Source organism: Miniopterus schreibersii (assembly GCF_964146895.1).
Source record: "Miniopterus schreibersii genome assembly, chromosome: 1".
NCBI classification, from domain to species: domain Eukaryota; kingdom Metazoa; phylum Chordata; class Mammalia; order Chiroptera; family Miniopteridae; genus Miniopterus; species Miniopterus schreibersii.
The window spans coordinates 168,797,266-168,941,444 of NC_138101.1; the positions used below are offsets into that span (position 1 = coordinate 168,797,266).

At 38.2% G+C, this 144,179-nt stretch overlaps 1 protein-coding gene and 1 pseudogene across 8 annotated transcripts in view; both read left to right on the forward strand.

Moving 5' to 3' along the window:
• The window catches only part of LOC308552142 (flavin-containing monooxygenase 5 pseudogene), an 8,522-nt pseudogene extending 4,914 nt beyond the window's left edge, over positions 1–3,608 (forward strand). Inside the window, exon 2 of the transcript in view lies at positions 2,790–3,608. The product of the transcript in view is annotated as a flavin-containing monooxygenase 5 pseudogene (transcript). The remainder of the gene's footprint in view (positions 1–2,789) is intronic.
• Positions 3,609–10,301: 6,693 nt separating this feature from the next.
• KTN1 (kinectin 1) lies at positions 10,302–106,556 on the forward strand. Of its 7 annotated transcripts, XM_081150879.1 has the most exons (44): positions 10,328–10,702; positions 32,757–33,309; positions 34,979–35,116; positions 36,465–36,635; positions 37,801–37,931; positions 43,246–43,362; positions 45,641–45,781; positions 49,346–49,452; positions 50,481–50,613; positions 51,978–52,065; positions 56,591–56,757; positions 57,185–57,253; positions 58,592–58,629; positions 59,306–59,396; positions 59,757–59,825; positions 60,598–60,635; positions 60,786–60,867; positions 61,668–61,736; positions 66,648–66,682; positions 67,103–67,193; positions 67,865–67,933; positions 68,559–68,596; positions 69,501–69,591; positions 69,738–69,806; positions 70,913–70,950; positions 71,586–71,676; positions 71,798–71,866; positions 72,713–72,750; positions 75,548–75,638; positions 77,408–77,476; positions 79,561–79,598; positions 82,129–82,219; positions 84,570–84,656; positions 88,350–88,439; positions 91,331–91,411; positions 92,420–92,509; positions 92,638–92,730; positions 94,011–94,082; positions 94,336–94,419; positions 94,585–94,668; positions 97,052–97,135; positions 98,682–98,774; positions 100,039–100,159; positions 106,076–106,556. In XM_081150879.1, the coding sequence occupies exons 2-44, from the start codon at positions 32,784–32,786 to the stop codon at positions 106,078–106,080; spliced, it is 4,077 nt and encodes a 1,358-aa protein (XP_081007005.1). In that variant the 5' UTR covers positions 10,328–10,702; positions 32,757–32,783; the 3' UTR covers positions 106,081–106,556. The 7 variants fall into 7 exon arrangements, with proteins under 7 accessions (XP_081007008.1, XP_081007005.1, XP_081007006.1 ...); XM_081150880.1 differs by lacking the exon at positions 94,585–94,668; XM_081150881.1 differs by lacking the exon at positions 84,570–84,656.
• Positions 106,557–144,179: the final 37,623 nt, after the last annotated feature.

Genomic DNA, 144,179 nt, shown 5'->3' on the forward strand with positions numbered 1-144,179 from the left:
TGTGGGTACAGAAGCAGGTTCCAGCAGTGTGAGGAGTGAGTGAGTGGGTAGTGTGACTAAGCAGTCAAGTGAGTGCCTCCTACCTAATGAGTCAACCAACCAACCGAAAACCTGGCTTGGTAGGGGGTGGGGTAGATGGGGTGGTCTGGAGTTTGAAGGAACATTTTTCCCTCTCTTTTAAATGGAGAGAGCCCTACATGCACTGATGGCTGATAGAGAAGAAAGGTTGAAAATGGAGACAGAAAGGGCAGTGCTGATGGAGTGAGGTCCCTGAGGAGGCGGAGAGGGCTGACATCTAGAGCTCTGTGTCACAAGAGCCAGCATACAGAGGAATCATTCTTCACAGAATAATGATTGGTAATGGGGCTTGCAAACGATTTACCTTTTCTAATAAGTAGTAAATTTCCAAACAATATATGGAAATACCAAGAGCTGACTTTTAAAAATTGTTGACCCAGATCAAAGAAAATTGGTAAATTGGAAACATGGTCACAAATAAATGGAACAAAGCCTGGGAAAAGTTAATTACAGGATTGTCTATTATGGGGAGGAAAAACACAGGGCAAGGACTGGCTAGGATCTAAAACTTATAGAAATGTGGTTTAAAAAGTGAGCAGCATTCTGGAGGACAGACAATTTTAAATGGACGCTTTATGTTCGGACATCTAGCATGATGATACGCATGTTGCAAATATTGCTGACTTGGTTTGATTTGTTGCTACTGATCTTCCCTCACCAGGTCACACTCTTAAGAGTTATTTGGGCAGCAGTGCTTATGGTTTATGCTGAAATACCCATGTTTCTAGCCTGATTCCTCAGGCTATGGTTCAACTCTATAACTGGTGGTTAGGGTGAAGCTTGTGTAAGCAGTAGTGGTGAAAGAGAGGTTTTTTCCCCTCTTCTGTGACACTTAGGCAGACAGCATGTTGACTACATTTGAAATTTAGACCTCACTGAATAGGTAATTCTAATCAGTTGATCAAACCTACTTGTTATGTGAGGACTAAAGAATGATGAATTAATCTTCTACCCTGTGCATTATTTAAGTCTCTTATTAGTAAAAATGTAGCATCAAAAAAAGTAAGATCCAACCTTTTTCTTTTTCTATCACCCCTTCACCAGTCCCCCAGCGATGTAGTCAAGAAAGGTATAAAGGTCAGGAGATCTGAGATGGCAGTGGGTTAGGTAGAAGCTACACTCACCTCCTCCCAGGACCAAACTGTAATTACAACTAAAGTATAGAAAAATCATCCTGAATAACCAACTGAAGACTACCTGGAGAGAAGCCTTATAACCAAGGACTTACAGAGGAGGCCACGTCAAGACTGGTAGGAGGGGCAGAGGTGGAAGAGTGATAGCCAGGCATTCACGGGCAGCAGCTGAAGTTCTGGAAGGATATATCAGCTGTAGGGGGTTTCCCCTGAGAAGTGTGAGGTTTAAATTCCAAGCTGTGCTCCACAACCCAGAGCACCAGAACTGAAAAAGGTGCCCACATAACATTTGGCTGTGAAAAATAGCAGGGTTTCTGTCCACCAGCAAGAGATGGCTAGAAATGCAGGCACCCTCTTAAAGGGTTAACACAAAATTTTATTTACAGCCACTCACCCTGGGCTCCAGGATGGAGAGAGGGCAGAGCAGACTAGAGCTGCATAAAGAGAGTCTGGGGTTGGTGCTCTGGGGAGAGAGCTGAAGGATTAGCTGCCAGGATTCCTGTGCTGAGTCATTCCCCCATACTGCAGAAGCTTTCATCTTTCTCAGGCAAAGCATTCCCCTCCATGCAGCAATAGCCCCACTGTTGGAATCCCTCTCACCCCACCCTTTGGAGTTTATGCCCTGCTGAGGAATACAGCCTGAGGCTCTTTAAGTGACTGAACCTAATAGACAGCCTGCAGGCAGAGGTGGATCTCTAGGTGCTTTGAGATTTTGCTGACCTGCCAGTGCTGGTAAAAGTTGGCCTTGGCACACAGCTTGGTCCTTTCCCCATGTACCCAGGTGCAGCAGAGGGAGCCACAAGCTGCGGATCACTGATAGCTCCAAACAGGTTGCCCAGGGCCAGTCACAGTCAGCATCTGACACTGGCCTATACCAAAGTCTCTCTGAGGAGGCCCAGAACCAATACATCCAGTGGCCAGCTTCAGACAACAACAGAGCAGGATCTAATAAGCTTCACAAATAGCATATCCACAGGGAGATCTTGGCAGGCACCAAACTCTGCTGAGGTGAATTCTGTTTCTTGTGATCAGCACTTGCACAGCAGCTTGCATGCTGTGTTGGGGGTTGAGTCTCACTATCAGCCAGCCTGAGGGTCGATCCCACCCATGAATGGGCCAATAGCAATCAAGACTCAATTACAACAGGAGGACCCACATAATGCGCACAAGGGACATTGTTGGAGCACCCAGCCCAGGTGATCAGAGAGAGTATGCCACTGGGTCCCACAGGTCATCTACTACATAAGGCCACCCTACCAAGAGTGAGAGTCATAGCAGATATACCTAACACATAGAAACAAACACAACGAGGTAGCCAAAATGGGGAGACAAAGAAATAGGCCCCAAATGGAAGAACAAGAGAATTCTCCAGAAGAAGAGCTAAATGAAATGTATTCCTTAGTACTAAATTAGGAGCATGTATTTTACACTGTTTGGGATAATGGGTATCCCATGGACAGTTCATTCTTCACTCAGTTTAATAGTTTTCTCTAGAAAAGAGCAATAATAGCACTGGTAAATAACCACCTAGAGAAGATACTGACCTCAAGATTCAATCATGCACACTATGGCCTGCAGCCTCAGCACAGACCATTAAGTCAGCATCCAACTGTTAGTGATGACCTGTCAAATCACATAATTTCTGGAAGAGTCCAAGTGAAGCCCAATGTTAAGGAGTTCATGGAAACAGATGCTATTTTTGAGGACAGCAGCATTGAGAAGAATATAGATGTTGTCATCTTTGCTACAGATACAGCTTCTCTTTTCCTTTCCTTGATGGTCTGATCAAAGTTACTAACAATGAAATGACCCTGTTCAAGTTCATGTTCCCCCCGACCCGCAGAAGCCGACACTGGCTGTCATTGGTCTTGTCCAGCCTCTGGGTATTGTACTGCCTATTGCCAAACTCCAGTCTCACTGGGCTACACAAGTGTTCAAAGGGCTGAGCCAGTTACCCTCAGTGAAGAACATGATGGCAGATATTGCCCAGAGGAAAAGGGCTATGGAAAATCAGTACATGAAGACACCCCACCACACAATCCAAGTGGATCATGTTGGGTACATGGATGAGATCACCACCCTGGTGGGGGTGAAGCCCTACCTTACCTGCTGGTCCACTTTCTATCAGATCCAAAGCTGGCTGTGGAGGTGCTCTTTGGCCCATGTACCCTTTATTAGTACTGGCTGCAGGGGCCGGGGAAGTGGGCAGGAATCCAGAGAGCCATCCTGGCCCAGAGACAGCCGATCATCAAGCCCCTGAGGACTGCAATTACTAGTGAGGACAGGTGGTCCCCCTTACAGCTCTCTTGGATAAAGATGGCACCCATCAGCCTGGCATTTCTGGCAACTGGTTTAGCCTACTTTAGGTACATTAGTCGCTGTGGTAAACAGAAATAAATAAATGAACATTAAGTAGAAAAAGCATGCAATAGTTTCCACTTGTCCTGGACTATGCTTTTAAATGTTTAAATCATATGTTTGATATTATTGAGTACTACTGTAACTGCTATATAAAATGTTATCTGGATACACTTTACAAATACATTTCTTTAAAAAAATTTTAAAAATACATGTTTTATTTACTTTTTAGAGAGAGAGGAAGGAAGTGGGGGGGGGGAGAGAGAAACATCCTGCACGGCCCTTACTGGGGATTAAGCCCACAACCCTGGCATGTGCCCTGACTGGGAATCAAATCAGTGACCTGTTGGTGCATGGGATGACTCTTAATCCACTGAGCCACATCTGCTGGGCTAGATTTCTTTCTTTAAAAATAGGTAGACATCATACTTCTAGTTGTAATGTGAATGTACAAGAAAAGCTTATCATTAAGAGGAAAGCCGTAAGAATGCATTTACAATGTAGTGTATACCTAAATTGGTTTCACCAAGCTAGGTTCTCCTGAAAGGAATGTATAATAAAATCTTACTTTATCATTGAAAAAAATGTTGCATCAACTATTAAAGAGTGCCAAAAAATGTTGAGAGAACCTCAAAGATGAGGAGAGAACTGGAAAATAAAACCTGGGAGTAACTGGATTAAAGAAAGGAAAAGACTGAAGGGTTGATTTTAATAAACTCTCCAAGTACTTATCAAGAAATGTGAGCATCACAAAAGATATAAAAAAAGGTTTAAAACCACATTGATTCTTGTCCTTACATTTTTCTGTTTTCTGCAAATTTTCTACAATAACCATATGTTTCTTTTGGGTTTTTCCCTCAGCACTTTATTGTGAAAAATTTCACACATAGAGGAAAGTTGAAAAACAATGCAATGTACAACTATATACCTATCTCTTAGGCTCAACGGGTTTTGGCATTTTTCTAATACCTTTATCTATCTATATTTTTGCTGAATTATTTGGAATTATGTTATAGACATTATGGTTTTTACTCCTAAATACCTCAATGGTGTTTCTGAAAAATAAAGGCATAACACATATTGCAACCACATATGTTATTACATCCAAGATAATTAACAATAGTCCTTTAATATTATCCAACACCCAGTTCATATTTAAAAAATCTCAATTTGCACCCCAAATATCTTTCATAACATTTTTTTGCACGAGGATCCAATCAAAGATAACTTATCACATTTTTAAAAATTCTGTCTCTTTAAATATGCAATATTTCTGCCAACTTCATGAGTTAATCTTTTTTTAAAATCCTTACTCAATTATATGTTTTCATTGATTACTTTTAAAGAGAGAGGAATGGAGAGAGAGTGAGAGAGAAACATTGACCGGTTCCTACTGTACTCAAATAACCCAGGGATTGACCCATAAAACCTGGGTATGTGCCTTGACCAGAAATTGAACCTGCAACCTTTCAGTGCACAGGATAATACTCAACCAACTAAGCCACCCAACCAGGGCTCATAAGTTAAAGTTAGAAAAAATGAGATGTTAAAAAATAATATGTTATCTAAAATTTTTTCATGTTACTTTATTTGGTATTTGCAATCATAACTACAAGAAAAATATGCACAGATTTTAAAAAATGAAAGAAATTAAGTGTAACCTGTGCTTATCTCTAAATGTGAATCTACCGATGATTTTATATATGTGTGTGCATATATATGTATATATGTAAAATTTTACTTTCTCCTGTTTATTTTTATTTGCCAAGTGTTTTATAACAATGAGCATGGATTTAAAAATGTATCCAAGATTGAGGTTACAACACAGAGTTACACAACAGTGAGGAATAGTAAACATTTAAACACTGAAGTGGCTGTTTGAGGAAGGATGTTGAATTAACATGTAAGGTTTTTAGAGATAAGAACGCTTTCTACCTGTCTGGTGGAGGGTAAAAGTGGTTTGGTCTGATGTGAGTGGAAAGATGTCAACTCTCCCTTTTTTTAAATGCTGTACAAGCAGATTATAAACCAGCCTGCGGGTATGTGCGGGACAGTCTGGTGGAGTGGAAGAAGGCTGCATTTGGGAGTTTCAGACTCAGCTTGCCACTTACTAGCCATTTGGCCTAGGCAAGTTAATTGATTTTCTAACCCTGATTTCTCAACTGTAGATGGGCATAATTACATCTCACTTGATTGTTGGTAGAATCAGCAATTATATACAATATATGAATAGCTAATATGGTAGTTATTATTCAGATATAAATTTAATAATGCCTCATTTAATATTTATATTGAGTAAAAACAGATAATACCATTTTAAAAATATTTTAAAATACATGACTTCATTTAATTCTCACACTAACCCTTAGAACTAAGTATTCTTATCCTCAGTTAATCAGAGAGGAAATACAAAAACTCTGAGAAGCGAAGAGACTTTTCCAAAGGAAAATGAGCAGAGCTGGGGAGCAAAACTAGGTTCTGTGATTGCAAATTCAATATTTAACAAAATCCTTGTAAGAAGTGTATAAAATCATGGAATCAAGAATCAAAGAGGCTGTAAAGGTTGTTTCTGCCAATTGCTAGGTTTACTACGACAAAACATACATATTTCAATGTTAAATTCTTTCTGTTACAAGAATTTACATGATGATGGCTGGCAGCCAATTTAATATTGCTGATTTAACTTAGTGTTATATATCTGCTTATTATTTATGGTAATGATAAAAAAGATACCATGAGTAAATGAAAACTGTATATAAATAAAAACTCTCATTTTAATTGTATGCATACCTAAGGTTTATACCTTGGGAGTAAAACAGTGCAGTGACACGTGTGTGGGACTGGGGTCAAACAGATCTGGGTTCAGGTGCTGATTTTTGAGCTCTGTGCTCTTGAGCTAGTTATTTAGTGTGAGTCTAGTACTATCCCACAGGGCTATTTTGACGATTGTGAGAACTAATGTACATCAAACATCCAGACAGTGTGAATGCACTACACATGCTGGCTCCTCTTTCCTCATTAAATTCACCAGTTTTCAATCACTGGACAGCCTTTGAAGATGGGAGACATGAAGGTGGTTTCAATAAATATTAAGTTGCTACAAAGTAGCTTTACCTGCTCACAGCATTCCTAACCAGATTTCCCCTGAAAGGCCCCAATGATGTTTTGGGATTGCATGGGCAAAGTGGAAACTTCCTTCCACTTAAATATTTGAGACTAATGCTTCTTGCAGCTATTTAGAAGTAGAAGAAAGATGTTCTGCTTATCTTTTACTGCATAACAAATTATTAAAAAAAAAATCACAAAGATTATATGGGGTCGGAAATTCGAGCAGTACTTCACTGGGTGATTTTTCTGCTCCATGTGGTACTGACTGGAGTCACTTGGTGGTATTTAGCTTGTGGTGTGGATGTCTGAGGTACTAAAAGCCTTCATTCATACATGAGACACCTTGGTGGGGGCTGTTGGAAGGCTGCGCCGAGCTGGGTCTCTCTTACTCCCCATGTAGAAATATCAGGGCCTCTCCACATGGTCTCTCCAGCAAAGCAGTTAGACTTCTCACGTGGCAGCTTAGGGCTCTGAGATCAACGGTTCCAAGGCTGGGCCCAGAACTTGGCAATGTTACTAGTGGCATATTCTATTGGTCATAGCAGTCACAGAGGAGGGGACACAGATCCCCTCCACTTTGTGCAAAGAGTGGCAAATAATTTGTGGTTATCTTCGGTCTGGGATGAAAGCATTTGAATGCCATATGCTTAAAGAGACTACGTGTCAATGGGGGCACAATGCAGACCTCTAATAAGTGCAGTTATTGTTAGAATAGCTGATTATTTCTAGACCTGCAGCTGTAAATATTTTTATGAACTTTCTCACTCCATCATTTGGGCGGAGAAGGTGGACCTGGAATCTTCCTTTTACTTTCAGTTCTGTGAATTGTTTCTGTTGTATTTTCATCTCTGCCATCCTGATCTGGTGGTGCAGGAGATGGAATCTGTTACTCACACATTACTCAAATCTCCACATAACTTACCACTTCTGGGAAGTCTTCCCTGAACAAAACAGGAATAGCCAGCTTTCTTTCTATCTGCTGGAGAGATGTGTAACTGTGTGTCTTTAAAACATTTCTAAAATTCAGAAAAAAGAGAATTGTCAAATGCTAAAAATCAAAAGGCAGTCTCCAGTAAATTGCACTTTGGTAGATTAAAAAAAAAAAAAGAGAGAGGAGGTCCGAGATGGCAGTGGCCTAAGAGGTGTAATTATTAATGGACATAAAAGGAGAAATCCATAGTATATAGTAATAGTAGGGGATTTTAATATCCCACTCACATCGAGCAATATATCATCCAGACAGAAAATTAATAAGAAAATAATGGCCTTAATTGTTACATTAGACTAGATTGACTTAATTGACATTTATAGAACATTTTATCCCAAACTGCAGAAAACATATTTTATGTATTTATTATTTGTTTTAATTACCATTTACATTCAATATTATTTTGTATTAGTTTTAGGTGTACAGCATAGTGGTAAGGCAAAATACATATTTTTTCCCAAGCGTACATGGAACATTCTCCAGGACAGATCACATATTAGGTCACAAAACAAGCCTCAGTAAATTCAAGATTGAAATCATATCAAGCATCTTTTCCAATCACAATGGCATGAAACTAGAAATCAACTACAGAAAGAAAACTGGAAAAAACACAAGTGGAGACTAAGCAACATACTACTAAACAATGAATGGGTCAAAGAAGAAATCAAAAACTATCTTGAAATAAAAATAAAAACACAACTTTTCAAAACTTATGGGACACAGCAAAAGCTGTTCTGAGAGGGAAGTTTAGAGCTATACAGGACTACCTCAAGAAACAAGAAAAATCCCAAATAAATCATCTAATTCTACACCTAAAGGAACTAGAAAAAGAAGTACAAACACAACCCAAAGTGAACAGAAGGAAGGAAATAGTCAAGATCAGAGTGGCATTAAATGAAATAGGAATTTAAAAAAAGCATTCTTTAGGTAATAGAGTTACACTTTATAGTTCCAAAAAAAATTAAAAAAAAAACACTTAGTTGTTCCAACTAGAGGTACCTCAGATGCTGGGAGTGTTAATCCTCTTTAGCAAGTTAGTTGCTGGTTTCAGAAACATTGGAGGATGGTAAGCAGCAATCAAGGTTAATTAGATCTTAGGTTAATTATATATGTGATTTATAGCTAATGATATTATATTATACTATACTTCAAAACTTAAAGGGTAGGTCTTAATTCCTAATAGGGCTTACCATGCATAATAGGGCTTACCATTCTAGGAAATATTTTTGTTTTGATGTGAATAGATAGATCACTTCCTTTTCAAAAGTCAAAGTTCAATCACCCAGAAAAGCTGAAATAGTAGATACATTTATGCTTCTTTGTTTCAAATAATGGAACAGAAAAATAAGTGATCCCTGACTATAGGAAGCAGTATATCTAGGGTGAACATGTCCCTAAACTCCACTTATTGTCTTGTAGTATATTTTGGGTAAACATGTCCCTAAACTCCACTTGACATACCTAAACATTACTGTCTCTAAAATATCACTGTAGTTTTACTGAAGTCAGGAAAATGGTAGACAGGTTTATTCTAACCTAAAACCTGCTGCAGTACTAACCAGAGGAAATTACATGTTTGTAAACTAATCAGGAGTCCTTGAACTCCATGCCAGAAACGATACATTTACCGCTTTGTATTAAGAGACTAATGGCATCGCTCCTTCATTAAAGCTGGATCCTCTTGGCACATGCTCAGTAGACAGCCAGTGGTTCAAAGATAAATTGCTTTGAGGGTACTGGAACCACTGAGGTGCTGAGTAACCCTACAGAGAAAGGAAAACGAGGACGCTTCTGGAATTAAAATAAGACAGGGTGCATGTTGGAGAACACAGTGGCCGAAGACTGGCGGAATCCTCAACGTCTCAGGCTGCCACAAACTCTTCAGTTTCCGTCTGTGCTTCGGAGGTGCCCTAGAAAACGAAGACAACAATAATCATAAGAACGCAAATGTATGCTACGCTGTTAGCCCGCCCGCGCACAGGACACGCTCCCTGGGTGTGGAAAGCGCTCGGGTGTCCATCCCTTAGGGACCTGCTCCTGTTCCCTCCCTGTCAGGATGTAAGGCGGAGGGGTCAGGGATGAGTCCCGATTTTATGTGTCTCTTATCCACGCTCTCAAAGCACTGGAATCATCCTGAGCTCGCCCAACTTTTGAGGAGCCCTCGTAGTGTTTTGCATGAGTTCGGGGCAGTGCCTGGCACCCGGCGTGAGTCACGGCGGGCGACACGTCCCACCTGCCAGAGGACCAGGGCGATCGCTGCCATCCTCTCCGCAACGAGCGAGCTTAGAAGCAGGGACTCTGGCCAACCTTTCCTTCCCGCTGCAGCTTCTAGGTATTTACCCCTGGCTTAAAGAATGCCCACCAGCGGGCAGACACACGGCTTCACAATGTTTGCCACACACGTTTATTTGCGTCGGTTTTTCATTTTTCTCTCCGTTTGAGGCTAGGGTTCCCTGAAGGAGAATTCAGGGAGAAACTCTGGAGACGGAAGACAGAAAGGTTTCGTTCTGATTTCTGGAGAGGAATCTGGGGCGGGCAGGGTGAAATCCAGTACCACTTGCTTAAGGTTACCAAAAAAAAAAAAAAAAATCCTCCAGTGCGGAGGGCCAGGTGGTGCTTCGGCGGGAGGGCTCTGTAAGGCGAAACCAGCTTTGGGGGAAGGAGACAGACGGAGAGAGACGGAGAGAGGGCTAATGAATGGACGAAGTTCCGCTGAGCCTCCAACTCCTGAGCTCCCACCCTCCTCCCAGCTGCGGAACGTTATCTCGGGAGGAAAGCCCGGGAATCCCGTCAGCGGGACGGGGGGTTTACGAGAGCGCGCGGGGGCCGAGGCGGCGGGCGCCTGTCCCTTTAAGGGGCCGGTCTCCGGGCAGCGCCGTCCCAGACGCCCGGACGTGCCGGGGCCGCCCCGCCCCGTGCCGGGCGGCGCGACGGCACCTGAGCAACTGCGGCGGCGGCGGCGCCTCGGAGCGGGCGGCTGGGGCTGTAGTGCCGGTGCCGGCGCGTCTTCCCCGTCTCCTTTCCCCCGCCGAGCAGGGTAAGAGCGAGCAGGCCGCGTCCAGTCCGGGCGCTGGCCCCTGGAATCGCGGGGCGAGGGCGGCGCCGGCCGCGGGGCCCCAGGGCGTGCGGGAGGGCCGCACCGGTTGGGGGGCGCGGCCGCGGGGCCGGAACCTCGCCCGCTGCAGCCGCCCGCCGGGTAGGCCTCGGGCACCCGGTCCCCGACGCCGGGCTCCTGTCCGGGCCGGGACTTCGCGGCGGGCGGGCTCCGAGGGTCGCTCGGCCTCACCGGACAGCTCAGGGCCCGATCCCAGCTCTGTCGCGGCGCCTCCGAGCGCGGCGGAGGACTCCCGCGGGGACGTCTCTCGAGGGCGAGGTCGGCGGGAGAGGGCCCTGGGGTGACCGAGGCGCCTATTTTTAGCTGGGCCTGAGGGCCCCCGGGAGGGAAGGCGGATTACCGCCTCCAGGGCCGGTGGACGGACGGAGCGCGTCTCCCGCGGCGTCCCTGGGCCGGAGCTGGGCCACGCTTACGCCATGCTGGAATTTCAGTCCTCGCCGCTCCCTCCGGATACTTAGCGAACTGGCCCTCGCCCCCTTCTCAGTGCCCCCTCCCACCGCCCTGTGCGTGTCCCCGGGTCCTGGTGGGGGGCGGTTGGAGATGGGAAAGCTAGGTGAGGGGAGAGTTTGGAAAAATCTGTGGACCGCCCTCGAGACGGGGGAAGTTATCCCTTCCTCTCCCGGAGGGGTGTGTCTTCCTTACTGATTCCCCCTCCCCCTTCAGTTTCCAACAATGAGATTTTTGGCTTTGGAGACCTCGGCGGAAAACCAAGCCGGCAGCCTAGAAAAGTCTTTCGGTAATCAGATACCTGGTGTGGGCTCTGCAGCCCCGCACGTCGGTCGTGAAGGAGCATGTGTGCGCCAGAGACCGTCAGCCCCAGACGCGGGGAGCGGCATCCTAACCTCGTCCGGCGGCACTTTGATTAGGTTAAAGACTGGGCTGTTTAATCTTAGCCATTCCTTCTGGGAGGAAGGAGTCTAAATTCGTAGTTGGGCCTCTTCCAGTAAAGGATTCCTTAGCAGGTATCTGAATAAGTCCTGCTTTAAAAGCTACAGTTGACGTTAACTCTTTAAAGCTGTGGGTTTTTTTAAAAGATGCTTTGAAAAATGTGCACACTCGTAGTCTGCTAAAGATACCCACTTTGGGATGAACTAAACACTCTGAATTGCGTAGGAATCGACTTAGAGAGTTTGAGTTCTTGCTAATTAGATTGCACTTGTTCTCCATACCTCACCTAGCGGGCACTTGGCAACACTGTCTCCAGTTTGCCTAAAGCAGTTGCTGATGTGACTGGAATGATCCTCTCAAGAATGACACTGGAGCACTCTTCAGTTTATCTGTATTTTGGGTGTACAAGCCTTGCTATAGATTTTCATATTGTGTTCTCTGACAAAAAAGGCTCCCCTTACCCCCTTTAGTTAAAGGATTTAGCAAGGAATAGCTGGGCTTATTGTTTGTAAATTCTAAGAAAAATTCATTACCCCCTCCCTCAACGTTAAATTAGAAATGTCTCTAATTTTGCAGCATCCACAGTTATAACAGTACTCTTATCAGGTGAGAGCTTAGAGAATGAGGTGTTCTATTTACTTTACCTTTCTGAGACTCATTCTGAAGCTTAAACTATAACAAAGCCTAATGAAAATTTTTCTTAAATGTTTATGAAGCACTTTGAAATTATAAAGGATATTGAATATTATTTAACCTTGATGACTCAGGGTCAGCATTATGAAGAACCATTAATACATGATTTTGGTTCCAATTTAATTTTTTCTATATTCTCCTTTAATATCAGTAGTCTCTTTTGCTTGGTGTATTTTCAAGTTGGGTCTTTCACCCCAAACTTCCTTCTAGTTTATAGGCTTTAATCTGCTTTTAGTAGGGAGAACATTTTCATAATTCAATGGTAAATAGCAGTCTGTGGCTTTTCTAAAGGACTTAAGTGAAGGGTGTTTTTTTTTTTTGGTTTTTTTTTTTTGAGGCTTCTAAAGGATCTGTGTTTTAGGATTGTTACTATCATTAAGTTCTTAACTTGAATTTTACTTGAAATATATCGAAGACGTATTTTTAATTGCATGCGTATTATAATTTTTTTATAGCAAAGAAAGTTTTAATCTAAAAGATTTCACAATGCTTTGTAAAAAATTTAAATTTTAATAAAAATTAAACTTGATGGCTTCAGGAAGGCTTGGGTTTCCTAGGAATCTGACCTAATACATTACAAGGTAATGTAGCAAGACCATGCTTTACTAGAACATTGAAATTATTTGAAGATAACATTTTATAAACTGCTTGTTCTGTGAACTGTTTGTTTTTAGTTATTTTGAAAGTAAATCCTTCAAAAGTTATATGTAGAGGCTAGGAGCAAGTAACTGTTTCTTTAGAAATGACATTGATGATCACCCTTTTGCATAAATAGAGTTGAGTTTCATTGCATCTTTTTAGTTTTGTGAACATGACTTTGGGTGTTCTGATCCTAAAAATGTAGTTTATGTGAAATTCACATGATAATGTTGGGTTAGATAAGAATATAAGCTGTTTTTTTTCTGTAAACAGAAAATTAAACAAAGGGGTTCTTGAAGAACCTTAAGTGCAGTGAACTAAGGAGTTTAATTAGTTTTCTGTATCTGAGCTCTAGAAAAAGAAAAGTAATGACAATTTATAACTGTTTGCGTTGGAGGGGGCACTGGGAAGGGTTTTGAATTGGTATTTAAATGTTTTTTTGATCTTTGAGAGAGATGATAGTGTGAACCATTTAGTTGTTTTTTAAAAATGGTATAGCCTTTTAATTGGTTTTATGTTAAAAAGATAAGATAGGCAAAACATACTTTTAGTACTAAGAATACTTTTAGTAGAGACTCCAACAGGAAATATAGTATTCCTAGGAGATGTGTAAGAAATGTTCAACTCTTTTTTTAAGGATATAATTTAGTATTTTACATGTCACCATAACTACTATGGGCTGATTAGGAACTTTTAACCTTAACTTAAATCTGGTCTCAGCAAAGTGATTTGTACACTCCCTTCTTTTCAGGGCATTGCTCTTTGGGTTTCTCGTCTTACTAATTGCTTTGCTCACACTGCCTTTATAATTCGTCCTCTGTTCTTGAGGTTGAAATGTTTAGTCCTTGGTTCACTTTTTTTTATACTTCCCTGGTGATCGCATCCAATGTCATGGCTTTAAATACCTATATGCTGATGGTGGTTGTATTTATATCTCCAGTCCAAAATTCCCTCTGCATTCCAGACAACCTATTCCACATTTCATTTCCACTTGGATATTAAGTACACTAAACCCTTGGTTTTATGGACCTCAATGTAATGGACTTTGGATTTAATGGACAAAATTTCTTGCCCGTACATTGTGAAAATTAATACCATGTTAATTTTAAAATGCTTTCAACCAAGATTTGCTCATAATTAACTTTTTGTTGTTGTTTTTAATTCACTGTTATTTTAAACAAATTTTAGCGAATTAGGCCAGATCTACAACTATAGTCCACATATTTAAATCCAGAGTTACTGCTTGTAAACAATGTTTGGAGAATGATTAGCATGTGATCACAACATACCTCTAGTGCGCTAATTGGTTCCGTTGTAGCCTGGTGTGACTTTCTGCAGCAATTTTAATGCTTGCCTACTGAAGTTCCAAAATGTGCTAAGCCGCTCCCCAGACTTGTGCATTTGTTTACTCTTGGTGACTGGTGAATGCACCCATTTACTAGACCTATTCAGTATAAATTTAAAATTCAGTAATACATACAGAAAACTTTTCTGTGAAATTAAACTTTCATTTATACTTAATTTTAATTACACAAACGTGTCTCATAAGTAAAAACAGGTAAACTAAACTAATTTGTCAATTTTTTAGCATACGATTTCGGAAAACCTACTTTATTATATAACGGACTTTCGGCTTTAACTGACACCTCCTCGCCTGAATTAGTCCGTTATATCGAGGTTTTGCTATAGTCAACTCCACAACTAAACTTCCATTTTCCTTTTTAAACTTGCCTCAGGTGCAGTCTGATTTATCTCATTTGATGGCTGCTCCAGCCAACATTCAGGCAAAAAACCTGTTGGAGCTATCCCTGACTTATCTCTTTCACACTTGGCATTCTTGTCTCTGTCTCATCTTGAAAATATATTCAAATTAAACCACTTCTTACCTTCTCCATGGCTCACTAGTCTGGTCCAAGGCATTCTTATCTCTTGCCTAGATTTCTGCAGTTGGTCTCCTAACTGGTCTCTCTGCTTCTACCTACCCTAGCTCGCTACAGTCTTTTTCAACACAGTAACCAGATCATATCACTTCTCTCTTCAAAACCCTGCAGGGACTTTCTATATGCAGAGTAAAAGCTGAAGTCCTTATGGCCTGCAAGGCTTCCCAGAAGTTGGGCACTACTACTTTCCCCATCACCCCTTTCCTCTTTTTAATTTAGCTGCTACTCTGCCCCCTGCTTATTTCCCTCCAGCCCCACTGGTTATCTTAGGGCCTTTACACTGGCTGCTGCCCCTCCTTGGACTACTTTTTCCCTAAGATATTTGCATGGCTGACTCTCATGTCTCCTTCAAATCTTTGCTTTACAAATGTTTTTCAAAAGGTCTATCTTACTTTACTATTTTATTTAAAGCTGCATTCCCCTACTTGTGATCTCTGTCTTGCTCTGTTTTCTTCATAGTACTTGTCACCTTCCAACAAACTATATTCTATTTGATTGTGTTTATTGTTTCTTCTTTCTGCCCCCAAGCACACACCAATACATAATGTAACCTCTGTGAGGGCTGGACTTTTTGTCTGTTTTGTTTAGTGAGGATTTAGGGCAGTGCTTGGCACATAGCATGTGCTCAGTAAAGATTTATTAATGACTGCCCGGCCAGGCGTGGCTCAGTGGTTAAGCATCAACCTAGGATCCAGGAGATTGGGGTTCGATTGCCAGTCAGGGCACATGCCCGGGTTGCAGGCTAGGCAGCCGATCAATGACTCTCTCATCATTGATGTTTCTATCTCTCTCTCTCCCCCTCCTTTCCTCTCTCTGAAATCAATAAAGATAGCTTTAAAAAAAAAAAAAAAAAGATTTATTAATGACAAATGAAATCTTTATCCTGCAGTTCCTTATGTTGATGGATACCCCATTCTTGGACACATGTAGTTTTCATTTGCTCCTTTCCTAGAAACAGAGAGCAGGAGAAAAGTGGCGCTGGAGCTTTTAGGGACCCATTGGTGGATGGAGTGATGTTAGAGTGTGATGGAAACCTTTTTACCAGCCCCATGTGATTAGGACCATTGGTTAGATAATTCAAAAAATTGGTTAAAGCAAGAACTGAAAGTATCTGTATGCTTTGTTTTATTTTAACTTAAAACATTTACTTTTATTTGCCTGTCTTGTTATTTGGATCAATCTCTTGTCTTTGAGTAGAAGGTTCTTCTGATATTTTTTCTATAAATCATACCCTAAAAGCATTGTTGATGATTTCTACTATTAGTTTCTTTAAAGGGGAATGAAAATGGAGGCACTAGAAACTTTCCAAGTTCGAAGTCATTCTAGATTTTCCCACTCCTTTATCAAGGCCTACCAACGGATTTAATTTGGTTTTCATAGCAATAGCAGCTTTTGTCTTTATAGTCTCATATTTAATGGATTTATAGAAATAAATGAGTACACAGGAGAGTAGACTGCTATCCAGAATCTTTAGCTTTCTGTAAACACCAGTCCTTGTATTTTTACCAAGGGGAGAAATGTCGTCTAATTCAGGAGAGCTCCTTTAAAGTGGCTTCCACATTGCATAGGCTTTATAAGGGGCTATAAGATCCTAGCTGCCTGTCGTTACTAGAGGAGAGTGTTATTTATCTGTGTTTCTTTATTTTTACTCTGAGTAACATCTACAGTTAGTTATCAGAACTTAATGATTTTCATATACATTGTCTATCAAGAGACCTGATGTTCTGCTACATGCTCACTGGAAAATGTGGGACAGTTATTATTTATTCTTGCACACGAGTCATTTAAGTTGTCAAGGAAACAGTCTGATTTGGTATAATAAGCTGGAAGTCATTAGTTAGGAGACCTAAGGTCTTAAACCTTATTAATGCTACTAAGATTTTTTTTTTAATATGTTTTTATTGATTTTAGAGACAGAGGAAGGGAAAGGGATAGAGAGAGACAAACGTCGATGAGATCAGAGAGAAACTTTGATCGGCTATCTCCTGTGCGCCTCCTACTGGGGATCAAGCTCAAAACTGGTGCATGTGCCTGACCGGGAATCGGACCGGTGACCTCTTGGTTCATGGGTTGATGTTCAACTACTGAGCAACACCAGCCAGGCTAACTTTAAGATTTTTATGCAAGTTTTTTAATGCTCAGTTCTTTAATTATAGAATGAAAAGATACAGTGTAAAGAGCATAGGTGCTAAGGAGTCTGCTTGGGTTTAAATTGGGCTTTGCTAGTTATTACCATTTAATGTATGAGTGAACTTACCTTTCTTACTTAACAGGCCTGAGGCTCATTTGCCTTGCTTATATTATCTTAGTAGTTGCTACATAAGTGATGGCTAACATTAGCGTGTATATTTGCTATAAGACTCTGTAAATACTTTATGTATTGTATCATATTTATTTCTCTCAACCGTATGATATAGGTACTATTTGATAGAAACTAGGGAGGCAGGTTAAATAATTTGTTCAAGGGCCTAGAATAAATAAGAGAAAGAACCTGAATTTGAACTGAGATACTGTCTCTAAAGCTCATTCTCACCTACTGAGCTATTCTGTAAGAATGTTTTCTGAAAAAAAATAAGAGAAGGTATTGTCCATGTGCAATTATCTGATGTTAGAGGCTAGAAAGCTACATTAAGGCTATAAACATTTTCCCCCCAGAGTTAGAGGATTCATTTTTAAAGTTAGTGACTTAAATTTGAAGACTTGAAATTTTCCAAATGGACAAAATAGTAAAAGCTGCTTAAAACCAAATGTAATAAAATGTTTTATATAGAAAGCAATAAGTAGACTATGATGCTTTTATTTTTTTTATTTTTAAAATATATCTTGATTGATTTCAGAGAGAGGAAGGGAGAAGGAGAGGGAAAGAGAGAGAAACATCAATGATGAGAGAATTGTCATGATGGGCTGCCTCCTGCTTGTCCCCGACTGGGCATCGAGCCCGCAACCTGGGCATGTGCCCTCACCAGGAATCAAACTGCCATCGCCTGGATCCTAGGTTGATGCTCAGCCGCTGAGCCACGCCTGACTGGGCGGCTATGATGCTTTTAGTTTCCAAGAATTTTTTTCAGTCTCTATTCTCATGTATATGTATTATTAGTTACTGTCTTGTGATCTTATAGGCATTGCTCAATGGTTAACTCAGAAAGGCCAACCAGATCACCCTACCTAAAATGCATATTCTCTCTATTCTTAGTCCTAGCTTTATCTTTCTTCACTGCACTGTGAATCACTACCTAACATTATTATAATATATGCCTATTTATTAGTATGCTTGATATCTGTCTCACCTATAAGAATGTAAGCACTATAAGGCAGGAATTTTGTTCACCCCTGTGAACTGTAATTCTGGCACTTAGTGCTGAGTTTGATGAGTGAATACATTGCCTGATATTTGAAAATGGGACTCGTTGAGCCTTCCGCTTTACTTATTTGTGCCCTCCTCCTCCATGAGCATGCCTAGTTGTTTTATATGGAATGACACGTAAAGCGAGATTTCAAGAATAAGTGTTTCAACCCTGTCGGGTGTTGCTCAGTGGTTAGAGCCTCAGCCCTCACACTGAAAGGTCGTGGATTCGATTACCAGTTAAGGGCACATACCTGGGTTGCAGGTTTGATTCCCCTGCCCTGATTGGGGTGCATGCGGGAGCCAGCCAGTCCATGTCTCTCTCTCACATTGATCAATGTCCCCTCCCTCCCTCCCTCTCTCCCCTCCTTCCTTTCCATTGTCTTTAAAAAATCAGTGAAAAACTATCCTCTGGTGAAGATTAGCAGAAGCAAAAAAAAGAATAAGTGTTTCAGGTTTCCTCTTGAAAGTGGAATGGAAACAAAATTTAATACATGAATTTCAGCAAAAATACTTCTGTGCTTAGTACCAGTTAATCTTGTTGATCAGTAATGTAAGTGTTCTGAGTGATTGCATGTGTTTAGATCTAGTTATCTTTGAAATAAATTTGAACAAGCCAAGATTTACATTGCAAACTCCCCAGTGTCCTGAATGCTATGTTGCTTAACATTTAGAATGCTTCTTTCCATTGTTAATATGCACACACAGGTTGAATTCATTTATGTGCTTATGACCTGTACTTGCTTAGTTTATTGGGAAGTCATGTTATTTGAAATGTTCTCCATAATCATTTTACATAGTTTTCATAATCTGAATGTCAGAGGTTGGCCGAATATCATGATTTCTGTGAATTGATTTCTCAAGCTTGTCATATCATTTTGCACTCTCATTTCTGGATACATTTTCAGGTATTGGTGGTATATTTATCTTTGTAGTTGGTACACTATTGCTGATGAATGGGAATAATTTCTTAAATGGCTTCCACTTTGACTTAGATGTTAATTTAATTTTAAGTTTAAATTGGATCCTTTTTAAAAGTGGCTTATTTATTTTGCTCCCTATTTTTTTGTGACGGGGCTTCTAAAATAGTTTAATTTGAAGGAAGTATTTCTGAGCTTGAAATTAAGTATAAGCCATGCAATTACCTTGTCTGATCATTCTCCAGGTAATTGATTAAAATGTTAGTAAGGACAGGTGAAGAGCAGAGTCCTTTGATTATTGATTAAGATACTTTCTAAACCATTAATTGGCAACTTTAGGATGTGATCATTTAATCTTACAAGTATTCCCCGATTTCTACTACTATTCAGCCATGTTTAGTACTTACTTGCCCTGTCTGCAAGAATAACTTGTCTGCTTTATCAAGTGTTCTGCCCAAATCAGACATTCTAAAATGTGTATTGGGTTTTCTTGACTTAGTAAGCCTTTTATTAAAAATAAAACAAAAAAGAGTGGCATTGGAATGATTTGTGTATAGTAAATGACTTTTGATGCTCCTAAGTTTTTTAGTTAGTGACATTGTCTGGATTTACACACAATGAATTCACCAATTTTGATTTGATTATTTTCTGCTATTTTTAGTACATGACGGCTTTTTTTTTTTTTTGGTTTGTTTAAACTCTTTAGGCATCTTTTAATAGTGGGGAAAGCAGAGGCCTTTCATGGATCTTGAAATGTAGGATCATGGCAGCTGGGTGCTATCTGTTGAAGGCAGTATCTTTCTTTGCATGGCTCTTGAGGTTGTGTAAACAGGGTTTCTAAGCAGTTTCCAAAGTAGTATGGCCATAGATAGGGACCTCTACTTGTGGCTATATTTTATTTTATTTTTTTCCAGCTTTATTGAGATATGATTGATATGTAACATTGTGTAAGTTTAAGGTGTACAATGTGATGATTTGATAAATGTATGTATATTGCAAAGTGATTACCACAATAAGGTTAGTTAACATTTATCACCTCATGTAGTTACTGTCTTTTTGTGGTAAGAATTTTAAGATTACTCTGCTAACAAATTTCAAGTATATAATACAATATTGTTAACTATAGTCACCATGCTGTATATTAGATCCTTAGAACTTATTAATCTTATAACTGGAAGTTTGTACTCTTTTACTACCTTTACCAATCCCCCCCCCCCCACTCCTTCCTCCTGCAACCACCAATCTAGTATAAAGTAGATTGTATAAGAGGTAAAAATCTTTAGTGAATGTTTTTTAAACCATAGTTCTCAAAGTACAATTTCAGAGAAAGGTATCCATATGAGATTGTGAATATAAAAGCAAATGCTACTTAATTTCAGTAAATGGGAATAGGAAAATTTCTTAGTTTTTAAATATTCTTTAACTTCACTGTGGGTTAATAATCAATTTATTAACAGAAGTAATGTTCCAGAAAAAGATGAAAATGAAAATATATAAGTAGTTTCTTTGCCTTATTTTATTTTTCACTTACAGTTTACAATCAGTATTATTTTGTGTTAGTTTCAGGTGTACATCAAGTGGCTAGACAATAATACATCTTACAAAGTGTTCCCCTGATACCTCAAGAACCCACTTTGCACCACACATAGCCACTACAACACTATTGACTATATTTCCTATGCTGCACCTCCTATCCCTGTGACTGTTTTGTAACTACCATTTTGTACTTTGCTCTATTTTAATTCTTTCACTTGTATGTACTTGCAGTTTGAATATGTGTAGGATTTTGCTATTTATTCACAATTTTACTGTTTGTGTGGACTTTGTATTTTTTCTCTCTCTGTCTTAAATAGTAGAAATAAGAATTTGATTATGGAATGACATTAAAATAAAGCTTGAAATGTAGACTGTAGAAGTGTAGAAATTGTAATGTAGTCAGCAGAATAGATTGCACAGTCTTAGAAAAAGTAATCTGGCTTTTACTATTTAATTGGTATACTTAACTATAAAGTGCTGTGCAGTTTTGTCCTAATTTTATATGGCTTTGTGTTTGGAAGCTCTGAACACTGTAATTGAGGGGCCAGAAGGAAAATTCTTTGCTAGCATTTTTTCCTCAGGCTTCCTGAAAAATTTATTAGGAAAAATTCAGCTCTAATCGCCAGTGAAAGAGTTTTATAATATATGGTCAATCATATTCTGATTGGGAGAAGTATTGCTCATTTACAAAAGCTATGTTCTGGATTATTAAAGGTCAGATAAAGTATTTTGTTTTTGTTTTTGTTTGCTAACATTAACAATTAGTTCTGTTACACATAGCTGACAGACTTTATTGCTTCTGAAAAGTGCATATTCCAGTGTTTCACTAGATTTGGAGTTCTATGTTAATGGTCATTGTTTCTATGGAGATTTTATTCCATTATCCTTTGGCTTCTGTTGCTGAGAAATATGTAAGTCTGATTTCATTCCTTTATAGGTAGTTTTTTCTGTTGCTTTTAAGAACTTTGCATCTTTTGAGTTGTACAGTTTTACTACACATATGTTTAGATATGTTTCTTTTCATTTTTTCTGTCAGGATTTTGTTGCCCTTCTGGAAATGGAAGATTTGTATCTCTCAACAGTTTTTGAAAATTCTTAGCCATTATCTCATCAAATATTAACTTTCTTGGTTCTTTTTCTCTCCTCAAATTTCATTTTGACTTCTTGGAATTTCTCATTCTCTCCTTCATATCTGTTACTTTTTCTTTCATGTTTTCCCTAATGTATTCTTTTGTGCTGCAGTGCCAGTTTTTAATCAGATCTTTCTGTTTGATAAATCTTCAGCTGTGTATGATAATCATTCTATTTGGTTTTTAATGTCTTTGTGTTTGTGTATGCACATATGTGTGTGGATGCTCACAGCCAATTTAGTTTCTTCAACTCTTAGTCACTCTGGTCTTTTATATGTGTGATTTCTTTTTATGCTTCTAATAGCTGAAAAATTATTTTTATAGTCTCTTACATTCTATTTGTAATTCTAGGGGATATAGTCCCTGTTTGTATCTACTTGTTTTTTTTCATTTTTTATTGTAAGTTCACCTTCAGCAGGAGTGTATCTGCAAACACTGTACTGTGCAGGCTGGACTAGGTAGAAGGAATTTTTCTTCAGAAACTTTTATGACCTTGGAGCTGTTTTTGTGTTATTATTTTTGATAGAAGGGGTTGGGGTGTTCTGGACTGGCAGAGACTATAGCTGCCAATCTTAGAACCTGTGGTTATAAAATTTTAATGAAAATTTTTTTGTGTAGCTTTTGGGTGGTAAGAAAAGCAGACAAGTGTTTGCTTTTCTTTGTTTTAATATGGGGATTTCTTTTCCCTTAGTTTACCCTTTTCTAACTGTGGATCACTTGAAAAGTCTCAGTTTTATGACCTGTCTCATTTCTACTTCCCGAATGGCCATTAACACTTTCAGGTACTATTTGATCTTCCTCCCCCAGAATTTCCCTCAATTTCCAGAAAATTTGCCTATTTTAAAGAAAACAATTTTTGTTATATTTAATTGGAAGAATTTTTGTTCATATTGCTAGAAATGGATTTCTGAAATCAGTTTTTAAAAGTCATGATTTAATTTATAATTTTAAAATTTAATAGATTAAATGTAAACTATAAAAGGAATACGTGGACATGGTGGGAAAATGTAAACATTCTGAGGGATATAAGGTGAAAAGTTACCAGGAAAAGTACCTAGAAGTCACCACAGAGTTAATGGTTTCTGCTGTGTCCTTCCAGGAGTTTTCTAAGTATATATGAGCATGACTATGTCATATAAAACAAAACCTTCTCTCTATACCATTCTGCAACTTGCTTTTTATGTATTTTGGTCTATTGACAGCATTTTTTGAATGTTTCCCGTATAACATGTGGAGTTCTACTGCAAGCTTAGTCATTTCCCCAATGCTGGACATGGTTCTTTCCAGTTTTATAAAGTTACATTGCTAAAAGTGGACATTTTTTTTGGTCATATCTTTGTATTTGTGTGGTTGTATCTGTAGAATAAACTACCAGAAAAGGAATTTTCTCTTGTCAAAAGAGTGTGCACTATTTTTTATACTTTTAAGATTTTTTCCAAATTTCTTAAGTAGATTTTAGAAGTTATAATCAAACTAACACTAAATGAGAATACTGGTTTTTATACTGTCTGTCCCATGCCTATTTTTTTTAGACAGCTCTATTGAGGTATAGTTGATATATAATAAACTGCACATATTTAAAGTGTACAGTATGATAAATTTTGACATGTGTACATTGGTGAAACCATCACCACGATCAAGATGGTGAACATGTATATCATCTCCAAAATCTCCTTCCCCTTGTAATCTCATTCCCACTTCTTTCTGCCCTGCCAGACTAAGTGGAAGGAGGTAACATATTGTTGAAATTTGCATTTCTTTAATGTGACTGAAGTTGCATTTAAACACACACACACACACACACACACACACACACTATATATATATATATATATATATAGGATATCTTTTTCCCCCCTCTGGGAACCTTTTAAACTTGTCCTTTAACCATTTTCCTCTTGGGTTCATCTTTTTCTCACATTTTAAGTGATATTTTTAAGTAAAGCAATTACCTTTGTAATTTTTTTAGGTTAGTCACTTATTTTTTTGCCTAAAATAAAGCTTTGATCCTTATATAATTGAGGTAGGGACTTAATTCCCCCTCACCCCCGCATCCTCAGCCCCAAATAGCTATAGTTTGTGCCAATACTAGTTCTTAAGTAATCTGTTATTTCTGCTGATTGATTTGCAATGGCCTGTTGATTATATACTAAAGTTTTATGTATTTGGGGCTATTTCTATTTGTGTTTGTTTGACTGTTCTTGGGCGGGGTTTTAAAATGCTTGTTTCATAAGTGGAGCTTTTTCATTAGTTCCCTTAGAGTCTTTTGAATAGTATTTGACATTCTTGTCTTGTCATTTCCATTTCATGTTTAGTATGTGAAATGATGTTTTTAAGTATGATGTGTTTTCTGGGAATAGGAGGAATAAATCTAACATTTTATCATTTTAGTATTTTCATTGATGAGTGACCTAAAGTGACGCATCTAAGACTTAATTTATCAGCCTGTTATGTTCAACTTTAACACCCTAGCAACACTTTCCTAAGGGATGACACATTTTGAAGTAGATTTTCTGTTTGCTGGTTAACAGATACCAGACATTAGTTATTAGGACTACATTGTGGTAGTGGGACTGGACATACTTGGTGAGGTTAGAAGAGATCTAGGGCCTCAGGGAGAAGTTACAGGGAGATAAGATTTTAGGTCAAATCTAGAATGTTCTGACATCTTTCTGAAGATATAAAAAGGGGTTTATAGAAGCATACACATCCCTGGTTTTCATGCATAGTCTCACTGGCCATTCATCTTGGGTGCAGTCTTTGTGTGTCTAGTAGGATTAGATGGCTTCTTTTAACCTAGTAATATTGTGAAAAAGTAAAGGTCGGTCAAGATTGTAAATTTTAGGGGGAGAAAGTTTTCTGTATATGGTATAGCTGTTTTACAATTATGCATTATTTGTGTGGGTTTCATATTATGATTTTAATTTTTGAATAATTTTAATGATTTATATTCTTATCTTTGGAAACTGGTTTTATGCATTGACTTGAAATACTGAGTATTTAAAATGTGTTAAGTTTGTGGTATTAAAACTTAATTTGTCTAATGAAGTTATCAGTTTGATTTCTTCACAGAATAAATTTTTAACCAGATTATCTCCCATGGAGGTTTTTTTTTTTTTGTGTTTTTTTTTAAGTATATCTTTATTGATTTCAGAGAGAGGAAAGGAGAGGGAGAGAGAGAGAGAAACATCAATGATGAGAGAGTCATTGATTGAGCCCACAACTGGGGCATGTGCCCTGACTGGGAAATCGAACCCTGATCGCCTGGATCCTAGGTCGACGCTTAACCGCTGAGCCACGCCTGGCCGGGCTTTTTTTTTTTTTTTTTTAAATATATCTTTATTGATTTCAGAGAGAGGAAGGGAGAGGGAGAGATAGAAACATCAATGGTGAGAGAGTCATTGATCGGCCGCCTCCTGCACGCCCTTGACTGGGGATTGAGCCCGCAACCCAGGCATGTGCCCTGACTGGGAATCAAACCTTGATCACCTGGATCCTAGGTCCATGCCCAACTGCTAAGCCATGCCCGGCCGGGCTCATGGAGGTTTTTTTAAAAAAAGTTAAATTTATTGGGGTGACATTTGTTAATAAGATTACTCTGGCCCAGCTGGTGTGGCTCAGTGGTTGAGTGTCGACCTATGCACCAAGAGGTTATCAGTTCGATTCCCTGTTAGGGCATGTGCCTGGGTTGCAGGCAGGAGGCAGCCAATCAGTGTTCTCTCTCATTTATGTTTCTACCTCTCACTTCTTCTCTCTCTCTCTCTCTCTCAAAAAAAAAAAAAGATTCCTGTGGAGGTGTTTTTAAATGAGTAACGCCTTTTCCTGAGAAAAAGGACTTGTTTAGGCTTGATGAATGGGTAGCAGAATCGTGAAAGATACTGGTGTAACTTTCAGCAACACCTTTTCAATTCCTTGGAGAACCTGTTCATGCCAATTTATCTATTGTATTTAAAGGATAAATAAATTTGGTTAAAAAAAGTAAAGTTTCATGTATTGTGACCTGAAACCCGATGGAGAAATCAAATTTCTTTGATCATCTCTGGCATTAGTTGTATTTGTTTCAGATTGGGATAGTAGTACTTTAGAATGGCTATTGCTGAAATATCTTAAGGAATGTGGTAATAAGATGTGAGTCATAGAAATAACTATGTGTTACAGTTTAAAAGGAGAAATTGTACCACAGCTTTGAGATTTCAATGTAGTCTTTCTAAAGTTAATTTTAGAAAAGCTGTTGCGAATGGAGTTTCTATGTCAGGCAACTCATTAACTAGATTTACTAGATTAGCTTTTTTTTATTATTTTGAGTCTTTTCTTATTTTAAAAGATAATTTTATAATTGTATTGTGCACTCAGGGGCCATTATACTTTTGGTGTAGTGACTGACTAGAGAATGGAAATTTAGATGAGTTTTTATATTTTCATGGCTGTTTCAGGAAATGATTAATGCTTTGTTTTTCTCTGGCATCTTTTTCTTATTGATTTGAAGAATCAAATTTTTAAAAATTCTTAATTGCAGATGTAATATGCTAATAAGCTTTTAAACATATATAACTGTACAAAATAAGGAGATTCTACTTATTTTCTTGTTTTCTGCAAGTACTTTATATGTTTTTTATGTTTAAAACTTTAATCTATATGGATGCTTTTCTTTGATCTGAATGATTCAGCCTTTCCTCTGCTTATTTGAAGTAACTTACAATTAACTAAATTTTAAAAATCTATTTGGATCCATTTTAGATTTTGAGTGCCATTGTTGTCTGTTCTTTTATCTTTATTACACTGCAGTATATTGGTACCTCTCAATAATTGACAGACTGTCTCCTATCTCAGAGAATTCTATGAATGTGTACAGAGAGAATAAGTGCTTTATAATCTTAGAAGAAGGAGGACTAGCTATAGAGATGGTATTTGAGGCTCAGGTTGGGTTTTTTTCTTCTGGTTTATAGATACTATGTCCTTGCCTCCTCAACTAGATCGTAAGTGAATCTGTTATCTATGGGGAGCTTTCCATGTCCCAACGTGTTGCTGGTGGAAGTGGGCTGCTTTTTTTCCTTTTTTTTCTTTTTTTAATCCTCACCTGAGGATATTTTTTCCATTGCTTTTCAGAGAGAGTGGAAGAGAGAGAGACAGACAGACAGACACATCAATGTGAGAGAGACACATCGATTGGTTGCCTCCTGCTCGTGCCCCGACTGGAGCGGAGCCAGCAACCAAGGCATGTGCTCTTGGCCGGAATCAAACCCAGGTCCCTTCAGTCCGCTGGCTGACACTCTAATCACTGAGCGAAACCGGCTAGGGAGAAGTGGGCTTCTTGAGGTGCTGCAGGAATAAGAATTTCCTGAGGCCAGGTGTCATGGAAAGCTTTATTTCTGTGGAATTAAACCCGAGTTTCCAAGGTCCCATCTCCCTCCGTCCTCCCATGGAAAAGGTCCCATTTTGTCTTCAGCAGAGCTAGGATTAAAGCCAGTGCCCAGAGTTTCTGCTCCATATTTGCACAGTCCAGCCTAGCATCTGGCTAGATTAGCTTGTGTTCCCAGCTGCAGTCCATTGAGTGTGGAGTCCCATTCAACTTCTAGGGCCACATGTCTGTGGAGGGAGCATGGGCAAGTGCAAGGAAGCAGGGGTGAAGCAAGAAGAACACGGGAGAGGCCCAGGCAGCATGGCTCAATGGTTGAGCATTGACCTGTGATCCAGGAGATAGTGGTTCTATTCCCAGTCAGGGCACATGCCTGGGTTGTGGGCTCGATTCCCAGCAGGGCACGTGCAGGAGGCAGCCAATCAATGACTCTTCTCTCATCATTGATGTTTTTATCTTTCTCTCTATCTCTCCCTCCCTTCCTCTTTCTGTAATCAATAGAAAATACAAAAAAAACCAGAAACAAAACAAGGGAGAGAGAATTCCTTTACAGATAATATATTCCCAAATTTTAGCAGGTTTGCAGTGGCTCCACCCCCTACCCAGTTATCTTTGTTCCAGGTTAGACTGACAGGCAAGCACCTTCTCTACATCACCCTGACTTCACTGTGCATGCACCCATCTTCCCCTTTGTTTGGTCCCTTCCCCCAGTGATTTGCAAGGAATGGACCTGTGGTTCCTTAGGGAGTGTAAAGTTGCAGCTTCCTGATGAAGCTGCCCAGATTACCATGCTTGCTTACAATGTCTGGCCTCCTGTTTGCTCTCTTCCTATTTTAATATTAGTTAGCTAATTACCACAGTAACAAATCTATTTGTGGAACACTACTAGGTATCTTGCATTTTCCATTCAAAATTTTAAATTTAAGTGGAGATTCAAAATGAACACAATTTATAAAGAATATAATAATTATGTGTTTTATATGACCTCCAACACCACCTTTTTCATGCTACTGACAATTAATACTTTGTTTCCCATTTCATTAAGAAAATAGTAGCATTAGGAAGAGAATTTTACAAACTTCTACACCATATCTACCTCCTTGCTTGGGTCTCTGCCTTCTTTCTTCCTTAATGTCTGCTTCCATCTAAGGCCAGTCTCTACTTGTATAACAAATTCTGTTCCCTCTTGCCATTTGAAAACATTGCTTCTCATGCTCCTGCATCACCACTCTACCTTTCTACTATGGACCACATTCGTCAGCATATTAACATGTTGTAATTTCTCCCATCATTAATTAATTAATTATTTCAAGAGAACATTTATTTGGTAAAATTACAGAGGTGGGAGAAGTAATTCCTGGAAGAAATGGGCTTAGGAAACAAGTTATAAAGGCAAAGAAAGGGCCCTAGGAGCTTGGGACTGAGGAAGCTAATGGTAATGTGCCTGGTGGGGGAAGGGAAAGGGAAGGAAGAGCGCACTGGGTCATCCGTCCTTATGATTTTAAGGGAGGAGATTATAGAGGAGGTCTCTGGGAAAGATATTGTAATACTCAGCAGCTTTCCAGCTGTGTCATTTCAGGGTTGTGGTCTCCAGTGATTGATTGGCACCCTCATTCAGTGCAGCTGGTCTTGATGTCTGCTGTGAGTTGTTTTGTTGCTCTTCTGGGCCTGGAGCTGAAACACAACTGTGGCCTAGATGTTATCTCTAGGGAGGAAAAGTCAGGGGGTCCAAACCACAGGACCAGTGATATGCTAGAGGAGGAAAGGCGACCCTGGGGGCGAGGTCCCACCTACAATTATCCTTTGTTTTGCATCCAGGGCTTTCCATCCTAGTAACCTTCTGTACTTGGCCCATTGTCCTTGTCTGCTCAGGTCTGTCTAACTGCCTATCACATCCTCCTTTGAGGATCTTGGCTCTGAATTCTGAGAAAAGGGGCACACGCAGAGTCTCTTCTATAATTACTTCCTGCTGAAAGGGGGTGATGTTTTTCTTCAGAGACAAGAATTTTCTCCCATCTTTAAAAGTCAAACTCTCAATCTCATATTCCCCCCCAGCTTCCATTTAATTTCTCATGCCTTCACAGGAAATCTTCCTCCAAAGAGTTGTCCATACCTGCTGGACAGCTTGTTTTTAAATTCGTTTCAATCAGGATTTTATCACCACCACCTTGGTCAAGGTCACCAGTAGTGTCTACGTTGCTAAATCCAACAGTCAGTGCCTAGTTTTTTTTAACTGTACTTTATTTACCAACACCATTTGACAAAATTGATCAATCTCTCCTTGATACACTTTATTCATTTAGCAACCAGGGCAACATGCTCCTTATTTTCTTTCTCCCTCTCCTTCTCAGTCTCTTTTTTAAGTTCCTCTTTATCTTTCTGTTGAATTGCCCAGGGGCTCAGTCTTGAGACCTGGGCTCTATTTATACCCATTCTGTTGATTATTGTATTCAAGCTTATGGCTTTAAGTAGAATTAATGTGCTGAATGCTCCTAAATTTATATCTCCAGCCTACGTGTGTCTAAGCACTGTCTTGTTTAGCTCTCTACTGAACATCTCCACTTGTCTAAAACCTAACTCCTGGTCTTCAGCCCCAACCATGTCCTTTCCACATTTCTTCCATTTCAGTAAAGGGCAATTTTTTGTTTTTGGCTTAGACTAAAAGTTTTGGAGTTGTCTTGTCTTTGCTTATTCTCTTACTCCCACATTCTAGTCCTCAGCAAATCATCTTGTCTCCTCTACCTTCATAATGTATCCAGAATTTGACTACTACTTACTACGATCCTTGTTACCAACTCACTTTAATCATCTCTTTCCCAGGGTATTTTAGTTGTCTCCTAACGATTTCCTCTGCTTTCACCTCCCTATACCCTCTTCTGCTCAGAACCCTCTACTGGTTTCTCATATTACTTAGGGTACAAGCCACAGTCCTTCCACTTGCTTGTAAGGAACTATATGATTTGTTCAATGCTCCCTGCCCCCATCAAATCATCTCTTTAACCTCATCTTCTACTTTTTGTCTTGTTCATTATACTTGAACCACATTGTCCTTATGGTTCTTGCTCAGATAATGCCATATACGTTCCTGTCTCATATACTGTATATTGATTGCTGGCCTGTCTTCCCTTCAGTGGAATGTTAGCCCATAAGAGCAGGAATTTCGGCCCTTCTTACTGCTGTTTCTTTAGGACACCCTAGAAAACAGTGCTGACATACAGTTGGTGCTAAATAACTATGAATAAGTGAATAATAGACTGTTGTAGAAGACAGTAGTTGATATTTTCAGAGAGATGATTTGAGCTGGGTTTTGAAGGATAAGTGAAGATTAAATGCAAAGGACAAGGCAGCGTTTTTTAGATTTGATAGTAGGGTGGAGGCAAAATTGGACTTTTCAGAAAGTGGCTCCTTTGCTTCCCTGATATATAACCTATAGTAGCTTTTTACTGCTGATTTTGTCTACTCAGTTGACTGCTGATATCTAGTTGCTTGTACTTACATTCTTCAAAGTCACATCTGAAACTCTGACATGAACCTATTCCTATATTCTTGATCTTGGTTTCATCATATAAGGACTCTTCCAAGTTAGAAATGTAGTTGTCTCAGACTCCTCCCTCATTTTCGCTATGCTCTAATAGTTGCCTTGTTCTATTCCACCCAGGTATCTTTCTGCATTGATTTCATTCACTCTCATCAGATTTGGCCTATTGAAACAGTCATTTTAATAGGTCTCCTTGCATTTATTAACCTATTCATTGGATTTTAAATTTTGATTATATTTATTTGTAGAAGTCCTAGTTGATTCACATCTACCCACTTTTGATAGTTTGTTCTTGACTCATTTTTCCAATTCTCTCTTATCTCTTGGTGTGTATATTAATTTCAGTATCTTAAATCTTTAGGGTTCTAATTCCTTTGTTTCTGTTGCCTCTTGCTCATGGTGGCTTATCATATTCTTTCATTTTGGGTTATGGGATCTTATCTGCATGACAGTCTTTGGAAATCTTGAGGAGCTAGGCTTTAAGGAGCATTCCACCAAAGAGAATGTGCATTTGCTTTTGCCACATGCACTATGGGCACCATCAGCTTGGGACCCCTTATGTTTTTTGGCTTAGCATTTCCAAGATCATGCAAGTAGTTTGGACCTTAAAGTCATGTAAGGAGAGGTCCTTGGAGCCAAGGCAAAATGTGCATTAAAAGTCAAGATTCAACTTCATTTTAGTGCTTCATTAAATTGCTATTGATCAGTCTTAAAGTTTATTTTTGCTCAGGATATATCCAAGTTGAACAGGCTGTGTAACCTATGGATGGTAATGTTAAAACAAACAAAAAGTTATCTAACTTTAAAGGAGATAATAAATAAATAATTCTAATTCTTAGAATAATGATTCTTCTGTTTAGGTAGAATTTGGTTTCTTCAATCATTACCTGTTTTTAAGACTTCAGACTGAAAATTTAAAAACTTTTAAAATTCTCAGATTTATTTGTACATTAAAATTGCAAAAGTTGACTTGAATTACTTTATCTTAAGCATGACTTGGAGTTTAATTTCATCTGCATTATTTACTTTGCCTTCTTCCACAACAAATTTGAGATGAGTTATAAGAATACAAGCCACTTTTATGTGGCTTATGCATGTTTATAGGAGTATCAGCATCTAGAATCTAAATATCATTCTTAATTTGAGGTTTAATTTTAGCTGAAACTATCCTTCAGATGAGGGATATAATTCAAGGCAGACTGGGTAGTCAGATAACACTTATTTTCTGTAGCTATTGGGTTAATCTAAAACTAGGGCTGATATTCTGTTGAGGAGGCAAAGTCTCCTTTAGCAGGTGGGAAGAATAGTGACGGCCAGTTCTGTTTTTGCAGTATAACTTGTTTGCAGTAAAGGGTACCTTGAAAAAAATCAAGATAAGCAAAGCATCTAATTTGTAATTATTTTAATGCTAAATAATACATCCTAACATTTTGATTTTGACTTTATTATATTTCCATATCTTTGATGTATCCCACCATATCATGAGGCTGTTAGTCACTGGAATAAAGGTGCTAGCAGTTTATGAATGGCCTCAACTCTCTAAATGAAGGAATGAACCACCTCTCTTTTGTCATTAACAGTGTGGTACTTTTAGTGAATATCTAGTGTGTTGGTAATAGTTAATGCCGCTTTATTTCCACATATAGTAGTATTCATGAACATTGTACAATAAAAGAAAAGTTAAATATTAATAAAGTCTCAGAAGTGGATATTTAGGGGAAAAATGGATGTTTTAAGTTTTTTTCCTTCTATTAGGATCTTTTCATATGATTGAAAAATGGAAGGATGTGTAACACTCTTTCTAATTACCACACATTTTTCTTTCATAGTGTATTTGAATTATAGTTGGCAAAGTAACCAAGCACGTGATTTAAACAATTAACTTGGTTAGATTTATAGATCACGTTAGATCTGAAATAACACTTGAAAGAACAGAGGTTTTGTATGTTTAATTTTTATAAGACTGACTAAATTTTTTTTCTTTCCCATTTAGGTTTTATAGGGTCACATTAACAAAAGCATGATGGAGTTTTATGAGTCAACGTATTTTATTGTTCTTATTCCTTCAGTAGTTATTACAGCAATTTTTCTCTTCTTCTGGCTTTTCATGAAAGAAACATTATATGATGAAGTTCTTGCAAAACAGAAAAGAGAACAAAAGCTTATTCCTACTAAAACAGATAAAAAGAAGGCAGAAAAGAAAAAGAATAAAAAGAAAGAAATCCAGAATGGGAACCTCCATGAATCCGATTCTGAGAATGTACCCCAGGACTTTAAATTATCTGATGCCTTGGCTGTAGAAGATGAGCAACTAGTACCTGTTCCACTGAATGTGGTTGAAACTTCTAGTAGTGTTAGAGAAAGAAAAAAGAAGGAGAAGAAACACAAACCTGCACTAGAAGAGCAGGTCACCAAAGAAAGTGATGTATCAAAGATTCCAAGCAAAAAAGTAGAACCTGTCCCAGTTACTAAACAGCCCACCCCCCCTTCTGAAGCAACTGCCTCAAAGAAGAAACCAGGGCAGAAGAAGTCTAAAAATGGAAGCGGTATTATAATCTATTTAACTTTATTGGATGATTGTATTTATTTTAATAATTTTAGAGCTTGAAATTGAGATACTTCTTAGATGTGTACACAAATGTTAAATGCTGAGTCTGAAACTAAAATCATTATCCTTTTTACTGTGTGTTTGCTTTCATTAACATTAATTGCTGATAGAAATAACTAGTATTGATCATAAAACAGCATTTAAAATTAAACTTAATTTTACAAATATTGGAAAGACTTTTAATAGGAATATATAAAGTCAAACTGTTTTACTAACACCAGTAGGGACCTCTAAGTACCAGCAATTAGAAACTTTTACATTTATTTCAAACAGTACTTTCTAATTAGTGTGATAAGAATTAAAGATGAAAAGATAATCACTCTTGATTGATTTTACAAACATTTAGTAGACATCTGTTTTATGGTAGGAATTATACAGAGATGAATAGTGCATTTTCAAGGTATTCACATGCTAGCTGTAGACACAAACATAAATATTATAAAAGAAAAAGTTTTGTATAATCTATGTATATCTAAACAAGTGTAGGACTTCTAAATTGGCCAATTAGCTCGTATAATGACAAATTAAAAGGTTGAGTAAATACTAGCTAGTTTATTTGGGTGTCTGGGAAGGGATGGGAATAGGGTGTTACAAGAAGAGGGGAGAAGGACACGTAAGCCAGTAAGAGATGTGTAAAGTATAGAAGTACAGAGGCCTAAACAACTACTACTTATTGGGGACAAGGGGCAAAAATCTTTACAGAGGAGGGAGTACCTAAGCTGGGTCTTTCACAGTGAATCATGTCACCAAGAAAATAGTGGAGTCTCATCCCATATTGGCAGAATATCATGTGTAAAGGCACAAAGATATAAGAATACAGCGTATTGCCCTGGTAGGTGTGACTCAGTGCTTAGAGCATCCACCTGGGCACGGAAGGGTCACAGGTTCAATTCGCTGTCGAGGGTACATACCTGGGTTGCAGGTTTGATTCCCCAGCCCCGGTCAGGGTGTGTGGGGAGGCAGCCAGTTGATGTGTCTCTCTCCCATTGATGCTCCCCCCTGTCCACTCTGTCTAAAATCAGTGGAAAAAATATCCTTGGGTGAGAATTAACAAAACAAAAAAAAAAGTGCAGTGTATTGTTGAACCATGAAATATGATGTGTAGAGAGTGGTAGGAAACAAAGCTAAAAAGATACGCAGTGGTTAGATCATGATGGCTTTTCTATATAGTGCTAAGGAGATGTGATGCTATAGTTTAGCCATTGTTGAAGATTTTCAAGCAGGTTAGTTTGCATGGTCAGATTTATCTTTTAGAATGATATCTTTGGCAGAACTTGGGAGTACACATTACATGGGGCAGTATTTGACAGACAGACTGGTTAAGAGGTTATCATTCCAAAGTTAAGTTGAGGGACTGAGCTATAGTAGTCACAGAAGAAATGGTAGATTAGGAATGGCTGAAAAATGGGATATAAAAGAAGGAGCAAGTACTAGAATTCTTGATGAAGTTAAAGAACAGGTGTAGCAGAGTCAGAAAGCTACAATGACAAGTTACTAGTGAAAGTTATATATCAGCTTAAAATTTGGGTGGTAAAGCATTCTGGGAATTCTTTATTAATAATTGTTATCTTTTCTGATGCCATTATTTTCATTTATTTTTAATAAAGATGATCAGGATAAAAAGGTGGAAACTCTTATGGCACCTTCAAAAAAGCAAGAATCATTACCCTTCCACCAAGAGACTAAACAAGAAAGTGGATCAGGGAAGAAGAAAGTTTCTTCAAAGAAGCAGAAGACAGAAAATGGTGAAATGTGTAGATATGTATTTTATGAATGCTAATTTTAGAGAAGTACACTATGATAAGGACCCTAGAGACCTCATATACTTTATAATTTCCAGCTGAATGTATGCTATCATAGCTTTAATACTAATGCAAGTCTAGATTTCTCTTTAGCCTTGTGGCTTTGTAGTACTTTGACAGATGGGCAGGTTATAAGTTTGTGATGATGAAGTATTTGAAATTTAAATATAAATCTCCTTAACTAAGTTTTGAAAATAATGTAAATAGCATACAAACTCTATAGAAGAAATGTATTCCTGAAATAGTTATACTTTTTAATATCACTTAAGGATTATGCTTGAGGACATTAGCTTGATCTGTCATTACTCTACATTCCCAATTATTTCCTGAATGTAATTTGCATGTTTATATGGGAAGCATCCAATTAAAAGTGGTGGTGCAATTTTTATACATTCAGAATTATCCAGGAGAAACTTCAGTATGAAATTTATGTAGTTTAAACAGTGATTTTCAAATATTAATGGGCTGTTATCAAGTAGTGCTACAAAATAGTAAAATTGGAAAAGGAAAAAATGAAATTCTATTATTTGCATTAGAATTACAGCATATCAGGCAATCAGGTATAGAAAAATATTACACAAAAATATTTGATAACACTAAATAATATGTTTTAAATAAAACAACTATGCATGCCCAGAAGTTTTTTCAAAAAGGTAGGAATATAGAGAGATTTCTACATAGACTTTAATGCTCATACTCTTACAGTTCTTCCCATTAAAATTAGATACAAAATAAGGAGGCTTCCTTCTTCCACTTTTAATGTTGTTCTGGACGTTTTAACCAGTGTAGTAAGATGTGCCACAGAAATTAGAGGCATAACTATTAGAAGTGAGAAGATATCTGCAAGGAACAATGACTGATTTTTGTACGTAGCAAGTGAAGGAACTCAATTAAAAATGATCAGTTGCATTCAGTAAAGGACCAACATAAAGAAAAATTAAGTTTTTTTTGAGTAGTAATTAAATGTGAATGGATTTTTACTTAAAACAGGAGAAAAACGAGAACTAACTAAAATGTAAAGGAAGTATAAGAAGAAAATTTCAGATACTATTAGCAAGGAGAGTTATGCTGAAAATTTTTAGATGATTAAATGCTCACTGTACTATGAAATAATACTGAACTGGTACTGTGTTTTGACTCCTTCAATGATAAAATAGGAATTTAAAGCCAAATTTAGATAGTATTAGATATTTGAAAATAACTGTATCATTAAACTTAAATGTGCTTGTGTGTTATTTAATTACTGTTATAAAAAATACTGAGTAATAGTTTTGTTCAATTTAAATTGCAGTCTTGGTAGATGAACCCCTTATTCATGCAACTACTTATATTCCTTTGATGGATAATGCGGACTCAAGTTCTATGGTGGATAAGAGAGAGGTTATTGATCTGATTAAACCTGACCAAGTAGAAGGAATCCAGAAAATGGGGGCTAAAAAACTGCGGATGGAAACTGACAAAGGTAACATACAGAATGTGGCAATCTATTTTAGTGAAAAAAAAAAAAAAAATTTTTTTTTGATTTCTTATGGAGTTGAGCACATTTTCTCATAGAAACAGTGAATTGCAAAAACTAATAGAATACTGTAGTAAAGGATTTATTGGTAGTTTTGTAGTCAAGCCTTCTCAGTTTTGTCGAGCTGAACACTGACAAGGTCTCACAGCTATTTTGGTGTCTGGTGATCTTTTCCCTTCTATGATTTGTCTTCTGCAAGATTTCTATGCTCATTCACAATTGCCTTTTTTAAATCATTATTATTATTATTATTATTATTTTAAATTTATCTTTATTGTTGAAAGTATTACAGTTGTTCCCCTTCCCCCCTGCCCTTCCCCCCCCAGGCCTTCATCTCATTATTGTATGTGTCCGTGGGTTATGTGTATATGTATATAAGTTCTTTGGTTAATCTCTTAATAGACTAATTTTTTTAGAGCAGTTTTAGGTTCATAGCAAACTTGAGTGGAAAAATACAGAGAGTTCTCACATACCCATTATTCCCACACAAGTACACAATGCCTTTTTAAACTTATAATGTAGCTGAAATATTAAAAGCCCTGGGCTTTTTTGGGTCTAATGGGTGGCAAATGCTTTTAGGAAGAGTAAGTTGATGCCTAATGTGAGAGCACTCGAAGAATTGCGGTGGGTGAGTCAGATGTCTGATGCGTGGATTTTTAAAAATATCGTCATTGCTTTTATGTATTTGATCTTTGAAAAATCAGATTTCCTTTTTAATATCTTTGAGCTTATTTTCTCATCTGTAAAATTTGGTTTATATGTCACAAGTATTAAGGTTAAGTGAGAATATTTGTGAACATATCTAGTATAGATACTATCACATACTAGAGACTTGAATGATTTTTTGTTTTTAAAGTGAGGGCATATTGGCACTTTAGTATTGGACATTTTGAGCAAATTTTCAGTTACTGTAATTATTTCATATTACATTAAAGATAATAAACACTTTTCTCTCTCTTAACTGGAGTATTTATTTTTGTTTGACCTGCAGTGTAAGTCTGTTTTGTCTTGGTTATTGATTTTCTGGGTTAAGAATTCTTGATGCTTACTTTGTTCAAGTTATTGTGTCTTTTAAATGCCAAGTTTGTTATGTTTTGTTTTTGATTTTTAGAAAATGCTGAAATGAAATTTAAAGATTTTCTTCTGTCCTTGAAAACTATGATATTTTCTGAAGATGAAGCCCTTTGTGTTGTAGACATGCTAAAGGAGAAGTCTGGTGTGATACAGGATGCTTTAAAGAAGGTAAGCATATTTTTGGTTATGGGCATATATGGAAGCAGTGATTAAAAGTTCACCAAGCAAGACTTCTGCTAGAGCAGTAAATTATCATCGGCTTCCATTGTTCATACCCCAAAGCTTATGGTCACATTTAAAAGTTCTAGAATGCCCTTAGAAGTTATTTCATATACCTATACTAATCAATACACTTAACTAGTTTAGTCAGGTGTCTGAGTCATTTGATGTTTTGACAAAAGCAGATTGCTCATAAGTAAGATGATTTATCTTGCTTTAGTCTTTTGGCTCTTGCCTAAGTTGTACCTCACTATTCTCTAATTGGAAGTATTGAGAGCAAGATTCGGTGATTTCTGGACAGTGTATATGGAATATTTTTGTGACTGAAGGTGGCACCATTCAAAGAACCTGGGAATCTGTTGTTGTTTTCTGTGTTTGTGTATAATATTACCCCTGTAAAATAAATGATTTGGATAGTAGAATCATTCCTATAACTAAAATTTGTAAAAACACAAAAACAAAATCTGCGGAGTTAATATTTAATTTCTCATGGGTCTTGCTCACTATATTTTGTGTACTATGTCATACTGAGAAAGGTGACAAGTTTTCAAGTGTTACTTGTGTAACATAAGATGACATGCTGTCTGGTAGTCATTATTAGTTGGTGGCTTTAATTGTTCTTCTAAACCCCCCCCCCCAGCAACCTTCCGCCCCCTCCCTGCTGCATCCAGGCCATTACCTGATTACCTTCAGTAGTCTCCTAGGTGATGTTTCTGCTTTCCCTGTTAGCCTTCTAATCTCTAATATATTTTTTCCATACAACTGCAAGGTGACCTTTAAGAGGTCAATCAGGTTAAATTATTGCTTAAAAAACTCTTTGGTGCCTTTCTCTTTGCACTTAGAATATAATCCAAATTCCTTAGCAGGTCTTTGCCTAGCTCTCTGTATAACCTTATTTCATGGCATTTCCCCCATCCTCTCACCACTTTTTACCCATTCTGGGTCTTTTCCGGTTCCTCAAGAGCATACCAAGCCTTTTCTTCTCTTTGGACTGTCCCAGCATCCCACTTCCCCAACCCCCCAATTTCTCCTCTGGGCTAATTCCTCTTCCAAGTCTCCACTTAAATATTCTTTTCTCATGTAAAGGTAATTGGAATTTCCAGTCTGAATAGTTCTCCCTGCTCCTGTTTCTCATAACTATCTGGACTTTTTGTCATAACATTTATCTTAGCATTATAGGTCTGTTCTTATTTTAAGTATCTATTGACAACGTGTTTTATAAATCTATGGCATTTTACAATGTAGTATGCTTGTTGGCTGTCTTCATGTGGTACCAGCAGTGGCCTAGAGAAACAAGATGTCTGAGGGTAATCAGAGTAAGTGTGATAAGTCTGTGCGACTTTGGACACAAAATCAGATTATTCTGTTGCAAAGAATACTCTTGACATTCTTAATTGAAGAATTTGTCATTTGATGTACTTTAATTGGGTAAGTATATAAAAAAATAGTCATTTAGACAATAAAAATGAACTCTAGTAAGTAGGTGGGAAATCAGACTCCCTTTGATAGGTATTTTAGGCATGCCAAGGAGTATATGGGGACTGCTAAAGATAGCGTTTTGCAGTAAAGTATTTTGAAAACTACATTTTCCCCCTGTCCTTGGAATGTTGAGTTTGAGACTAAAATCTTCTTGGTCTGGGTTTCTCATGGAGTGGTTCTATTGTGATCGGAAGGGACTCAGTGCCTATAGGTCCACTGTATCTGGGAAAGACTAGGTACGTTTAATCCCTCCCTTTTTCTGTCAGAGAAACTGAGTCTTGGTCAGACCTTTTAATAGATTTCAAGGTTCCAGATGTAAATGAATCCCTAATCTAAGAAAGACCACTTGAAAGAAAGGGGGAAGATAAGTACAGAAGCACCTAGGCATAGGATATAGATAGAGAAGTTAGAGGACTGACTAATTACATATGGTAGCTAAAGAAGAGTCTAGAATGAATGCTTGTTTTGCTTTGAGTAACTGGATAGATTATGGTGACAATAGTATTTGTGAACACTTGCAGAGGAAGAGAGAGTAGATATGAAAAATTTTAGGAAGTTGTTTTAGGTATCCTTTGGATCATTTAAATGGATATAATCATTTCACAATTGAATACATGTGTATTTCTCTGGAGTTAAAAAGAGATTGCCATGGGAGTGATTTAGGCAAGTAATCTACTGTCACCAATCATATGGTGGATGTATATTAGACCAGAGAGGACACAAAGAGTGATAAAAGAAAGTTAAAGAATGAACCCTGAGAAACATTAACATTTAAAGGTCAAGGAAAGCTGCTACAAGGCAGAAGGAGAAATACCAGGAGACTGGAATCACAGATGCTTAGGGAGGGTTGAAAGTTCAGGGGTTTGGGGAGGAAAGTCAACAGTGACATGCTTTAGGGAGATCAAGGAGGATAAAGATGGAAAAATTAGATTTGATATCCTTATTGGAAACAGTTTCTTTGGAGTACTAGAGTATAATTGATGAATGAGAGATGACAGTAATAAGCTTAGTTGGGAAGGGGGAAATAGAGTAAACGCTAGAGGGTTGCATAGTAAGAGAGAAGGTGTTATGTTGTGTATGTGGGCGCACATGACTTGTGTTTAAGTTGCAAGGTACTTGTGCTTTATATTTAGAGTGGAGGTTAAAATCCTGGGCTCTGGAGTCACATTTCCTGCACTCAAGTCTGGGCTCTGCCACATTAAGCTTTGTGGCCTTAGATAAGTTACTTAACCTTAGTGCCTCAGTTTTCCCATCTCTGAAATGGGAATGATAATGAGATTTTGAGAATTAAATGAGATAATATGTAGTAGGCACTTAGAGTTCCTAGCATACAGTAATTGCTCAAAAAATGTTAATTGTTAATGTACCATAAGAAAATTTTAAAGATTTATTTGATCATTTTCGTTGATAGATTATTAATTTGTTAGTGTTGGCCTTTAAATACACTTGCCTCAATTATGTTATTTTTCAGCTTTAAATAATTAACTGTTTTGGCACCATGCTATATAATAAAAGGAAGTCTGCTTAAGTTTTTTTTTTCCTACCTTCTCCTTTTTTAGCTTTTGTTAATTATAGCATTTGTTTTTCAGATACTTTTAATATTTAATGTTTGTTTTGTGACTATAATTTTCATGTTTGTTTTAGTCTTAATTCTACAGTTTAATGGTGGGTTCAAAGCTTGATACCAGTTCTTTTGCCATAGCTTCTGTATTCATCTCTTGGTTGGCTGAAGTTGTTTTTCCTGGAATTTCTTCAAGAAGGGCTCATGGAAACTATATTTCCCAAATTCTGGCAAGTTAAATGCTTCTTTGTCATCTTTATACTTGAATGAAAATTTGGTGGGGTATAATGTTTCTGGATGTCACTTTCTTTCCTTGAGAAATGTTCGTATTTCCTTTACTATTCTCTACATTCATATTGCTGGATAGATGTCTCAGACCAGCCTGAATTTTGCACCATTTTCCTGTATTTCTATCAAACTACACTCAGAATAAAAACATCCTTTGGTCAATCAACCAAGTGTTTATTATTTATTAGACCTTTCCAGTGTCCACCCTACTGTACAAACATCTAGGGATTCAGCTCCTTTGAAGTCTAGCAGTAATTTTACTATAACATATCTGGACATTTTTCAACAATGAGATTCAGTCCCTTAAGTAATTGAAACAATGGGTATCAATTAAGCATATGTTGGATCTTCTTTGTCTGCATCTTTATCTTTCAAATTTAGTCCTAAAAAAATAAACCTTTTGGTTTATTTCTGCTGCTTTTGATTTACTTCACCCTGTACTCTATGTCTCTTACTGTATTTTTAGCAGTGTGTCTTTTTCTGTTTGTTGCTTCTATTTGGATGATATTTCTGAGATGGTGTTACTTTTACTTCTGCTTTGAGTTTTGCCATCTCATATTTTATCTCATTCATATTTTATCTCATTTATGTCTTTCTCTGAGCTCTTTCTTTGAGCTCTGTTCTTTGCTCTTGTTTTCCCAGAAATGACCATTGTAGTAGATTTTTAAAAATCATGGTGAGCCCGGCCGGGCGTGGCTCAGCGGTTGAGCGTTGACCTAGGATCTAGGCGATCGGGGTTCGATTCCCGGTCAGGGCACATGCCTGATTTGTGGGCTCGATCAATGACTCTCTCATCATTGGTGTTTCTATCTCTCTCCCTCTCCTTTCCTCTATCTGAAATCAATAAAGATATGTTAAAAAAAGTAAAAATTAAAAAAAAATAAAAATCATGGTGATATTTTTTAATTGCAATTTTTGTCTACTCTTTGACAATCTTTTTCTGGTGATTTTTCTTCACTTGCCATTTGTTTTTTTCTATTATTTTCCTTTCTTTTTTTCTTGTATCTTGTATAGACCCTGTTTTATTTCTTTTTGATCAATACTCCTCTACCATTGAGGGGTGTTCGAACACTCTTGGATCATCTCTGTGCCTGGAGATTGATAATGAAAGACCAAGGCTAACTGGTGAGAGCTCTGACTCCTAACCACTAGACCACCAGGGAGTGGCAACCAAGGCTAACTGGTGTTCTCATTTGGCTGTGTGTGTAATTGAGTTCTTTTAGCCTTTCCTTCTTCCCAGATAAAAGTTTCACTATAAAGAATTTCACTAGAGAATCTCCCTTGACTCTACCTCACTGTAGCTGCTCTCTCTGAGTAAAGTTTATCTGTATGATTTCTTCTTCATTTTTTATTTATTCTGCTTCTTGAGACCTTCCAAGAAAATTCCTATTTCCTATCTTTGCCTTGTTCCTGATGTCAAGTGGGGGTTGTTGGTTTTACTTTTCAGGATATGCCTGTTAACTTCAGAGAACTAAGCACCCATGGCACCTCTGTAGTTTTGGGTATATTCTGACAGGGTTGTTGAACATTTGTGTTTGATTTCCACTACTTTTGGCAGTCTTTCCTGACATAGTGCTTTGACATTACAGATGACTTTCATTTTGGTTCATTTTGCATTTTGGTTTCATACTGTTGTTTTGATATTTTAGGAGGATAAGGGGGAGATGACTATCTTGACTCAGGGTTTAAAAGTGGAAGAACTATAATTCTTTGTAAAATCTGTTTTTTGATTAATATGTATCCTGTTATATGCATCGGAATATATAATGTACAATGACTTTTCTGAATGATGTTTTACTGACAGTCACTCTCCTTTATATGTCTTAGTGAACTCTGCATTGGTCTAAGAATACTTGAAAGTAGATACTTGGTTTTCATAATTTTCATTAGCCTGTATTAACTATTACTAATACTGTGTTGATTTCTCAATTGCAGTCAAGTAAAGGAGAATTGACTGTACTTGTACATCAGCTTCAAGAAAAAGACAAATTACTTGCTGCTGTGAAGGAAGATGCTGCTGCTATGAAGGATCGGTGTAAGCAGTTAACACAGGTGAAGACATTCTTGCATTTAAAGGATATACTTTTTTTTTTTTTTTAAAGCAAAGGCTATTTTTATTTTTTATTTCTTTTATTTTAGAGGAAGGGAGAGTGAGAGAGAGAGAGAGAGAGAGAAACATCAGTGATCAATGTGAGAAACATCAATCAGTTGCCTCTTGCACAGAGAGGTTTCTTCAGGTGACCAGATTCAAACCTGTAACCCGGGTATGTGCCCTGACTGGAAATTGAACCCACCACGTTTTAGTGTATGGGATCACGTCTCAACCAACTGAGCCACACCAGCCAGGGCTAAAAGATATACTTTTTGAATCAGAAGCAATGAAGGATTTTAGAAATTGTCCACAATTCCTGAGTTAATTATTTGTGTAAAAAAGTGATACCCAGTAAAAGTCATTTTCTTTTAGAGTTTGTGTGGGGTCTTACTCTTTTGTGTTATTTATAGCCTTTAGTTGAATTATGAATTTAAAATAACAGTACTTATACAAATTTCAGAATAACAGAAGCATTTGGAACATTGTTCAGTTGGCTCTGACATAGAATTATTCTCTATAGAAGCACAAAACTCAGTTTGATTTTGTTTAAATCCAGTTTATAGGGTAAATTAAAATTATTACATAGGTAATTTATGAAGGGTTTTGTGATAAATATGTATGACTTTTAATCATTGAAGTTCTTCAAGCCCTGGAAATTTTACTGAGAGATAAAGAAAGACCTTTACAAAATCATGTAAAAATCGTGTCAAACGATACAAACTTCCAGATGTAAGGTACAGCGTGGTGACTATAGTTAATAATACTGTATTTTGTGTTTGAAAGATTCTGGGAAAGTAAATCTTAAAAGTTCTCATCACAAGAAAAAAAATTTCTAACTGTGTGGTATTGATGTTAACTAGACTTATTGTGGTGATTATTTTTCAATAGATATAAGTAACGAATCACTGTGTTGTATACCTGAAACTAATATAATGTTCTATGTCAATTAAATCTCAAAAAAACTTGTGTAGACTGAACATAATTGAAAATTTATAGAAAATGTAGTCTCATTCCTCCTGAAATACTGTTTCTCCTTTTAGGAATTAAATACAGTAGAATAAATGAGGTTTATTTCTGCATCATTCACGTAGCTACTTCATCACATTATGAGATTGACCTCACTTGAATATAAAATTCTTTATATTAATTTGAAGTAAATAAACATAAGTCATTGGGAAACTTTGTCAGATTAAGATTAATCAAAGTTGTTACTAAAATAAACATTTCCTTAAGACTAGAAATTTAAGTATAGTTTTATGTTATATTTTTGTGACTGTATTTAAAAATTTTTTAAAGGTAACTACTTTTTGGTAATTCAGTGAGCTGTACACTTAAGATGTATATACTTTTTCCTAAGTGCAGTACATAACAATTTCCTAATGTAAATGAATTAACTCTTAATGGGCAACCGTAAATTACATAAAAATCTTAAATTTTGTTCAGTTTCTTATAGCAGAGGCATGGGCTGATTATACCTGCAGATAACTTTAAAGTTGCTTGGCTTTCTTTTACTTTGATAATTAATATTTGTTCTAGAAGTTAATAATATTTGCAACACAAAATGAAGTCACCCTTTTAAGATTTGACTTGGGAAGATTATAAACCTTTGCTTTCTGATTTTTACTTTTCCCTTATTCCAGACTTCCATTCTATGCTATTTTCTTCAGGCTTTTTTTTTTTTTTTAACCCTAAAAGAGAGCTAGTACCTACAAATTACAGAGAATGAACTGGTTTGCTTTTTAAAATTTTTTTTAAAAACTTACTCATTGATTTGAGAGAGAGTAAAGGAGAGAGAAATATTTGTTGTTTTACCCATTTATACATTCATTGGTTCTCCTTGTGTGTGCCCTGACCGGGGATTGAACCCACAACCTTGGTGTATCAGGACGATGCTCTGACCAGCTGAGCTACCTGGCCAAGGCAACTGTTTGACTTTTAAAATGTTCTTATTCAGAAGGTAGGATTTATTCCAGGTTCAACTCTTAGACCAAAAAGTGCATTTAAAATAAGAGTAAACGGAACAGCAGTGTTTATGAAGGGAATTGGTGTAAAGAGAAGATGCAGAAGACAATATATTTTTTTAAACCTTTTACCTTGCTTTTTAAGTACTTATTTCAGAATTCATGATTATTTTCTGACATCATTTTTGCTGATCTTAAAAATGTTTTCTTATTATAGCCTTTTGTATTTTTTAAATAATATGTTCTTCATAATTTTTTTTTCTGGTTTATCTCCTAGGAAATGATGACAGAGAAAGAAAGAAGTAATGTGGTCATAGCAAGGATGAAAGATCGGATTGGAACATTAGAAAAGGAACATAATGTATTTCAAAATAAAATGCATGTCAGTTATCAGGAGACTCAACAGATGCAGATGAAGGTATGTCTTCATTCTTTGAAAACAAAATGAAATATTTGCATTCGTTTAATTAGCAAACTTTTAAGTGCCTAAATATGTGCAAGGCCCTGTGCTGGGCCATGGTAAAATGGCTAGTTAAACTGGCTGCCTCTTTAGGTGAACAACTTTTCTAGGTGGGGATGAGGTGGGGGGCTGGAAGCTGACAAGTAAATACTCCATTACAATAGCAGTGTAAGCTTTGGGTGCTTTCCAACAATGGAGATAGGGGGTGGGGAAGAGAGGGAACGATAAGGAAGACTTGTTAGAAATGATATGCAGACTATGCTAATTCTTTTGAAACAATTAGGCATGGTCAGGTAAGAGTGAAGGAATGGGCACTGGGTATAAGAGGTTTTTATTTGGAGTGATTCCTTAGTCACATCCCTAGAGATGATGGTTCATTGGGTCTATTTTGGGGCCTACGATTGAGCTTTTTAATTAGTGTACTCAAAGTGTTTCTGATACAGATTGTCTAGAGAGAACAATTTGTAAAAATGTAAGACTTATGGTATTTGGGAGTCAGGGCTGGAATGTAAGAGAAGATCTAGAGAAGTAAATAGAGGTCCTGTCTTAAAGGGCCTTTGTATAACTGAAGACTGGGGAGCCAGTGAAATTTAAGCAGCCCAGCAGTGTGGTTATATTAGTATTTTAAATTATTACTCTGGCAGCATTGTGGAGGATGGAACAGATGACAGACCCTTTGGAAAACTTTTGCAGGAATCCAAAAGAACAAAGGCCTTAAATCAGATGTTGACAATGAGATGATGAGTTTGAGTGACTCAGAAAGAATTAGTAGATGGAGTTTGGTTGGAGAGTGGAGGAGAGAAGAAGAAATGATAACTCCTACAGTTTTGGTTCTGTCTCATGTTTTTACTTTCACTTGTCTTCTAGCATTTAAGAAGGTTCAGTTCTTATTGTCTGTCTTTTCTCTGTATCATCCATTTTCATTATTCCAGTTAGATCTGGCTCACTGATTTTTGTTTGTTTTCTTTCTTTTGAGATTTAAATACCATCTTTATTACTAATAAATAGGCTTTTGGAGAACATGGTTGGGGTCTGCTTGTCAAGTGGACTTATGATACTCCCCCAATTGAACTTTCTGAACCAGTAATGTTTTGAAATTATTTCCATTGCTGGATGATACTTCAGTTTGGAAGCTCTTATCGTCATGTCAAATTTAACATATGTCTAAAATCATACTCTTGCTTTTGATCAGGTTATTTTTACTTTCCAATATTTTGAGGCATTATTATTATTACTCTTCAACCCTTTGACTTTTTCTCTCCCTTGCCAAGTCTATAATTTATTCTGAAATCTTAAAGATACTTTATTTCTTGTTACTCTTGTATTTAATTCTTAGACATTACCTTGGTTTGTTATTTCATACTGTTGCCTGTGCAAATGGGGTCCTTTCACAGAGTCACAAGAAAAGCATTTCAGGAGACCCATGCATGGGAGGATGAGATGTAGTGGTAAGGTTTGTTGGGATAGAAGTAGAAGGCTGCCCCAGATTCCTGGTGTCTCATCTCTATCCGTCCCCCTGTGGAAAAAATTCACCCTTTTGTCTTCATCAAACCCAGGAAAATAGCCAATGTCCAGAAATTCTCTGCCATTGGTTTAGTCCAAGTCAGAATTTAGTCCAGCTAGCACAGTCTCTATTCACGGTTGCGCTGTCTCGCGCTGTGTTGATTTACCTAGCTCCCGCTTGGAGCCTGCATTTGGGAGTCTGTGTCGGCAGGTTGCCTACAGGTGGCTGCTAGGCCTGCATGGCTGCTGTGGAGAGAGAATGCACGAGCACATGAATGATTGCATGTTATGGGATGTGAGAGATTGCCTTTAAGCTTGGATTATATTATCTCGCATTTGGGAAGGACCAGGTGCTCTTTCAAACTAACCATTTTCCCAGTCCTTCCCTGGTTGGTGCTGGATCCTCCCCCTAACAGATCCATTTTTCAGTTCTTGCAGGGTTCTGTGTCCCTTATCCAATCTGATCCTTTTCCCAGGTTAGGCAGCTCCTTCCCTTTATGGTCTCCATCTTGGTTCCTGTGCATGCCTGAAAGTGGAAGGACCTTCCATTGCACCATCTTGGCTTCTACTGGGCATGTGCCCAACATAGGAATTTCTTTTTTCTTGTTTTATTCCTTCCCCCCTTAGTCTGGGAGAGTGGACTGGTTGTACCCTGGGGAGATTAGAAAGCCTGTCCTTTCTCCCCACCCGGGGCAAGGAGGGTGTGTTAATCTCTTTGGCGGGCAAAGCTGCGATCCCCTGGGGAGCCTGTGAATGCTGCAACTTCCTAGTGAAGCAGGTTTATTGTCTGACTTAGCTCCCTGGTAGATTAGGCTTCTCAGTGTCTGACTCCTTTCGCTCCTTTTATTAATAACTAGTTACCTACACTAATGGTACTAACATATAGCACCTTCTTAATAGGTCTCTCATTTCCATGCTAACATATGATTTGTACCAGATTTGTGTTTGTAAAATACTATTTTGATCACATTGCTAGTTTGCTGAAAAATTTTAAATTATTCTTCAAAGTTCAGATGTTTTTCATGGAATTACACTAATGGTATGAAAGAAGTGAATGACTGTTGTCAGATTTTTCCCCCATCCACTGCTGCCTCTGTGCTTTCATTTGGTCCAATCCTTCATCTTCCCAGCCCCCAACCTTTTGAAATTTTGTTTTCCATAAATCAGATTATGGAAGAACTGATTTTTCCAGCCTCAAGTGATATTTTCTTCTTAATTTCTACTTACTGTTCATTTGAAAATTAGCTAGGTACTTGTAGCATCATTTTATTGAGGGTGAAAGGTGTTGAAGTGATTCATCTTTTTTTTTTACTTGACTGCTTTAGAGGCCATGATATTTAGATTCCATATGATGATAAGTTCTTTGAAAAGTAGAAACATACACTTTAATTTCTCTTAATTGAATAGGTTTATGAAAAATTATTAAGATTATTTCACATGTTAAAGTAAGTTATAATCCTTATGGAGGAGATAGAAGATTCATTGTTGTCTTTTGATTCTATAATTCTGAAGTAAAAAATTAGAGGCCAGAATATTTTAGCAAGTAGATTTTTGTGTAATGAATTTGCCATCTATTTGGTTATGACTCAGTTTGTAATTTAATATAAATGTATTGAACATATTTTCAACTTTAAAACTTGATTACTAAAATCTTTTAAAAATATTGTGTACATAAACTTGACAGGATCAAGAGAGCCTTAATTCTATATAAGTCTATTGGGTAGGAAAAAGGTACTGAATCATTTTTAGTTCTGAAACAGCATCTCTGCATTTATTTTGCATTTCAGATATGATAACAGCTAGCATCTACTTGCATTCTTGAATTTCTGTGACAGCTGGTATTTGCTTTGCATTCATCACTATCAAAATGTAATTCATCTTTTAAATTTGTTTATATTTAAGGATGGTGCAAACTTCATTCTTGATGCTTCTTACATTCTCATCATAATAAAGTGTCTTTTAAAAGTTACCTTTGGCAGTCATTGTTTTCTAAGTCTTATGTTTGTAAAATAATTTTAGTTCCAGCAAGTTCGTGAGCAGATGGAAGCAGAGATAGCTCACTTGAAGCAGGAAAATGGCATACTGAGAGATGCTGTCAGCAACACTACAAACCAACTAGAAAACAAGTATGTTTCCAAATGCTTTTTTAAAAATTGAATGGCAGAGTATTTTCATTGAATGGCAGAGTATTTTCTTGAATCATCAAAATTATATTTGGTTGTGATAGGTTAGACTTTTGATTTTTACATTTGTTTATAAAATCAGTTAATTTTCAAAAACAATTCTCTTGTTGTGTGAAGAACTTCTTCAGCTAAGCTACAAGACAAATACTGTGCCACCAGTGGAATAGTCTAAAAATTTATGAGACTGAATTTATAAGTTTTAAACCATGTATCCCCTTTATCAGTAGTTCTCAAATTTCATTATTCTGAAGAGCATTCGGCATGTTAGTTAAAGAAGCATAGTCTTGAGTCCTATCCCTAAAAGTTTATGATTCAGTGGTTCCGAGGTGGAGTCCAGGAATGTACATATTAAGACACATTCCTGTGATAGTTATATAGTTGGCTCTGGGCTATACTTTGAGAAACAGTGCACTAGAGAAGACTAGCAGCATGCTTACAGAGACTAAACACTAACTGGCTGATTTTAATAGATTTTCAGAACATTAGTTTGAGGGCGACACTGTTGATTCTGCTTATGAGTGTGGTCATTCATTTTCTTGATTATATTGTAGTGATTTTAGAATTTGTGTAATTGTCATCAGAATGATTCACAGGTTACACTCAACCAACTTTATTATTAGTAGTCACTTACAGCCTTCCTTTTCAGTTGGCTATAAGTGGAATTACTGACTCAGCAACACTAATATAAAATATATTTTGGCCCTAGCTAGTTTGGCTCAGTTGTTAGAGCATCTGCCTGCGGACTGAAGGGTCCCGGGTTCAGTTCTGGCCAAGGGCACATACCTCAGTTGCAGGCTCGATCCCTGCATGCAGGAGGCAACTAGTCGATGCATCTCTCTCACATCGATGTCCCCCCTGAAAAGCAATGGAAAAAGTATCCTCGGGTGAGGGTGAAAAAAAATAAAATGTTTTGTTATTCTTTATATGGGTTTATAATAATGGAAAGTTCCTAATCGAGTTACTGTTTTCAGGCAGTCTGCTGAACTAAATAAACTGCGCCAGGATTATGCTAGATTGGTGAATGAGCTGACTGAGAAAACAGGAAAGCTTCAACAAGAGGAAGTCCAAAAGAAGAATGCTGAGCAAGCAGTTACTCAGCTGAAGGTGATATATTTCCACCTTTATTTATCATTTCATAATTAATGTACACATTCAATTCAATGACTTAAATGTATATAAAGGTTTGAGATGTGTAGTTTGAGGCTTAATGGGACCTGTAGTGCTCTGCCTATATAGACGTGTGTGTACTAATGTAAGACTTGAATATAGGCTTAAGTTTGAAGTTAAAGACTGTTTGAAGATAATGAAAAATGAAATTAGCCGATTGACAAGTATAACCAGTTGAATTTCATCTTATATATGGAGGTTAGGGTCTACCTGTGTAAGGCAAAAATCATGTAGTTAAAATTACCTTCAACATCACTTATCCATAACTTGAATTCTTAGTAAGTTCAGCAAAGCCTATTTTTCTTCCAGCATTAGAATAGATTATTTTCCCCTGTATCAACACAAGACCAAGTAATGCTCCAGTAGCTTTTACTTGAGCCATAGTACACAAAAATTATACACTGTTTCCTTAGATACCAGAATTTTTCTTTAGATACTTGGTAAGTTGAAATGCTTATACTGAGAAGAGATGCATGGGTTTGCTGAGGCTGTCTGAGAGATTAATAGATTTGTTTCTCTTGCACTTTATAGCATATGCACGTTGAGTAGACTGATGGGTAGGATTGTATTTTCTTCCTTTTACTGGGGAGAGTATTTGTTGAGTGTGTAGTTGAATTTGTGTAAGTTAACTGTATTAGTTTCCTACCTAGGTATTTGATACAATCATACCTTGATACTAGTTTCAGAGTAGCAGGGATTAAAAGGGCTTTGGGAAAATTGAATGTAGAAAATAGGGTAATTTTTGTTTTCTTGATGGATCCCTGTGGGAGATTGATATAATTGTTCTTTCTTTTAGTTAATATTTGTCTTGCTGATATATTTACTGCTGGCATTTATAAATATGGAAGTTTGTTCTCTGTAGACATGGATAAGTAGATAATGACACTAGAGATTAAAGTGTTGTGCTATACCTCAAATTATAAATTATAGGTACCTACTGAAATTTAGCAATAAAGATACCATCCTGTCTTTTGAAAGCCTATCAGCTCAAGGAAGATTAATGGAAAAAAGATTATAGCTAAGTGGATCAGATATATACATAGTAGTAGCTATATTGATCCACCAGCACAAATATTGTTTTGAAATAATTTCCAATCTGTAAATTCTGTATATTGGGAGTAGAATGGCTATGGCTGGTAATATCCATGCATATTACCAGGCTAGGCATATCTGCCTATCTTATTAAAATGTAGAAGATTAGTTGTTGGAATAAGCAGTTTTATGGTACAACAGTAAAGGTAGAGGATAATTAAAAAAAAAAATTGCAATCCTATGTTTATGCTGATTTATCCATTCTCTAGGTTCAACTACAAGAAGCTGAGAGAAGGCGGGAAGAAGTCCAAAGTTATATCAGGAAGAGAACAGCGGAGCATGAAGCAGCACAGCAAGGTAAGGCGATGAGGTAGTCATGTAAATATAGTATATAATTCTGGGTAAAATTGCCTCCCCTTTCCATATGTGGAGAACTTATAGTTTGGCATTTTGGTTATAGCTCAATAAAAATAGCTTTTACACTTTTAGAGTACCTTTATTTCTTTAACATTTCTTAGGGTTTTAAAAATAAGCACTGTAGCCCGGCCGGTGTGGCTCAGCTGGTTAGAGCGTCTTTCTGTACACTGAAAGGTTGTGGATTCGATTTTGTCAGGGCATGTGCAGGAAGGCAACTGATTGATGTCTCTCTCTCTCACATTGATGTTTCTCTCTCTTCCCTTTTCCCCCTCTCTAAAATCAGTTAGCATGTCCTCAGGTGAAGATTTAAAAACAACAACACTCTAATAGCTTTGTCTGAATCATTAAGTTGCAGAAAAATTATAGTCCATAATAGGGTAATGGGAGCCTAGCTGTATGTGTTTCTTTTCTGTAGTTACTTATTCCTTTTGGTTCCTTGATCACCTCTTCATTTGATTTTTTATTTCTAAGGAAGGACTCACTTCCTATGTTGTGAAGAGAAAAACAAGAGCATTGCAATTCCAAGTAGTTGACTTAAACTACCTACTACTTAAATACTTTCACCACTTATTCTTAATTTGATGAATACATCTGGAGATCATGGAGCTTGTGTGTGTTATTTATAGCTTCACTACTCCCTTTGTCCCACGAAAGAGGTGATGAGCTAATAAAATATAATTTTAAACAATAAGGTAGATCATGCAGAGTTTGGCTCTTTAGACCTTTGGTTTCCTCTGATTTTTTTCCTTCTCCCCAGTATTTTCCTTTGGTTCAATATTTAAATATACCCAAGATATTAAAGACCTTTTTCTTTATATGTAAAGTTTATATTTATGTTAAGATACATTAGCTTATTTTTAAAATTAATATTTTATATTTAATCAACAAAGCATACAAGAATTTTGCCAAAAGAATTGTAACTATAAGCTATATATAACTCCAAACTATATAATTATAAACTGTAAAACCTCACTCTGACCAGAAGCAGTTACTTTTGCTTTTAGTATTTTCTGTCATATCTTTTTTATGTTAATACAAATTATTTTTTAATGAAAAGTGCTTTTTAAAAAATTACATTTATTGGGATAACCTTGGTTAATAGGGTCATATAGGTTTTAAGTGTACATTACTATGATACATGATCTATATATTGCATGTGTGCCCACCACCCAAAGTCAGATCATCTTACACCACCATATACTTGGCCCCCTTTACCCTTTACTACCTCCCCACCTCCTTCCCTCTGGTAACCACCATACTGTTGTCTGTCTGTCTCTCTGAGTTTCAGTTTTATATACCGCATATGAGTGGAATATGGTTCTTAGCTTTTTTGACTGACTTAGTTCACTTAGCATAGTATTCTCAATGTCCATCCATGCTGTTGCAAATGGCAGCATTTCATCTTTTCTTATGGCTGAGTAGTAGTCCTTAGAATAAATATGTACCGTATCTTCTTTCTCTAGTGCTCTATTGAAGGACACTTTGGTTGTCTCCATGTCTTGGCCACCATGAATAATGCTGCAATGAACATAGGGGTGCATATATCTTTGCAAATAAAAGTTTTTGAGTTGTTTGGGTAGATACCCAGAAGAGGGATTGCTTGGTCATATGGTGTCTCTATTCTTAATTCTTTGAGGAACCTCCATACTGTTTTCCATAGTGGTTGTACCAGTTTATATTCCTACCAGCAGTGGATGAAGGTTCCTTTTTCTCCATAACCTCTCCAGCACTTGTTATTACCTGTCTTGTTGATAGTAGCCATTCTAACAGGTTTGAGGGTGATAGCTCATTGTAGTTTTGATTTGTATTTCCCTGATGACTAATGAAGTTGAACATCTTTTCATATACCTGATGGCTGTTTATATGTTTTCTTCGGAGAGGTATCTGTTCAGGTCTTCTGCTCACTTTTAAATTGGATTGTTTGTTTGTTTGGTATTGAGTTGTATGAGTTCTTTATATATTTTGGATATTAACCCCTTGTCTGAGCTGTTTTGCAAATAACATCTGCCATTCAGTTGGTTGCCTTTTTGTTTTGTAGTCAAGTTTCTTTTGCTATGCAGAAGCTTTTTAGTTTGATACAGTCCTATTTATTTTTGTCTTTACTTCCCTTGCCTTTGAGGTCAAATTCATAAAATGTTCTCTATGACCAAAGTCTATAAGTTTAGTACCTATGTTTTTTTCTATGTAAGTTATTGTTTCAGATCTTATATTTAGGTCTTTGATCCATTTTGAATTAATTTATGCACCTGGGGACAAACTAATCTAGTTTCATTCTTTTGCATGTGGCGTTCCAATTTTCCAGCACCATTTATTGAAGAGGCTTTCTTTAAAAAATGACATGAGGATTTTGATGGGGATTGCATTAGATCTGTAGATTGCTTTTGGTAATATGGCCATTTTCACTATGTTGATTCTTCCAACTCATGAACACGGAATGTCTTTCCATTTCATTGTGTGTTTTTCAATCTCTTTTAATAATGCTTTGTAGTTTTCAGTATATAGGTCCTTCACATCCTTTGTTAAGTTTATTCCTAGGTATTTTATTTTGGTTGCAATTGTATTATATTTCTAAATAAGCACATTATTTATATTTATATTGCTATCTCTTGGTGTAGGCATCAGTTAACTTTCTATCATAGGAAATGAGGGTTTAATACTGTCACACCATTTCTCCCACCTTCCCCTCGTCCTTATGATATGGTTATATATACTTTTTGATCATGTCAGTATTCATTGTTTACATCATTATGACACTGTGTACTCAGTGCTGAGCCAAGATAAATAATAAAACTGCAATTCTTTTCTTGAACAATGTTTTAATTTTCTGGAGCTAATTGCTGCTTTATGTGTTTTTAAGTTGCTTGATCTTTGTTATACCTTTTAAATTTTTACCCGTGGTTAAACTCCCTTTAACATGCTCCGCCTCCCCTAGCCTCTCAACATGCTACATAATGGGGACCCTATTAGTTTTTCCTGGGGATGTCCCTTTCGAGTCCTCAGTCTTCCTGTTTGAGTATTCAATAGTTTTTAGGTTTGCTCCATAGCTATCTTCCTGAGACTCCCTTTTGTCTCTATTCTGTTTTCTGGGTTCTGTGTCATCACCATCTTTCTTGCTTTTCTCCCTCATTTAATAGCAGATGTTTTAGTGGCTTCACAAACATTTGTTTGTATATCTGAAAATATTTTATTCTTTCTGCTTTTGCTTGATTTGCAGTTTGACTAGATGTAGAGTTCTGGGTTGAAAATAATTTTTCCACAGATTTAACTTACACTGTTGCTGGTAAGGAATCTTATGCTCTTTTGAGTTCTAAACCTGGACATTACCATTATATGTTTAATATTTAGGAGCTCTTTTATGAATTGTGTTCCATTCTGATATTAGTGTCTCCTTATGGAAGAAACATCTTACTTTTCTTAAAACATATCTAATACACACACATATACACATTTCCTCTTCTCTGTATTTGCCTCCCTATCTTTGGTGGTAGTGGTCTGTGTTCTGCCCCTGTCATCCCTCCTCTCTGTTTTGGAGTTGTGTTACGGGGCCAGGAGGCAGCTCTCATAATGCCAGTATCGAGTATTCCTGAACCTTTCTAGGTTTCTGGAACACTTGCCCTTTTCTTGTCTCTGCCAAGTTAGTGATCATCTCTCATTCATTTTGTCTTAATTTCTTGTGATTTGGAGTTACATTTACTTCTGATTGCATCAAGTATAGTTTGTGTTTGTTTCTCTTTTTTCTTTTGCTGTTTTGGAGTTATTAGAAGAGAAGCAGACACAAACTTTTTACTTAATCTTATACCAGGGCATTTGCCAGCTTTCAGCTTCTTTCTCTGCTTTCCAGGTAGGAGAGTACAGGGAATTTACAAGAAATTCACTAAATAACTTACTAAAGTACTTACTACAGTGTCTTTGGGAAATAAAGAATGCTTTCAAGAATGCTTTCAAGAATGCCAGTGTGGCTTGGTTGGGCATCATCCCATGCACTAGAAAGGTTACTGGTTCAATTGCTAGTCAGGTCAAGGCACATGCCAGGGTTGCGTGTTCAGTCCCCAGAGGGGGGCATGCAGGAGACAGCCTATCGATGTTTTGCTTTCACATCCATGTGCCTCTCCCTCTCTCTCTAAAAAAAAAAAATAAAATCAATAAAATAGAAAAAAAAGGGTATAACAGTTTTAAACATCATTTACTATTCAGTTAACACATTTATTAACTGTGTACCAAGCCTTGGTCACAGCTCTGATTCAGAAAAGGTAATATGTGATTTCAAAAAGCTGGGAGAGGAGACAAATTAGTACCGTGTGGCAGTTACTGTGATTAAAAGTAAGCATAAATTGTTCAGGGGAGCCATATGCAGGCAGGAAGGAGAGAGCAGAGGAGAGATTCAAGGAGAGTTTTCTAGAGGAGACAATGTCTACACTAAAGATGAGTATCAGTAACCAGGAAAAAATGCAATGCTGTGTTACAGATTTACAGAGTAAATTTGTGGCCAAAGAAAATGAAGTACAGAGTCTGCATAGTAAGCTTACAGATACACTGGTATCAAAACAGCAGTTGGAACAAAGACTAATGCAGTTAATGGAATTGGAGCAAAAAAGGGTGAACAAAGAAGAGTCTCTGCAAATGCAACTTCAGGTATCTAGTTTTCTCTCTTTTAAAAAATAAAGGTGGGAAGTCCTTGGACGTATCTGTGTAGAAGAGAGAAGATAGTCTGCCTTGTCCTAATTCTGGAGTGGTGATGAATAATTAAAACTTAATCTTTGCGCATTCGTCACAGTATGGTGTGTTTGAATATGTACTTGAAGATTTCCTCACCCACGGTCTTAGGCTTTTTCTATTAGATTAGGAATAACACAACATATTCTTAATATCTACCTTATAAATTAACTCTCCAAAAGAATGCCTCATCATTGTTGCTTTAAAATGATGTCTTTTGGAATCTAAGAAGGCCCTTTTAAAGATAAACACATGTACCTATAAGTCATTTTTGTTCATATGCATTGGTATATTTGTTAACAGCACACTTTCCCCCCCTCTCCTTTTTGGTTGCTATTTATGAAAGGATATTTTGGAGCAGAATGAGGCTTTGAAAGCTCAAATTCAACAATTCCACTCCCAGATAGCAGCCCAGGTAATGGTGCTTTCTTATTGCTTATCATTACTAATAGCTTCCTAGCTGTGTAACTAATCATCTGAGTGCTTGTTGCATGCTGAGTACTGGATTAGTAGTTGGGAGACTAGTCATTGAATCAACATTGATGATCCTGAGCACGAAATACTCTGATAATTATATATAGTGCTGTGGGAAAGCAATAAGAAATCCAAATCTAGCTAATTGAGAGGTAGGTTAGAGAGTTTTTACCATTGGAGGAAAAAATGTCCACAATTCTGTCACAGAACAGGAGGAATTGGCCAAATGGTGTCAAGAATAGTAATTTGTGTATTAGAAGTGTACTCTGATACTGACTAGCCAAAATTTTATATGCCCTCAGGTGGTAGCAGTATTCTAACCATAACTCTCAGATTATATATGCAAAAGATCCTTGTAAGATTTATATTTCAGTGTAGTGAGGGAGGAAACCTTCCAAAGTTTTGCAAGTGTTATTACAAGACCTGTTTTTCTTTAGCCTCATTTTTATGTTATGTAGATAGGTGGATACAGTCTTTAGAATATAAGTGATACAACAATAAGGAAAGAGAGTAAAAACTTCTGAGCACTTAACTTGTTTCCAGAATATACATACTGTGAGTTTTAATTCTTCAACTTTAAAATTCTAAAAATTGCTTGAAGAGAAAGTATTAGCTTAGAATAGAAGTTACCTTTCTGTATAAAAAGTAGTTTTAACATAAAAAACTTGTTTTTAAGGTTAAGGCAGATTTAAAGTCCTAAAACTTTGAGATAGCAAACATTTTTTTCAGTTGCTTTCTTTTAGAAACTGTAGTCTAAAATGGGAAGAATTATATACTGTAGGAAAGGATGTTTGTGTGTTTTATGGATGTGTATGTATATGTAAATTATCAAGTCAAGTTGAATTGAAATCCAAGTTATTAGCTGAAAGGTCGCTCTAGAAAATTTATCAGGAATTAAATGCTTAGAGGATGCTATAAGTACCTATTAAAAAGTAAAGATGAGCATAGGTATTACCAAAAAGCTTAATTCTTACCTTAATCATGAACTGTATCATTTCATTATTGGTAACTGTTACTTAGAAAAAGAAGTAAAGGATGAAAAATGGAGTTTGTGACTGTTTTTTCTATGTTTTGTTGCTTTGCTGGTTGTTGGTGATCAAATTTGCCTTCAAAATATTAGCTACTATTTATTGAACACTAATCATGGGCCAGATGCAGCCTTAACAATTTTATATACTTTAATTTCGTTTAATTTTTAAAGCTCTGTTGTAATGATGATTGTAAAACTTTTAAACTTTGTCTTAAATGCTTTTATGTTGACACTGTTGTTCTTTCTTAGACCTCTGCTTCAGTTCTAGCAGAAGAATTACATAAAGTGTAAGCCTGCCTTTCTACATTTCTCTTATAATTGCTTAGTCACCATTAACTGATACCTGTTAGATTCAACACTTACGATTAAATTTATATTCTAACTTGTTCAGGAAATACTCTCAATTAAATTTGGAGCAACTTTTGCTCCCACCCTCTCAGTGATTTGGTCCCTGAAAGAGGTTACACGTTCTGTGTTTTTGTCTTCATAAAAAGAGTTGGGGAAATTTTTTTCATTTGTGCTTGAGCATTTATGTGGGAGAGATAATTATGATTTGAGGTCAGTGGAAGTTGATTAGTTTTTGTACCTAATAAGTAGTTGCAGGTACTCTGTGTCTAACTATGTGGTGGTGGCCAAAACAAAGTTCTGTTTTTTTGTGTGTGTATTATGTAATTGAGTTAAGAAGCCCTAAAATCTGGTTTTGACATTGCCAGGCTGTGAGCTTACTTATTTCATATAGGAAAGGATGTTTGTGTGTTTCCAATAATTTAAAAAGTTACTTATTTGACCTCAAGTTTTAAAATAAGGGTAGGTATTTTAAGGAGCTATAGTAACGCATATGACAGTTATTCCTAAACTGCAAGGGGCTGTAAGAGTGGAAGGTACAGTTATGTGAGAAACTATTTGATTTGTGCTTTGACTTCTAAATGTTTATTGAATGTACAAATGTATTTCCCGTTAAAGGATTGCAGAAAAGGATAAGCAGATAAAACAGACTGAAGATTCTTTAGCAAATGAACATGATCATTTAACAAGTAAAGAGGAGGAACTTAAGGTACAGTAATTATTGTAAATGGCTGAAGTATTTCACAGGCATTTGAGTTACCCTGATCTAGTAATCATTGTATGTGTCTGTGAAGAATGGAAAATACCCTAGAATTTGTTTGAAAAGTGGCTCTTTTCTAAACTACAAAATCCTTTTTAGCCCTCTAAGAAGAGAAGTTTAAAGGGTTTTTCTCACATGATACAATTGACAATAATTTGGGAAATATGCTAAACAACAGGAATTGATGGTTTCTCTTATTTAAGAAATCATCATTTGAGACTTTTGCTTTCAGACCTTTGCTTAAGTAGAAGAGTGATAAATTTCAAAGTCAATTATATTAAAAATTTCTAATTCTATTTTTCCTTCTAGGATATACAGAATATGAATTTCTTATTAAAAGCTGAAGTGCAAAAATTACAGGCCTTGGCAAATGAACAGGTAGATCTTTATTGCTTTAGAGCATTTACCTCAGAATTTCAGTTTGTCTGAACTTATTTTTATTGGTATTGCAAGCCCTCATTTTACTCATCGAGATAGTAAATAAATATTACAGTTACTCGTGTCTTTGCTGCATGGTGTATTGTTGAACATCTCTTCTATTTGACTATGACTCTCAGAACCCACTTAGATGTTAACTATTTCCATGTTGAAATTAATGTTCCATCCCGAGAATTGACCACTTTTGAGATATCAGAGGAACAGTTAAAACACTCTTAATGTGTTGATTTGTTTAGCCTCCTGTCATTTAGTTAAAAAAGGATATATCTTTTTATTAGGATAAAGGTGATCAGTAAGAAGTACAAAATATTGGATAGCAAAATGTGTTATAGAAATGTATGATATTGCTTTAATTTTATTTACTCCAAATATATGAATATAGCTTTTTAAAAAAAATTATTTAAAAAATATATTAATTTCAGAGAGAGGAAGGGAGAGGGAGACAGAGAGAGAGAGAGAGAGAGAGAGAAACGTCAATGATGAGAGTCACTGATCGGCTGCCTCCTGAATGCCCCCCACTGGGGATCGAGCCTGCAACCCAGGCATGTGCCCTGACTGGAATCCAAGATCTCTTGGATCATAGGTCAGTGCTCAACCACTGAGCCACACCTGCCAGGGTGAATGTAACTTTTTAACATGTACAAATAAGTAAAAGAATAGTTTAGAGTACTTCCTGAGAAATGATATAATTCTCATCTCATTCTAAACACAGGTTGCTGCTGCACATGAACTGGAGAAAATGCAAAAAAGGTAATGTATTGTTCTACATGGAGCCATTCATACATTTATGTCTAAGTATAATTACAGAGAATATTGCTGCTTATAACTGACAGTTGTACACATCATTTATGTAAACTCTTTGAATATATGAAGTGTTTTAATTGATTTTTTTTCTCATAGTATTCATGTTAAGGATGATAAAATAAGACTGCTTGAAGAGCAGCTACAGTGTGAAATTTCAAACAAAATGGAAGAATTTAAGGTGTGTGATTAAGTTTGTTATCCCAGCTTTTTTTGAACAACCTTGTAGTAGTTTTTAGTTAAAGTGAAACTAGAAATACCACTTTATGTGTAATGACTCTGAAACAGTGTTTTTATAGTTTATTTGGGGACTTATATAAACAATGAATTTTATCATAGACTTTTTGCCTAGATTATTTTATTATCTCTTTTTAGAACAGACTTTGGAAATTTGTTTTGCCCCAGCTTTTTCTCTATAGTTTTCAGTTGTCAGTTTGTGATGGTTTTATCTGTCTCTGTGGTTGGTGCTAATTTTTGGTCATGGCCAGCCAGCTTGAGTGCTGTAAAGCATTCTGATTGCCAGGGTGCATCTCTGTGTTGTATGATTTGCTTTATTTGGACTTTTATTTTCTAGTACTCATGAAAGCAGGGTTTCCCAGATTCCATTGGCACAAACTGTTCAACTCTTTGAAATACCCTTGAAAGCAGTTCCAAGCACAGTGTTAACACTGTTTTGGATAAACCACATGACTGAAATGGGGGGCTCAGTAGAATTGGTTTTAGAGGTTATTAGAGATTATTGTACATATACTTTATACTAGGACTGTATTCCTGTACTCTGGAATGTATTCACTGAAGCTGGAAACTGGAGCCATGTGAAATTTGCATCCTTACAGACATTAGTATATAATTCACCTGTCACTTTATTAGTACTTAAAGCAATAATATGGGTTTGATTTTCTTTTTTTTCAAAAACCCATTCAAATTATTGCTTTGTTACCTTTTCTTAATAAAACAGTAAATTGAGATTCTTTCTTACAGATTTTAAGTGACCAAAACAAAGCATTACAATTAGAAGTTCAGAAGCTACAGACTCTTGTTTCTGAACAGGTAAGGCTTTTCATGAGTTACAAGGTAGAAATATCCAATACAGAACAAGATCTGCTGCTTCTTAAATAGTAACCAATTCACTTATTTTGAAAAATTCTGCTTGACTATAGATATGTCTTTTAATTGCATTTCTATTCTTCTTGTGCTTATCAAATATCTAAGCTAAGGAAAATACAATTTTTCTTCCTGAAAGGAAGCTAATACTAACATGTTTATAAGTACCCCTATCCCGAAAAGAAAGAAAAGTGTAATAGGATCCATAAAAATAACTTTTTAAGTAATTTTGATACATTTGGCTCTCAAGATAAAAGTCCTTAGACTTGGAGCCTCACTTTCTCTAAGGCAGCATGATTTCGTAAAAAGAGAATGGGTTTGAAACCTAATACCAGCACTTAAAGCAGAATGATGTTTGTCAAATTGTTTAACCGTTCTGAGACATCTCATTCCAAGTCTTTCACATTTTATTTACATCATAAACTTGGTAGATTTAAATGATGAAGTTTATGTATAGTGCTTAGCCTAATGCTTTGTATATAGCAGGCATCTTAAACCTTAATATCTTTACCTTAGAATATTTATTTTTTCCATCTCATTTCCATCCCCTACTGCCATCATATGTTTTTCTATAATTTATAGCAAGCCATCAAAAGTATAGTAGCCTGAATAAGCTTGGCTCCATAAACTAAAGCCCTAGGCAACATCCATCTTATGCCTGTTCCTGAGAGTTGCCTTCATACTCCTACACAACTCTTCAGATTTCAGTTTTAAAAAATATTCTAGAAACTCTTGGTATTAGGTGACACATTAAAATAGAAGCTTTGCATGTGTTTCTAATTTTTAGAACCCACTTTTATTAGAAACTGAAATGTAAGTTATTGCAAATGATAGCACTGCCTTCAGCAGGTACATGCTTGCTTTTTTATTTTAAAATTCACATTTATACAGGTATTGAATTGGTGTAAGTAGCTGTGCCAAATACTGTAGAAGTATTTTGGAAGTATTTTGTTAATATCTGTATATTCGGCAAGAGATAATCCACTTAATTTTCTCCTTTCAATATGATATTAAGTACTTTGCTTAATCTTTATTACTTTGTATATTCTTTATCCCTGAAAACTAAAGTTAATAGAAGAGAAAATTCTGAACATATGATATTTAGTGCAGGAATATGACTTTATTCCTCTATAAACCTAAAATATGGGACAATGGTTGTAAAATATTATTGAAATAACAACTTTTAGCACAAGATGGATTATTTTAATGAATAATAGTTTTATAAAGTTTTTAAATAGTCCACAGAACAAAATTTCATAGTCACACTTTTAAAATTTATTTAAAAGAATTATTTGATAAGAGTGGAAACTCATTTTATGGTACTAGCTTAAGACTTGCTCTTTGATAATTCTTAGAATTTTTCTCTTGTTCAGAAAGCTCTCTCTGTTTTTTACTTTAAAATATTATAGAAAGCATATGACCAGTGTTACATTTTTGGTTGTAGTTCTGACTTACCTGTCTCATCTTGGTGGACCAAAGAACCATCTCTTTGACTTTTTCTCTGGTCATTTCTTTTCTGTTGCTAATAGAAGAAGAGATAAAGATTAGTATAATTCTTGTTTTCATTTTCACCTTTCTTTAACCCCTTCCTGCCCAGCATTCCGAATTCCAAGTGACAGTTGAGAGATGAACAGTTCAGTTATTTAAAAAAATAACTTAGTGCTTTTGCCCCATGAACTTTTATCCTGAAGGAAAAGATTGAGCTTATTTAAGCAGAAACCAACAATGGTGCCAGGTTGTTGTTTTTTAAGGTGTAGGAAGCAGAAAGACAACAGGTACCAGGTAAGGTAACCTGTTTATACACTAAAGAAATGAAAGCTCCATTTGGGGGTCAGCCTGTGGAAAGATGATGCAAATAAATCAGTTACAAAATCTCATTTAGTCAGAATAAAATAAAACTTTGGGGGGGGGTGAGGGTTCTTAGCTGTCCCTTTTTTTGAGCATAGTGACTTTTTAGCAAGGGAGTAGCACAACTTTTTATTTTATTCTAGTAGGTTTTTAAGATTCAGTTATCAAGATTATTAAGTAAAAACTATATGGGAGTAGGAAGTTTTTTTCTCTTTCCCTTGCTGCCTGGTCATTTTTTTTCTTTTTCCTGTTTTCAGTTGTTTCTTTTTTTAAAAAAATTTATTGTTGAGAGTATTACAGATGTGTGATTGTATTTTATTGCAGAAGTATTCATTGTTATTTAAGATGTAGTTTCAAAAATCATCTAGAAAGGAAAAAAACTGGATTAGATTACACCAATAATGTATAAAGTAAAAATGTTGGATAGATGCTAAGCTGCGTCAGTTTTGTACAATTGAATATTGAATGAGCAATTGACCAAGAGTACTTGTTAAACTGTGACCTCCTTTAAGGAAATTTCAACTTATTAAATATTTACTAATGGAGTACATACTAGGAACTATGTTACATGCTAAGGCTACAGAGATGAATGAGACTTGGTTCCTGTCCTCAAGAATATGGTTTAGTGTGGAGATAGGTATATAACACAGAAAAGTGCGATGAATAAAATTCTTGAACTGTGTGTACAGGTTAGGAGGAAGAGATAATGAATTCTATTGGAAGGAGAGGGTGAAGATGCACAGAGAAGAGGGGGCAGCTAAACCTGATTTTGAAAAATGGCCATGAATTTGCCAAACAGTTAAGGAGCAATCCAGGCCGAGGGGATTCAGTGTTAAATGTCATGGCAGTATATGGTAAAATTGGTATATTTAGAGCATATTATAGAAGTGCAAAGTATGAGGTGTAAGGAGGAGAGAGTCAGTAGGGCCTTATCATGGAGAACTTTGTATGCTGTGTAAGGACCTGAACTTGATTTAGCATGTAGGTATGTGTTTGAAGGGTGCTGCAAGAATAAGCGTTTTGTCTAGCATTTTAGATAGATCACGCTGGTGACAGTGAGGTGTTTGAATTTATTTAGGGGAGAAGTAAAATACAACTGAGTGGTTAAGGTGCAGTTAAGTTGGACTTAATAGTAGTGTCTTTTCTTTCAGTCCTCATCCAGGGACATGCTTTTCATTGGCTCTAGAGAGAGAGGAAGGGAGAGGGAGAGAGATACTGATGTGAGAGAGAAACATCTATCAGTTGCCTCCTGTATATGACCCTACAGGGATTGAACCTGCAACCCAGGTACCTGCCCTGACCAGGAATCGAACCCGTGACCCTTTAGTTGGTGCACGGGATGATGTTCTGACCAACTGAGCCACACCTGCCAGGGTTGTCTTTTTCTTTTTTAATTGAGCTTTAATTGACACTAATGTTATATACAACATAATGATTTGATATTTGTGTATATTGTTAAATGATCACCACTGTAAGTGTGGTTAGCATCTGTCACCATGCATAGTTACAAACTTTGTGTTAAGTCTTTATGTGAGATGGTATTCATTAGAAATAAAGATGGACAAAAACCATCTTAATGAAAAATTTGTAAACTTACTGCATAATTTATTTTTCACAGTTTATAAACCTGATTTAATATACTTTTGACAGCTCTTATCTCCTTTGTGTTGGTAGGACAATTTTCCCATTTGGAAGTTCTTTCTGTACAACTCAAAATAATCCTTATGGACTAGAGGCAGGGAGGAAGATTAGGGTATTGTGATAGTTGAGAACAGTAAAGCTGAGAGCCTCGCCTAGGGCATAGAAGAAAAAGGGTTAATTTTAGAAATATGTAAGAAGTAGAACCTTGGGATTTGGATTTGGCATGGAAAATTAATAGTGTTCATGAAAAATGGTTGTAATAACATTGGGAAAAAATTAAGAAACTAGAGAAATTAGGAGAGAGCAGGTGGGGATGGGTGGAAGACAATGTTAAAGAAAAAAAGTCCCTAAACCTGTTTTTTCATGGTGCCTAGCTGCCTGTAGGCCTGGGGATGCTGAGCCGAAGCCCTGCTTCTGGACACAATAAATGATGACCGTGGGGAATTTTTTGTGTGTGGGAGGATGACAGGAGGGAGGCCAGTGGCAGGGGTCAACTTACATGTAATGGTGGGTGTTTTTTTCTTTCTCAGATATGTGTTTTTTTTTGTTTTGTTTTATAAATAAAAGGATTTTAGAGAGAGAGAGAGAGAGAGGGAGAGAGAAATAGCAATGTGAGAGAAACATTGGATTGATTGCCTCCCGCATGCACCCCGACTGGGACCGAACCCGCAACCTGAGTACGTGCCGACTGGGAACTGAAGTCCCGACCTTTTGGTGCATGGGTTTACGCTCAACCAACTGAGCCCCACCAGCCAGGGCTACATGTCATATTTTAATGCTTTATAAGAAGTATGTGATAATATATTGCTTCTGCAATTTATAATAAATTCTATATATTGGTCTGAATAGTAGTTATATAACCATCTATGTGCTAAAAATTCCTTTAGTTGTACATAGGATTTTTTTAACTTGCCTATATAAATGTTATACCTTAGTTTTAAAAGTTAAAAAAATTACATTTATAGAAAGAAAGAACAAAGCCTCCTTTCTTGGCCTTCGAGGCCTTAGAACCTTTGATTTTTTTTTTTTTTTTTATATATATGAAGAATTGAATTAATTAATGTAATGGAACTAAGGCACATTCCCTTCTTATCCTTAAGATTTTCTTATGTAGTAATTAAAGAATTATAACATACTAACTTCACTAGCCCATTTTATATTTCATATTTTCTATCTTGTGTAGCTGCTTCTCCTCTGTCTTGTGTTTGGTAAATTAATTCTTTAATTAGCATTTTTCAAATATGGGTCATCTTCCTTAATTTTGGATTTAATTAAAACTAAATCATTTTCATAGAATTCTATTTCTAAACTAATTTTACCTCATGTAGACTTGGTAAATTAAACTCTTTTTGGTGGTTTTAATTTTAGCCTAATAAAGATGTTGTGGAACAAATGGAAAAATGGTGAGTTTAAAATTTTATTTTCATATTTTAATGACTCAGTTCTACCAAATTTGAGATATCAGAATTTTAACTATATTAATTTAGATTCTCAAAATTCTTTTTGTATTTCACAATGGAAGAGAGTGATATGCTATTGATTGACTTGATTTGGGATTACATTAAGCTTGTGGGTGTCATGTGTGGCAGTGATTTACTTGTTTAGGCTAGTATGTAAACATGCATTACTTAAACACATTTTACGTATTGGTTAAGAAGTAGTACCCTTAGACCATAATCAGAGATCCTCAGAAATGTTTCTAGAATTAAATTTTATAAGGAACAATGGACACAGGAGTTAATCCATGTAAAATATTTATGAATGATATAATTCATTTACCTTGAAAAATAGTTCATACATATGTTTTAAATTTATAATTTCAGCATTCAAGAAAAAGATGAGAAGTTGAAGACCGTGGAAGAATTACTTGAAACTGGCCTTATTCAGGTGGCCACTAAAGAAGAGGAACTGAATGTAAAGTGCTTTTAGATTTGTTTTCCTTGTGGTTATTTGGTGAAGGGGTTTCACTGTAACTCATTTAAGATTTTCCCCATAGCTTTTAAACCGCATGGGAGTTACCCACATTTTATGACATGATTTTTTTCATGAAATTTAAGATTTTATTAGAAATACAAAAATGCATAGTTGATTATAGCATTCACTGCCTTAGTGAAGTAGACACTATTGTTATGGTTTGTAAAATATGCTTCCCCACCTCCACTCATGCTCAAATTATAACCAACAAAAACTAGCAGACTTCATAAGTTCATCAAATAGTATTGGAGACCAGAGAAAGGAGAGATTGTAGTTCTATTTTATGATTATCATAACTAACTTGAGTAGAATAGATAGGGTTGCTGGAAGAAATAACTTAAAAGATGTATTTGAGTTTAGGGTGACCTGTGATATGCTATGTGGTTGTGTGGTTGTGGAAACATAAATAGAAATACTTGTGGGGATTGAATTAAAAATGTATTTGGCTAGCGCTGGAAGTTATAGAATTGTAGACATATGGAAGAAGTGGGATTTCTGGGCCTTCCAGAGAGAAAAAGGAGCAGCTAAAGAAAAATAAGAAGTTAGTTTATTTTGAAGCTATTTTTTTTCAGAAAATAAAACTATGATCTGCTTATGTGTCTTTGAAAAAGGCAATAAGAACAGAAAATTCATCTTTGACAAAAGAAGTTCAAGACTTAAAGGCTAAGCAAAATGATCAGGTAATGTATTCAGTAGATCTTGCAACCATTTTCTTTTAAACAATGGACAGACCTGTTACATTCAAACATAACAAGTCTGTTGTGTGTCTGTTTATCCCTTCTCCAAAGTGGAATTTGTCAATTATAGTTTTAATCTGTGAATGATTAGTGATTTAATTGTCATTAACAGAAACAGCAATTTATTGGATGCTATCTATGTTCCAAGTACTAGGTAGAGTAGTCTAGGTAGGAGGTCATTGCTTTTTATGACAGTGATAAAAGGTTTGAGTATACAAACAGAAAGTGAGACTCTAAATAATAGTTGAAAGGGGCTACTTAAAATTAGGTAATTTTTTTAGTTATATTTTCTTTTTATCTAGTTAGAATTATTCAGTAATTTTAACATTTATGTGTTGATTTTTCTTTTGGCCTACACTTTCCATAAGTAGCCTTAAAGCAGCTTACTTTCAAAATGCTTTTCCTTTTCATAATTATGACATTGAAATCTAGTAAAAATTAATTCCTGAGTTTACTTTTCCCAGTTGGATTTTGGTGTAGTGGAAAATTTAAGGATAACATACTTTTCTGTTTCTGACCCATTCATATTTTGCGTAAATTACTAACTAGGATGCCTTCCTATTTCCAGGTTTCTTTTGCATCTCTAGTTGAAGAACTTAAGAAAGTGTAAGTAGTAACATTATTTAATTGGTCTTCCTCTTTTGGCCTTTTTGCTTAGTGCTGATAAATCTTATTTTATTGTGCAATTGAGATAATGATGTATGTTAGTTTAACTTTCACTCTAGAATTTTTTATTGATCAAATAAGCTGTGATTTCCCCAGTACAACGTGATTGTTAAAAAAATTTATTTCCATGATTGATTCCATTTATTTTCTTAACTTACAGCATTGAATTGTTAATTTTCTGTTTCTGTGGTAGAAACTATCAGAGAATAGGTTTTATGGGATGGGAAGATACGTTCCTTGCTTGTATCCTGTTTCTGAGATGTCTAGCACGTTTGATGCCATGATTGCGTATAAGTTCTGTCACAGCTTTTGCAGCCCTAGAAGCCGGTATTGTGGAGAGGAACTTGATTCTCTCTGCTCTTCTTCTGGGTACAATTCTTATATTCTCTGTGTACTTAAAAAAAAATAAATTAATATTTCTATTGATTTTAGAGAGAGAGGAAGGGAGAAGGATTAGTGAGATAGAAAAATTGATGGGCAGCCTCCTGCACGCCCCCTACTGGGGATGGAGTCTGAAACCTCGGCATGTGTCCTCACCGGGAATTGAACCAGTGACCTCTCTGTTCATGGGGTGATGCTCAACCACTGAGCAACACCGGCCAGGCCTCTGAGTACTTTTGAAGTATGTCACCAGCTTCTCCTTATGTGCATAGGCTTCAGTCATCTGGTAGTTACTGATTATTTCTCACTTAGAAAGAACTTGAAGTATTATTTCCACCTTCTGTCTGATATATTGCTAATTTATTTAATTGAGGAGAATTCATTTCGTGAGCTTATTCATGATTTGGTGCCATTCTTAGTTGGTGGTGATTTCTATTCAAGTTTAATACTACATTTCTTTAAGAATCCATGAAAAAGATGGAAAGATCAAGTCTGTGGAAGAGCTTCTGGAAGCTGAACTTCTCAAAGTTGCTAATAAGGAGAAAACGATTCAGGTATTGGGAGAGGGAAAACTGTGTGTTTTTTTTGTTTATCAACTTCAGTGAATACCATTTAATTTCATGTGTTCGTCTGTACCTTGCATTTTATGTCAATTTCTGTGTTTCCATTGTCCAATCTTGTCTGTTTTGTCATTGTCAAGGATTTGAAACAGGAAATAGAGGCTCTAAAAGAAGAAATAGGAAATGTCCAGCTTGAAAAGGCTCAACAGGTAAAAATCCCAGAGCCATAGCATGACAGATTTGTTAGTGTATTTGTATTTATGAGCTATTTGTTTTTTTCTTGTTACTTGGAAAAAAACCTCTTAGTAGTGTGATGTAAGTATATTGGGTTATGTGTTTTTTAATTTTTTTGCCTGATTTGAGAAAGGGTTCTTGATACTTTAATCAATGTGTCTTTGAACTGTTAAAGATATATTTTTAGAAAGTTTTCTGTATTAATGTTTCATTTTAGTTTGCCAACACAAAACACTGGTAAATCTTTTTTTAACTTTTTTCTTAACTGCATGGACTGTAATGTTTGGTTATAGAATATGTGTTGGTCAACCTTTGACTTTAGAACAAAGTACAGATTTCATATTTCAGAGGTAAAAATCGTTACTGAAAATAGATGAGTTTGGGTGAATTTAATCTGATAAGGCTTCATTGAAAAAATGGTGAGATTGCATGGAAGAGATGATTCACTCATTCATCTAATAGATTCATTCAACAATATTTTTTGAGTTCCTCCTCCTTGTCAAAGCAATATGTTAGTGATTGAAGGTAATGTGTTGAATGAAATGGGGTAGGATGAAAAGGCAAAACTCCTCTAAAGATGGATTGAGAGATCAGGAAAGTTTCTTCTGGAGGAATTAATATCTAAGCCAAGATCTGAAGGGACTCTAGGGGATAAAAGGTACTATAGAACTGTGTATGATAAGAAAATGAGATTAAAGAGGGATTCTATAGAATGCTGTTCAGTTGTTGGCCTTGAAGACTGGGAAAGAAGAGCTCTTATGTGGTAGGGAGGTAAGTGGGCAGTTTAATGTTCTGTTTTCACAATTACAGAAGTATGCCATTATTTAGACTTCCTTATTATTCATACCTATATTCCTTGCCACTACCTGCCCTCCTACCTTGTATTTTTAATTTGTTACTCATACTGTGTCATTGGAATCGAGATGACAGAATAAAAATGCATGTCATTTTGGCATGAATAATTCAGCTAGGATCTTTATAATTTGGAATGGATCTATTTTCAAGTTTATCATAAAGCTTTAATAAGGTAAGTTGAGAGGATTATGAATGCTTTTTCTCTGTTTTTTTCTTTGTATTTCAGTTATCTATCACTTCTCAAGTTCAGGAGCTTCAGAACTTGTAAGGACCATTTCTTTCATTTGCCTTTAATATTTCTTTTCAACAAGTTAAATACAATTATAACAAAAATCATAGCTTCTTTCTATTTGATTTCAAGTAATATTTTAGGGGATATCAAATTATACTTCAAAAGGCCTTAAGATCTTATGGTTTCATTAGGATTTAACATATAAGGTGGTGTTTTTTTTTTATATAGTAATGGGAATAGAGTGGGAAGTTTTATTTTTCATGATTTATAATCTGAATATGACCTTAAGTTGAGATGATGATCTTTGCTCATTTTCATAGCCACTGTGAAACTGGTCATATATTTCATACTCAAACTAGTTGTAGTAAGCTGTCTAAATTTGCTGGTATTGACTTAAACAGCATGATATGGGGTGGGACTAATAGATGGCCTAATTTATTGAATATCTGGCTCTTCAGTGGTTGATGGACTTAATCATCCGCTGCTTTTTAATTTGATATCTCCAATGTCTTGTATACTTTTATACTTAAAATGTTTACTTTTAAATTTATGTAAATTAGTTTGGGCTATAAACACGACCTAAACTATACATTTCTAGTCTCCATTATTTTTGCTTTGTGTAGTAATGTAACGTTTTCATTGATAATTCTTCTTAACTTACTGTCAGATTAAAAGGAAAGGAGGAACAGATGAATACCATGAAGACTGTTTTAGAAGAGAAGGAGAAAGATCTAGCCAATAGAGGGAAACGGTTACAGGTGAGAAGATAAAGACAAAGTAAACGCCTTTTTTTATACTTGACATTCACTTCACTTCACTTCACTTCACTTCACTTCACTTCACTTCACTTCACTTCACTTCACACCTATTCTTTTTCAGGATCTTCAAGAAGAAAATGAATCTTTAAAGGCTCATGTTCAAGAGGTAGCACAACATAACTTGAAAGAGGTATAGTATAACAGATTATCAGCTATTACATATAAATGAGAAATTTTTATTTTACTGTAATAGAAAGCAAAGAAGGTATTATTGTCTCTGAGTTTCTTTGCTTTAAAAATTATTGTTGTAAAACTCGTAGACACAGACAATAGTACAGTAGTTACCAGAGGGAAGAAGATTTGACTTTGGGTGGTGGGCACATAATGCAGTATACAGATGACATGTCATAGAATTGTACACTCAAAACCTATATGACCTTATTAACTAATGTCACCCCACTAAATTTAATTTTTAAAAAATTGATAGGCTTTATGACATTACTGATGTGGAATCTGAAATAATTCAATATTGATTAATAAAGATGTGTTTTTAACCCTTAAACAAAAATTATTGTTGTACCATAGTTTTGTTGTTGATAAAATAAGTTAACTTTTATCCCTGTCAGGTCTGTTACTGCTTGATTTGTCAACCTAAGCCTAAAGGAATTTCTGTATTTACATTTTCAGGTGGACTCTTATGCTCATCCTTAAGTGTTTATGTTTAATTGGTTTATTAATCTGTAATCCTTTAAAGAAATGGATATTAAAAATTACGTTAGAACTTCGTAATTTTTAATTAATTCTTCTGTAAATGTTACTCTAAAACATGTCAATTAAAAAAATAAAAAAGCAAAATCTATGAGGAAAATTAAGTTTAAGAAAATTCATTCTGTCTTTGTTTTATAAATGGCTCAATTTTAAATTTACTACATATAATTATGTTTTTATTTTATTGATGAGGTATTCTATATATATGTATGTTATAGTACCTAATCTTTTTGATTGATAGAATTAAAAATGTGAATCTGTTTCTTAGGCATGTTCTGCGTCACGACTTGAAGAACTTGAGACTGTGTAAGTATACTTTCAGCCAGTATTTTAAAGAGAAAGTTCTCATTATTTTCCAGAATGTGCTTGAATATTGTAATAAGTTTCTTCTAAGTCATTAACTTTCTGGGTAAGTAGGAATTTTAGTCCAGAGACAAATAAGTGAATTCTCTGCTTGGTATAATAAAACATGGGCCCTTTATTTTCAGATAGCTGGAGACTTTATTCTTTCCAGACCCCTTAAACCCGTTTTCTGAACTACTCTTTCTGCTTAGTGTAGACTGGTTTTAAGTATTTGTTTGTTTTTAAACAAAGTATGCAATTATTATTGTAAAGAGAAGTAAGAATTATTTCAAATTAAAATTATTTTAGTATTTGAAAGAGTAATACATTTTAATTAACCAGATGATAATTTTGACCATAATCTTGATAATGAATATTGACTGTCTATAAAAGTAACTTGCTTACTGGGGAAAATGGTATCTGTTGTCATATCAGTTATGCTGTGCACAGTAGTAAAAATATTGAATCTGATTAGGAAGTATCAGTCTTTGGAGCTGTTTATCTCAGAAAGTTTTTTATCCTATAAAGTCTGTTCTCTTAAACTAAATCAGTTTACACTGGTGAGAAGGGTATCTGGACTTTACCTTTTTGGTCCCCTATAGAAAAGGAATTCTAGAGGGGATTTTGCTTTGAGATGATATCAGTCTTCATTGATGTTTAAGAAGTGGCCTAATAATCTGTGTCTTTAAAAGTAGGATATAGAGGATCTTTATTGAAGTCATTGTCTTTAGTAAGACAAAGGGGATGTCTTTCTTCTTGGCACTAAGATTGCTCATTTGTACAACTAATTGTTTATCTTGGAGGCATTGTGTAACTGTCCAGGTGCTTTTGTCACATTTGCTAATAGGAAGATTAGAGACACATTTGTGGCCTATTTGAAGTAGGTATACAGATCATTAAAGTATGTGATTTTAGATTTATTTCTGCCTCACACTTTTTTTTATTATTAGTAGAATATTTTTTAAGTGGAGCAGTTTTAGGTTTACATAAAAAATTGAAAGAAAAGTAGAGACTTCCAATATACTCCCTTCCATATCCCTAATTATTTACATCTTGTATTAGCGTGAAGTACATTTATTACAATTGATGAACCATTATTGATATATTGTTATTAACTAAAGTTCATAGTTCCCATTAGGGTTCATTCTTTGTCTTGTACACTCTATGAGTTTTGAAGAATGTATAATAACGTGTATCCATCATTATAGTGCCATTAAGAAATAGTTTAGCCGTCCTAAAAATCTCCTGTGTTCCAACTATACCTCCCTTCCTCCTCATCTCCTCCCCACTCCCCAGTCCTTAGAAACCACTGAGCTTTTTACTGCCTCCATAATTTCACCTTTTCTAGAAATGCCATATAATTTGAATCCATCAGTATATATCCTTTTCAGAGTGGCTTCTTTCACTTAGTAATATGTACTTAAGATTTGTTGTTCCTTTTCAGTTTTTAATCTCACTCTTCGAGTATGCTTTTTTGGTTATTCTTCAGGTAGACCTATAAACATGTTGAAATTCTAGATTAAGGTGGGATAAAAATAACATTCAACTCAGCAAATATTTGAGAGCCTATTATGTGCCCTCTAGCACTGGGAATACTGAAATTGTTAAAATGGGTTCCTGCCCTGAGGAAATACATAGTTAAACAGATCATTTAATAGCGTTAAATGTTGTGCTAGAGAGGTCTGTGTTTAGTATGACAAAACAGTTGGAATTCACTTGGGCTATATATATAGTAATGTTACCAGGACAGCCCCCCTGAGTCTGGGGGAAGACCTCTCTGCTCCTTGGCTCTTGTCAATCTCGAAAGAAGGATTTTAGGACAGACAGCAGTGTTGAAACAAAGCAAGCGAATTTACTAAGAATACATTTGACATAAAGCACAAGTGGGCAACTCAGCTAGTCTCAGCATGCGCCCGTGCGGGTTCAAGTGGTTTTATACCCTTTCCCCTATAGGTTTCAAAGTTCCCCTGCTGGATATCTTGGGTAGCAGACTAGGTTTCAAAGTCCCCTTCTACACTGATGTAACTTATCTCAGAATGTTTGAGATTCTAACCCCCCTTCTTGTCCCCTTCCCCCCCTTTCCTACCCTGATATCCCCCAAGTGATATTTGTTCTTGGGTTCAGCTGGCACAAATGGCACTATTTGGGTCTTTGTTCTCTGTTCTCTCAGGCCAGGGTGATTTAAGCCATGCATTCTCTGGTTGGGGAGGAGAAGTAGAAACCATTTGCTCTCAAGTGCCCTTGGTTGCGGAGGATAAGGTCTTGCGATTCACAGGCTGGCAGCAAGCTGCCCAAACTGTTTGGCCTTGTTTAGTTTTCTTTTCTCAGTTTCCCCATTCCACTTGCCCAGGGATTTTCCTAGCTTCTTACTATTCTGCCACAGTAAACCGTATCTTTGTTGGATTAGGGAGAACCAGATTAAATTATATGTAGCCTCTCTTCAGTACAAAGGGTTGGGAGTAAAGTTTTAGGGTCAACAACTAAATATGACTTTTGTTTTAGATTTTCCTGCTAGATAAAGCCATACTTGCCTAAGAACTGTTAAATATGAAGTAAATTGTAGCAGTGTTAGGATGTACCTGACTTTGAGTTGAATAATTCTGGAAATAATTGTCTTTTAAAACAAATGTATAAATTGGTGTAATATGGGAAGAAAGCTGTTAGGCACTGTTTCTGCCATCTTTTTTTATCTTACAGCTGTATTGGAGTCTGTCCTTTTTTATGTATATAACTAAATATAAGGTATTTGTAAAACTTCTAGGTTGAAAGAAAAGGAAAATGAAATGAAGAGAGTGGAAAGTATGCTAAAAGAGAGGGAGAGTGATCTTTCTAGCAAAACAAAGCTGATACAGGTGAATATGTTTCCTTAAAATTAATTATTGTGTGAATTATTGTCTGCATGTTTTCAAAAACAATTTTAATTGCTACAAAAGAAAGCAATACAGAATAACTCTCCCTTTCACCCAGCTACCTATTCCTCAAAGATAGCTTACTGTCATTCATTTGTATATCTTTTGAGAATGTGCCCATGCATGTGTGTATATACTTAATTGTTTTTTATATTTAATCATACATACTTTTGTATTTTGCTCCCTTCCTCCATTTAATAATATTTTTGAGTTCTTTTCACATAAGCACATTTCTATCTTTCATTTTTAATGGCTTCATAGTATTTTGTTGTACTGTTGTATCATCGTAGTTTATGATACCTGGATTATTTACAGTTTTGTTTCTTGTTACAGCAGTTCTATCGTGGATATTCTTGCACACACATTTTCAGTACTTACGCTAGTATATCTGTACCTAAAATTCCTAGATGTGAAATTGGGTGGTCAAAGGTTTACGCAGAGTTATTTTTCTTTCCTTTTTGAAAGAGATAGTTAAAATAGAAAATAAGTATATCCTCACCATGGATAGTTAATATAAAAGTACTTACAGAACATTCATTTGAAGTGATAGCAAATTTTAGATTCCTGCATTGTCTCTGACTACTCTTGTTCTTATTTTTTTCTCCAGTTGTTGGTTCTGTCAAGTTCCCTCTCCCTCCCAAGTATATTAATTTTAAGTTTGTTAGATAATGCTAAATCATCTTCCAAAAGTATTTTTACTGATTTACATTTTCACCAACTGAGGGCCATTTTCTTTTCATCTTCTCCAACACTGACAAAGATGAAGACATTTGGTCTTGTGCTTGGTAGATGGTCAGATTGTTTCAGTTTGCATTTGATTGTGAGAGAAGTTAAGTACTTTCCCTTTGTATATGAATTGGCCTTTAATTTTTCCCACATTTTTTCTCCAGGTTAACTTACTAATTTATAAGATCCCTTTTAACGTATAAGGGAAATTAGTCTTGTCATATGTGAGGTCATTTGTTCTCTTCAAGTTTTTATTTTGACTTCTTTTGTGTTTTCCGCCCTTATGGAAATTTAAAACTTTTATATACTCCAATATAAGTAATTTTTTGAGTTTTAAGTCTTGAGATGAAAGGTATCCCTCATGCTATGATCATAAAAATATATTTACATGTTTCTTCTAATACATTTATGATTTATTTTTTGTTTAGATAGTTTATTCATGCATACTTTGAGTAAGTTATGAGAATAACATTTCAACTGAAAAAAAAGAAGGCTAACCATATTATTAAATAATCCATGATTATTTTACCGAAGTAGTTCTGCCCCCCCACACCCCCAGACATTTAGCAATATCTGGGGACATTTTTGGTTGCCATAGCTAGTGGAGGCCTGCTCCTGCACCTAGTGGATGGAAACCATGGATACTGCTAAACATCATACAGTATGTGGGATAGTCCCCCATGACAACATAATAGCCCAAAATATCACTGGAATTTATCTCACTGGTTTGAAATGTCACCCTATACTGAATTCTTACAGGTATTTGGGTCTGTTTCTGGGTCCCATTTTCTTCCATTGAGACATATCCACTTCTATGCTAGTACTAAGTAATTTAATTATTCTAATTTTATAATTAGGGCTTATTATATCCCTTTAAAATTATTACTATTTTAGAATTTTCCTGTCTTGTATGATATGTGTCAAAAATTGATATGGAAAATCAAAATCTCTGTCCAGGTATTGATGTTTAATTTTTGTTTAAATAGGAGGTACAAGATGAAAACAAATTGTTTAAATCCCAAATTGAACAGCTTAAGCAACAGAACTATCAACAGGTAGGTACTATTAGATGGCTTGCCATTTATTTATGTGGTGAAACATTATATAACCCATGATGGTGTGTAAGCATTCTTACCATTTTACCTTTTCATTGAGAATAAAGTATGTGTTGTTTTTATTTACAAGTGTTTATCAAAGTTCCTGAAAAACAAAGCAGTTTGCTATGCCATATCCAATATAAAATCTACAATTTGATTTATAAAGTATACACAAATAATATTGATCTGTATTCCAGGTCTGTTATGTATCTCTGTGTGTGTTTTCAGATCTAGCATACCTTTTTTTAGCAAGTCAGTTGAAGTCCTATGAGGTCAGTTTTAACTTTTGTGTATACCCTACCATACCTTACCCCAAACGAAACATCAATAATTAAAAACTAAGAAATGTGTAATATTATAAGTAATAGTTTACCACTATTTCAGATACTTTCTTGAGGTATAATTCTGCTTGGTTAAAATAAAAAATAAAAAAATTTTAAAAGATGTTAACAAAATATCCTTAAAATTGATTTATGAACATGTGTTACTGGAGAATCAAACTTCTCCATTGCTCGTGGGAGCGAGGTTCTTGTGATATCTTTAAGAAAATGAATTTTCTAAGATTCATACAGGAGAATGAGATGTGGAAAAAGGCTTTATTTGCATGAAGGCACATTTCTTGGGTTCCAAAGTCCCCTGCCCCTTAAGCCAGTCCAGGAAGAGGTGCACCTGGGGTTCCAGTAGAGCCAAAAGTAGGGCCAATGTCCAGAATGTCCACTCCATGGTGCAGCTGGGTGTGGTTCATCATTCAAGTCCAATTAAAGTCCTGTACTCCATTGTGGAGTCCCACAGGACAGTGAGCCACATGGGCATAGGGGAGCACAGCCTCCTGCAAACGGAGTCCCAGGAGCCCTGTGCCCTGGAGCCAAGACAGCAAAAACCAAGAGAGTGAGCTGCTTTGTCTAGATGCTTATATATTCAGGTTTTTTCGTGCTTGCAGTGGCCACACCCATCCTGGCCACTAATTTGTTCCCAGGTGTGATTGATGGGAAACGACCTTCCCACATCACTCAGATCTTACTGGGCATGCATCTTAACTGCCTTTTCCCAGTCCTTTCTCCCATCAATGAGTGGGGAACACACTTGGACAATGTTAAATGCAGCATTTTGGCAAAGCTGTATAAATGGCATGCCTGTATTATCTAGTCTCCCCTTTCTTCCTTTCCTGTTAAATAATAACCAAGTGTCTGGCCGGGCATGGCTCAGCGGTTGAGCTTCGACCTAGGATCCAGGTGATCGGGGTTCAATTTTGGGTCAGGGCACATGCCGGGGTTGTAGGCTCGATCCCCAGTCGGGGGCATGCAGGAGGCAGCTGATCAATGACTCTCTCATTATTGATGTTTCTATCTCTCTCTCCCTTTCCTTTCCTCTCTCTGAAATCAATAAAGATATATTTAAAAAAAAAAATTATTAAAAAAAAGCTCTGCTTTCTCCCTAGGGAAGCAGTGAGTACATATATATTTAAAAAAAAAACCAAGTTATTTCAGTGACATCACATATATGAATAAGCTAGATAATAATTTCAGGAGCAAACAAATTAGTTCCTGTTGACAAGAAGCTTATAGTAGTTTAATTTGAGGTATTTTAGTCATCAAGGAATAAATATATGTGAAGGGCTATATACCTTTATATATTATGTAAAATCAACTTTTTGTTACATGCACGTTAATTCTTCCTAATTTTTCTTTTGGCTTCACTTATGGTATTTTTTTTACTTTTGGAAGCTTAGTGCAGTCAAATAGGAAATACACAGTAAGAAAATTTTAAGGTATTATTAACTTAATGGTCTGTACCTAGTAGGCAATTGATAAATTCTTGTTAAATGAAGAGTTTAAGTATGTAGTAACAATGAAGATTCTATTTAGTACTCAGTACATTTTACAAATTTGTATATGTTTTTATTAAAATTACTTGGTGACATATAGAATGTGTGGTATGTTTACCTTTGGTGTTGTCTTAATTTATGTCTGAGAAGAGTTAATTATTTTAAAGTCTTCTGGAAAGTTTTGTTTTGAAATAACATTTAACTCTTTTTTTAATAGGCATCTTCTTTTTCCCCGCATGAAGAACTATTAAAAGTGTAAGTAATAATTTTGAGTCATAATTTGAGAAGTGGTAACTTTATATGCTAAATAGTTCTAAAACAAACAATTTAATGTAACTGCAAATGGTTACCACATTTTTATAGTTCAATTTGGATTTTTGAACTGCAGATCAGTAGAGCTTAGTTGTGCCTTTGGCTGAGCTAGTGTACCTTTTTATGATATTTGGATTTCTTTGAACATTCTATTGAGGGAGATTTTTATTTTATATTTTTTAGGAATTCAGAAAACATCTAAGAAAATAAACTATACTTTGAAGGCTTTATTTAACTCAAATTATCTCACTTCTTCTATCATTGTGGGATTGAATGATGAAAATTTTGGTTTAGCTTATGCATTTAAAAAAAAGTCTTATATAATCTTTTTGGTGGCTCTCTTTTAAGGAGGCTTCTTTTTTTAACTGAAACTTTTAAAAATTGTTGGCCTGTATTTTTCTCTTAAGAGGTTACACATAAGGTCATTTTAGATAAGTTGGTATATTTCAACATGTTAAATGTCAACCACATTGATTATTAGGAGATATATATTCCATCATTACTTGTTTACAGAGTCAATGGTTTACTAGTTTAGAATTATTTACTGTTAAATTGAGTTTTGAGTTTGACCATATAGAGCAAGGATAGACAAACTTCTATAAATAGCCTGATGAATAGGTGAATATTTTAGGCTCCGTGGGCTACATGGGTCTTTTTATATATATATATATATATTTTATTTTTATTTTTATTTTTTTAAACAATTCTTTAAAAAGGTAAAATCAGCTCTTGGCTTGAGGACCACACAAAAACAGAGGAGGGGTCAGGCCCTGAGCCCTAGGTTGCCAACCCTGTATGTACAGCTTTAGTCTCAGGGAAGAGCTATTTGTAATTTAACTTCCTACTTGCTCTTCCCTCCACTATAACAGAATGGAATTGTGAGTCTTTGCCATTGCTTTCTACATTTCTGGGAAATAACTAACTCATCAGACAGAACCAGTAGAGCAGGAACCTCGAGACTGTTATGAAAATTATAAGGAAACACCTCCCTTACATTAATAGCATACTTTTATTGTGGGTTAGCCACTTTAAGATAAACTCACAACTGATTTTATTACCTTCTGGAGAAAAGTACTGTATTTAAGAGAGTGCTTCTGCATCAGTTTCACTCTCCTCCCCTCCCCTTTTTCCCCCCCTTCTTCTCCTCCTCCCTTCTTCTCCCTCCTTCTCCTCTCTTCTCCTCCTCCCTTCTTCTTCTTCTTCTTTTTTAGTTACTCTTCACCTGGATATTTTTCCATTGTTTTTCAGAGAGAGTGGAATGGAAGGCGGGGGGAGAAGGAGAGAGAGAGAAAAAGAGAGAGAAACAACAGTGTGAGAGAGACACATCGATTAGTTGCCTTCTGCACATGCCCCAACCAGGGGCAGGGAGCGAACCTGCATCCCAGATATTTGTCCTTGCCTGGGAATCAAATCCTTGACCCATTGGTGCGTGGGCCAACGCTCTACCCAGAGTCATATTGGCCAGGGCAAATTTCATTCTTCTGAAAATACAGTAAACCCTTGATTTTACATGAAAATTAATACCCTGCTAATTTTAAAACACATTTAACCAAGATTTGCTTATAATTAAATTAACAGGTTATTTTTTTGTTATTAATGCACTGTTATTTTTAACAAATTTTAGCAATAGGCTATATGTTGGTAAAAACACTAGTAATTTCGCCGACATAAATAACATATCTACAACTATAGTCTACATATTTAAATCCAAGAATCACTGCTTGTAAACAATGTTTGGTAAATGATTAGCACCTGATTGCACCTCATTGCACGCGGTAATGGGTTCTATTGTCACATGGTGTGACTTTCTGCAGCAGTTTTAATGCTGTCCGATGTTCCCATATGCACTAAGCCAAGCCCCAGTCGTGTGCATTTGTTTACTTTTGGTGACTGGTGAATGCATGCATTTACTAGACCTATTTAGTATAAGTTTAAAATTATAGTAATATATATATAGAAAACTTTCCTGTGAAATTGAACTTTTTATACATACTTAATTTTAATTACACAAATGTATCTACTTAAGTAAAACAGGTAAACTAACGAATTTGTCAATTTTTTAACATGCATTCGGAAAACCTACTTTATTATATAGTGGACATTAGGCTTTGATGGACACCCCTTTCCCAAATTAGTTATATTGAGGTTTTACCACTACTTCACTATAGATAAAAATAGAAATAACTACAACTACAGCAGTTTATGTATTCATGAACTATTTTTTAGGAGTTTATATTACTTCAACACAAATCTCAGCATGTCATATTGTAAAAATTTATTTTAAAAATTATTTCTGAAATGAATTCATTGATGGGCTTTCTACAGTAACAGTAGCTGAGCTTAAAGAGTTTGCCTATTAAGTGAATGCATTTTTTTAAAGCATCATTTACTTGCTGTTTTTATTTTGTAGTAACAAATATTACAGTCACTGTTTACCTAAAATTTTGCTGTGTGTATTCATGTTCTGGTTTAGAATTTCAGAAAGAGAGAAAGAAATAACTGGTCTCCGGAACGAGTTAGATTCTTTGAAGGATGCAGTTGAACACCAGAGGAAGAAAAACAATGTAAGCAAGTCTTTATCAGAATAAAGCTTTTCTTTTTATTAGTTCACTGAAATACCATGGTTCAGAATTTTTTAAAACCTGCTTTTACTTTAGATTTTTTTCTTAATCTTTTAAAGTGCTATTTTGTGTATAGTTTTTTGGGGGAAGAATTACTGGGATAATTTTATTGGAGAACAGATTTTTAAAAATAAATGAAAAGACCAATTTGTACCCTTCTGGATATTATTTAAAATGTTGAAGCCATAATTACTACAGCTTCAGATTTAGACCCAGAGTTCTCAGTGGGAACCCCCCACAGCTGAGATATCTCTCCAGACCTTTAGCTGCTGCCTCTGGGAGCCCAGCCAGCCCTCTCACACCCCTGCAGTTCCTGCCAGTCTCTATGAGGTCTCAGTTTTTTGTCCTTGGTTATGAGGGTGCTCTCCAGTTAGTCTTCAGTTGTTTATTCAGGGTGGTGTTTCTATATTTTAGTTGTAATTCCACTTTGGTCCTGTGAGAGTGTCAGTATAATTTCCACTTAATCTGCCACCATCTTGGAATCTACAGCTTCAGATTAAAAAAATTTTTCTTTTAATTAAAATGCAGTTGACTTTCTGTTGAGCTTTTATTTGGGAAAATTTTTTTTTCAAGTCCAACATTTTAAAATCAAAGATATTTCTTCTTATTTTGATTGGGCTAGCCTCCTTGTAAACTAAAAGTAATGCCAGTATTCAAACCAAGTATTTTCAATAATTAAATGTCTTTCAAAACCTTCTGGAACCTCCCTTTTTTAACTGAAGTGGTTCATGTTTTGAGAATTAAGCATGTTAGAGGTCTCTCAGGACCTGAGCACTTTTATGCTAAAACGGGAAGGAATAATGCCCTAAAAAATATAAATCTTGATACTCTTACTAAATAGACAAAGGTGAATTTCTTAAATTCTCTCTGACCAGAAGGTAACACCTGTGAGAATACAAACAGTTTTGGTAGAGAAGGAATTTTTGCACACAAAAGTATGATTGCTAAGACTTAAGCAAGGTTAAAAATGTTACTGAAATCTAGGGATGTTGACAGTAAATTGATACGTGTTTTCTAATGAAAGCAAAAATTTTCAAAGTTTGCATTAATTTGTGAATTTAACAAGTTAAAATGTTCCTGTACCCGAGTTTGTCAAAATTAGGTATGTGAATTGCCCTCATGTGTTTATGTAACATTACTAACAGCATTGCTTGGCCACAAAACCTGAGTTGAATTTGCCAGTATACTGCTAACATGCTAACTGTGTCTTATTTTCGGGATTCTGAGATGAGGAGGGCATAGTAAATGCCACCCTAATGCAGCAGCACAGCGCTGGAGGCATTAATGTGTGTGAAAAGAGCGAGGACATGGGAGGCAAGCAGATGGGTAGTTTTGCCACTGCATCTGCTGTGTTCCCTTGACCACATTCCTTACCTTACCTGAGCTGTGGATCCCCATCTGTACCATGAGAATAAATACCTCTTAGGGTTGTTGTGAGGGTTAATGAGAACTTATGTGAAGCACCAAGTGCAGTGTGGAGCACATAAGTAAGCTTTCAATAAATGGTGATTATTGGCTTTTTATTATTTGTTTTTAATCTGTTTGGATTTCGAAATCTGAACAAAGACTGAAATATAAGAGATTGTACTTTTTTGTATTTGTTAATGAAATGCTGTTAAATAGATCTTTCAGAGTTCAGTTTCCAATGACCTCTGTTTCTCTTCCAAGAGAATGTGTTTTATAGCCTTCCTGCCTCCTGGTTTGCCTGGATCAAGTAGCTCATACAGTTCATGTCAGGTTGCTTTATGGCATATACATTTGACCATGTCAAGAAAGATACAGAAGCACAGTGAGTTACTATGTCATTCCTAGGTAGACTTGAAATGTGGTAAATCAATAAAACATATTTAGAGAAAAAAAATGTTATGCTGCAGTGGAAAGTCCCACAATTGATCTGGGTCTTGTTTAAAAATCACCTGTAAAGCTTTTTGCAATTCTTGTGTGTTTGCTCTGTCCTTAACCCTTTAAGATTCGGTGTACCTGAAATCATATTTGTAATCTTGGTATGTGTGTTTACTTTTGATTGGTTTTTTTCTTTGTCACATGTGCACAGTAATTACTTTAAGGCTGGCATATTTGGCGTGTATACTAAAACATGCGAAGTGGGCATCTTTATTTTCCCATTCAAATTTCTAAACATTGCTTTTTATTTTGTTGCTAATATACATATTTTTCCATTGAAATAATTTTGCAGTAACCAGCATTTAAATGCAGTGCAAAATACTGATGAAGTAAAAAGCAAAAATCTTTCAATAATGGATAAACTGAAATCATTCTTTCTAAAAATGATTAGGACCTTCGGGAGAAAAACTGGGAAGCAATGGAAGCATTGGCATCAACTGAAAAAATGCTGCAGGACAAAGTGAACAAGACTTCCAAGGTTGTAATGCTAACTCCTAGAAACAATCCACTGAACAGAGAAAATCTGCAGCTTGTCTTAAAATCAGACCAAAGCATTTAATTATACTGCAATTTAAATATATAATCTCCTTATCCATCCACATTTATCATCTCTGCCATCTCTACATTTTTCATCTCCTTAAAGCTTTAATTTTGGGCTTGCTGGTTTGTTGTGATTACCTGATTGTTTGAGCTTTGGTGATTATTGCTTTAAGCTGAAGAGTCTCAGGAGACCTATGCCTCCCATGTAAGCTCTTGTGAGACAGACAGTGTGCACGTCTTGGGTTGGTTAAGAAAACTTCGATGAAAACCGAGTCAAAAAAATCTAACTGAATTAACAAACACATTTGAATACCTAGGATGTACCTACAATGCACAGTAGGTTCTTTGAGCACACCAAGATAACTAAGACAAGGTGAAAAATAATTAAAGTCTTAAGTGCAGGGAAAGGATCACTTATTGGTATATTATTGGGGATGGTTCCTTACAACAGGTGGAATTAAAATTAAACTTTAGGTTTTGAAGTGGCTGGACAGTAATGATACATGTGTTATGTTTAGTATGGAATATTAATGTAAGGGATAATTCTCTTGCTCAGAGAAATGTATAGTACTCAGGAGTACTGTACATGCTCCAGAGTGTAGAGTATGTACAGTACTCCTGAAACATACAGGGTGTCCCCCCAAGATGTGTACACATTTTAACAGCTGATAGCTCAATTTTGAAAATGGAATTATTTTAATAAACACTGCCTTTATAATTATTCAAAGTGTGTGTATACACTTTTGGGTACACCCTATATCTCTTTCCCTGTTTTCAATGTGATAAAGGATATTCTTCCTGAGTTCAAGTTGTTCCATGGGTTTGAAGATTTCTAGTGAATTATAAATACGAAGTTGTTTTTAAAGATTGAGAGAAATGGGTGTCCCAGTTCAGTCAGGCATTTTGAAAATTCCTACCAAGAATAAATGTGGAACAGGAATATTGAATTTTACAAATGGGTTAATAAAGCTCATTAATTATATGATTCAGTTCAGCATTATATAAGTATTTTGTATGCCAAGATAATCTTGAATTTTAAATGTAAGTCTTAACGACATTTGAAGAACTTTTTTTCGTAGAGTTTTTACAGATTTTTAAATCACATGTGTGTTTGTAGTTATAGTTCCTTTACTGTAATGGAAATTTACTTGTATACTTACCCACCTCGCCCTAATTTTCACTAAAACCTAAACTTGAGACTGCTGGCAGATATTGGGACCAGAGAAATCTAGGACAGGGAATAGAAAAATCTAGGCCAGGTAGGACAGTGTTTCATTGTGAGTGGTTGCAGCCAGTTTTGTCATCAGTGGGGGTGCTGGCATAGTTTCTGGTTGTTTTTATAACTTCATTTTTCACTGTCAAGAGCTACCTTTTAGCTTTTGTTTTGGTAATGAGACTGGGTATCTCCAAAGTACTAATCTCTTAATAATCCTGCAGTAAGTTATATGCTACCTGTCATAGATATTCTGGCATGTTATGATTCCAAAAGACAGAGTTTGTCCATGTTTCATCATGTGCTTAGTGATGAGTATAAGAATTTATCCACATTTCCAAACTCACTACCAAGTGCATGGCTCCTTGCATAGCTAATAATCCATAGAGAATAGAATTTACAATCTTTCTGTATTTTAATAGAATGTAGTCCTCAAATAGCATAGGTGTAAAGTGATACTGATTGACCCGGGACTACAAGTTGTGCTGTAAGGAGTATATATTCTTGAGGAGCTATTATAAATGTTAGGTTCACATGAAAGATACTTTATAAATATTACACTTAGATAAACATAGTAAGGAAATTATAATGATGCAATTTTCAATTATTGGATATTTTCCAGGTATTACAGAGGAGTGGAAATTGTATCCACAACCAAACTACTTTGTCCAGTGAAAACTTTTTAGCTAAAATTGTCAGTATAGACTAAAAGTAACTTCTCATCTTTGTGTCTCTTGGTTAAAAGTTAGACCCTTATTTTCTTTAGATTCTTTTTTCCTTGAGAAGTTTTCAAAACAGGTTCTGTTCCACAGTGTATCTTTTCCTAAGTGATTTTATTTAGAGATTGCTCTGCCATTTCTGTGGCCAGATGGTAAAAATGACCTCTTAATTGTCTCTGAATTGGTAAACATTTTCCTTGAATGCATATAACTTATTTTATGCAGTTAGATGCATGTATTCCTGAAAAATAATCGATTTTATTGAATTATTTAAAATACTCCATTAAAACATTGATTTTTAAAATCCTGCCATTAATCCTAAATAAAATAAATAGCTTTTTGTGTATGGAGAATATGATTAATCTCTAAACTTTTTATTGTGTGACTTTAGATTTTTATGTTATTAGATTTTCTTTTTTTAAATGTATCTTTATTGATTTCAGAGAGAGGAAAGGAGAGGGAGAGAGAGAGAGATAGAAACATCAATGATGAGAGAGTCATTGATCGGCTGCCTCCTGCACGCCCCTGACTGGGGATCGAGCCTGCAACCCGGGCATGTGCCCTGACCAGGAATCGAACTCCGATCACCTGGATTCTAGGTAGACGCTCAACCACTGAGCCACGCCCGGGCGGGCTAGATTTTCTTAAATTGAAGTGTGTGCATCTTAAATCTGTAATAGATTCGTAAGATCACATTTAAGTGGTGATGGGGGAAATAGAATTGAGATATTGCTAACTTGCTTGTATTCCTGTCACCCGCTGAACTTCACAAGTGTTTTGAGATGATTTTCTTGGCTTGGCTTAGATGTGCATTTTATAGCTCTCATTTTTTTATCTTGTAGAGATAGTTTTATTATTAGGTTCTTATTTGGTATGTGATGAAGCCATTACCCTAATTTTGACAAACCATGCTTTTGAGTTAATTGATATACATTAGACTTGGATTTAAATTCACCAAATTTAGACATGCATTTGTAACACTTAACTTTAAATTTATAGTTGACAGAGCCCATACACAAGTGTCAGAATTAGTCTTCTTGATGCTTGCATTGGTGAAGTAATATGACATCATTTTTTTCTCCTTCTCTTTTTCCCATATGTACCACCCATCAAATTTTGATTTGTTTTTTTTTTTTTGCTTTGTTTAGAATAAATATTTTCACCTGATCTTGAAGCTGGAAATATGAATTTGGCATTTTAATCCCCTGGCATTATAGTCCATCGGTGATGCATTTTTGTAGACATTTGCTAGCCAGTAAGCCTCAATGTCGCCCAGATGCATACTTTTTGCATGCAGTTTGTTTCAGCTATGGAAAGGGTTTTTTTTTTTTTTTATATATATATGCAGTTTTAGCTGCAGGAAGTATATTTTGTTTTTTGGGTTTTACTTGCTTGTTTTTGGAAGTGCTCCTGGAGGGGCAAATCACTTGATTTCTAATGGCAAGGAAAATGTCCATATTGTCAGATATTGCCTAGATTAATATAAGACATTATTTGTTATTTAGGATGCTTTAGAGATTTTGCAGTTTTTTATGAAGTATTTTGACATTTTAAAATGGGAAAATTTTGACATTTGTCAGTCTTGATGAATTTTTAAAAATACTTTGACTTTTTTCTCTTTTAGAGCTTAAAAGACCATAGCTTTAAAAAATTTTTAATTCTATAAACTTTGTAAGTTTGATTTGAACTTCTGCTTTAGGAAAGACAACAACATGTGGAAGCTGTTGAGTTAGAAGCTAAAGAAGTTCTCAGAAAATTATTTCCAAAGGTGTCTGTTCCTTCTAATTTGGTAAGATCAATTTATTATTTTTTAAAACATGATGTCTTTATCACTATTCAACAAAGTTGTGAATAAGCAGCATTTGCATTCTGTACTTGGTTTCAATAGGGCACCAATTCCATATTCTCGATTTCTCATCTAGAGTGCTTTTGAGTAGTGAAGATCAATTAATTACTTGATTCAAAACTCATTTCTGTTTATTTAGCTATACTTTTGTTGTATCGTATAAAATTTAAATAGATATATTATTTAGAAGATCATAAACAACATATCTGGGAATGATTTCTTAATGGTTAATCAGCCAATAATGTTCTTAATGGCTTTATTCAAAATAGAACTTAATTTTAAGTGATTGCTTCTTAGTTTTAGGAACACTTTATCATTTAAAAAATATGTTTTTATTAATTTCAGAGAGAGAGGAAGGGGGAGGGAGAGAAATAGAAACATTAATAACGAGAGAGTCATTGCTGTCTCCTGCATGCCCCCCTACTGGGGATGGAGCCCGAAACGCAGGCATGTGTCCCAGCTGGGAATTGAACCATGACCTCCTGATTCATAGGTTGACTCTCAGCACTGCCACTGAGCCATGCTGGCTGGGGCAACATTTTATTTTTAAATTAAATTTATTTAATACTATGAACCAAGTTCTTTTCATTTCAAAACTCAAGATTTTGGTCATCTGTTAAGGTCTTGAAGATAATATAGTACAGCTTTCTTTACTTGAGGTTGTGTGTGTTTTAAGTGGGAGAGAAAAGTTGCTTTGATTCAGAGAATTCAATGGACATTTGAGGGCAGAGAAAGCCAGTGAATGCATGTAGTTTCCTAAAACGTTAGTGTAGGTCTTTTTATTTATTTTAATGTAGAAATTGTATGCCTACTTCAAAGTAGAGAGAATAGCATAAGGAACCTGATACACCCAGTATTGCGCTTCAACAATTATTAATACATGGCACGAATCAGCAATACATACCATCTTGTTTTACCTCCTACCCTGCACTTCCTAGATTATTTTGAAGGAAATCGAACATCAGAGCATCTCATCTATAAATACTTCAATATACATATGTCTAAAAGATAAGGATTCCTTAAGTTAAAACTATTACATTTTTAAAAAAACCTTAGTTTTATATATCTAGGCAATACATTTCTCTAGTTGTCATATCAGTTGTCTATTTTAATGAAATAATAACTACTTATTGTAGTTCGTTTTAGTCGGGACCCAAATAAGGGTCAACATGTGATGACCTAGAGGGAGGATTGCAAACTTGAAACAACTAAGTTAGTTTTTCAGCTGATTTTTATTTATATTGAATCCCAGTATTTGAAGCTAAGTAGGATTTAAATAGTATCCATTTAGTCTTGTTTCAAATTTATTATGTGAGAATGTAATTTTTTTTTTTTTAAAAGGAGAGGCTTTTTTGACTAAGGTGCAGTGGTGGTATTGTACTATTTCATTGTACTATAGGGTAATCTCAGCATCCAATTTTTCCCCCCATTTTTTATTCTCATTTGATAGAGTATAGAGAATCCTAATTCAGTCATGTACATGAAGCTTTAAATTACAGCAGTTAATAGAAATTTCATTTGTGTTCTTCTTTTCTTAGATAAAATTAAGAGTTAGAGGACTGCGAGGAAAGTTGATTTAAAGTATCTAACAAATAAATACTTTATCAAAGTATAAAATTTAGAAAAGAAGCATAAAAGTAGAATAATTTGTTCTACAATTTAGAATAATGACTAAAACTATAATATATGCTTATGTTTACATCAGCACAAATAGTTTTTGTTGGTTTAAACAAGTAAATGTTTATGTATTCTTATTATGATTTTAAAAGCCCTTCATATAATACATACTTATTTTGAAATATTTTCAGAATCCTAGGAGCACTTTCAGAGAACTTATAATCCTCTGAATAGAGTGTCTTCAGTTAAACTTTCAGTTTATGAACTCAGAATATGTAGTTTTTGAAAAATGGTTTACTTGAAAAAAATGTTTTGAAAAGTTACTCATTCTAGATAGTCTGTGTTTTAAAGATTGAATCTGTTAGTTCTGGCACTAGTAATTAAAAAAGGCTGGATGTGAGCCCAGATCTTCTACCTATAAGTCCATAATACAGTTGCAGATATCCTTGGTCTGGGTAGATAAGATCTAATTTTGATGGCAGTATATAGGGGTGTGTGTGTGTGTATATATAATTTTTTATTTTTAGAGAACATTTTTTAGAGCTGTTGACAGTAAAACAAAGAAGGGCTTAGGATAGAAGAAGCAACAGGAGGGAGACTAGGCAGGGAAACGAGCCCAGGCTGGGCTTCTTTGACTCACTGAGAAGTCAGAGAAAAGGGGGCCTTGACAGGGCCAGGGGCCTTAGCCTGGGATGAGCTGCTGCTGTCCATTGCTCTCTGGTTGCAAGCCTTGTGGGGTCCCTTAGAGTTTCAGTGATGCATGCCTGTCAGGGAAGGAGGAAGGGAAAGATGTGGGCATGCTCCCTGGAAGGGAGAGCACGCGCCCATAGGTATATTTTTAGTGTTTATTTTCAAAGCTTGGTTATGTACAATTTTTTTTTAATCCTCAAGGATATATTTTTTTATATTTTTAGAGAGAGAGGAAGGGGGAGGAGAGAAACATCAATGTGAGAGAGAAACATTGATTGATTATGCGGCCCTACCAGGAAGCGAACCCGCAACCTTTTGGTGTACTCAGTGATGCTCCAATTAACTGAGCCACCTGGCCAGGGCGGTTATATACAACTTATGCATTATATTCTTCTTCGAAATTTCCAGAGGGTTGGTGTTTGTCTCTGTAGCTTTCATTTATAACCATCTAATTTAGTTATTTAAAAATTTTTACCTATTTATTTAGATTTTTTGGAAATTGTTATTTTTACTTTTCTGCTCCACAGAGTTATAGTGAATGGTTGCATGGATTTGAAAAGAAGGCAAAAGAATGTGTGACTGGAACTTCTGGTTCAGAGGAGGTTAAGGTTAGTTTAAGAAGTGACATATCTATATTTTAACCAAAAAAGAAGTAAATCAGAATTTGTCTTTATGAGCTTGGGAAAGATAATAGATGTATTATGTGTAGACTGATGATTTTTTGAGAAAGCATAAGGTAATTTCATTTTGTGTAAATTTTGGTGAAAATGCTGCATGTCTTCCTTTCATTTAATTTGTATACAAAGTTAATGTTTTCCATTTCTTTAACTCTGTACAATTCATTTCTAAAACTGAATATTTTACTCTTTCTAGTCTGAGTTTAAAAAGTAAAGCTCAGTTGGGGTAGGTAGGTAGAAACTGACTGTTTTGCTAAAGTATCCCCGAATACATCATTAGAAGTGTTTAGAACCTAGATGTGTTTTTATCCTTGACTACTGAAATTTGGAGATTAACTTTTCTTTGTATGTCAAGGCGGCATGATTAAAATCCCCTTTCCTATGTATGTAGCATAGGTATTATGATTTTACATGTGGATTGGCTTGGCTTTGGTTTTCCATCCTGCTAAAGAATGTCAAGTCTTTATTATAAAATTGTGTGTGCTATATTTTATATTAAGTAGACTCGGAGAGTTTTATTAGCAAAAACCAAATGACCAAATATGTCATTGCACTTTAAAAAAAATAAAAATCTTTATTGATTTCAGAGAGACAAGGGAGAGGGGAAGAGAGAGATAGAAACATCAATGATGAGAGAGTTGTCATTGATTGGCTGCCTCCTGCATGCCCCCGACTGGGGATGGAGCCTGCAACCTGGGCATGTGCCCTGACCAGGAATCTAACCACCATCTCCTGGATCCTGGGTCAATACTAACAGCTGAGCCATGCCTGGCCAGGCTGATTGCACTTTTTTATAGCTCCTTAAGAAGGTTGAAATGTAGTGTTTCATTATAAAACAGAAACCATTTGTCATAATATACCAGTAAGTACCGAAACAAGTTTGAAGCACAAAGCATTCTGGTAAAACTAGAGAATTTTTTTGTATGTCATTCTTTGCAGGTTCTAGAGCACAAGTTGAAAGAAGCTGATGAAATGCACACATTGTTACAGCTAGAGTGTGAAAAATATAAATCCGTCCTTGCAGAAACAGTAGGAAATGATTTTTAATCTACATTTTGGTTTCATTTAAAAATCATTAACTTATTCCTTAGTGGCTTAAACAGTTTTTTAACATTAGAACATGAATTTTTCAAAACAAAGTGTACTTTTGTCCATAGGAAGGTATTCTCCAGAAGCTACAGAGAAGTGTGGAGCAAGAAGAAAATAAATGGAAAGTTAAGGTTGATGAATCACAAAAGACTATTAAACAGGTATTGTATTTAAAAAGGAAGCGCTTAGAGCAGTGATTCTCAAAGTGTGGGCCCTGGAATAGCAGCAGCAGCAGCAGCACCTGGGAACTTGTTAGAAATGCATTCTTGGGTCTCACCCAAGACTTACTGCATCTGAAATTTTGTGGGGCTGGCAGTCTGTGTTTTAAAAAGTCCCTCAAGTGATTATGATTCCCACCCAAGATTGAGAATCACTGGTTTAGAGTACAACTAAAGGATAATGGTAAAGAATGGAAAGTGTTTTGGAAGTTACAGAGCTACTGTGTGATTACAAGAGATAAAGAATTTGGAGTTCAAAATGACTTTAATTTTTTTTTTTAATCCTTACCTGAGGATATTTTTTCTGTTGCTTTTATATTTTTTCTTTTTTTTAAAAAAATATATCTTTATTGATTTCAGAGAGAAGAAAGGAGAGGGAGAGAGAGAGAAACATCAGTGATGAGAGAGTCATTGATCAGCTGCCTCCTGCATGCCTCGGACTGGGGATAGAGCCCACAACCTGGGCATGTGCCCTGACTGGGAATCAAACCTTGATCGCCTGGATCCTAGGTCGACACTCAACCGCTGAGCCACACCCAGCGGGGCCGTTGCTTTTCAGAGAGAGAATGGGGGGTGGGGAGAAACATTGATGTCGATTGGTTGCCTCCTGCATGTACCCCAACCGGGGCTAGGATCTAGCATGCAACCAAGGTGCATGCCCTTGGCTGGAATCGAAATTGGAACCTTTCAGTCTGCAGGCCAACACTCTAACCACTGAGCCAAACAGGGGCTCAAAATGACTTTTAAAACACTGTATTGTTACTCATGATACAGTATTCAAGAAAAAGTTAAGTCTTTTTTTTCTTTATGAACCTGAATGTTTTTTGTAGTCTTAATTTTTCTTCCTTTTACTTGGGTGTAGTAAAGAGGGCCATCTATTGCTCGCTTGTTTTCCTGAGCCAGCCTGTGCAGAATTTAGGGATGCTGATGATATTCTATGTTAATGCATTTGGGGACTAAATACCGCCAGTTATCAGTTAAATGTTTAAAAATTTAAGCACTTCTAGCAAGGACTAATATAATGGCATACAAATGGGGTGGATTTTGACTGCAATTTAAATCAGGTTGATGCTCTCATTTTTAAGGTCTTTTAAAATTCAGTATGGCTTTAAATGAGATGCATTTCAAGACCTCTGAAGTGTCTAATGGATTAAAATTCTAGAGGATAGAAACCTCTATATCCTTGGTGGTTTACTTGGCTAAATAATTGTTTCTCATTTCAGATGCAGTTGTCATTCATATCTTTGGAACAAGAGCTAGAGCGATTAAGAAGAGAAAATAAAGATATTGAAAATGTATGATATTTCACTGTTTGACTTGTAACCTACAGACTCATTTTTAGCATTAAGGGTTTTCTTAAGATCTGTGTTTTAAGACTTCTTTAATGCACTGATGCAGTTATGCATTTAAGAATATCTTTGTAGTTTTTGAGATGATAATACAGTAATTTTATATTCGTAAGTGCCATAACTCTCTGTTGTGGGGAAGCATCATGAAAGGAAATCTTTAATGTGTTTGTTAACTTTTCCTTCTTTGTTGCATTGCTAGCTGAGAAGAGAACGAGAGAATTTGGAAATGGAACTAGAGAAGGCAGAAATTGAACGATCTACCTATGTCACAGAAGTCAGAGAGGTACTTATAGTAGAATTTTTTCAACCTTGCTTCTCAATTTAAATTAAGTTTATAACAGTGATAAAAATAATTCAATATAAGTTGTTTGTGGCAGAGCATCCAAGTAGCATACATAACATGGGCTACCATAAGGAGATCAATCTTAAACTCTAAACTTCATTGCAGCTGAAAGATCTGTTGACTGAATTGCAGAAAAAACTTGATGATTCATATTCTGAAGCAGTAAGACAGAATGAAGAGCTAAATTTGGTAAGAAGCTTGTTCTCCACTGGGTATCAAGTAGGCTCTGAAAACACTTGTGTTGACACGTGGAGAAATCATCCAAACTTCTCCTTGCTAACATCTTTAGCTTGGCATTTTTTGTAAGTTTAAGATAATCTTCATATTCTGATGACTCCTAAGATGATTTTTCTTTTCTTGATTCCTAAGATGATCCTTCTTTTCTTAGCTCCTAACAATGGCATGTTTGGCTTGCAACTCTTTCTCAGAAAAATTTTCTGTGTTTTATAAAACCTAACTTCTTGAACAGCATTATGAATAAAGAAATGAAACAAGCTGATAAAGACTGAGTTGTGAAGATTTTCTTTTCAGTTACCATAATTAACTAGACCTCTTATTTTTTAACTTGGAAGGAGAGTTTTAAAGGTTGAGGATGCATCAGAGTTCTTTATTCAAGGGCAATAATCCAATCCAGCTTCTTACTTTAACTGGTCTTTCTATAGATTATAAATAACAAAAAGCTTGTGAAATTCTTTATCATCAACATATCATTTAGGGCATAGTAATCATAAAGTCATAGACTTAAAGATTTAACTAAAGTTAGCTAAATGTCTATAAAGACATAGAGTACTCCCATTCTTAAATTTCTGGAAATTTGTACTGATTGTCACAGGCTTAGTTGTTAGATAAATATGACTATCTTATAGTATGTTTTAAAAACAATTGTTATGTCTTTCTGTGACTTAAAAATTTTGTAACATGTGATTAGATTTTTTTAAAGTACCTGAATAAACTCTAGGAAGATTACAGAAAGTTTTCTCCTTACCTCAAGTTAATCCTGGAATTTTCTTATTAGTACTGCTATATGCACCAAAGAAAACTTCTTAATTCATTCATTTGTGGTTGGTCTTCTGTGTTATGGTAGTAATTTATGGGAATCAGTTTTAAGAACAGGGCTCTATGGAATGTACACATAGAGCCCCTACGTGTACACACACACACACACACACACACACACACACACACACCCCCAATAACCTCTTTATTTCTTAAATAAAATTTTTATTTACCTTCATTTTACCTTAATTGGATCGTTCCCACTGCAAATAAGACTAGTTTTATACATATGTTCACTATACATTGTACAGATCAGGACTGTGTTATGCCACAGCTTTAACCTTACTCTATAACGTGTTTTTAGAAAATTTCTCCAAATTCCAGTTGGAGATACTGCTTTTAACTTTGGTGCTTGGTGGCTGGCTCCAACAGTGGCATCAAATGTAATTATGGTCTTTATTCAGTCTGATGCTTTCTTTGTATTTTTTGCTCCTCAGCTTCTTTCAAGAGGCCATTTTGAATGGGGTTTTTTTGCATTGAATTTGTAATCTTAATTTTAGTTTTTCTGTTTGTTTGCTCAGGAAAACTGTTGCCACATTTTAAGATAAATTAAAATAATTTGGTTTGCCTATACATACATTGTGTCAAAGGAATAACCTCTCTGGTGTATTAAATCAGAGCTAAGTAAAGGAGCAAAAACTGAAGACATTAGGTATTTAAACAGAGTTCTAAAAATAAAATTTCCAAATTAGTGTCCCCCACTAATTTTCCCTCCAGTTTCAAAGGTCAGCATCTTGTATTTCCCCCTTTTGGGTCTCTAGACCTGTTTGGAATGTCATGTCTATGGGTGGGAGGCTAAGTCAGTTACCTTGGTGAGTTTAAATAAGAAAGTTATTTTTTTTGTCAGTGTAGTCCATTTCCCTTATTCATATTTAATCAGAACAGTTATCAAGACTGGAGGCATTCTATATTGGCACTAGACTTTTATAGAGCTTTACTACTGCTTTGACAAGTTGGTTATTGAGAAGTATGTCTTAAGACTTGACTTGTTGGTATCAGGCCATCGTGGTCTTGCCCTGACCTCTTCAGTGGCCTCTTACAGGATGAGCAGCATTTACAGTTTTGAAGTTTTCATTTTACTGGATTTGTAATCTCTCCAGTGTCTTTAAAATATGACACAATTGACTTTTCTTAACTGTAATAGTCTTTAGAAACTAGTAAAATTTCCAACTAATTGCCTTTTAATTTGGAATAATTTAAATATGAATGAACTACTTTAAGAATAGTGAATAGTAATACTTCTTAAACACACTTGACTAGAATTTGATGGTTTTAAGCAGTTTTCTACTCTAAACTCTAGTTTGTTTCTATAGTTTTTCTTACTTTTAGCTTTACAGGTGGGAGCCTCCACTGCTTAGCTTTCCTATACATCCGGTGCAGCATATTGGCTAATCATTGTGCGTAACAACTGTTAGATATACTGTTCTTTCTCATTCATTCTTCAGTCCTAGAAGTCTAAGCATAATCAAAGAAGGATGAAAATAAAGTTAATTATGGTGTTCCTTTGTTTTTACAGGTAAAAACACAGTTAAATGAAACACGCACAAAACTTAAAACTGAACAAAATGAAAGACAGAAGGTAGCTGGTGACTTGCATAAGGTAAGACACTGCTTGTCCAGAAGATGTTATAGCATCATGCAATGTTGTGAATCTTAAGCAAACATAATGCTAATTCTGCATTTATTTTTTACATTATTATATCAATTTGTTTATAAATTTAAACTATTTGTTACACAGTTTTTGAAACTGAACTTTTAAGCTTGTTTTTCCATCCTTAATTTGCTTCATCATTTCATCACATTTGTGTGATTAATTGCTTTATAAAGTATAGAATGAACTTTAAATTTATTTGAAGTTATTTTTTAAAAATTTGTTTACATCCATATATTTTTGGGGAGATTAGCTTATGTAGTTGTTTAACTTCATGGATCTAAATGATGTATATAGACCTCTGATGTTTCAGAAGTTTGTTCCTTTCATTTATTTTTTCGTAGAAATAAATTTTTCTTAATCTCATATAAATAGGCTGCTTCTAGGATTACTTCTTTTATTCTCTGCATTAGGTTGACAAGTTATTTGTAATTTTGAGATATTTTTCAAAGTGTAATTCACATGTGCCTATTATCAAAGCAGCTTTAGAGCTATGATTGTGTTCAAGGGACATTTAGTCATTATCAAAGCAAATACATCACTTTTTTAAAAGTTGAAAGAAATGTTTTTGTTGATCCTGTATGATCTTATGCAAAAGTTTAGGAATCCAGGATTGCTTCAGATTATTTTGGTGTATGTGAACTTAAGTATGTTTTGGAGCTCAAAACTTAGGTACATGATACATTTTCAAGGCTCAGCAGTCTAATTTACTTTGATATGTGATTTTAATTTTTGACTTGGATTAAATATATAATACCTGCAGTTTTAGCCTACCAATTTAGTGTCTCATAATGTACTTTAAGGTTATTAAACAGGCACTTAAAGATATTGGATATTCCATGTTATTTATGATGGCTACAAGGGCAATAGTAGGTGACAGTGGTGTGCCTCATATCTCTATAGAAAGACTGTGTAACACTTCATTGGAAATGCAATAAATATTTATTGAAAGGAAGAAAGTAAAACAAGCAAATATAAAACAGCATGTATGTTAAAGACCATTTATATAATTTTTGTGTGTGTGCCAATTTACTAGTTGCCCTTGTATGGATACAAGAGAGATCTAGCCCAAGGGTCAGCAAAACCACAAACTATTTTAGGATTTATGGGCCACGTATGATTTCTCTCACATACTGTTCTTTGTTTATTTGTTTAATATAACCTTTTAAAAATGTGAATGCCATTCTTAGCTTGTGAGCTGAACAATAATAGGCTTTGGCCAGACTTGGCTGACCCCTGACCTAGACTAATGTTAACCTAAATATCAACTGTATTGTTTGAACCTTTTAAAACAGTGAGCCATGTGTTTTTATGATCTGGTTGGGGAGGAAGCTGTTTTCATTTTGGAGAAAAAAACTGAATAGGTTGGCTTTACATTGTTTTTTTAGAAGAGCTTTATTCTTGTACAAAAGATGTGAGAAAATCACTCATTTTTTTTCTTGTATATGTTTATCAGATGTAGTATGTGGAAGCTACCATATTGCTTTCCTTACAGGCTCAACAGTCACTGGACCTTATCCAGTCAAAAATAGTAAAAGCTGCTGGAGACACTACTGTTATTGAGAATAGTGACGTTTCCCCAGAAACGGTATGCATTTTCTTTAACTTTAGATCTCTTGGCTAATTGCCTATAAATTATGTGAAGAATAAAACATGTACAAGATCCATCTATGGCTTAAAAAATGTTTTTGTAGTCCTGGCCGGGTGGCTTAGTTGGTTAGACCGTTTTCCCTTACACCAAAAGGTTGCAGGTTTGATTCCCAGTCAGGGCCCATACACTAGAGGCAAATGATAGAAGTTTCTCCTTTTCTTTTCTTTTCTTTTCTTTTCTCTTTTCTTTTCTTTTCTTTTCTTTTCTTTTCTTTTCTTTTCTTTTCTTTTCTTTTCTTTTCTTTTCTTTTCTTTTCTTTTTCTTTTCTCTCCCTCTCCCTCTCCCTCTCCCTCTCCCTCTCCCTCTCCCTCTCCCTCTCCCTCTCCCTCTCCCTCTCCCTCTCCCTCTCCCCCTCCCCCTCCCCCTCCCCCTCCCCCTTCTCCCTCCCTCCTCCCCCCTCCCCCCCCTTTCCCTTCCTCTCTCTAAAATCAACTTAAGACACATATCCTCAGGTGAGGATAAAAAGAAAAAGCCTTTGTGTAATGTGCTCCCATCAGTTACGCTGCTTTCTTAACTGATATCCTATCTCTGAAATGTAATGTTTTTATTAATGTTTGTTTTCACTTTAGCTCAGTGAGATACTATGTTAAGTTTAAGGTTTGTGTTGGGAGGTATTGTGGTATACTGCTTAAGAGTATAGACTCTTAGACTGTCTGTGTCAGATTCTTGGTCCTGCTACTTAGTAGTTATGAGACTTCGGGAAAATTCCTTAGCCTCTCTGTGGTTTAGTTGCACCATTTGTAAAAGGTATTTAGAATAGTACCTATATTGTAGGATTGTTGAAAGGAATAAATGAGATACTGTATAAAACACTTAAAATAGTTGGTAACACAACAGTGCTTAGCACTCAGGAAGAGCTTAATATATGTTTACTGTTATTTTTATTGTTATGAATGTTCTTTTCTTTGGTGCCCTGCAATTTTTTTTTTCTGAGCTAAGAAATAAATTCATATCTGATATTCATAGATTCTAGGTTTTTCCCTTTGTGGCCCAGTGACATCATTTATGACAGCTTTTTTTGGTGTAAACTAATTTATATCACTACGTAGCAAACACACTTTCTCTATGTGGTTTTTATTGTTGATTTTCATGCCATTTTCCAGATTTTTCCATGTTGTATTTAAAGCAAAAATTTTGTTTTTGGTTGCAAATGCCCTTTTCTTATATTTGGAGTTTTTCACTACTTCCGTCCTTTTTTAAGGAGTCTTCTGAGAAGGAGACAGTGTCTGTAAGTCTAATTCAGACTGTAGCACAGTTACAACAGTTGCTTCAGGCAGTAAACCAACAGCTCACAAAGGAGAAAGAACACTGCCCAGTAGTAGGTAAGAATAACTGAAGTATTACTGTTTATCTCTGGGTAATTGACGTAGTGTCTCTATGTGAATATATGTGTAGTGTGTGTTTATCATAAATACAGGAGCTATTATTGCCCTGGTGGAAGTATTTCCTCTTTATCTCTTTCAGAACCTCCAGGTGACAGCTCTAACTTTTTTGGAGTTTTATTTCCATTTTGTACATATTTTGGTCTTATAGCTTGGAGGGAGGGAAAAAACCCTTTGACCTCTGCACAAAACAGACAGTGTTGTAACTTGTTTACCTAGGTTTTGCTCATTGCCATAGTGTCTGCAACTCCTTCTTTAGTTTATCCTGATCTAAGTTCTGGTAAAGTTATCTGTGCAATTTTTTTTTTTAAATGACTTGGTAAAATGAAGTGACTGTAATGTTTTTACTAAGTTAATATTCTGAACTGAAAATCAGGTCATCACAATTTCTTTAAATTGGATGCTGGGTTTTTTGTTTGCTTACTTGCTTATAGCTAAACAAATTGATTTTTAAAATTTCTGAAGTGACGGTCTTAATCGAAGATAAATAAACCCATTACTAACCAAACCATGTTAAGAAATTTTATTACCCACATTACCTTGGAAAGCTCAGGTTTGTTGGCACTTAAAGATGACTTTCAGGGATGTAATGTATGGCCTAGAGAATAAGGTTGGTCATATAACAACTGTGTGTGGTGACAGATGGTTGTTAGACTTACTGTGGTGATTGCTTTGTAAGGTATATAAAGGTTGAATAACTGTTGTATACCTGAAACTAATATAATACTGTACATCAACTATAATTAAAGATAAATTTAAAACATATATATTTAAAAAATGACCTGTGTTTCAGCTGGTGAATAAGCTTAATTGGTTGGTTGATTCCTGGGTTTTACCTGTTTTAAGAATGGCTTAAGTCATACTGCCTTGGGTAATTAGGATATTCTAGTATGCACTGAATACTTCAGATACTCTTCTTCCAAAGCTATTCTAAAATAATCGTGGTATCCTGGAGATCAGTGGTGTGGCCTGTGCAACACCAAGGGGCAACTTATCACTGAATTGTCCCTTTCAGAACCCATACTTAAGACTCTTAAGTCTATATGGGGCCTCAGGGTAAGTCAGGTGTTCTGGAAAAGCTGGAATGGACCACCATTTTTATTACAGGGGCATGCTGGCTCATCTTTTTTTAAAAAAAATACTCACCCAAGGACCTGCTTATTGCTTTTAGAGAGAGGGGAAGGGAGAGAGAGAGAGACAGAGAGACATTAACATGAGACAGAAACATCTATTGGTTGCCTTCCCATACATACCCCACCAGGGATCGAACGTGCAACCTGGGCATGGGCCCTGACCGGGAATCAAACCCACATTCTTTTCGTGTATGGGGTAATGCTCCAACCAATTGAGCCACCCGACCAAGGCCTGACTCACATTTATAGAATGATTATCCTCTGGCCTGCCTTATCATATGTTCTCCTTTAAAATGCTATTTTAGGTCATTTACCTTTAGGAAGACTTTCCAGCCCTGGCCAGTGTGGTTGAGTGGTTAGAGCGTCAGCCTGCACACCTAAGGGTCCTGGGTTCGAATCCTGGTCGGGGGGTGTGCAGGAGGCAACCAGTCGATGTGAGATCACATCGATGTTTCTCTCCCTCCTCCCCCCGAAAAGCAATGGAAACGATATTCTGAGGTGAGGATTAACAACAAAAGATTTTCCAAATAAACCCAGCTCTTTACCTGTCAGCAAAAATAATTATACCGAAGTCTTAGCCTGAGCAAGCTGACCTCTCAGTTGCCTAGGGTTACACTTCTGCCACATCACCTTCCCCACATAAGGAAGGACCTTGCTTCCTGCTTCACAGGGAAAGCCTTCCCCTGGGTTCCCCCCACTCTCTTCTTCTCCACGTGCTCCTTCTGTTCATCTTGAAAACATGCTCAGATGTCTTATTTTAACCATGCACTTCCTTTAGGTTACTGCCCCCCCTTTTTTTCTTTTTTTACTTCACTGTTTAACAGAGATTCTTAAAATAAGAAACTATTCTCATAACATCTACTTCTTGATACTAACTTGTTCGTCTACTTTAGAATGGCTTCTCCTTGCCTTTCCAATGAAACTTTTTTTTTTGCTGAGGTCATTAGTGATTTCCTAATTGCTAGATATAATACAGGCCCTTCTTTTGCATGTAAGATACTGCAAATAGTTATGAAATATGCTAAATATGCTGAAGTCAGTCATAGGCCTTTGCATTATAAGGGAAGGGCTCATTTCTGAGAGCTTAAAAAATTATGAGATCAGCTAGCTATTACCCTTGTCTTTAGACCTCATCAGTAGTATCTCTCCCGCATCTCAAAGGTGTTCTTTCATATTTTATTTTTTTCCCAAGCACATGGGTTGCTCCTACTAAGTCTTGTGAACCATCTTTGACTTTCCCTTTTCCACATTTTCCTTAATCATGTTAAATTTGACACTTATACTGATCATTGGTAATAACACTTTCATTTTTCAAAATTTTTTCATCCTGATTTATAAAATTGTAGTAACTTGTTAAATAAATATATATACTCTAGCAACACAGCTAAAACTGAACTGCTTGGCAGGCAGCTCCCGTGAGTGATAACTCAGCATTTTTTTGTCAGTTGATGAGCATAAGCCCACATCTGGAAAGTGGAAGAGTGGTGGAGCATGAGTAGTAATCATGAAGGATAGGATGGGTTTTATGAAGTTGGGGGCCCACCAGGCACTTGAGAACCTCCTTCCCTACGTTCTACCCAGGACTGACAAAGGTAACTCCTCTTTAAGGATCCCTTGGTTCCCGCAGCTTTTTTTTTTTTTTTTTAATCCTCACCTGAGAATATTTTTTCCATTGCTTTTCAGAGAGTAGAAGGGGGAGAAAGAGAAATATCGATGTGAGAGAGACACATTGATTGATTGTCACCCGCACAAGCCCCAACCAGGGATCAAGCCTGCAACTGAGGCATATGCCCTTGGCTGGAATCGAACCTGGGACCCTTCAGTTCACAGGCCAGCGTTCTAAGCATTGCGCAAACCGGCTTGAGCCTCACAGCTCTTCATTAAATGTTTGTGTGACTCTTAGGTTTTTAATTTCCGCCATCATATTTGCTAAATATAGTATCCCTTTTGTGAACTTTTATTTTTTATTATTATTATTTTTTAAATATATCTTTATTGATTTCAGAGAGAGAGGAAGGTAGAGGGAGAGGAGAGAGATAGAAACATCAATGATGAGAGAGCCATTGATTGGCTGCCTCCTGCATGGCCCCTGACTGGGGATCAAGCCCGCAACCCAGGCATGTGCCCTGACCAGGAATCGAACCACGATCTCCTGGATCCTAGGTCGATGCTCAACCGCTGAGCCACGCCTAGCTGGGCTTGTGAACTTTTTAAAAACGACTACTGGATGATTAAATTGTAGATATAAATTTTTAAATCATCAGAATGTAGTTTTAATCAGTAAATATTTGATAGCAAGAGACTTGCATATGAATTGTTTAAGATAATGCTATACATTATCAGTAAGGGAAAAGCTATTTTTAAAAGACAAAAATGACAGAGGTGATATGCAGTAATTTAGTTTTCTAAATCCTAACACACAGTACTTAGAATTTCTCTAGGGGTAGGAGTATTTATCTTATACCCTTAATTTGTAAAACCTTTTTTTTTTTTTGGAAGTCTTCCTATGCATCTCCTATTTCCCACCCCCAAAAAGAAGGGTGTCATCCCCGTTTTTTAAAAATTAAGATCAATGCTTGTAGCTTTGGACTGGCAACCACTAGTATTTTATAGTATACTTTTTTTGTTCCCAGATATCTACTTTTCCTTATTTTCATATTTGCCTGCCTTCTTAGTGTTCTATGTGTACCTGCCCATATCATAAAACTTCATCACCCCAGTGTTTTGATCTGCTTTGACCACTGTAACAAAAATCCCATAGATTGGGTGGCTTAAATAGTAATTTATTTCTCACAGTTCTGGAGGCTGGGGAGTCCAAGGTCTAGGTGCCAGCAAATTCGGTATCTGGTGAAACCTGCTTCCTGCTTTAAAGATGACCATCTTCCCATTGTGTCCTCACATGGCAGAATGGGAGGTCCCTGGGGTCCTGTTCATATGGGCACTGATCCCATTCATGACAGTGGAGTCTTCCAAAGGCCCCACTTCCAAATACCATTTACATGGGGGTTAGAATCTCAACCTGTGATTTAGATGGACACAAACTCTCAGACCGTAACACTCAGGTTCCCTTACCTTGAAACCAGATTGTGGAATCCTGTGGAGGGAGGATAATAATTTTAATAGCTGACACTTCATGAGTATGCCTCTAAGTGTGACTAACATGCAGTCTTGGTCATTCATTTAATCTTCACAACAACCCAGCACAGTAGGTAGGTAGGTGGCTCAGTATTGTTAATTTAATTACCATTTTACAACAGACTCAAAATTGGTTCTTTAACTTGCCGAAGGTCACACAGCTGGTAACGGGGTGAGCTGGGATTGAAATCAAGGTGGTCTGGGCCCAGGGCCTGCGCTCAGTCAGTGCTTTTGCTCTCCCTCACTCAGGCACTGTAGAGATACCTGTTATCACTTCTTTTTCTCCTCATTCGGTCTAATCCTTTGTTACCAGCGTCTTAGTGTTTCTTCATCAATTCTGACTCTTGCCTAAAGTTGGTACGTATTTGGTTTATTAATAGCGAATTGGCGAGGCTCTCAGTGTTACTCAGAAAAAATTGAGGTGAAGTCTTGTGTGTGTGTTTTGTATGTATGTACTCTCCCTACTCCCATTGACAAATAGATTCTTTTATGATGCTAAAAGAATCTCTCTTGTTCTGAAAGAAAAAATTCTTTCGTAGTGCTGTTGAAGTACAGAGTTAATGTTCCAGATAAAAACTAGCTTTCACTTCTACACTTTACACTTAAGTATTGTATGGATCAGGTTTTCATTTTCTGTAATATGTTTACATAGCATCCCATAGTTTGTTGTAGACTTTCTGATCAGCTGTTAATCTTGTTTTAGAGAACATGATAGCCATTGATAACTTTGCTTTTTAACTTCCTAATTGCTGCTTTTTCCCTCAACATTTTACTTTGAAAAATTTCACACAAAGAAGGGTTGAATGAATAGTACATTTACACACCTCAACTACTTGATCTCTCCCTGTGTTTGTATATGTTTTGTTGATTTCAAAACCATTTGAAAGTAATTTTCAGGTATATTGACATTTTATCCCTAAACACTTCAGTATGCATCTCCTAAGAACAAAGGCATTCCTTTACAAATCCACAGTATCAATATCACATCCCCAGAAATAAAACAGTAGTTCTGTAATAGCATCCAGTATTAAACCCATATTTAACTTCCCTCAGTTATACCCAAAATATCTTTTATTTTTCCCAAACCAAAATCCAGTCAAAATTCACATGCTGCATATGGTAAAGTCTTTTGAGGTTTAGTATCTTTAGTCATTTTATCTGACTTGGACAGCTTCATATGACCTCAGAAATCTCTGTCATGGGTGGAGAGTTGTAAATTTCAGCCTCTCTCTTCCATGCTCCTCACTCACCTTAATAGCTTTACAGTTCTCTTGAGTAGACCTAATAAAAATGGATTCTTAGTGTTGTTCTCTTAAAATGTTTTTAATAGAATTTTAACATCCTTACATTACTCTCAGTTTGGTCTGAGGTTTTGGCTCACATATTTTAAAATCCATGCAAAAGCTTCTGAATTCTGAGATTTTTTTTTCTTGTTTTGGATTACCATTAATATTAAGTGCTTTGATCCTAGTTGAAAGGACCGTGCTAGAGCAAATGGACTGTGTACTTCCGGTGCTTGACAGATGTTTCTGATTGCCTTTTGTTTCTTGTTTTTAAAATGAATTTACTTATTTCTGATCTTTTACAGAGTGAAGTAATTGGGAAACTGTTCATTCAAGGATAACAGGAGGCGTTGTATTATATTTTGCCAAATTAAAGCCTTATTTATGTTTTCACCCTTTCTACTTTGTCAGAAACACTGAACAGAATTTTGTCTTTTCTAATCCTTATTAGACTACTGATTTAAAGAGAGAAAAAAAGCCAACTCTGTAGACACCTTCAGAGTTTAGTTTTATAATAAAAACTGTTTGAATAATTAGACCTTTACATTCCTGAAGATATAATAAACATGTAATCTTTTGTCTTATTTTGCTCAATAAAATTGTTCAGAAGATCAAAAGTGGTAAAGACAATGTAAAATTTAACATTTTAATACTGATGTGCACTGTTTTACTTAACATTTTGGGGAGTAACTGCCTCTGACTTCAACTCAAGAAAACACTTTTTGTTGCTAATGTAATCGGTTTTTGTAATGGCGTCAGCAAATAAAGGGATGCTTATTATTCAGACTTGTTCTAATTTCATTGAGCTTTAACAGATTTTATTAGCACTACAGACCACCATAATTTAGAACACAATTTGTAATTTCAACCTTCAGACAAGATGAGATAGGTATTGTTGTTATACAATAATGTAATATCTGCAGGAACTCTGGGTCTTCTCTGTGGTTCTGTGTAACATAATTGTCCAGAAGAGCTGTGGGCTACAGAAAGAACAAGGCAAATATTTAGGGTTGAGGAGCTCTACTTTATTTTTACTATTACTATTTTTTTAAGTAATAAAAATTAACTTTTTAGTTGCCTACTTGCCAGGCACTGTGTTACAGTACATGTGTTATCTTTTTTTTTTTAAATCCTCACCTGAGGATATATTTTTATTGATTTTTAGACGGGGGGGGAAGAGAGAAACATTGATGTGTGAGAAAAACATCAATCAGTTGCCTCCCAAACGCACCCGGACTGGGGACTGAACCCGAAACCCTTCGGTGTACTGGAGGAGGCTCCAACCAGCTGAACCACCCGACCAGGGCCATGTACTATCTTTTGTTGTTGTTGTTGAAACTTCTTCTTTAAAAAAAAATTGGATGAAAAACTGAGCCCTTCAGATGCTAAAAAAATCACTGGCAAATATCTGTGCCATTGAGTGTTGAAGCTTTAAAGTGCCTGGCCTCCCTGCTGTTTCAGTCATGCTTTTACCATGAGGCCTTTCCAGTTTCTGTTCTCTCTGCGTAAAACGTTCTTTTCTTGGAGATTAGTCTTGACTTGCTCCCTCACCATCTTGAGATGTTTAAAGTCACCTTTCTTATCAGGTCTTTCTTGGTCACCCGGTATCCCCCTGCCTCCCTGTCCCCCTACCTGTTTTTGTCTATAATATTTATAATCTTTCCGTATATACTTGGTCACTCTCCAGCCCCCCACCAGAGAGTAAACTCCACAAGGGCAGGAATTATCTCCTTTGTTCTTTGCTTTATCTCCAGCCCTGAGAAAGTGCCTAATACTTATTAAGTAATTGTGCTAAAATATTTAAATGAATGGGTGAAATTTATTTTTATAGCTTGAGGATTATCTAGAGTGCTGCCTCCCAACCTTTTCACCTCACAGCATACGTATCTAATAGTATTTCTAAGGTATATAGAGATAAAGTGAAGAGGCTGCACATGGCCAGGGATGTCTGCCTGGGGATTTGGGCTTCCCCAGGCCTGCCCTGGCTGCTTCCAGCGAACCATTGGGAAATTGATCTGAAGGCCAAATGCTGTATCAGCATCTTCTCTCTCTCTTTCCTTCACATTGCCTGTAAAGATTCTTATGTCTTTGCCACCTGAAAAACAAACAAAACAGAAATCCTATCTTCTATTTTACCTTTCCTTACTACTCTTCTCTCCCTTCAGAGCTTTGTTCCTAAGAAGAATTGTATAATCGTATTATTTTTCAACCTCCCTCTATGTTGGAATTTTTTAAAAATAAAATAATTGCAAGAGACTTGGAGGACTCAGTCCAGTGTCTTATTTGTGTCCCCTTCCTCAACATCCCAGCCAAATACGTACTCATCTTTTTGCCTCTCAAGTGGTAGGAAGTTCGCAACATTGCCTGTTCCAGTTAGGGACAGTCATAATTGTTCATGGTGATTAAATATTAAAAGTCTGTTCCTGTTACTTGCATCTATTTGTCCTACTTCCTTACTGCAGAATCAAATAGCAAAAGCTTATCATGATCCCATTTGGTTATTCCTCAGATATGCCAAGACCTCGCACAGCCCGTTCCCCTCTAGATTAAGTATCCCCAGCCTCTTAGTTGCCCTGAATGATGAAAGGCCACACTAGCCTACTCTTCTCATCATTTCCAACTGCCCACCTTTCTCCAGTGTATGTAAATGGTTCACTGGGAGAGAAAGGGAGCATCAAAACCAAGAGGGAGCCATGTGTCCTTGGTCTCCAGTGGCCCCCCTTGCCACCATTGCAGCCAGTTGAGGCAGGAAGCCCTAAGAAAATTTCTCAGATTGGGGAGAACATAAAGGGAGGAGAGAATGGCCAGTGTAGTTGGGGGCAGACTAGTTGCTCCCCCAGAACAGATTGGAGAGAGCTGAACGGGAGGAGTGGGGATGCCTAGGAAACAGGCTATGACCTTGTTTGGTGGGGCAGGGCTAGTCAGCTTCCTGCAGGCCGGGGATAGGGCTAAAGCATGAGGCTGGAGCGGCCTGCAGGTGGTCACCCAGCAGCAAGAGGAGGTAGTATGGGCACCAGTGGGCAGCTGGATTACCCATAATTTGAGCCGGGGCCAGATTTTCCATGTGTCTTGCATCCCGGGACAGACTGCATATGGGCACCTGCTGCTCATGGGGTCTTCCTTAATGGAATGTATAGGAAAAGAAGTGGCCATCAGGAAAGGGCTGTAGTTGTGCCCTCAGTTGAGTAAAGAGTTGTCCCTTGACCTGCTTCATTGACCTGCTCCCCTGAAGAGGGCAAAGGAGGAGCTGAAGAGCAGACTCGAGGTGGGAGATGGGTTAGTAAGCTGGGCTGGGTTCATATTAACCCAAGTCAAGGGCGGTGCTGCAGAGTGTGGTTGAAGACCATGGTGGGGACAAGAGACCAAGTCCAGGCTGTTCTACCAGCTGGCTGATAGGTGTTTCTGTTTCTTCTTGACTCATCTTTTGTCACATGTTTTTGTCATACGTTTTCATTTTCAATCAGGCCATTTCATATGAATTGGCAGAATTCTGTAAGACAGCTAACATATCACACAACTTGTCACATGCCAGACATTTTTAAGCACTTACATTAATTTAATCCTCACCAGAATTTATTTGGAGTGTTTTTAGCATCATCTCCACTTTATAGCTAAGGGAACTGAGGGACAGGGAGGGTGATTAAGTTGTTCAAGGTTTCACTGCTACTAAGAGGAACCAAGATTCCAATTTCCAATTTAAGCTTTCTGGCTCGATTCACTTACTCAGACTCATATATATATATAGTCACATAATTATATATGGGTAGTCTTATAATTTAAGAAATTACTGTATAGTTCTCTTTACCTTCATTGGTTCCAGATGTTAGCATGTCTTCTCATTTTCTCCTGATTGTACTTCCCAAGGGATTGTCAACCTCAGTGGTTCTCAAAGTATGGTCTGCAGCCCTGAGCATCCCCAAGACCCCGTTACAGGAGTCAGCAATGTCAAAACTACTCTCACAATACTATTATTTGCCTTTTTCCCTGATGGTGCTAAAGCAATGTGGATAAAATCACTGGTGCTTCAACAATAATCACAACGGTGGTTCCAAACTGTGTCAGTAGTTATTGTATTTTCACTATTTACTTGCAGTAAAGACAATATCAGATTCACTTAAGCATGTCTTTTCTGATTAGATCGGAAGTGATATTAATGAAAGTTATTTTGGGGTATGTATAATGAAATGTGTTAACATTTGGAAGATCTGGATAACGCCGTGAACAAGTATTTCAATGCACACAGTTATAGAATCCGGCATGGGTAAAAGATCCATTCAAAGAGCAAGTTGTAAACTCATGAATTTTAATGTACCACAGTGCAAAAAGTTCATTGATAGGGATTCGGATTCCATATTGCAGTTTATCTTTAAGAAATTGCCACTTGTTGAGTTTTGGTGAAATCTCAAAGAATATCCACAATATCTGAAACAGCTACTCCTCTCTTTTCCAATGACTCATCTGCAAGGCCAGCTTTTCTTCATATACTTCAACCAAAACAACTTACTGTAACAGATGGAATGCAGAAACCGTTTTCTATTAAGCCAGATATTAAAGAACTTTGCAAACATGGAAAGCAATGCCAATCTTCTCACTACATCTTTTTGGTTAATTTATTTGGAAAACAATGTTATATTTCACAAAAACGTTCATTCCGTTGGTATTTGAAAATAAATTAAGAAATGAACATATAAATTTTTTCTTGGTTTTAGTTTCTAGTACATTGACTATTGATAGAAATAATGAAGGCAAAAGCTTTTAAAAGTATAAGGGAGTCCTGGCCAGTGTGGCTCAGTTGGTTGGAGCATCATCCCACACACTGAATGGTAGTGGGGTTCGATTCCTGGTCAGAACACATACCTGGGTTGTGGGTTTGATCCCCGGTTGAGGGACGTATGGGAGGCAAACGATTCATGTCTCTCACGTTGATGTTTCTCTCCCTCTCCCTCTCTAAAATCAGTTTAAAAAAAGTAAAGGATATACAAGGGAATATTAGCCATAAAAAAGAATGAAATCTTGCCATTTGTAACAACATGGATGGACCTGGATGGTGTTATGCTAATGAAAATAAGTTAGAGAAAGACAAATACCATATGATTTTACTCATTTGGATTCTAGAAGACAAACATACAGACTCAGTCTGGTGATTGCCAGAGGGGAGGGGGTGGAAGGATGGGTGAAATAGGTGAAGGTTACTAAGGTACAAACTTCAAGTTATAAAATAAGTCACAAGGATGCAATGTGCCGCATAGGGAATATAGTCGTTAATATTGTAATAACTTTGAATGGTGACAGATTAGTGCTAGACTTAGGACGATCATTTCATAAAGTATATAAATGTCAAATCCTATGTTGTACACCCGAAACTAATATTGTATGTCGATGGTACTTCAATTAAAAAAAGAAAGTGAAAGGAGTTTTGAGACCAATAATCTGAGAGCTACTGATCTAGTGTGTTTTTTCCCAAAACTTTTTAATATACTGGGCAACTCAGCACTTTTTTGTTGTATCTTCATGTTTAATTTGCTTATGTTTTTGTCATTTTTATTCTTTTTACTTTCTTTGGATTTATTTTGTTACATTTTGCCAACTTCTTTTCTGTAAATTTAATTTTTAAAAAAAAATCAGCATTATTTTAAGGCCAGTATTTTATTTACAGTCAAAACAATTATCTTTTAACTTTCCCAGATATATAGAAGCTAAGCTAACTTATCAACAATAGCTTAATATACCCTTCTGAGTTTTATTTCATTTGCAAATTAGAGCATTTCTGGATTTGATGCATACAAAATTTTAAAATTACTTTGATTACTAAAATTGTCACTGGTACAAACTTCATGTGCCCCGTGCTTCAAAAGAAAGGCCATTATTCAATACATTAGTTTTGGAGTAAGGGAAGGTTTATTGATGGGGAAGGCCTAGCTGGAGAAGGTGGGAGAACTAATTCTCAAATCCATCTTAAGAAAGCTCAAAATTCAGGCATTTTATATATCAAGGGAAGGGAGGGTGAGTGGGGACTGTAGACAGCCAGGCACCCAAAAGGGTCCAATGTGAAGCACATTTCTAAGCCCCTTTATTCCTGGTTGACCCCTGCTGATCCGAGCTCTACCTCCTCCATGACAAAGTGGCTGCTCAAGCCTAAAGCAGAATTCCTCTAGTTAATTAGCATGTCTATAGCTGGAGCCATTAGCCTGAAGACCATCGGAGAGGAAGCCTTTCCCTCGGTCAAAGTCCCCCCTTTTCTGTTCATCCCTCAGCCTTGAGGGAAATAGGGCAGTTGGGTCCAGGTTCAATCAAGAGGGAGGACTGCCTGTAAGAGGGAGTCAGATTTGTCTGCACACGGTGCTCCCCGAGCTCCTCTTATCTAGTCTTACGAACTCCCATGCTCACCTCTCCCACGGTGGTCCCTGAGCCTCACAGGGACATTTCGAGTGTTCCATTTGTAAGCAGGACCACAGTAGCGGTCGAAGCAGCAGTAGGTGTCCTCTAGTTCTATTTTCTTGAGTTAGTTACTCAGACACACCGGTGCCTTAGTCACCTCATATGAAAAGTAGGGATAGAGTTCTTAGGTGTGGAGTGGAAAGTAAGTAACTTCGCACGTGTAAATTGCTTATAACAAGACCTGGCACATACCTAGTGTCGCATGCATGTTATCATTTGTCACCATCGTATCGTATCAATGTTGGTGCAGGAAAGCAAGAAACTCGGGAGGCTGATGAGAGAAGAGGATGAGAAGGAACGGAGCGGGAGGGGAGTGAAAGAGGCACAGGGAGGAAGAGCCAGGCGGCAGTGTCTTTAGGGTGCTGAGCATGCTCTCGGTCTCGTGCCCTGGAAACAAAGACTTTATTTACACGGGACCGAAACTCAGGGAGCTCAGGAGGAATTGGGGACAGCCTGTTTTATTCAAGACAGTCCACTGGCTATGCTGCTTTGATTATTGTTTTAAACATGTCCCAGGGGGCTTGGGGTAAGAAATGAAGACTCAAGGATGCTCATTTGTTAATGGGCAGAATTGTAAGCTCTTCTGGGACACAGCAGGAGTCTCAGGAGGGTTGTGCCTTAGCAAGTTCTGAGACAATGAAGCCCAACAGCAAGAATAGCGAAAGAGGCACTGTGTGGGGACCATTAGCGGAGAGGCTGTGAGGGTGCCACGTGGTCAGGCAGGGTGAAATGCCAGGGCAGAAATCATATTCTGGCTGCTGCATCCGGGACCTTTTATGAGGTCACATGGGAATGACAGAAGCCCCATTTGCTGCATGCCTCTCAGGGTCAAGTCTTTCACACATGTTACTTTTACCTCCTTGATTTATTATGAAATATTGCCCATTTTAAGGATGAGATATTATTATGCCAAGAGTGGGATAGGATGCCCATTTTAAAGATGAGATATTATGCCAAGAGTGGGGTATTATTATGACCATTTTAAGGATGCGAAAACAGCGTTGAAGAGATGAAGTAGCATTTCCAAGAGATAGAACCAGAATTCAAACCAGGTCTGGCCACTAAGATTTGGCTGTTTCCTTTTCACTGTGTTGCTGTATCTCACGACACTGCCGCTCAGAAAACTTTATTTGGGGAGTATTAGATGCTGGGGATGCTTTTCCACTCATACTCCGTCTGGAAGTTTACTCACCACCAGAAAGAGCAGAGTACAAATCCTTTATTATGGCTAAATCTTGGGCATGACGTGGAGGAGTCAGAGAGAGAGAGCTACAGCTCAGAGAGGAAAGGCCTTACCCTGCATGTGATGGTTATTTTTTTTAATTTTTTTTTTTAAATGTTTTTATTGATTTCAGAGAGAGGAAGGGAGAGGGAGAGAGAGATAGAAACATCAATGATGAGAGAGAATCGATTGATTGCCTTCTGCACATGCCCCAACCTGGGCTGGGAATGAACCTGCAAACCAGGTATGTGGCCTTGAACTGAACCTGAGACCTTTTGGTATGTGGGCCAACACTCTAGCCACTGAGCCACATGGGCCAGGGCCTCCCATTTGTTTTCTTGTAAGATCTCCAAAGGCACCTGGAGGAGTCTTTGATTCTTGACTCCTCCATGAAGTGGAAACAGAGGCCAGCGCCTGTTATGAGGGCGGCCCGGTGACTCCTGTTGTGTCGAAGGTGTTTGCTGAGGAACAAACTGCTTGTTCTTCATCCTGACATCTGCTGGGTCCAGGTGCTGTGGCTAATTTTGGTGGCTGACTACAGGAGTTCCTTCCCACCTCCCCCGAGCAGATGCCATGAGCCTGTAATAGCTCTGAACCTGTGTCTGTGTGTGTGTGTGTGTGTGTGTGTGTGTGTGTGCTCGCGTACACGCTCGCGTGCTTTATAAGCTTGCTTAGTGATAATAGGCCTGATTTAGAGTCTTAAGGAACTCCCTGTGGATTTTCTGCCCTTTCTCATAACCGCTGCTTCCTCTTTACCCACAGGGGATAACGTCTCTGAGGAAGAGCATCCCTTCTGAGCAAGCCGGGCCTGAACGCCCTCTTCTGGTCCTGCTCAGCTCCCTGGGTTTCCAGGGTGGACAGAGACCTTCATAGGAACGGAGGGACCCCAGGGAGGGCGTCCTGTGGGCTTGCACATGGCCCTGGCCTTGAAACCAAAGCTGAGGGACAGTGGGACAGGACTCCTGTAATGCCAAGGGTCTGCTTTAGAAGCGGACTGGACAACGGGTCACAAGCCAGGCCGAACGGGAGAGAGAGCTGGAAGATGAGGACAATTGAACCGAAGGAAGTAGGATTAAGGAGTGATAGCGACCTGTTTTTCAGTTAGATGCTAGAAAAAAATGCCTCCCGGCAGGGCCAAAAACCCTAAGCGGCTGCTGAGGAAGCGCAGGGCCCTCGTCCAAGCTGCGTGGACAGCAGGAGCAGGGGCAGAAGTCCCTCACGTTTCTGCGGGCACCCAGCCGGGGCTCGGACTCACCGGGCTCTTCTTGCAGCCTCAGCCCCATTTCACACCCATGGAAGAGGAGGGACAGATTTTAGGCCATCGGCTGGAAGTCACACAGGGATGCACGCGGCACCAGGCTTCAAACGCAGGTCTGACTCCAACCTCCAGGTCGTCCTCTTTCTCCATTCCTGATGAACGGGCTCCAAAGTGCTGTCGGCGTTCCGCAGGGCTGTGGGCAGGACACAGCGGCCACCCGCGTGAACGCCGCGCAAGTATAAGGAGACGTCGTCGTTATTTCCATTCACCCCGTTCCCCAGCCGCCCCGAGGGTTCTGAGTGTACATCGCATGTGCAGTCGCTAGGGGGAGGCAGGAGACAATGCATGGAAGCAAACTTGGTCTTGGAAAGAAAGTGTGTTTTTTGTGTTTTTTTTTCCTAAATGATGCTCAGGGATTTAAAATAGAAGAGCAAAGGTTTGTTTTAGGGACTGGCTGCCGTTCTCAGCAAGGTTTGAAGCCGGGCTTTGGCTGAAGCGTTTCCATGAAGGCATCGGAGTCTGTCATGAATAGTTTGGGTAGCAGGTAATGCCCAACACATGAGCGGAAGATACCCAAGGCCAAGCACGGACTCTCTCGCTGTTGTTCTTGCCTTCTGTTGGCTGCGGGATCATTTCTGTGTTTGTTGAGGTTCAGTTTCTCCTTTATTCTTCCCACTTCATTTCTTTTCAGACCGTGTTCATTGTTCATCTGAGGCAGAGCTAGGAAGGCATGTTCCTGACCCTTCAGGAATGTTCTTCATGGTGTTCTCCTGAGCTGGCCTGCTTGGCTATTGTATGCATATCATTCTATGGCTATTTCTAGGTCATTTTCATCCCCGCTTTTTTCTCTATGGTGGCTTATTTTCTTCTCTTTCCATTTTTCTAGAATTCTTCATTTTCCTTCTGCTAGCTGCAAAGAATGTTGGAGTAGGAAGTCAAGCCCTATGAATACCACTAACTAGCTGGTTGACCTTGGGACATAGCAGAATCCCACTGGGCCTTTGTTTTCAGGGTTAATTACAATTTCCATGTTTAACCATCCAGGCAGCTCTATTTTGTATATTAATTTGGCTTCCACCTCTTCTGTGCATGCAGAATTATCCAGATAGTCCATCCTCTCTACCCCTGAAGTATTTCTGGGGTCGGTCTCCAGGTACTGAAGAAGCCTCCACCTGCAGCGTCTGCTCTGTTATGCCAGGTGCCCATGATCCCCAGGCCAGAGCAGACCACTGCTACATGGGGGGCGGGGGGGGGGGACTCTGTTGCCAAAGGGAAGAGCGGCGCGCTTGCCTTTATGTTACCACCTGCTGGAAGGGTCCCAAGGCAGTGTTGTTTGAGCTTCCACTCATGACAGTTTTACAATAATCTCAGCTGCCTCTCTCAGTTCAGGACTGCCTGGAAGTGAATTCATATACTAGCTCCCACACTTTCGTCTTAAGAAACCCCATTCTCCGTTAACTACCAAGGCCCAGTGAATTGTGTTGGCCACCCCTTCCTTTAGGACGAGGTCTACCTTTCTCCACCCTTCTGAAAACAGGTTATTTAAAACCTGTTTTAAATAACAAAAGTTCTGAACCCATTAGGGGACAAATCTTGAGTTTTACCCCAAAGACTTTCCTTGCACACGGACTGTTGCCAGGCCTGTCCGTACGGCTTCTGAACATGCCTGAGCATCAGTGGTGGACAACGGGAAGCTCTGGCTGAAAATGAGATCTCTGTTTTAGTTGGAAAAAAAAATTGCCATTGTCACCATGACTACCCTCTTGTCCAGTCCTTCATGGTTCCTCCTCCTCCTACATTTCTCTTCATCTCCTTCTTTCATTTTAAATACCATTATAATGTGTTCAAAACTGAAGGGGACATGCCAAAAAGGACACAGGCTTTGCTTAAAGGGGCTCCCCTCATCAAATTTGGGACAACTTGAGCATCAAAATGAATAATAACAGTAATGGATAGTAACGCATTGTATTAAAAAGGAATCTACCAGTCTACATTTATACTAAATAAAAGTGGGAGGGGAGAAGGACAAGCTTTTTTTTTTTTCTTTTAATATATCTTTATTGACTTCAGAGAGAGGAAAAGAGAGGGAGAGAGAGATAGAAACATCAATGATGAGAGAGTCATTGATCGGCTGCCACCTGCAACCCCCTGGACTGGGGATGGAGCCCGCAACCCGGGCATGTGCCCTGACTGGGAACCGAACCCTGATCGCCTGGATCCTAGGTCGACGCTCAACTGCTGAGCCACGCCTGGCCGGGCGAAAAGCTTTTTTTGGTTGTTGTTTGTAGAAGAATGCCAATTAATAAACACAGGAATGATACAAAACCATCATTTTTCAGCCACCATAGTAAGAATTAATTCCGATAAGAATTATTAATGGATGCTGAAAACACTGGGTGAAGGATTCTGGGGGGAGAGAATATTCATACAGTCTCAAAGTATCATGCCCTAGATTATTTACAAATTAAAAAGGGGAAAAGGTACTTTGATGATGGAGAACTCTGGCAGCCACAACCTTAACTAAGTGATCAGACAACATCACCAAGAATGGACAAATTTGCCTAGTGGCCTCGGTGAGACACATGAGGACACAGCACCACCTTCATGGGGTTCTTGCCAGAAATGTCGAGCCGGCAGCTAATCAAGAGGGGACAATCAAACATCCAAATCTGGGAATGTTCTGCCAAACAACTCACCTGGATTCTTGAAAAAATTCAATGTCATGAAAGACAAAATGTCTGGGAACTATCCCAGATTGAAGACATTTCAATTAAATGCAATATGTGTTCCTTGACTGGATCCTGGATATTGGGAGAAATCAGATTCTAAGGGACGATTGAGGAAATTTTAATATTTATGGTAATAGTATTACATCAATATTAGAAATCATAGTTTGTGTAATAAAGAGAAAAGTAAAATGACATTAGAAATAAAATAGCATTTATTTTGTATGCATGAGTGTCTCACAAAAGTAATCTCTCTGTTTTTCTGAAAGATTCCCAATTTTATGGGCTAGTAAATAGTCCTAGGACCCTGAGTTTCTCCTTTTCTGATCCCCTCTCTCACTTTCCTTTCCTTTATTTTTCAGGAGTGGGATCTCACGGAGAAGAGGGAAAATAGTCAAGCGATGGCAGCTGAAGGGCACTGTGATTAGCTGGTGTTTCCCTTTGGGACAATGGTGGGACAGCCACAGCCCTGGACAGCAGGGACCGTTTGTTTTTGTTGGATGGTGCGTGTAAAACACTGGTTTGGGGTAAGACATTTGTACTCCCTCTGGGTCTGAAAAGGTTGCTTGCTTGAAAAACACAGCGCTTCCTTTCTTCGCTCTTTCTAGCTCAGCACCCAGGGCAGAGGCCTGGAGCAAGGGCGGCTCAGCAGTGGGCCAGCAGGTTGTGCTGCTCCTCGGGCTAAATCAGGGGCCCGAAGCATCCACAGTTTTTTGCCAAGAGGAGGAAATCTGTTGCTACTTAAAAATGATCATCATCTTCATTATTGTTATTATTGCTGTTATTGTTATTTGAGTTCTCAAAGTCAAAAAACCTGAAGGAGCACAAGGTTGACTTCGTAAATAATAGAATTTGGAAAGAATGAATAATTAAACAAGAGCAGTCTTTCCTGCCAAATACAAACTTTTTCTTGGCTTTGGAGAGTGTCTTTGGTTTTGTTTTTGTGAGCTAGAAAAGGAGATAAATTAAATTTGATGTCAGGAGTATTTCAGAGAAAGGATCAAACCATCAGAGCCAAGCACCAGGTTGGGGGGATGTAGATAGAAACCTCAGATAAGTGTGGGTGGCCCCTGATTGTATTCCCTATATTTGGTGTCCACAGAGGTGGAGAAGTCACAGATGACATCAGGGGCCTCTGAGGTAGCTTGCTGGAGTCCCAGCACCTGTTTTGGTACAAAAAGAATCCCCAAAGGTCTGAGACCCCTAGAAGGGCAAGGAGGGGCCAAGAGAGGCCCAGTGTGGGGCTGGGGAATATGTGGTGTGCATGGACATTTATTTAAATTCAACAAGGTTAAGTTTGCTACCATCCACAAAATGGGGGCTCAGAAACAGAAATTAAATTGATTTATATAAAATTAACATTATATCCTGGCAGTCTGAGTCAGAGGTGGTAAAATTTGGATGCTGTACCTATTTTGTTGGGCTTAGCTGGGGCCTGAACAAATGAGCAGGCCTTGGTCTGGTGTTACTGAGAGTGGGCGGTATTGGAATTTTCTTGGCTTAGCTTGTTTGGGATAAATGGTTTCCCAGGACTGCGAGGCCAGGGCCTTTGTTTTAGCCCAGCTCTCCTGGTCCATCTGGGATTCCTGACCCAGCAGGCTCTGGGTGGTCTGCAGTGAATCTCCCTCCACCTTTCCCCAGCTCACCTCCCAGCTCAGTCTGCACCTGGTGGCCGAGATGATGGAGAGGACTGTAAAGGCCTGGGGACATGGGCGCCCACAGGAGAAGCCCATCGGCAGTTCCTAGGAGGTTCTCTCCCGCTCCACAAGGCAGGAGCACTTGCTATGTTGTTTTCTTTCAGCCGCTCACATAACTCCTTATGACGCTGTGGTCATACTTGCAGGCAGCTGGGATCGGTTTCAGGGAGCTTGCAGCACCCAGGGTAAGAGGCATCCCCTGCAGCTGCGAGCTCCCTCCTTTTCTCCCAGCACCTTGTATGATCCCTCTCCACAGTGGGAAAGGCCATGCTAGGAGACTGCCAGCTTGGGGAAATCACCCCCCAAAAGATGGGGGCCTTTTGATAGTCACAGAGGGATCAGGCAGGAGTGTGACCTTGGGGGACCCAAGGAAGTTACACAGAAATCTGTACTTTTAGGAGCCTGGAGGAAACCACAATTGTTTGACTTTGAGTTTGAAACCTTGAATTATAAATTGTCCATTACCTGAGAGACTCGCTGTTCAAGGAAACAGAATGCAACATTTGAGGAGTACAAGATGGGGTGGGTGCCTCCTGCACCCCCAGAGTGTTGGCTGGTACTAACTAGCTCAGGGGTGGTCATGGGCTTTGGAGGCTACAGCGGTCTGATGTACAATTTGTGTATTTTTAAGGACTCTTATTACAGTTCCTCCTCCTCAGCACTCCTCTGTCCCTGACACTCCAGATGGTGACAGCTGGATCCTGCCTGGCTGCACTCACCTTTTCACCGAGGGAGAAGCCCTTTCCAGACCAAAACATCGAAGGGTCCTGCTCAGCCAAGCACCTAACCTGGAAAGGGTGACAGGTGCAGGACACAAGCCAGCTGCCAGCTTCTTTACCTGGAAACCTGGGGATGCGGTGGGGCTGGTTAAAGGAGTAAAGCCTGATGGAGAAGTAGGCAAAGATGCAGCTTTTTACAGAGCACATGCACATGACAATGCGAGTAGGGCAAAGTAGGAAATCGGGCGAAAAAAACAAGTCTGCAAACGATGCCATCGCAATTCACCTCCCAACTTTCCAGCAGCTAGGACAACAAATTTAGTATAAAACGGGCAAGAGAATTTCTACTCACTAATAATAATAGCTAATAGTTCATGACTTCTAGGTGCCAGGCACTGTTCCCGCACTTGCCAGGGAATGTCTTCCATCCCCACAACAGCGCTCTGAGGAGGTTCTAACTTTATGCCCAGTTTTACATGGGCGAGAACAGAGAGAGGGGTTACCTAACCGGGAAGGGGTGGCCCCAGTGACATTAGGCAGCCAGACGCCACAGCCCCACTGAAACCCCTCGGCCTGATGCTGTGCTCTTTCAATCTATGGCAAAGGGGATGCATAGTTCTTTTGGGCTTCTCGAGCTGCATCATCACACCAAGAACCAGAGAGGAGTCCCACAGGTGCCCAATGGCCCAAACCTCATTCCACCTCGTCAATAATATGTTTGCGGAAGGGGAGTTGAAAGCCTGTCCCGGAGCAGGTGCAACGAGACATTGGGCGTCTTCCATCCCTGAAGGTCACTTAGAGGGGAAGAGAGGCAGGGAGCCCCTCGCTTCTCACGAGGCTTCCTAACCTTCAGCTTCTGCCAGTTCCAGTGATGGATTCAGAACCGTCGATGGCTATGTTGAAAATTAGGAGGAAGGGGTAACGATTTCCTTTAACCAAATATCATGCCATTTTACCTGACACATCTCAGGCGTCCCTTCCCTCGGCCTCACCTGCCTCCCAGACGCAGCTGCTTATTCCATCTCAGCTGGGGTCGTGGGGACCGACTGGCGAGGCCCTGGGTGGTTCTGCTGCCCAGAGTCTGCATCCTCCCAGCATTTCTGGACGTGCATGAGCATCATTCCACAGGCAGGGGCTCTGGCTTTCTCAGGGGCAGGGGCCATTCATGCAACTCAGAAATGCAGAGAAGCCAAGCCCATGGGCCACAGTTTGGCCAGTGAGATGAGGTGGATAGATAAATTCCGTCTCCCTTTTTCCCTCTGATGGACAGTTCTGAAGTACACTTTTTTCTCTTTATAGCTTGACCAGAGATGTCCTGTGTGGCCAAGAAGGTACACGCATTGGGCAATGGCCGCATCTTGTTAAGACTTGCTGGGAAGCAGCGGACAGCACAGTAAGACATTAACCCGCATTTCCTCCCCATCCTTCCCTGACTCACCCTCCTTCATTCTGCACTTTCAAACTATAGCATTAGCCTTTAGTACTTGCCTAAGGAATGTAGGCTGAGAGTAATCTAACATGAGCTTTGGAGTTCAAAGTGAAGTTCCCTCTGAGCTTTCCCTCTAGGCCTCTGTCCTGTACCATTCAATTTTAAGGGAAGATGACTCTGTCCATGGACCATACTGTTCAAGAATCAGTGGCTGAGGGAGATGTGGTTCTGCAGAGGGAGTCTGCTTCAAGTATCTCCATGGCAAGTGTGATTGGGATGGGGAATTCAGAGCCAGAGGACAATGACAGCTGCCTTGCTGTTTACCTGCCCCTGCCTTGATGGTTCCATCTTCTCTCCTTTGTCTCTGCACTGGTTGATATACATGCCTTCAGCCTTCAAATCCTATTGTACTGAGATGATCCAAATTCCTCAAACTGAGCCTTATGTTGTCCCTTCCTAGCAAGCCCCTAAGGAGTGCAGATCTCTGTTGTGAATTAGTGATGTTAGAAAGTTACTGCTATAACTTTCCATTCTAATCACTCTGAACAAACTCATCTGCTCTGATGTGACTGCCAGATTCCTGTGGGACTTTTCCCAGATGAATTCTGGACAGCTGAGCATCTTGTTGGCAAACAGAGAAATAAGAACTGGAACTTTTCCCCCCACTTGGTCATCTGTCGGCCCCTGGCCGTGGAGAAGTCTCACTATGAAACACCATGTGGTCACCAGAGACACATATTTCCGATCCTTTTCTATTGGCTTTTGTTCAACAATGACATAACTTAAGATTTCATGAGCTAATGAATCTCTAAAAATCTATTTGAACTCTTTAGGGTTTATAAAATGTCCCCCAATTTTTCTATAGATATGATAAAAATACCAGAGCACAGCTACCCCACAGCAAAGCTGCTGAGCCTCATTCCATGCTAATGGTCAGGGACTGCCTTGGGGACGTGGGTGAAAGAAGCCACCTTATCTAAGGACAGAAAGGATTAGTTGGCTCAGACTGGAGATGAGATAGAGGAAGTTTTTTGAGTGTCAGAGAAGCAACACTGTGCACCAGCCACATAGCTCTGTCTTTTTCCACCTCCAAGTCCTCAGATGGCAGCTCTGAGGCAGGGGTGCATTGTGGGAACTATAGCCCTCAAACTGAGACCAAAGCTTCTCCTGGAGTTACTGTTTGGTTGACGAGTCATTTACACTGACTCTCCCTGAACTCTTCGAAGAAGCTCCATTTGGTGTCCTGTGGCTGTGGCCTTAGAAGCAGTAGTAACCTGGGCCTGCTCTGAAAGGAGCTCATCAGAGGAAAAGTATTAGGGGTGATGAAAGGCAGGGAACTTCAGTAAAGGCAAGGCAGGGAGATGTCCCAGGATATCCGAAGAGGGAGGAAGCATCAGAAAAGCTGCATGGAAAAGCTGCTGTGGTCCAGGAGCCGGAAGCAGGCTGAGAGTTCTGAGACCCCATTGCCTAAGCCTTAGGTCTGTTTCTCCATCCACCATCAACTCTGTCTCCCATTCTTCTACCCAGCTAGTGAGACACCCCCCTACTTATCTGCTCCCCAGGAGACTGAAGAGGTTAGGGGGCTTCATAGACAGGAGGGTCCCCACACAGGGGCTTCTAGGATTAACATGAACCCTTCAGATCTTGGAGTCCTGGTTCTTCCAGGAAGATCTTCCTGCTCTACCACCTTGGATTCAATTTATTGCTTGATGGATGAACATTAAAACAGTTCAGCTCATTTAACTTCAGGCTGTGCATGTTGCAGGGTCAGCCAGGGTGAAAACAGTCCGATGCATTTGCAGTCAAAGAATTTTTGCTACAGGATCTTTTGGGATCACAGACCTGTAAAAAGAGATCTTTTGCCAGTGTTTTCTTGGCTGTATCTTTGGTGCCAGGGTGTCTGGCTGCTGTTTTGTCTGGAGGTGCCTCAGGAATTGACTACAGATGATTCAGCCTGGGGTCTAGTTTCCCTCTGTCCAGAAACTCAGCAAGACTGTCAGTGGATAGGCCACCTCGGGTCTTCTGACTGCAGACTCCACTCAGCTTCTTTTGTCTCTGAATGTCCTTCTGTCTGTGTGAAACTTTCAATAGCTGGTTCTGACTGTTCCTATAAAGACTGCCGGGTAAATTCCCATGAGGCAAGGGAACAGGATAGCGTTTCCAAGGTGGCATAGTGCTGCTGGTTTTCTCCTTGCTTTGTTCATATCTCTTCTCCTTCCTTTCATATCTTTTTTAAAAAAATATGTTTGTATTGATTTCAGAGAGAGGAAAGGAGAGGGAGAGAGAGATGGAAACATCAATGATGAGAGAGAGTCATTGACCGGCTGCCTCCTGCACACTCCCTACTGGCGATCGAGCCCACAACCCGGGCACAGGCCCTAACTGGGAATCGAACAGTGACGTCCTGGTTCTTGTGTTGACACTCAACCTCTGAGCCACACCGGCCAGGCCATAACTTTTTTTTTAAGGTTAATCGAGTAGGGGCCCTATTAGGCTGTTGAGGCACTCAGGGTTGCTGTTTTTTCTTGTAGTGCTGAGAGGTAACTAATGTTCACTGTCGAGAAAGAAAAATACCTTCCCTTGGAAACTCAGGACACTGCTATACACATAGCTTCTTCTCTAAATGGGGCACACCAACTATTGATTTTATTTTTCTGATAATCTGGGCATCGTCCTGGTTTTCAAACTTTTTAAAGAACCAGACTCCACTTAAAGTGAAAAACCATAGCCCTAATGTGTTAAACAAATAAAGCAGAAGCCTTGATTGTGGAGGTGGGATAGATGCCCCCCTTCCTCCCTTGGCAGCAGTTCACAAGCCCCTGGTACTCCGTGGAACAGTGAAAAACCACTGTGCTCGCAGAAAGTGTGAGATGATATATTTCGGTACTTATTGGCAAGGCCATGACACCAGTAAGGACTATGTATATCATCAGTTTGACAAAAGCGTTTTAGGGCATTAATGGAACAGGTGCTATGGCCATTTGATGGTTAGTTCCTGCTTAGAGGGAAGTAACAACTTAATTCCTATACGAGGTACATAGGTGTGTGTATGGTGGTAGTGCTGAGTGCCCGTTTCCAGAGCGGCCACCGTGACCTAGCCCAGAAAAACACAACGCTGGGAGGGAGGACACTTGTACTCTTGAGAGGTACAAGTCCGCTCAGGACTCAAGCAGAAGAGTTTCTTCCACAGTTTCTGAATAAGGCTCATTGAGAGTCAAAAAGCCAAAGGGTCACCTTGACCCTCTGATGGTACAGTGACGCTGTTCTCTTCTATTTGACCTGAGGGTTACTGATAACAAATTGATAACTTTGGTAACTGTTATGTAATTATTTCAGGGCTTATGTGTTAGGATTGGCCTCTCTCTACCTCCCCTATGGGTTTTCAATACCCATATGCCTCTGATCCCCATTGCTAGAGCATACCATGGCCATTCACCAACTTACTGGAGTGAGTCTTTCTCAAGAAGCACAGCTAAGGAGAGGTGGATGGCAGGTGGAAATGTGTGACCTGAGGGTCGTTGATTGACAAGGCCTTGCATGTGGTACCTGCCCTGGCCAACTGCTGTTACCCCTGCAGCTTCCACTTCGCCATAGTGATCATCCACTGTGATGGCAGAAATTGTTAGTGGCAGCCCACTTTGTCATGTGAAAGCGAAAAGGAACAGGGATTTGGAAATAGCTTGTGGGCTTAGTCTGATTAATCACATCTTGTTAATTTCCTAATATTTCCGAGGAATCGGGAAGGAGCACCTAGTAAATGCCATTAGTTCGTGACTGAGTGATTGCTAATTGGTTATTCATCTAAAAACATGTCCAAAGTTACATTTAATGTTGTTGTCCTTGTCTGGGAAGCGATTTGTTTTGTGGGGGTGAGCATAAACCACTTGGTCCTCCTGGAAAATTCATAGATACGGAATTTAAAAAATTCTGTGAGGCCCGGCCGGGTGTGGCTCAGTGGTTGAGCGTTGGCCTAGGATCCAGGCGACTGGGGTTCGATTCCCGGTCAGGGCACATGCCCGGGTTGCGGGCTCGATCCCCAGTGGGGGGCGTGCAGGAGGCAGCCAATCAATGACTCTCTCATCATTGATGTTTCTCTCTCCCCCTCTCCCTTACTCTCTCTGAAATCAATAAAGATATTTTTTTTAAAAATTCTGTGAGTATTAAAATAATAGGTACTAAATTCTCTTTCCAATGTATTGGCCCCATCACACTGAAACAGTACCCGTCAGGCCTGATGGAGCGCTTGCTCCATCCGTGAGGTCTCCCCTTTCTCCCTGGAGACAGGCATGGGTTCCCTCTCCCGCCTCCACCCTATGACACTTCCCTAAAACACACTGGTCCATAATCTGTTTTCCTGCTTCATTATAGTAGTAATCATTTTTGGGTCTCTTTAATTTTTCTTAGTTATTACAGGAAATATATTTATGAAGGGTAATAATTGCGTATGAATAGTGACAATAACCTTTGGACTTATCTGATCCTTGTCTGAAAGTTTGCTGCCAAAGATGCTATCCTGGGGTGCAGAAAATTATTTTCCCTTCCCCTCCCTGGGCACAAAAGATAGGCACAGCAATGAGATGGAGGATCATAGTGCAAATCAGGACATATAAAGTTGGATGTTACATATTGGCTCGATTCTGCAAGCACCTTTAGGTCACCTTTTACCAAGTACAAATTGAGCTGTCGAACTGTTAGAAACCACAGTAGGTGGCAGTGAGAGCCTTGTGACATGCAAGCATTGCGGTTTAATATATACTTTAAGGAATTTTGTGTTTAATGTGGTACAAATGAGCAAAAGCACACATCTGTGTGAACCCACTGGGCTCTTTGGAAGTCTTCATGTGGTAAAAAACAAAAGCCTACCCTTTATTGAGCCCCAGGTATGTGCTAAGTTCTACAATTGTATTATTCCTGGTTTTCAGATAAGGAATCTGAGCCTCCACATATATAAGTAACATTTTCAAGTTCACATGATTAGTGAGAAGCAGAGAAGGGACTCAAAGCCAGGCCTGTCTTAAACATGGCCTCCATGGTAGTCGTTAGTGCTGTTTACTTCCAGGACAGAACATTTCCTTACAGATGCAAGATTCTCCTTAGGGGGTGATTGGCTGTTCTGTTAGCCTGAGTCCTTGGGTAACTGTGATGAGCAGAATGCCCTTGCAGCCTGAGATGGACATGTGGTGTGAGCATGAAGGAGGTTTTTGGTCATTTAGATTTTGGGGTTCCTTATTACTGCAGCATAACCTGGCATATCTTGACTAATAATGCTCCAGTAAGGTGTTTAACACTGCTAGCTAAATTAGCTCTGTGATTTTCCTGTTTGTCAGGTAAAGCAGCAGGCTGAATCATCTTGGGGGGAAAAATTAGTAAGTGTTTCTAAGTGCTAAAAAGGTATGTCATGGGTTGAAAAGGATCTTTTATTATAATTTTTTCAGTGTTTTCTTTCTGATCAATTTCTTTTCCCTCTCTTGCCTTTTCCCCGCTCTACCATCCACCTCTTCCATTCCTCACCCTGTGCCTACTTTAGTCTCTATATAGATTGAAAACCTTAATGCCCAGGAGCACTCAAATATTTTTTAAAATAGGAGGGAAAATTCAGAATCCAGGAAAGCAAAGTGTTGAATTCCAAATTCTCTCCTCTTTTGTTGACAATTTGGTTAAAAAATGGTGTTTAAGAAGTTTTCACCGAACTAAACAAAGCAATTTTAAGACTCAATCTTTTAGCTTTCACATATTTTCAAAGTTTCTTTCACCCCCATTTTTCTTGGTATTGAATCTACATGGCCTGAGGAGGACTCTTGGCTAGGATGCTTGCTTGTGCCAGCAGATTGAATTTATTTCTGGCTGAGCCCATTCCTATCTGTCATCCAATTATCATCAATAAATATTTAAATGTTAGGGCAGCAGCCTTCGAATAGAGCCCTGGGTATTAGGCTTCTATGAGTCCTAGCCAATCATTATTAATTCAATGAATGTAGTTGTAAATTGGCTAAGAGCACACAATGGAAGCGATTACAAGTGCTCTTGTCAATGTGGGCTCACTCCATTGAAAGATATTTCAGGTTTGCTTTTGCCTTGTTCCAAGAAAATATGAGATGTAATTTGCTTCAAACTAAATGCTCCTTTAGTTTCTTGCCCAAATATTAAACAAGAATAAGGCAGGTTGGAAGAGCCATCTTCATATTGTTCTGAATGATTTGGAGGTTTGCAGGGTCACTTTTTGAGCTAATGTGAATGAGCAGGCAAAATGCTTTTCACTGAGATGAATTATGTGCTCAGGATTACCTAGTTTTTTATCTGAGTTAGATAGAGAAGTCAGAAGTAGATAGGAATGAAATGACCCATTATCAAATAATCAATGAAAAAGCCACACTCTTCCAATGTTTCTGGATCAATATACAAGCTACCTTTCAGATAGATGAATTATTCTTGTGTAGTTCAGAGCAGAACAAAGCCCACTTGCAGCCAGACTCCCCAAATGCATTGTGGGTGAAAGCAGAGAAAGAAGTCAGTACCCTACCAAGGACAAGAAAGAGGGGTGCTCTCTGTGCAGCAGCCTTTCCTAAGCAATGCCCAGTGAGAGTATTGGGAACATGGTTTAGTAAACACTGATCCAGAGGCATAAGCCACTGAAGGTTAAGGGGATAGCACTGATGAGACTCCAGGGAAAAGGCAGATTCTTACCCTATGAGCAGGAGTATAAATTGGCAAAGACTTTCTGAAAGGCAATTTCAGGTATCTATCGGAATTTAAATTTCTATACTCTTTGACCTAAAGATCAAGTTCTAAGAATGTATCCTACAAATGTTACATATGTACAAAAAGATGTTTATATAAGGATGTTCCTCTGTTGTGATGGTAAACACATAACACAACTTGAAAATGTCCATCAAAAAGGGAATGTTTGCCCCTGCTGGTATTGCTCAGTGGTTGAGCATTGAACAATGCACCAAGAGGTCGCCTGTTCAATTCCTGGTCAGGGCACATGCCCACCTGGCTTGTGAGCTTGATCCCCAGCAGGGGGCGTGCAGGAGGCAGCTGATCAATGTTGATGCATTGATGTTTCTCTCTCTCTCTAAAATCAATAAAAACATATTTTTTAAAAAGGGAATGTTTAAAGAAACTGTAATCTATCAATATGTTGAATATTATCAGCCATTTAAAAAATGAGGTAAATATCTATATGCTGACATATGACCATGGGGAAGTTATTCAACCTCTCACTGCTTAAGGTTTCTCATTTGTAAAATGAGTATAGTATTTGATAACTATTAGTTGAATGACAGACTAAATGAATATATTTGTGTGCGTGTGTATATGTATGTTGTACATATAAAATTTTTTAGTTTTGGAAAGACTAGAATTTAGGAAAGTAACTGAGAAACCCAGTAGATAGAATTAAGTTTAGAAATCCAAGACCTCATCTGGGAGTGGGGGGTGGGAGATGGGGGACTGAAGGTGAAAATACACACTATGCTAGGCTATCTGCTATATACTTGAAATAATCATATCATTTAATTCTCAGAATCATCTAAAGTAGGTATTATTAATCCCATTTTACAGATGAGAATAATAAAACTCAGAGAAACTTGCTAAGGTCATACAGTTGTGAGTAGCAGAATGAGGCTTCCAATCTAGGTCTGATGTCAGAGCCATGCTTCCTACCACCACCTTCCATGCTAAGAGCATGTCTTACTCATCCCTAAATAGTCAACGTCTAGCATAGGGCCTGACTCCATAGTGCTTGTCACATTTCATTAAACATTTGCTGAAAAAATTGAGGATGCTGACATAGATTACCCCTGGCTTTATATTTTTTATTTTTATTTATTTATTTTTTAAAAAATATATCTTTATTGATTTCAGAGAGAGGAAAGGAGGGGGAGAGAGAGAGACAGAAACATCAATGATGAGAGAGTCATTGATCAAGCCCACGACCCGAGCATGTGCCCTGACCAGGAATCGAACCCCGATTGCCTGGATCCTAGGTCGACGCTCAACTGCTGAGCCACCCCTGGCCGGGCGCTTTATATTTTTTAGTATGTGGGGATAATGACTATGATACTTTATTTACTAGGTAAGTTTCTCTGTATTCATTTTATCCCACCTTTATCAGTCACCATAGGCTAAGTGATGCTGCAGTAGCAAAGGACTCCAAGAATCTCAATGGATGAACTACTTTGCTACATGGGTTTCATGGATTGACTGCTACTCTGCTTCATGCTGCCTTGTGAGTCTTGTGTCATAGGAGAGGAGATGAGAGATGAGAAAATCATGCAATGACCCTTCAAGCTTGTGCACAGAAGTAGCACATGTCACTTCCACTCCCGTTTCATTGGCCAAAGTGAACCAGATGGCCAGACATGAACACAATAGGGTGGTAAGAGTATACTCGTCCCTTAGGGAGAGTCCCTGTTGGGAGGGCCCATTTAGGAGAAGCTGGCACTAAAATAGATCTACACTATTTTAGTAATAAAACTAAACTGTTATCTCCTTTTTCACTGTCATTCTCTCATGAGGGTATAGATGCTACATGACGTGTGATACTGGAATAGACTGCATACAGAAGCAGATACGAGAACCCAGCTGTCTTCTGTGAAGCCAGCCATTAAAGAGATTTGCAAAAATGTGAATCAATAGCATTCTCCTCACTGATGTTTTTGTTTTGGAAAATATAGTTGTGTTCTATAAAAATGTTAATAGGTTTTTAAAAATAAGATTAACAAATTCATTAAAACTTTTTTCAGCTTTACTTTCTAATATAGCAAATATTGATAGTTGTATTATATGTAAACTATAGCTCTTTGGGGCACTTAATCATTTTGGTAAGGGTATAAAGGGATTCTGAGAACAATGTTTGGACACTCCTGTCCAAATGATGTGACAGGCCCTTTCTGTCTCCATGAGGATTTCAGTGGAAAGATCTTTAACTACAGTTCAAGTTTCCTTAACTGTACTGAAGGTATTGTGGAGCCCAGTAGGTTTATATAAATACTGTTATTTTTCATAATCATCCCCAGTGTTCCATAGCTTGTACTTCCTGAAGGGGAGAGATGATTAGTTTGTTAAAGAAGATTGGTTGCATGAATTATTTTCAGCCCTGCAGAAGTTCACAGCTTGATGTTGCATCAGTAATGAGTAAGAAAAATGGTGGTGCACAACCCTGAAAAGAAAGATGCCGCTTTCTAATAAGAGCACCAGTAATTTCACGTTGTCTTGAAACCTTACCATCATGTCTCACTGGCTTCAATATAGAAGAATTGAAAACAAGCCACACATTGACACTGATTAATAATAATAATGAAGAATACTCGGTGGAGAGCTATTTTTCAGACTCGAGAGTGTTTATCCACGTATGAACTAATCAAGCCCACTTTCACATTTGTGACCAAGCTCAGCTAATTTTTTTTAATCTTCCTCCTGATTTTGCCTTTGCACTATGCCAGTACCCTCCTCCCCAAGGAGGTATCTTCCAATAAAAGGACTTAAATTTATGGGCAGAGTCTTTTATTTCTGTTGGGGAATTTTTATCAAATAATTTTGTTTTGAAAGTTAGTTCTGCAAAGATGGTTCTGAAGGAGCATCTGGATGTGCAATGCTTGTGTGCGTGCGCACGTGTGTGTGCGTGTGAATTTAATGCCAGGGAGAGCTTTATTTTGAGTAGTTGACAGTGCTGTTTAGGAAGTGGTGAGAGGTATGGAACATGCTGTATTTCATTTTCTGCCTTGGCTTCCAGGAAGCTCAGTCCTCACATGATATTTACTTTTGGTAATTAAAAAAAATTTATTGATTTTGGGGGGGGGGGTAGGGGAAGAGGCAGAGAGAAGTTGTGCAGACCAATCTACTGTATTTATCCCAACATCCTTCATGAAATTGTTCTGAAGATTAAATAAACAATAATTCATGTGAGTGCCTGATACAGTCAGTATTGTTATTTATCATTGTTTATTAAGAACAAATTGTATGTGGAGACTGCACTGATTTATTAGGGATGGAAAACCAAATACTATTTCTTTGATGTTCTCAAAATAAATAGAAAGTAGCTATTAAAGAAATAATTATACCACAACAAAAAAGTGCTATGAGAAAGTAGGGGATGGGATAACTCTGTCAGTAGTGTGTGTTGTTTCACTAAAAATAGATTGATTGACATAACTCATTATGTGGGCCAGGGCTAGTGCTAGGTGCTGAGATGCAGAAGTGAGGCAGACAGGTATTGTCCCTGCTCTGTGGTGTGTGTGTGTGTGTGTTGAGTGGGGCTAATAGGGGTCGGCAGGCGGGAGTGGGGGTAGGGGGTGGGGGGAGGGGTTCAGAAGGGGAGGCTTCAAAGAGGAGGGAGCATTTGGGCTGTCTCTTTAAGGATAAAAGATCTAAGCAGGGAAGGGTAAGAAGACAAGTACAGAATCACAGAATGCAGACTAATAAAGGATTTTAGGCTTCAGCTTAAGGCAGTGTTTCTCAAAGTGTGTTCCTCAGAACACCAGTCCCCAGTTCCTTGAAGGGATTTCCAGGGTGAGGCACCATATAGAGATCACAATGATTATGGGCACGTTAAAATGTTGAGAAGGTTCACAGTAAAATATCACTAACTCTGTTAAACTCAATATTTTTTACAATAAGGCCATGGAAACCTTCTTGGTTGTAATACCTATTCGCAAAGGACACACTTTGGGAAACAGTCCCAAGGTGATCAACCGCTTCATTCTACAGATGGTGAGTGAGGTGCATGCGATGGCAGAGAGGTTAAGGCTCACATAGCTACCTTACAGGCTCCCGGATTCATATGAAGGAGTCGGGACGACAAACTCTAATTGATGAGGCCGATTAAACTTTACAGAGGACGCTTGCTATTGCACATGCCAAGCCAGGTTTATGCTTCCACAAGGTGATACTTTTAGCCGTAAAATTTCTGGAGCTTGGGCCAGGAGATTCCTTCATTTTGTGCAGTGCAGACCTGGATGTAGATCACAAATTATCCTTCATTTAAAAGCCCTCTTGCTCCCCCATCCATCTTTGTCCTGCCCCACAAAGATGCACTGAGACCTCTCACAGACCATCCATTATTCCTTTGCCAGGAGGATCTGACTTTAAGAAAATCAAACAATTAAAAAGAGCAGTAAAAACAAGAGCAGCATCCTAAACCTTCTCTGTTCGGTATGCGGTGAGTGGCTTAGGCTGTGCACTTTGCTTTCATCTCAGCTTGGTGTGAATTCCGTGTGCTTTTGTAAACCCACACTTAAAACCCAGTATGTCTTTAGGTAGCTTTTCACACTGTGCTCCTTCACGGGGGCTATTTCTCGTGATACACCGGGGTGATTCTGCTTCCACAGAGAAGGGCAATAACTTGCTTAAAGTATTGATTAATTGCACTTTCACTCATTGTTTTGCTTATTACAGACATTAAAAAAAATATATAGTGTGTGCCAGGGACTGTGTGAAACAGAGATAAATAAAGCACAGTCCATGCCCTCAAGGTGTTGGCAGGTTCAATATTTGCAACTCAGTGTGAAAAGTCAACAGAGGTGCTACAGGGGGCTGAGCAAGCGCCTTCACCTGTGGAAGGCTGAGGGAAGGAAGAGCTGCACAGAGGAGGTTTATGAGTGAATCCCGAGGAAGTCATTTTCTGCATCTACAGAAAGTGGAAGAGAAATGGCACATGCAAAGGCAAGGAGATATGAGGTATTTTAAGCTCTTGTTCAATGAGAGACCTCCACAGGTGAAAGGTGACCTACTGGGATCCAGGAAGAAAATAGCACAACTTCTTGCCTTTAATTATTTTAATGGAAAAATAAATGTTACTAATATTCAGTATATGATTTATAGTTGGGCATATGCAACTTATCAATAAGTAGACAAGTATCCCCCACTTTTCAAAGGTTTGTTTTATGCCATTTAGCTTTTACCAAAGACCTACCTTAGCACCTATTTTCTCTAACCAAAAGAAATCTGAAGAGGATTTTTGCTTTTATGAAAAAAGTTAAAAAGTGAAAATAGCATTTAGTGTTTGTTTTACAGCAAGCTGTTATAGAAACAGTGCACACCCTGGGCAGTGAGACTGGCACTGCCAACCTCCTTCCCCAGGAACTACACTCAGCATCTCGGCGTTGGGCCATAACCTTGAACGGTGTCTGTGAGCATCTGTGCTTTATCTCGATTAATTTTGTGCATCCGTTAGCAACATGTGTCCTAAGGTGATTGCTCCTTTACTTTACACCATTTCCATTTACTAAAGGCTTCATAGGAACACTCAACTTTCAGATAGTGGGGGAAACCTGTACATTTGGCTGCTTGCATGCATGGTAAAAAAAAGCTTTACCAAAAGGGGGTGCTCAGGATCAAAACTAATCTGGCTATCACAGCTGGAGTGGTAGAACTAAGGACTGAGTTTAGGGTCCCCAACTCAGACTGCAATAGTGCCAACAGGAGTCTAGATAATTATATTTCTTAAAGTCCAGGGTACCTCCAAGTATAGTCCGTGGAGATAGACTGCCTAGACTGCTTGTTTAAAAAAACACTAATTTCCAGACCTATCCCAGATCAGCAGAATAAGCATCTTTCAAGAACAGAACCCAACAACCTAGATTTCTAAGCTCCCCAGGTGATGCTTATTGCCCTAGTGAGCTCAGGCCGCCATAACAAAATACCACAGACTGGGTAGCTTAAACAACAGAAATGTGTTTTTTCTCACTTCTGGAGTCTGGAAAGTCCAAGATCAAAGCTCCACCAGGGTTCTGTTTCTGGTGAGGGCTCTCTTCCTGGTTTGCAGACGGCCACCTTCTCAATGTGTCCTCACATGCTGAAGAGAGAGCTCTGGTGTTTCCTCCTCTTATAAGGGCACCAGTTCTATTGGCTCAGGGCTCTACCCTTATGACCTCATTTAACCGTAATCACCTCCTTAAGGGCCTGATATTCAAGTCACAGGGGGTTAAAGCTTCAACATGAATTTTGCGGAGGACACAGTTCAGTTCAATCCATAGCACTTATGGTCACTGAAGTTTGAGGACCACTGCTGCAGTCTCACCAATAAAGATCAGTGAAGTCAGTGATCTCTTCTGATATAGCCCCTTCTCTCCTAAGTCTGAGCCCAGAGGAAGAGCCAGAGAATGTGGGATTCCCAGCTCCCTCCCCAACTTGCCTTCCAAACTAGTGTTGTTCAACAGAAATACAACAAGGGCCACGTTATGAAGATATATGTAATTTAAAATTTTCCAGTAGCCACACTGAATAAAGTAAAAAGCGAGGTGAAATTAATTTAAAAAATTATTTAGTTTAATCTAATATATCCAAAATATTATCAAAATCAACATAAAATCAATATAAAAGATTACTAATAAGATATTTTACAATTTTTTATATTATCTCTTTGAAATCCTGTGTGTATTATTTTTTAAATGTGTTTTTATTGATTTTAGGGAGAGAGGAAGGAAGAGAGAGAGAAACATCTGAGAAAAACATCAATTGGCTGCCTCCTGCACGCCCCCTACTGGGGATGGAGCCCACAACCCAGGCATGTGTCCTGAGTGGGAATCAAACCAGCAACCTCCTCCTGGGGCATGCGATGATGCTCAACCAGCAGAGCTACACCTGTGTGTATTTTACATTTGCAGCACATCGCAATTCAAATTAGTCAGATTTCAAATGCCCGGTGCCCACGTGTGGCTAATGGCTCCCATACTGGACAGTGAGTGCTAGATTATCGCAACCTTCAATTCAGGGCAGAAGAGGCAGAACAGACAAGGTGTGTTGTGAACATGCTGTACAAGTAGCGTCATTCCTAAGAGAGGCTGTATGATTAGGATTAGCCCTGAAATGTTTTTGTTAACATGACTCTCCTCTAACCAGGAGCTTAAGATATCACGTTTGAGCAGAGAATGGGAGCTGACGGCTCGTCCCAGCAGTTGAAGGAATTGTCACCATTCAGCGTTCTGTTTACCATTTACATAAGAACTCACAAGCTGCCCAGGCTTACTGGAGGAGGGTTTGCCTTTAAATGAAAACTGAGCTGCATTTGATTTCTCACCCTCAGCTGTCACTCCTCACCTCCACCGAACCATTCCCCAGACCACAATAAATGTCACTTCAAAGGTTCAGAGCTGGATTTCAACTGTGAAGAATGTATTAATCCTAAAACAGTCTCCTTCAAACAGAGCAGCATCTGTAGTCAGTGCTGGGGGTGGGGAGAGCATATGGAAAAAGTTCCTTGAATTTTATATAATAAAGAAAGCATTAGGCTAATCATGAGGTTAACTCTATCCATATCCCACAAGACCCCGTGTGGAGTCCTCTGGGGCTACAGGCATGTTATTGGTGCTGAGATGTGTCTTGGGATCCACCAAAGCCCAGATACTTCTGGTTACTTTGAAGACAACAAATTCTTGTCTGGTTGGAGGAAATTGAGGTTTGGGGGCTGGAAAAGCAAAAGTTTAGTAAGGAGGGCATGAGAATGCGCTCTCATGTCTCTTTTTGGAAGAGAGATTAGACTCATTCTGCAGAGTTAAGAAGGGCAGAATCAGAACACGTTTTTGGCTCAAAATAAGGATTTTTTAATGAGATTGTGGCATCAGTAATAAGACAGAGACATCACATTACATTCTTCTAAGGAAACATTTATCAGGTACCTACTTTGGGTGAAGCATTGTCACTCATATTATCACAATTAAATTTTACAACATTCCTGTAAGGTAGGTATTATTACCTTATTCCAAATGTGGCATCCCCTGCTCCAAGGCCATGATGACAGCCATCAGGGATGAGGAGAACATCTGTCCGGTGCCTGGAACCTGGGGGCTCAGCTTTCCTGAGCACGCTCTCTGCCCCAGACAGGAAATCACATGTAAACGTCACTTGCTTTCTGTGCTGGATTGGAAAGGAGACAACTTGTGTGTCCTGTACAGTGGAACTTGAATTCAACACAAGAGAAAGGCATTAAAACAACCTGTACAAAATTGCAAAATATTTTTATTTAAACCAGAACGTCTCATTCTGACCAACGATCATGTGTGCCTTGGTAGAGTGCAAATTCTCTTCTCTATGTGCATTTAAAAGTTTTTTTCTGGCCTATGCAATTTGCACGTCCATAATCAGTCTTTTTCGCTAAGAGATATCTTGCTGTGTCCATAAAAGAATGTGTATGTTCAGAATGCAATTCTAAAATGGATATTGGCTTTTCTTTTGTCCGACCACCTCCCTCCCATCTCTAGTGCCAAGAAATGGATATAAATATGTTTGTGAAACAAATGCATAATACAATATTAAATGGCTGATATTGAGTACTTACTATGTGACAGGCATAATTCTAAGGGCTTTATTAATCATGACATATCTCCTGTAACGTAAGTACTCTTAGCACCTCCACTTTATAAAAGAGGAAACTAAGGCACAGAGAAGTTCCATAACTTGCCCTGGGTCACACCAGTAGTAAGTGGTAGAATCAGGATTCGAACCAGGCAGTCTAATGCAAGAGCCCATTAGCATAACAGCTACACAGTCTCTTGGCAGAGCATAGCATCAATTTTCTCTTTCGCTAGCACAATATAGGCACACTAGTAAGGCCCTCATGGAGCCCAGGCTTGCACTGCCCAATATAATATGGTCACCACATGTAGCTGTTGAGCCCTTGATGTGAAGCTAGTCCAAATGGAGATACAAGTAAAATACATACTGGATTTTGAGGACTTAGTATAAGAAAAAATGCAAAAGATCTTTATTTTGGTAATTTTCTTTTTAAAATTTATTTTACTTTTCAATGACAGTTTACTTTCAATATTATTTTGTATTGATTTCAGGTGTACAGCATAGTGGGTTAGACAATCATATAATTTACAAAGTATCCCCCCCCCCGTATTTCCATTACCCACCTTGCACCATAATAGTTATTGCATATTATTGACTATATTCCCTATGCTGTATTTTACATCCCCACCCATTTCTTTTTATTTTTTAAAATGTGGCTTCTAGAAAAATTTAAATGGCACACGTGGCTTGCCTTTGCAACTACTATTTTTATTGGACAGCGCTGACCTGGACAGATTGCTCATTCATTTTGTCACTCATTCATTCAACGTGTCCCGGCACCAATGGCGATGGAATATAGCAATTAACCAGATGGATTTGGCTCCTGTCCTCCTGTAGTTCAATATTCTGGAAAGCTGGTGGGTTGGGGGTGGGAACGGACCCTAAGAAGTAATTACTAAGTAGTTAAATAATCACCATCAATATTGTTAAGTAGGAAGAGTTTGTTATGAGATATTACACTTAAGGGCACCTAACCCTTGGGGGCCACTCAATAAATATTATTCATTCAACAAGTATTTGTTGAGTGAAAGGATGAATCTGGGGGATTAGAGGAGGCTTCCCTGAGGAAATAACTTTCAGACTGAGTTCCATAGAATGAGGAGAGTCAGGTGACATAATGGCAGCTTACGCTGTGATCACAGGCCCTGCCACGCCAGGTGGCTTTGGTTCCTCTCTTCTTTACACCAGAGCTGTCTCTGGTCAGGCTTCAGTTGCACAGCTGTGCCAGGAGTTTTGTTGGATGAGCAGAAGTGCAGGGAGTGGTGTTCCTGGCATGGAGAGGAGTGGCCTGCAGGCCCCCCCACGCCCCCCTCCTCCAGCATCACGCAGCACCCAGCACCCCAGCACCTGGCCTTCAGTTTCTTCCCGAGGCGCAGTGGCTTCCAGTAGCCGCCTCTCCCTTTCCCCTCCACCCCCACTAGCTCTGCCTCTGCAGTCTTTGCCTTTATTGCACAATCCATTCGACAGGTTTTTATTTTGTTGTTGTTTCTGCCCAGTGTAAATGTGACCTCCAGTAGAGAGAATGACTTTTAAATCTTTTGTGACCCTGTAGTACAAAACGTTCCCAATTTCTTCCCCTGAGCAGTTTTCATTTCTGCGACACGTTACAATAGAGTGCTATTCTTGTAGATAACTGTGGCCGCCAGGAGAGGCGGAGGTGGGGGAGAGGAGGAGAAGGGGTGGGGGGAGGAGGGAAGGGCAGGGGGGGAGGAGAGGGAGGTGGAACCTGTGCCCGGTGGCTAAGTGGCCAGAGCCAGCTGCCTGTAACTTGTCTGAAGTGGGAGGGAGCTGGGAGCGGGGCTGGGCTTGGGCAGAGGGAAGCCTTGGGCAGCCTGCGGGGAATGCTGGGCACCTGCCCATGAGCTTCGGGCTGTGCAGAGCCTCACATGGGCAACTCCCCATGTCCCAACCTTGTGTGTGATTCTTGGATGGGTCTCCTTCAGTTCCTTGCCTACCTGATCCCAGGTTGCCAAGTTACCCAATGAGCCAGAAGACAATCAACCATAAACCTAGCTGGGGGTGATTTGCTGGGTTCTGAGCCTGGATTTTACATTGAGCTGGAACGCAGAGGACTGTCCTAGGCTGAGAACAGTTGCAGCAGGGAAATTAGGCACTGTGCCCTGAACATGCTGGGTACCCAACAAATACCTGTTAAACCAATGAAATCGAGTTTGCAGTAAGGAATACCGTTTTTAGTTAACTTGCTACACATGTACTACCTGGGCAGAACCTGAAGCCAGCCAAGCATGACAACACGGTTCGGTAAACATTGGCTAGCTTTGTTCTAGGACTGTCCTGACAGCCCCCCTGGGTCTCAGTTGGCCTAGCTGTCTCTGAGTCTCTTGCTGTTCTAAGATCCTGTGATCCTTTGAAACACGTCTGGTCAGGGACAGGCTTCTGAGCTGGAGGAAGGTTGTACTCAAGGCTGTGTGTCTACCTTGTGGTGACTATCGCTCTTTTAAGTGGGGTTTTTAACTTCAGAACTATTGTCATTTGGGGCTAGATAATTCTTTGTGGCAGGGGCTTCCTGTGCATTGTAGGATGTTTAGCAGCATCGCTGGCCTCTACCCACTCGGTGCCAATAGCACCTCCCCACCCTGCCTGAGTGGTGAGAAGCAAAGATGCTTCAGGACATTGCCCAGTGGCCCCTGGGAGCTACACTGCCCCTGCCTGAGAGCCACTGCTCTACAGGAATGAGGGAGACCCAGGTGTGCACTATATGGAAAAGCCCAGGATGCAAAGGCACTTTCTACTGGAATGTATTTTACGGCACGCAGGGTTTGTGGATTTATCTTCCCAAAGCATGTTAATTAGCACACATCAAAAGTGCTCTTGGTGCTCAGTGAGTGGGGTGTTGGGGAGGAGGGCCCCTGGAGCACAGTGTGGCCCCAGGGATGGATAACTGGACACCGGCAACATCTGCCCACTGTGTCATCCTTCTGTCCATACTCCCCTCCTCTACTCCATGTGTGGGGCAGTGGTCCTAGATCCCGAAGGTGCACTATAGTCACCTGGGGGGATTTTACAAAAACAACATGCTTGCCCCACTGCTAGGATTCTGATTTAATTGGTGAAGACTGTAGCATCCGTATCAGGTGATTTAACTAGACAGCCAGGATGGGGAACCCCAGGTGTGGCCAAGAACCTGGGCTGTGCAGTGGGACAGCTTGGCTTTAGTCTCAGCTGGCCAAACTTTGGAGTTTATTGTTGATGAGGTTGGGGATTATAATAGCTCCCGCCTGTGGTGACAAGAAAAGGAGGTAACATTTGAAGGACGGTCTTATTGTGAGGTGCGTAGTAAGTGCTCAGTAAATGTCCTCTCCTTTTGGGCCTGCCTTCCCTGACCTGCTTCCTGTCTCTCTTGCCCACCCGTTTTACCCTCTGGGTCCCAGCCAGATCTCAGGGCACTCTTTGGTGTCTCCATGTGGCTGACGTGGGGTTGCCTGTCTCGACTCACTGTGGAGCCACCTTAGTTCCCTGCATCTGGAAGGAACCAGTTTCTGCACATTTTCAAGGTTCGAGGCTATGACAGGCTCAGAGGGCTCTCCCAGGGTAATTCTGGAGAAGACAACTTGAGGGGCAGCATTTCGCTGCTGGGGGTGGGAGCGGAACAAGAAACACATTCTTGGCCATGCATGTCTCAGTCACAGCCCATTATTCTTATTTATTTATTTATTTATTTGCATGGGGAAGTGGGTGGCTGGGCTCATACATAGTAAGTCTCAGTTACAGGGGTCAGCAAAAGGTGACATGAAATGGAGAGGTTCCACTCGTTCTTTCACTCATTCATCCTTTTAAGTTATTTTCCTCTTAAAGGGCCCCCTGCAGAGGAGGCCCCGGGGAACTGGAACAATGCCTTGGTTATGTTGAGCTAGAGAGTGATAAATGCCCTCAGAAAGAATGCTCCTGTGGAGGCTACTGACCGGTCACAGTGTTAACCAGGGACAAGGGGCTCCTGTGAACATACCATCAGTATCCGAGGTTTAGAAAATCCCCACATTTTATCCGGCAGAAATTCAGTCACAGATGGGTTAACAGGGAGTTGAAACAGCCTTGGAAATAAGCACAAATGTTGCACCATCACCAAATTATTTCCCCAGTTTGTCGCCTTCCTTTGGAAAGCAGTCCCTGTGGAATATGTGTGACGAATGTTCTTCAGTGGTTTACTGGAAAAGGCAACCCTGGGCAGGAGATTTGGGATCAGAAACTCCGTGGGTTCTCTGACTCCGCCTCAGAAACCCATGATGGACATTTCACAAGACAGGAGTTCTCAACCAGGGATGATTTTGTCCCTCGGGGGACATTTGGCAATGGCTGGAAACATCTTTGGTTGTCCTAGTTAGGGGAGGTACTGCTGGCATTTAGTGAGTAGAGGACAGGGATGCTGCTAAATATCCTAAAAGGTACAGGACAGGCCTCCCTAACAAAGACTGAGCCAGTCCAAATGTCAATAGTGTCGAGATTGAGAAACCCTGCATTAGACAAACCGGTGTGCAGGGCTGGCTCTGTGTGGGCCCTGGGATGTCAGGTCCTGGCAGCTCTGTCCTATCAAAGCCTGGCTCTAATCTGGGGAACATCACCTGCTTAGTTTGGTGAAGATCATGGTTAGATCTGAACTCACCGTGACCAAATGATGATGGTGACAACTATATTACTAATGATTTCATCAGTACCTACTCCGTGCCTGTCGAGAGCTTCGTCCCTTACAGACATTATGTGACTCAGTTCTCACAACAGTCTGGGATTATGTAGATGAGAGAGCAGAGCCTCAGACTTGTGAATTGCCTGGCCAAGGCCACAGGACTAGTAAGCAAAGGAATCAGAGTTTGTATCCAGGTCTTATCACTCCAGACTGGAGTTGCCTGTTCCCGAGACAACCATGAGGAACGGCAGTGGCTAAGCATCTGAATTCTTTTATGCAGCTTTGGGATAGATTTTGTCTAAGAGTTGGTTTCCCTCTTCTTCAGGTGACTTGCAGTGGATTAAGTCCTCCCCTTTGAGACTTTAAAAACCCTACCTTGATTCATTTTTTCATATGTAGTGATTTTGGCCAGTACTCTTTCATAAGTAACAGCACTATCATATCACTCAACGGGCAGAGTAACTTGCTGGAATCCTCAGTTTGCAGGCTAGCCAAGGAACGTGGGCCGCAGTGCTCCGTGGCTTTCTCTGGATGCCTCAGATGTTCAGCATCCAACCAGGATGACGCGGCTCCTATCTACATCAGCTGTGAGGACATGAAAGCTCCAGGCTGCTCATGTCTGGTGTCTGGGAAGACTCTTGTCATCCACGTGGCTGGTGTGACTCTGAGAGCCCTCTGGGCATTTATGGAGAGGTCCCATGGGTAGCCAGGCCAGATACTTGATTTTAAGACAAGTTCCGGCAATGCCACTCTGCTTCTTTCGGTCTTGGTTTCTGCATCTGAATGTGAGGAGAGATGGACTCTGCAAATCTTTGCACTTTTCTGTCTCTGTATTTCTATGGCTATATTTCAGGGCAGAGAGAAATTTGAGTTCCAATCTAAGGGATGAAGGTAGATGAAGAAATCCCAGAGAGATTTTCATGTGCCAACATAGAAGGGAGGCAGAAACTTGACTAGGACTCCCATGGTGAGACTACAATACGCCTCTGTGAGCTCTGCGACTTCCCACCCTGGGCAGTTTATTTTCTCTTTGTTGATGAGCAGGAAACCCTGAAAGTGGGGTGTGAACCAGGAGGAAGAAGGCAGGCGGATTCTGGGATCCTCAAAAACACTATCCCTTAGGTCTAACTTCATGTCTTCTGCTCCCTGGAGCACCTCTCTTTTGGAGAAGGCCAGGGGACCCTTTCTCTGGTTCTTCTGGCCAAATGCCCCCGAGGAACGGCCCTCTCAGCACTTCCCCTGAGATACTTCATCTGGCTTCCCCTCCCCACTCCCCACAACCCCTTCACAGTGTGAACCTCAAGAAGGACTATCTGCCAAGAAGGACTCCTCCTGGCTAACTGGCACAAATTAATAACCAGTGTCTAGCAGCCATTGCTAATAGAGGCCTTCACAGATCCTGCATTTCAGGGAAAAGCCACAGACCTTTCACCCTCCTGCACGGGGCTCCTGCTTGCCTGTCAACCCTTATAAGGGAGTTCTTGGTCTCATCTTTTGACCAGTGGACTGCGACCTGCCCCATTCAATCGGAACTGCACAACTATATCCTCATTTGCATCTATACTAACCAATTAGAACTGCTCCATAACAACTTATCAGAATGCGTGATACCGACCCATCAGGACTGTACAGATTTGGATTCCTCATTTGCATAGAAAGGGACCAATCAGGAACCAGAACAAAAACTTTCTCTATAAAAGGGGCCTCCTCTTGACTCTGTGGAGTGTATTTTCAGTTTCCACTGGAAACTGTGTTTCCCTGATCTGCGAACTATTCAGCTGAATAAATTCTCTTATTTTTCTAACCTCCGATTGGGAATTTTTGTTGACAACAGAAAAGAGAATCTGCCTCTATTTGCAAGCCCTGTCACACAAGCCAGCATGACATGACCCTGCATTGCCTGAATCTCACTGATGGGAGGTCCCAGTGAGCAAGCTCAATCAGATTCCCTCCCTGGGAAATTAGGAGTCACAGGAAAACAGAACAATAAGGCTAAACGATCCTGTCAGTTCAGGAGCTGAGGTAAGTATTAAGGGAACTCCATTTTCTAGGTGAGCAAACTGAAAGATGAAATATGTTTATTGAGGGTTAACATTTACATTCATGACAGAACCTGAGAAAGTCTGGATGGGTTGTTTCCTGCCCTGATCATTGGCTGTGCTGCCTGCTTCAGGGCAGACAAAGTAAGTCCAGGCCCTGCCCTGACAGTGTGCACTGAGAGATGTGGCTATTAGAAAAGGCTCCAATAGGATTTGTTTTCTGACTTGTTTTTTGCTTGAAAGTCTCTTAGTACAAGAGGGAATGTGGGTTTCATGAGGAACAGTGCAAGTGTAAAATTCATTCTTTAAAGCTCAGCTCGAAGCAGGCCCTAGGCAAAATTGTGATGTCTGTGGAGTTTGCTTTCTAGTTCCACAAGGTCTTTTTTCCTCTGTTCCTCCTGCTATTCTGCAGCAACATGGGTACCTTTCTCCTTTACAAAATTTCCCTATACAGTAAAGACTGACTGTTAATATGTTACCAAGTGAAAGAAGCTACATGGAAAAGGCTACAAACTGTATGATCCAACTTATGACATTCTGGAAAAGGCAAAGCTATAGAGACAGAAAAAGATCAGTGGTTGCCAAGGGTTCAGGATGGAGGGAAGGGATGAATAGGTGGACCATAGAGGAATTTTAGGGCAATGAAAGTACAATGTACAATACTATAATAATAGATACGTATCATACATTTGTCCAAACCTATAGAATGTACAATAGCAAGAGTGAACCCTCAGGTAAACTAAGGACTTTGGGTGATATTGTGTCAATGTAGTTTTGTCAATTGTGACAAACATACCATTCTGGTGGGGGATATGGATAACGGGGAAGCTATGTCTGTACAGGAGCAGGAGGTATAAGGGGAGCTCTGGGAGACAGTGTGGACATGCAGACAGTGTAGACTCAGAATTATCCCTATGATGGGCAAGTGTATTTACCCAACTCTAG

Excerpts from the sequence above, each read along its gene's own strand:
- KTN1 (XM_081150879.1), top strand. The coding sequence starts at position 32,784 with ATGATGGAGTTTTATGAGTCAACGTATTTTATTGTTCTTATTCCTTCA. Across the intron at positions 67,934-68,558 it reads AGGCTAAGCAAAATGATCAG|GTTTCTTTTGCATCTCTAGT; the intron begins GTAATGTATTCA and ends TCCTATTTCCAG. Across the intron at positions 92,510-92,637 it reads AATCCGTCCTTGCAGAAACA|GAAGGTATTCTCCAGAAGCT; the intron begins GTAGGAAATGAT and ends TTTTGTCCATAG.